This window comes from Gobio gobio, assembly GCF_949357685.1.
Source record: "Gobio gobio genome assembly, chromosome: 4".
Lineage (NCBI taxonomy): Eukaryota > Metazoa > Chordata > Actinopteri > Cypriniformes > Gobionidae > Gobio > Gobio gobio.
In genome coordinates, this window is record NC_137100.1 from 1,917,212 (window position 1) to 2,046,121 (window position 128,910).

A 128,910-nucleotide genomic window follows, 5' to 3' on the forward strand; every position below is an offset into this window, starting at 1 on the left:
GCCTGGACCGCTGCTCCGTACGCCACAGCCTCGTCCGGGTTGATGCCTCTGGACGGCTCTTTGCCGTTGAACAGCTCCTTCACCAGCTGCTGGATCTTGGGGATCCGGGTGGAGCCGCCAACCAGCACAATCTCATCGATATCGGCCTTCTTCAGGTCAGAATCCTCCAGAACCTTCTGCACTGGCTTCATGGTGGAGCGGAACAGATCCTGCCCGGGCAAACACACACCTCATTTAATATTCACATTTAGCGCTTTCATTTGTATTTTAGTAATTTGGTACCCAAGAGAAAACAAAAAACAATATGATTATTAAAAAGCTGAAATAAGTACAAGTTCAACCTAATATTGTATAGTTTTATTTTCCTTTTAGTTTAATATTTCTATTTAATTTCTTCATTTTTCATCTTAAGTTTAGTAATTTAGTACTTAAGTAAAAATGAAAACTAAAATATATACTAAATAGAAATATTAAAATCCAAAGTAAATATAATAAGTATATTTTTTATTTCCTTTTAATTTAATATTTCTATTTAATTGGAATCATTAATTTAACTTCTATTTTTTATATTTCTTACTATCAATTTAGTACTCAAGTAAAAAACTGTCAAAATATTAAACTAGAAGGAAATTTAAAATAAAACTGATATATAATACTGGAGGAGAACAGTTTAATATTTCTATTTAGTTTAATATTTTTTACTTGGGTACTAAGTTACTGAAACAAATAAAAATGTATAAACTAAATAGAAATATTTGAAAAACCTAAAATATAGTCTATTTTTTTATTATTTCCTTTTAGTTTAATATCTCTTTAATTTTATTTATTTTAAATGTCCTTTTGTTTAGTTTTTATATATTTCTTACTAGTTTAGTACTCAAGTAAAAATGAATAAACTGAATACATAATAAAAGTCCTGTTCATAAAAAATAAATAAATTGTGCGCTCACCATGTTGAGCTCCTCAAACTTGGCGCGGGTCAGAGTTTCGGATGTTTAATTTTAATTTATCCTAATTTTAGTAATTTATTCATTTTTCCTTAAGTACTAACTAAAATATTTAAAAAGTCTTTATATTTCAGTTGTATTTTTAATTTCCTTAGTTTAAATATTTATATTTCGCTTTTTATACATTTTTATTTTAGTTAGTACCCAAGTTAAAAAAAAAAAAAAAAATCAATAAACTAAAGGGAAATATTAAAACCAAAATAATTTAAAAAAATAAGTGCCTTATTTTTAACTTACTTTTAGGTTTTAATATTTCCATTTAGCTTATTTAAATTAGGTTAATATTTCTATTGAGTTTATTCATTTTATTTTAGTTTCAGCAAGTTATTATTCAAGTAAATTAATAAACTAAATAGAAATATTAAACTAAAAGGAAATTAATAAATAAAATATACAATACTAGATGAGAACTTGTAATTTCACTGTTTTTATATTTCCATTTTATTTATTAATTTCCTTTTAGTTTAATATTTCTATTTAGTTTCATTTATTTTTAATCACTAATTTAACTTCCATTTTTTTATTTCTTACTATTAATGTAGTAGAAGGAAATTAAAAATAAAACTGTTCTCATCCAGTATTATACATTTTATTTCAGTTTAATATTTATTTAGTTTATTAATTTTTACTTGGTACCAAGTTACTGAAACTAAAATAATGTATAAACTAAATAGAAATATTGAAAACCTGAAATATGATAAAGTCTATATTTTTTTAATTTCCTTTTAGTTTAATATTTCTATTTAATTTTATTTATTTTAGTTTAATATTTCTATTTAATTGTATATATTTTTAATGTCCTTTTGTTTAGTTTTCTTACTAGTTTAGATCTCAAGTAAAAATGAATAGACTAAAGAATACATAATAAAAGTCCTCACCATGTTGAGCTCCTCAAACTTGGCGCGGGTCAGCGTTTCGGAGAAGTCCTCGCCCTCGAAGAAGGACTCGATCTCGATGCGGGCCTGGTGCTGTGCGGACAGGGCCCTCTTGGCCTTCTCCACCTCGCGCCGCAGCTTCTGCACGGCGCGGTTGTCCTTGCGCACGTCCTTGCCGGTCTTCTTCTTGTAGAGCTTGATGAAGTGCTCCATGACGCGCTGGTCGAAGTCCTCTCCGCCCAGGTGAGTGTCTCCATTGGTGGCCACCACCTCAAACACGCCGTTGTCGATGGTCAGCAGGGACACGTCGAAGGTGCCGCCGCCCAGATCGAACACCAGGATGTTCTTCTCTCCGTCCTTCTTGTCCAGGCCGTAAGCGATGGCGGCGGCGGTTCTGTCGAAAACATCACGGTTACAATCGAAAATAGAGCAGCCATTATCGGGAACAAGCCGAGAGTGTCAGATCAACTGCAGCAATTAAACATTTTATGATTTTAGTTTAGTTCTATTATCGCGCCACAATACCACCATTTTTGTAGGAGTCAGAGTGAGCCCATACATGTGCGTCAATTTTGGTGAAAATCTAATTTCGTTTTTGAGTTAGTCATTTTTTACGTGTTTTTTTCATATAAATGTTTGACACCTGACTTTGATTGGATTTTACTCCCCTTACTATCAATATTTTGACATTTTGGTATTAGCGTTTAGCTATCGACCCATGTTTCTGAACTTCTGACGCTGGTTTCGTCTCGATCGGACTAGCGGTTTCGAAGATATCAGCTAACGTTTTTTTAAGCGCTAAATTACAACGCTCCACAAACCATATGCCGAAACCTGACAAGTCTGGTATCGTTGGACTCGGCAAGAATTCAGGAGACAAAAAAAATAAGTTACTCCCATGAAAAGTCAACCACACCCAAAGTTATAAGCGTTTGAAGAAATTCTCCACTAGATGGCGTTGTTTCGAAACTTCTCCGGCTCCTTCAGGGCATCGTGCTGATGACCCATACCGAGTTTCACAACAATCCGTTCATGTGTTCATAAAACACAGCATTTTAGCACATAATTCAAAATGGCCGATATGGTAAAATTGGATATCAGACGACTCAGCATGACATCCTGAATCTAACGAGACCACTTATGATTTTTGGACATTTAGTTCAGAAGCAAGCAAAAAAAGCTATTTTTCGTATCTTCGGACCAGTAGGTGGCGCTGCATGTTGTCTCAGGTCATGCTTGTGATGACATGTACCAAGTTTGGTTTGAATACAATAAAGCGTTGCGGAGATCTAGCCTTAAGTGTATTTTTGCAACCGCTACATGAGATTTGTTTACGCGTTTATCGAAAACGATTTGACGAATCAACTCGAATTCCACAACTTTTTGTCAGCATGGCCTGAAGATGATCTGGTTAAATTTTTGTGAAAATTGGAGCAACCGCTTTTTCGGTTAATTCAAAATGGCGTGAACATTTAATGACAGGTTTGTCTCTATCCCTTAGGGTTCAAAAGTTATTAACAAAAACATGAGTGCAACTTTGGACAGGTGGTGGCGCTAGAGGGATTGAGTTAGAGACTCCAAATTTGCTACAGTGACAGTTGGGCTAGTCCTCTATCGGTGTGCCAAATTTCATAACTTTCCCGCAAACGGTTTTATGGGCTGCCATAGACTAAAGAGTGGAAGAAGAAAAACGCTGATTTCTGCACCAGAGCTTGGCCCCCAAATATACTTATAAATAAAGCAACATTTGGGCTCTTACGGCTCGTTGATGATCCTCATGACGTTCAGGCCGGCGATGGTTCCGGCGTCTTTGGTGGCCTGGCGCTGGGCGTCATTGAAGTAAGCGGGAACGGTGACCACAGCGTGTGTGACCTTTAAAAAGAGCAGGAGTTAGCTGTGGAGTTTGACTGCGGCGTTAGCCTCGACGAGCGTTGGCGTCACATTACCTTCTTGCCCAGGTACGCCTCCGCGGTTTCCTTCATTTTAGTCAGAACCATGGCGGAGATCTCCTCAGGGGCAAACGTCTTCATCTGGCCTGAGCCGATGTCCAGCTGGATGTGAGGCTTGTTCTTCTTCTCAATGACCTGGAGGAGAGAAAGCAGGAGTTTAGCATGAGGATGACGGGGTGTGGCACTGGCACAGACGGGCACAGACGGGCACAGGCTGGCGAACCTTAAAGGGGAAGTACTTGAGGTCCTGCTGGACGGAGGAGTCGCCCCACGTGCGGCCGATCATCCGCTTGGCGTCGAAGACGGTGTTCTCCGGGTTGGAGGTCAGCTGGTTCTTGGCGGCGTCGCCGATGAGCCGCTCTCCTTCGGTGGTGAAGGCCACATATGACGGAGTGATGCGGTTTCCCTGGTCATTGGCGATGATCTCAACACGCCCGTTCTTGAACACGCCAACACTGAGGACACACAGCAATGAGGTTTATTAGATGATAGTAGCGTTCTGAGGCGGAGCATTGTTTTTAAATACTTTATATATATATATATATATATATAGGCTGTCAAAAGATGAATTGTGATTAATTGCATCCAAAATAAAAGTTTGTGTTTACATAATATATGTGTGTGTACTCTGTTAATTATTTATATATAAATACACACACATTCATGTATATATTTAAGAAATATTTTCATGTATATACACATTTATATAATCTAGAATAATATAAAAAAAATCATATTTTTTCTTAAATATATACATGCTTGTGTGTATTTATATATAAATAATAATTAACAGAGTACACACATTATGTAAACACAAACTTTTAATTTGGATGCGATTAATCTTTTGACAGCCCTAGTATGTATATATAATAAATACACATCATATATTTGTTTGTCAAATAAAATATACATAAACTATAACATTTAATTAAAAAAAAAATATTTACAAAATAAAAAGTGTAAGATTTTTATTAAATATTACTTTTTAGAATCATAGTTCTTATTAAATAAAAATATAAGCAATTTTACTTAAAATAAAACTAAATCTGTAAGACACACGTCTTTTATATATATTTTTCTAGTTAAATAAAAAGACAGTAGATACATTTATATTTATACATTATATTGAAAATTATACACATTTATATAAAATATAGGAAGTGTATTAAAAGGTTGTATATATTTGTATTAAATATATTTTCATAAATATTTAGTTTGAGCTAAAAAAACAAATATATTAAATTACTACATTTATTGAATTCTCTATATTTGTTAAATAAAAATGTAAAAATTATATTTTTTATATAATACAAAAATAATATATACATTTTAGATATAATGTAATTAATTATATTACATTTTTATAATCATATTTTGTTCTAGTCAAATAAAAATAATATGTACAATTTAAAATGTTTTAATAAAATATGTGCAAGATGAATATATTATATTTTATAATATATATATTTTTATTGTGAGTCTAGTTAAATAAGACATTGATACATTATATTGGAAATTATATCTAAAATGAATATAGAAAGTGTATTAAATGTTGTATACATATATATTAAATTTATTTTCATAAATATTTAGTTTGAGATAAATAGAAAATGTATTTATTGTATTTCTGTATTTGTTAAATAAGACATGTAATAAATTATGTAAAAACACAAATATTAGGTATAAAAAGTATGATTTTCAAATTAAATATATTTTAGATATTTTGATGTAGTTAAATAAATGTATGTGTATATAAATGTTATACATTTCTTTAAGAAAGGAACCAAATATTATATACATAAAATAAAAATATATGCATTGAGTGTGTGTGAGTGAGAGTGTGTGTGAGTGTGTGTGTGTGTGTGTGTGTGTGTGAGTGTGTGTGTGAGTGTGTGTGTGAGTGTGTGTGTGAGTGTGTGTGTGAGTGTGTGTGTGTGAGTGTGTGTGTGTGAGTGTGTGTGTGTGAGTGTGTGTGTGTGAGTGAGAATATGTGTGTGTGTGTGTGTGTGAGAGAGTGTGAGCGTGTGTGTGTGTGTGTGAGAGAGTGTGAGTGAGAGCGTGTGAATATGTATAAATGTGTGTATGAGTGTGTGTGAGTGTGAGTGTGTGTGTGTGCGCGTGTGAGTGTGTATTCTTGTCTAGTAAATCAGTGTGAGTGACTCTGCTCATGAACTCTTCCTCTTCCTCTTCCTCTTCCTCACCATGAGTATGTTGTCCCGAGGTCTATTCCCACCACAGTCCCAACGCTCTCCTTCTTATCATCATCTTGGGCAAACACAGCGCCGGCCACCAGCAGAAACAGGCAAAGGACTCGCATCGTGCCGGAGATCTGGGGTCAAATCCTCACCAGTGTCTGTCAAAAACACGTCAAACGAAGGTCAAAGGTCAAGAACATCATACTGAACACGTCACTCACGGCTGGGAAAGCTAAAGCAGAACATCGTGCAATAACTCAAGTTCATAATCATAATTACATCAGCATATTTTAACCAGGAATGGAGTCCAGCTGGAGCTCAAACCGTGTAATAAAGCATCATTAAAAGGACATTTATGAACTAGTTATAAGCCAATAGCCATTGAACAAGTCAAAATTAATCATGCCAAAAATCATTAGGATATTAAGATCATGTTCAATGAAGATATTCCAAATGTAAATAGATCATTAATGTATTATTAGTAGTAATAAGCGTTGCTAAGGACTTCATTTGCACAAGATTTCTCAATATTAAGATGTTTTTGCATCCTCATATTGTCCTATCCTAACAAACCAGAGATACATATTTATGTATAAATCTAAAATACTAAAAATAAGAGCCTTATGATGGTTGTGGTCACATTTAGCCATACATTTCCCCCAAAATAATTATATTATTTGATTAGTCAGAGTAACTCAACCTCGTGGTGCATCACATACTCATTTATACAGTTTATGACGAATATTAATATTATTTTAACACATTCAAAAGCCATTAACATTTAAGACAGTTAGTCCCTCTTGTTTAATGAATACACATGTCCAATCAAAATGGCGGCGTGTTATCTTTAAAGCGGTTTCGTAGGATAATATAACAGATGTAACTCTTACCTTAAATTAAGCAGTAAGGGCGTAAATGTTCCGTTTTTCTCTCTCGTGTCTTTCTGTGTTTCCTGTCGGTCTCGAGTGTAACTCATGGCGCTGCGCTCGCCTGTATATAAGCCCTCACCGCTTCCCCGTCGTGGAGCCTCGCCATTGGCCGGAGAGCATCTCGTTGGAAGGCGCTCATTGGCTGAGCGTTGCACGCTGGCTGATGCTGATTTGCACACATACTGGTGGCGGCAACGTCACGAGACGAGGCGCACTGTAACGATTTCATTGGCTCGCGGGAGTGTCAATCAACTTGTGAAGCTTCTGGATGGAGGAGGGTCGCATTTGAACGAGGCCAAGAACCAAAAACTCACGATTAAACACCCATTTTACTCACTGGCAGTTCTCAAAATAAGCATTTGTGCTTGAAATATATGCACACACTCGGTATAAAAGCATCATTATCTTGTGTATTGTATTGTTTGCTTACCTTTTAAACGAATATAAGTTTGATTTGAGTGTATTATTATTATTATTATTATTATTAAAAAGAGAAACTCGCTTGACTGAGGCAATGATCAATTATACAGTTTTGAGCATTTATCTAACACTGTAATATTCAGCTTATTTAAGAGATTAAGTGTGAATAAACACTGACGTGTGTAGGTGTAGCGTAAATATGTGGCATATTCATAATTATATTTCTGTGGTTTGGTGACTCATCACACAACAAATGATTTTCTGTGGCATACACTGATGCAATGATAAGGAACAGCCTGGCAATGTTTAGATTCACACTTGTATGATATTAAACATAATGACTAATTAACTTTTCTAGAATTTTGTATTTGTATCTACATCTCTGATTTTCAACCATTGGTGTCTGGTAAAATGTTAATTTCAATCAATCAATCTGGATATTTTTTGGGTAAAAGTGTCTTGTTCATGGTCACAATAATGATGAGGTTGGAACAAAGTCTTAATAGCATAACATTTCTCAAGAATTGTATTACAAATTGAACTTAGAGTGGCAAAGTTATGCTAGTACACTTGAGTTGAATATATAGAGTGTTTAGATGATTCATTTTCAATGGAGGAAAATCGTGTCTGAATTGTGTCATTTAAATAACCAGACAAGCCGGAGCCACATCAATATGTTGGTAACACACCATTGGCAGGGCTCAATCCAAGGGGCGGGATCAACGCTTGTCTTTCAGATTCCTTCTGCACGCAATAGGATAGCACTACAACCAACCAGAGCAACAGAAGAAGGTGAAGCAGAGCTAGTTGAGAAATTAAACTTCAGCCGTATCCGGTCGGCAAAACTCAGAACACATCTTCCTTTCTTAAGAATGACTTCAGAGCTGTTCTTTGTTCTTTTCTCAAAGAAAAGCTTCGTCTTCCAGAGTCGCGGCCAAAGCCGATTGGATAGACCGCTGTTCGCCAGCTTCTTTGTTTATGAGTAGCACGCGTAACCGCCACAACTCTGCCGTCATAATGTTAAGCCCGCCCACCGACTCTACACACGCTGTGATTGGCCTGACTAGAGTTTGGTTTTTCCAGCTCGCAAGCCAACGGAGAGTTGCTAGACGACCCTGACTGCAAATTATATTTGCTGCCGCTAGTGTGCGTCTAGATTTCAATGCTATCATTTAAAGGGCCAATTCACACAAAAATGAAAATTGTGTCATTGATTACTCACCCTCATGTCATTCAAAACCTGTGAGATTTACATTCATCTTTGGAACCCAAAAGCAGATAATTTTGATGAAATCTGAGAGCTTTCTGTCCCTCCATTGACAGTCTACACAACACGACAATGACCCTCATTGGTTCTTGAGAAGCTCAAACGTGATGCGTAACTCGACAATGAATCTCATTGGTTCTTGAGAAGCTCAAACGTGATGCGTAACACGACAATGAACCTCATTGGTTCTTGAGAAGCTCAAACGTGATGCGTAACACGAAAATGAACCTCATTGGTTCTTGAGAAGCTCAAACGTGATGCGTAACACGAGAATGAACCTCATTGGTTCTTGAGAAGCTCAAACGTGATGCGTAACACGAGAATGAACCTCATTGGTTCTTGAGGTTCATTCAACCAATGAGGTGTGAGCTTCTGCAAGAACCGTGCTGCGTAACACGAAAATGAACCTCATTGGTTCTTGAGAAGCTCAAACGTGATGCTTAACACGACAATGAACCTCATTGGTTCTTGAGAAGCTCAAACGTGATGCGTAACACGACAATGAACCTCATTGGTTCTTGAGAAGCTCAAACGTGATGCTTAACACGACAATGAACCTCATTGGTTCTTGAGAAGCTCAAACGTGATGCGTAACACGACAATGAATCTCATTGGTTCTTCAGAAGCTCAAACGTGATGCGAAACACAACAATGAACCTCATTGGTTCTTGAGAAGCTCAAACGTGATGCGTAACACGACAATGAACCTCATTGGTTCTTGAGAAGCTCAAACGTGATGCGTAACACGAGAATGAACCTCATTGGTTCTTGAGAAGCTCAAATGTGATGCGTAACACGAGAATGAACCTCATTGGTTCTTGAGAAGCTCAAACGTGATGCGTAACACGAGAATGAACCTCATTGGTTCTTGAGAAGCTCAAACTTGATGTGTAACACGACAATGAACCTCATTGGTTCTTGAGAAGCTCAAACGTGATGCGTAACACGAGAATGAACCTCATTGGTTCTTGAGAAGCTCAAACGTGATGCGTAACACGACAATGAACCTCATTGGTTCTTGAGAAGCTCAAACGTGATGCGTAACACGACAATGAACCTCATTGGTTCTTGAGAAGCTCAAACGTGATGCGTAACACGACAATGAACCTCATTGGTTCTTGAGAAGCTCAAACGTGATGCGTAACACGACAATGAACCTCATTGGTTCTTGAGAAGCTCAAACGTGATGTGTAACACTAGAATGAACCTCATTGGTTCTTGAGAAGCTCAAACGTGATGCGTAACTCGACAATGAACCTCATTGGTTCTTGAGAAGCTCAAACGTGATGCGTAACTCGACAATGAATCTCATTGGTTCTTGAGAAGCTCAAACGTGATGCGTAACACGACAATGAACCTCATTGGTTCTTGAGAAGCTCAAACGTGATGCGTAACACGACAATGAACCTCATTGGTTCTTGAGAAGCTCAAACGTGATGCGTAACACGACAATGAACCTCATTGGTTCTTGAGAAGCTCAAATGTGATGCGTAACACTAGAATGAACCTCATTGGTTCTTGAGAAGCTCAAATGTGATGCGTAACACGAGAATGAACCTCATTGGTTCTTGAGAAGCTCAAATGTGATGCGTAACACGACAATGAACCTCATTGGTTCTTGAGAAGCTCAAACGTGATGCGTAACTCGAAAATGACCCTCATTGGTTCTTGAGAAGCTCAAACGTGATGCGTAACACGAGAATGAACCTCATTGGTTCTTGAGAAGCTCAAACGTGATGCGTAACTCGAGAATTAATCTCATTGGTTCTTGAGAAGCTCAAACGTGATGCGTAACTCGAAAATGACCCTCATTGGTTCTTGAGAAGCTCAAACGTGATGCATAACTCGAAAATGACCCTCATTGGTTCTTGAGAAGCTCAAACGTGATGCGTAACACGAGAATGAACCTCATTGGTTCTTGAGAAGCTCAAACGTGATGCGTAACACGAGAATGAACCTCATTGGTTCTTGAGAAGCTCAAACGTGATGCGTAACACGACAATGAACCTCATTGGTTCTTGAGAAGCTCAAACGTGATGCGTAACTCGAGAATTAATCTCATTGGTTCTTGAGAAGCTCAAACGTGATGCGTAACACGAGAATGAACCTCATTGGTTCTTGAGAAGCTCAAACGTGATGCGTAACACTAGAATGAACCTCATTGGTTCTTGAGAAGCTCAAATGTGATGCGTAACACGAGAATGAACCTCATTGGTTCTTGAGAAGCTCAAATGTCATGCGTAACACGACAATGAACCTCATTGGTTCTTGAGAAGCTCAAACGTGATGCGTAACTCGAAAATGACCCTCATTGGTTCTTGAGAAGCTCAAACGTGATGCGTAACACGAGAATGAACCTCATTGGTTCTTGAGAAGCTCAAATGTGATGCGTAACACGAGAATGAACCTCATTGGTTCTTGAGAAGCTCAAATGTGATGCGTAACACGACAATGAACCTCATTGGTTCTTGAGAAGCTCAAATGTGATGCGTAACACGACACGTGTAAAGGGTGATTGGAACCGTCCGCAACAAGTACACTATTTTGTCAGATAAAGTAACGATTCACATGGTGTTGCCAAGCAAGGACGAAGACATGACATTCCTCTATAAGATTGTGTCTGTATGTTGTGCTCTGACAAACATGAGCCCTAGCGTTGTGCTGAAATAAATGTGCATTAAATACAGCCATGAGTGTCTGTTGCATCCATACCCACAATCTTCACAATAAATATACTTAAATCAGTATAATGTGTCACACAATCAGATATTTTTCAGTGTTTATTTGCAAGTAGTGCAACCTGAGAACACAGAACGGTGCAGAATGCTTCAAGGTAAAAGATTAACGTTACATAGGCTTCATGATCTGCAGCTCCTGAACCCATCCATTTGTGAACTGCAAATTTCATATGAATCCAAACCGTTAATAGTTCCAATTTTGTCCATATACCGGTCCCTGGCTTCCCTATTTAACGTATCCCGGTAAATTCCATATCCTTTTCGGGATTTTAACATAGTTTTTCTTTCTCCCAACTCTGCTTCTACTCGTTCGATTTGCTGTATGTTTACATTCGCGAGGCCATCAACATGGCCGCCACGTCCCAGAATGCAACGCAGCGCCTGAGCCCTATTAGGAGAAAGAAAGTCTTACATGTTTGGAACAACATGAGGCTGAGTAATTAATGACAGAACCTTTAATCTAAGCAATGTCAAAAACTAAGAATACAGCAGAGCAAAGCAATCATACACAGAGCAGAAACTGATAAAAACTGCAGAGCACAACTTGTCATTTATTGGCAGATGTGCAACAATACAGTTATTTACACACAACTTAAGTGCAGAAACATCAGGCATAGGTGGAGTAAGACCTCTTTGTCTATTTTCTGGAGTCCGTACAGCTGAATATCTTGCAGTGAAGATAGGCAAGTTTCTCGGCATGGGAGCGTCGCAGCAAGGGAAACCATTCCCAGTGAGGCAACTCTACGACTCTGTATCCGGCCAGCGCGAGTTGCCTCCGCTTCAGGGCATGGAGTCCAAGCAGCTGCTCGGTTCTGTAGCAATACTGATTTCTATTGGTCACTTGAACGGCAAGTCTCTGAATAGATGGTTTCGAATCATCCGGGCGAGATGAGCGCTTCCCGGATTTGGTCAACGCCATTAGAAGATTGTCCGTCAAGTCGACACCAACACTGAAAATACTTTCTCTCACATGAACCGGTTCGATTATGAGAGCCGCTGGCTTTTGGAGGAACTTGTTGGACGGCCGCACTGGAATCTTCTGGGCATTAGTTAGTTGAGCTAGTAGGTCATCAGTTATAGCTCCTCCAGAGAGTGTTTGTTCACAGTTTTGAGAGGCGAGATTTTGCCGACAAGGTCCGGAGGACACAGGAACAGGTTTGTCGTTTTGGTCCAAGTGCACTTCTAGGTCAACAGAGCGCAAATGCGGGAGTATCATGTGTTTGCGTACAAACATCTCTCCACCTAGAAGTTTCTGCAACACAGCTTCAGCCTCGAGCACCTCAGGCTTCTTGCAGATGTCCGATTGAGCAAAATCCCAGAGTTGTTTGGTCACTTCTTCCCTCATCGCGTGACTAAGTCTTGGGACCGTCGACTCGGGTAACTCCAGGCCAACAGTTCCATCTAAGGTGAATAAGTCTTTCTTCAACTCGAGCTCCTTGGAATTGCTAGCCCTGTTGATGAACTCTGCGCTTTAAGCCAGACTGAGCAAGTCTTGGGGGAACAGACCAGCAAAAGCCAGACCGAGCAAACCAGTCAGAAGATGTTCAGGGAATCGCTGAAACTCAAGTTGACGTTCTCGTAAGATCGCGGTGAGACAGGGATAAAGTTTGGGACACTGGATGGGAAGAACTCCCAACGTTCCAAAGGCCCAAAGCATCTTCGCAGCATCTTTACTCCTGCATTGGCTGACCACGTTGGGTAGTTGTTCGGCCACAGCCAGGAGAATGCGATCATCCCGGTAGTGCAAAGCGGAGCAAGACAAGACGACGTGCATGAGGCCTTGAACCTCCATCCGAGGGGCCCGTCGAGGCACCTCCGACCCCATGGCCTCCAACCACGGAAGATGGTCTAGATAGCTAAATCGCAGAAGCTTCATCACATTAGCAATCCCGAAATCACTCATATCATCGACTACCGCAAGCGCCCTGTCCACAAGTCGGCGCGCCGCCCTCTCAGACAGGGCGATCTGCGATTTGAAGAGGCCTAAGCAAACAGCACCCAGTTCTTCAGGCTTCAAATGGTTCAAATGACGTATGAGTAACGACTCGAGAGGTTGAACGAGGGTATTCGGACATCTCCTTCCTTCTCCAATAATGTACAAGGAAGACCCAGCTGGTTGAAGTTTCGACTCACGTTGTCAAAGAGTCTCTCGAGGTACCGAGGAACAACTCGACCGAGGCACCGCCACAAGTCGGCAGAACTCTGTTTCATACAATCCTAGTATGCTATGAGATTGAGGCAAGCCCAAGTTCACAAATGACCTCAGCGCATCTAATAACTGCGCCGGCGTGAAGTCTTGCAGGATTTCCGCGCTGTACCGTAGGAGCGCGTTGAACCGGGTGTCTCTCCTCACAACCGCAATCTCTTCGTGGGGAATCTGGCTGAGTTTGCACAAGAAACTAGTTGCGTCTGAAGGTCCCATGTTGCCTTCTAGGGCCGTGACTTTTCCAAGGACTAAGGCGGCTTCGTTGACGTCTAAAGTAGACGAGTGTTGAGAGACGTCATGGGCCATGTTGCGGTATTCAGACCGACATCTCTGAAAGGCTCGTGGGTCACCGTTGACACGTCTTGATTCATCTTTACTGTAGTCCATCGTATTCTGGGTGCTGGAGAGCCGTCGTGAGGAGCTAATGCGGTACGGCTTACGCTGTTGGTGGAAACTTGTGTTTAAGGGTAGACTACAGGACAATTCTTCAGTTTCTAAGCAGCCATTGGGAGAAGAACGTGCCTTCGGTGTCTGGTAATAAGCCGAGGGCTTGTACACCAGTGTGCTTTCCGTTTCTTCTTCTCTCTTTTGCTCTCCATTTTCCACATTTGATGACAAACGTTGGGCTCTAAAGATGGAGGCGCGCTGTACGTGGGCATAAAGACAGCGCTTTGCCAAACGATGAAACACCGTTGCAGACATCGACAGACACTGGAAAACATCACACAAGAGATTTATGTTTTCAAGTTGAAGATCAACAGTGTTTGAAAGTTGTACTACACTGTTAAAAAAATCCGTAAATTTAGGGGTCCCTTTACCGTGAATTTGCTACGGATTCGCTCCGTTTTGCGAAATACGGAAAGTTTGCTGTTGCGCAAGGCAGTATGGGTAGAATTTTCTCCCCCAGCCAGAATTTTCCGACGCCATTACACTCAGTGCGGTCAGTGCCAGCCTGAAGCAGTGACAACCTGCGACTGCGAGTCACATGGAAAGTTGGAAACAGGTTGGTTGTGTGTAATGAGAACAGGAATGGAGTGCCACCTCTCAAACAAAATATATTGAGTTAAACATGTTAAACACATGATAAGCACGTTTTCTGTTCATTTACGTCTGCATGGAGGGCGTTCTGTTCTGGCACCCCTCGCCAGACAGTCGCCTTTCCCTCATGAAAAGTAGGACACATTATTAGTTGGTTAATTTAGTCTCGAAGGTCTCTAGGTTTTTAGCAGCATTTCAACCGTAGCTATACAGGGTAGTGTGGCTCGCAGCTGAGCACGCGGGACCTTTGCTGCTAGCTGCGTTTGCATTAGCATGTCGGCTGCGCTTCCTAAGTACCGGGTACGTCAAAAGCCCATTTTTTGTTCCCCCTCGTACATTAAATTGGTCTCGATAGGCAGTTGGTAGTCGTGTGTGTTTCATGTCGACATCTGAATGTGTGCGTTTCGCGTAATTTTGAAGCGTGAGTGGACGTTTGCTGCTAGGTGCGCTAGCATTAGCCCGCCGCCTGCTCTTCGTAAGTACGTCAAAAGCACATTTTTTGTTCCTCCTCGTACATGAAATTTGGTATCGATAGTCAGTTGGTAGCCGTGTGTGTTTCATGGTGACATTTGAATGTGTGCGTTTTGCGTTATTTTGAAGCGTGGGTGGACGACGGCCCGTTTGCCCAGCCCATAAGTTGGGCGTGTGTGTGTGTGTAAATTAGTCACGTGTATGTGTATTGTTATAGCTCGCTGTGTTACGTTACCATACAACTGAAAATGGCAATAATTCAAAGGGGTGATGATTAAGTAGAATCAGATTTCCCCTGTGCATTATAAGACTACCCTGCTGAAAAATCCGGCTTAAACCAGCCTAAGGTGGTCAGGCTGGTTTTGGCTGGTCTCCCAGCCTGGTCATAGCTGGTTTATCAGACTGGTTTTAGAGGGGTTTTGATTTTTTTTTTTTTAGCTGGTCAGGCTGGTCTTAGCTGGATATTGTTGGTCTTAGCTGGTCAGGCTGGTCTTAGTGGGTAATTGCTGGTTTTAGCTGGTCAGGCTGGTCTTAGCAGGTAATTGTTGGTCTTTGATGGTTTTAGCTGGTCTTTGCTGATTTTAGCTGGTCTTAGCTGGTCAGGCTAGCTGACTGTCCCTATTTTTTCTGCCACTGGGTGTTTAGACAAATAATGTGTATTTGGACCATGTAATCTGATTAATTTGTAATTAGGTAAAATGTTCATCCGCTAAATTAGGCTTGGAGACCAGCTAAAACCAGCTAAGCCAGGCTGGAAGACCAGCTTGTCTAGGCTGGAATACCAGCTTGACCAGATAAGCCAGGCTGGGAGACCATCTAAAACCAGCTTGACCAGCTAAGTCAGGCTGGGAGACCATCTAAAACCAGTTTGACCAGCTAAATCAGGCTGGGAGACAATCTAAAACCATCTTGACCAGCTAAATCAGGCTGGGAGGCCATCTAAAACCAGCTTGACCAGCTAAGCCAGGCTACTAAAACCAGCTACTTCCATCTTAAACCAGCTAAGACCAGCCAACCAGCTTCGGCTGGTGTTATCTGGATTTTTTAGCAGGGTATCCATTCCCTAAAGTGGAAAAAGCAGTGAGGAAAACATTGCAGCCCAAAGAGAGTGGCCCATGCAGCCCAAAACAGATTGCTTATTTGAAGGTATCTGAAAAGTGACTGTGCTGATCTGAATTTTTGTTTTCACATTGATTCTGTTCTGATTCTGTCTATCCCTCACTTGGCAAATTCAATCTCTTAAACATGTTGACTTGTAACATTTGTGGCTTTAACGCCCGGTCTTCGACTGATTACTTGAAACACTGCCGAACACACAGAAATAATAATAATGTATTTTTTTTATGTGGCCATAGGGATTGCAGAAGGAAGCTTAACACATACAGTAGCCTTGCTGTGCATATGTCACGAGCACATGTAGACAGTAGGAGCACACAAACATGGAACCGCAATGTGTCTGTACAGTTAAAGTGCTCGTTTAATTTTTGCAGCAGTGAATATGCTGATCTTAAAAATTTAAAGAGTCATTTGAGTGGTCACATAGATGAGGGTTTGACTGTAACATGTCCCTTTGATGGATGTTCTAAGACATTCAATGTAAAGTCATCCTTTTTAACGCATATTTCCAGATACCATAAAGGGTGGGATGTTACCAAGATAGCCCCAGTTCATATATGTGAACTAACAGAACGGTCTTTCCAAGGTGAAGGATCACATGTAGAACCTGTAGAACTTGAAGAACCTGAAAGTTTTAACATTGATGCTGTAATGTATCTATATGTGTAATACGTGATGACGTAAACTGTACTTTATGATGTAAGCCGTACGGGGAAGTACGACGGAACACACGTGCAGAGTGAGTGAATAAAGCGCATCAGTTCAGTTGTCATCTGTTGCAGTCTTAATTTATTACAAGACAAACAACAATACAGATGCAGAACAAAGTGATAATTTCTGCAGTGATCAAGTGAAAGACAACTTCACAGAGATTCTTGCTCAGTTTTACTTGGGTTTACAGGCAAAATATTTGGTCCCAGCCTCCACAATAACAGAAATAGCAAATGAAATGAGAACTATAAGTGATATTCAACAGGAATATACTGTGGGTGCACTAGCCCGTGAACTGGGGCAGTATGGTGTTCCAAAGGAGACTGTAACATCTCTTGGGAATAGTGTATACGAGCAGAGCCCTATGCTACTATGCACAAGGCATTACATGAAAAGGGTCATTTAACTACGCAACACAAGAGGCTGAAATATTACAAGTCACACTATGACTATGTTGAACCTGTTGAAGTCTTTCTTGGACGCAATCGCAGTGGCCAGAAGAGGCACTATCATTACATCCCAATACTGGAAACCCTCAAAGTAATTCTGAAACAGCAAGGTTTAGATCAGCACAGTCCTAGTTCAAATTCTGAAGATGATGTACTCTGTGATGTCACTGATGGGTGGGCCATCAAATCCAATGCCATGTTTTCCTCAGACCCAGACAGTTTAAAGGTAATGCTCTTTCAGGATGCTTTTGAGGTGGCTAATCCACTCGGATCTGCCAAGACAAGCATAAAGTATTGGCTGTCTACTTCACACTTGGAAATTTTCATCCACACCAACGATCAACTGTTGATCAGATTCAGTTGGCATTACTCTGTGTAGAGAAAGATTGCAAATACTTTGGAATGGATAAGATTTTCAATAAGTTAGTGTCAGACTTGTGTGAGCTGGAGGAAAGGGGCATATCTTTCAATGGAAAGATATATAAAGGCACTGTTGCGTGCATAATGGGAGATAATCTGGGCTCCCACATGATTGGTGGCTTTACAGAAAATTTCAGCACAGCTCAATATTTCTGCAGATACTGTTTGGCAACAAAAAGTGAATTTCAGTCGAACCCTCTCACAGTTTTCACTCATAGAAATCCAGCTGATCATAATGAGACTGTGCGGTTTCTGGAAAGTAACGATGAATTACACACTCATCACGGTGTGAAATGTGACAGAGTTTTCAACAAACTGTCCAACTTTCATGTGTGTCAGCCAGGCTTACCAGCTTGTTTAGCTCATGATCTGTTTGAAGGGGTAGTAGATTATGATTTGGCATTGTTTTTGCAGTTCTTAATCAGAACACAAAAGTGGTTCAGTTATGAGGTTCTTAATGAAAAAATCAAATCATTTCCTGGTGAAAGCAGCGACAAGCTAAACACTATTCCCACTACAGGAGCAAGGCTTGGAGGGCATGCAGCCCAAAACAGGTGGCTTTTGAGATTCTTGCCTGTTTTGGTGCATGACACAATTGAAGATGCTGATAATGAAGTATGGGGACTGGAACTACTTCTGAGGGAGCTTGTTGAATTTGTCTGTGCACCTCGGCTCTCAGAGTCGCAGATTGCTTTCATGAAGGGACTGATTGAACTGTATGTGGAATTGAGGCAAGAGTTATTTCCAAGAGTTCAACTTAGACCGAAACACCACTATCTGCTTCACTATGCACACTTGACTTTACAATTTGGCCCACTCATATATACTTGGACAATGCGCTTTGAATCAAAACATTCTTATTTTAAAAGGTGCATTAGGGCAAGTAAGAACTTCATAAATGTAACCAAGTCTCTGGCTGAACGGCACCAGTTGTTTCAGGCTTATCAGTCTTGTGGTACCTTGTTTAGTCCCCAGGTTCATGTCTCAGACTCAACACGGTTCTATCCAGAGCTCTATGACCAGAACATAAAGACAGTGGTTGAAGAATTTGATTTGAACTCAAGTTGTCACAGAGAGAGTGCAGGTTAAAGGCACTACATATGCAAATGGAAAGCTGGTCTTACTGAGCTATGCCAAAGGACAACTGCAGTCAGGACAAATAGCAAGCATTTTTGTAAAAAATGATACTACTGTCCTACTTTTGCTTCGAGGGAAAACTGCCAGCTGGGTACCTGAGCTTGGACTCTATGAACTTGATGAAAATGCTTCTGACCTGTTTAGTTGCCATGATTTGAACAAATTTGATGATTATCATCCACTTTATTCTTACCAGAGAGGTACTCGGTGGCTCATTCCTCTCAAACACACACCAACATGGAACTTGTAAAAAACTATGTCAAGAAAGCAATGCCATCGCTCCGTAGCGATCAAATGGATACACTCATGGCTAAACTGGAGGAATTAGGAGTTCTCTCTGTAGATGACCTGAGCCTTGTGGACCCGGAGGACATTAAAGACACTCTGCCATTCATTCAGTGCAAAAGATTCGTCAGAGCTGTCAAAGCATTGGAAGCAGGTGAGTTTTTGTCCCTCTGTTTTAATGCAAGTTTTCTGAGACTACAAAGGTTGATTAAAAAAAAGAAAAAAAAAAGGTTGCCATCAGCTGTACATGGCAATAACTACCCTATAATTGGTTTTCGTAATTAGGTCCATTTGTATTCCTGGTGGACCCAAACTGCTGCCCTCAACACCACCTGAGACAGCCGACTCCCCATCCCAAGACACATATTCTGTACCATGGCACAAATTTCCCACAAAAGTCATGGATGACTTGCGTGAAAAGAAGTACATTATGGGGAAAGACTGACGAGAGATGGTTCGGATCGTCGCTGAAGATTACCTCCACAAACACCCAGGAAGACCTGGTAGACAAAAGCTGAGGGAACTCGCCAGTATGATTGTAGGACCATATCCTGCCTCCTTCAAGCTGACAGAGCCGTTCGGAAACAAACCTTTTTCAAAAGATGGTTCTGAAACTGTGTTTCGTCAGCTGGAACACAGAATTGAAAATATGAAGAGGCCACAAAGCTCACTGAAGAGGCGAGCAGGGGGTGAAAATTCAACAAAGAAAAGGCCCAGGAATTCAGATCTGTATGGATGTGTGGCGTGGGATCCAATCAGGGCCGGCGTTTGCTATAGGCGGTTGCCTAGGGCGACAAATGTGTTGGGGGCGCGCGCAGGCGCCCTCTAGTGGCGCCCTTTAACTTACTTCCCATTAAGCATAGAATTAAAACAAGCGAAATAAAACATACTGTTTATTAAACATGATCATCCTTGGGCACCCCCTCAGCCGCACGTTTAATTACTTAACCTGATTATTAGATTGAGTTGATGGTGAGTATTGTCTAGCACAGGCGTTCAGGCGTTAGGTCAGGCAAGTGCTCATCACTGGCGCGTTCTTCAAAAATGAAGCGTCTAAAACCTCGAGTGCACAGGGACGGAAAAAGAGAAAGGCACACGATCAAAAGAAAGCCCAGTATAGAGGTAAGTCTTCTCATCTCAGCCATAAAGCTGTCAAACGAAATAAATTTACTTCGTATTATCGATATTATCAACTAATATTGGACGGCATTGGACGTTTTATTGCTGTCACTAAGCTATCACTAGCTAGCAAGTTATCTACATATTACTACGCATTTCACTGACAATAAGGAAATCCAGACGAGCCAAATTTTAATGCTGCGTCAATTTTGAAGGTGAATAGAAATGCCAGAAACAACTGTTCATCTTTTATTATTTAAGAAAGGGATAGAGCTACAAGAACTTATATATTTTAATTTTTGTAGTGGTAAGTACAGTGTATCCATAATAGCACTTTTGTTTGTAGAGGGTATAGTTAATCCAGTTTATGGGTCATCATTTGTGTGTCATAATTAGCTTTTTAAGTCTTGGAGTAACTATAGGAGCATTTTTGTTTATATAGTTTTTATAAATACTTAACCCATTTGTGCCCAATTTTTTTCTGAATGGCATGTTCTGCATTTATTTTCCCCAGGTTTTTGTAGTTTTTCTTGAAAATCGTATTTGAATCTGTGGCGACTATAGTTGCCGGTGGGCAAATGTGTTGTATGCACCCCTTCAATGTCAAATATGCATAAGAGGAGAACATTTAGCATCTAACTCAAAATAACTGCTTTCAACAGATCAATCTTTATTCATAATCAAATTTATTATGTTTGACTAAGTATACTAAAAACTATAGATCTGTTGTAAGATTTGTTTTGTTTGGATGATTCTAGAGACCTTCATGATTACGTTGATATATATATGTCAACTAAAAATACTTATTAGGAACATGAAAATATCCTTTCTTTCGTGCCTTTCAAACCCGGGATCTTCAGGCTTCTCTGTACAAAACAAGCTGGCACAGGTGTGTTGTTACTGTTATTATTATGATTGTGCTGTGCTGCTCCATATGGAGAGAATTTAGTCTTTATTAATCAATCAAAAAAAGATTTGCAACCAAAAAGAGAGTTGAGACCAAAAAAGATAATCTGGCAACCAATCAAATAGAATAAATTGGATGAACAATCAAATAGAATATAGAGGAAGTGGCAACCAAAAAAGCAGAACATTTGAGATCAAAACAGAACAGGTTGCAAATGAAAATTAAATAATTTGAATTTTTTTTCTATCCAAAATTCTCTCCATAGCGGCATTTTTTGGAGGCCAAACGAAAATGAGTGTTAGTCTTATGTACCTGTACAAAATTAACACCTTGAACCTTGAACAGGAACTTTCCCAAAAAGAAAAGGGGATCAATGACTTCCTTGACTCCAAAGGGATGAAGACGGGCGAAGGTCCAATACAGCTCATCTGTGGCATTGCAAAATACTTCAAGGAAGACTCTTATAAACTCTTCGACAAAAAAGAGGTAGATGTTGTAAATTTTAAAATGTGTGCAAGATAATTATTTGCATCCAGTGGTGAACCAAGTAACCAATCACAGTATGAAGTATAGATTCCCCTAATTGTGCTGCTGATATTCTCTATAAACTCTCTCTCTCTATAAACTATTTACATTAATGTCTGTGCTTAATGGCTACCTCTGTCTGAAGTCGAACTCCCAGTGACCCCATGCATCCTAGTCAGAGGTTTGTAGTTAAATATTTTTTGTATCTCAGCGAGCTGATTTATAAGCTGTTTTTTTTGTCGTATTTATTAAAGAAATGTTTTGCTTGCCTTAAAATATAGGATTTTTTTTTTTGTACATGGTGCTCAGAATTGTCAGATTTTTTAAATCTGTGTTTAAGGTGACCAGCAATTCAAGATTGCTCTTGATGGGTTACTTGTCAATGACCACATCACCTCTCCCATTGTGGCCTTGAGCTACGTCTTCTCATTGTTTTATGTCTGCAACATCCAATACCCACCGGAGATGGCTTTTACTCTCGAATTCATGCAAAGGTAAGCACTCATTGTTTGGAAATACTTTGTAAATGTGACTTCGCCGTGCCTTTCTGCACCCTACCTGAAGTACTGAATCTCTGTCATTAAAACAGTGTGTTACAGGGAAAAATTAACAAAATCCACACTCAAAATCCTAAATTCATATAATTTTTGTAATGCATTTTTGAGTAATGACTTTATGTAATTTCAGTACCATTAATGAAACTGGAATAAATGTGTATATCAAAATTAAAATTTTGTTTAAAACTTGTTTTTACTTCATTTATTTTCTCACTCTTTGCGTTCATTTTTATTTCCTGTCACGGTGCATACTCGTTTATTGTAAACAGCTCGACAACCCTTTTATTTAAAGGTTTAAATAGGTTTAAGAGAACGCTTTTAATACTTGTTGGACTGAGCAGCCAGCCAAGCGTCGGTAGCATCCAGTCGTGATCACATTCATTGTGAGAAACCCCACTAAAACGTCTATCATAAAAAAAGAATAGATTCCTAAGATTATATTCATAACAGTAAAATAATGTATTTCCTTGCCGATACAGTGATAGAGAGCGCATTATAGGCTACTCGTAGCTCAAGTCAACAGCAACTGAGTCGCTTGGTGACGTCAACTTCCCTCTTCGATTGATTGGCTACGAGATGCTCTGTCAATCTAGAACTAGTGGACCAATGGTGATGCTAAGACCCGCCCCTGATTTACATGAAACTCCAACTGCAACATTTGGAAACGCAAGCGCAGAATGTGAAAACAAGAGCAAAGGAGAAAAGAGCACATACAAAAAATGAAAATAAGAGCAGAAAACATGATTTTGTGTGCGATTCAGACAATTTTGAATTCATGATTCAGTTTTGAGCAATATCATTTTAAACTTGTTTAAACGTTTTGACTCGCGCTTATTATTTTTATTTCTGTGACCGCGTTGTTTGTGATTCTGGTTAACTTTGCATAGATTTTTCAGTTTTGTGCGTTATATTTTCACATGTGTTTTTACAATTTTGATTCACGCTTATTAGGGCTGTCAACGAATATTCTAAATTTGAATATATATTCGAATAGTTTTTAAAAAACGAATTTCGAAGGTGAAAATTAATATTCGAATAAATAAAAAAATGTGGTAAAAAAAATGCTCGCGGTAGTAGAGGCGTGGCTGTCTGCTTTGCGAGTGGGCGCTAGCGCACCTGAAGAATCTATTTGTAGGAAAACCTGGAAAAATTTTTATGGTACAAATAAACCTTCGTCTTTTTGATAACATCAGCATACACAACAACTCTTCTTCAGCATTCAGCAACTCCACGCGGGACGCCATGTTCACAACACCTGTTAACTACTTCTTCGCTCCTGCTTTCGACGGATTTAAAGGGTTAGTTCACTCAAAAATGAAAATTCTGTCATTAATTACTCACCCTTATGTCGTTCGAGACCCGTAAGACCTCCGTTCATATTCGGAACACAAATGAAGATATTTTTGTTGAAAGCTGATGCTGAGAAAGGCTTCAGATAGGCCTCCATTGGCATTCAGTACACTTACACTCCCAAGACGGATAAAAGGCACTCAGAACATCGTTACAAAGTCCATCTCACCACAGTGACTCTACAATAATCTTACGATGCGACGACAATAGTTTTTGTGCGCAAAACAAAATCAAAATAACACCTTTATCCAGCTTGTTATTGCCTTCCGTGTGTGCCTCCACGACGCATGCGCGAGAATATGACGTAGCGCCGGTGTTCGAGAATCCATGAAATGCGCAATCTAACCCCATTTTGAGCACTACGCCGAGACCTAAAGCACGATCAATGTAGAATCCAACAGCTGAGATACGCGCGTCTTCCTCTGCTCGTAAACAAATCACTTCTGGGTCATGTGTCCGAACGCCGGATCTGCTCATATTCTCACGCATGCGTCGTGGAGACACACACGGAAGGCAGTAACAAGTTGGAAAAAGGTGTTATTTTGATTTTTTTTGCGCACAAAAACTATTGTCGTCGCATTGTAAGATTATTGTAGAGTCACTGTGGTGAGATGGACTTTGTAACGATGTTCTGAGTGCCTTTTATCCGTCTTGGGAGTGTAAGTGTACTGAATGCCAATAGAAGCCTATATGAAGCCTTTCTCAGACATCAGCTTTCAACAAAAATATCTTCATTTGTGTTCCGAATATGAACGGAGGTCTTACGGGTGTCGAACGACGTGAGGGTGAGTAATTAATGACAGAATTTTCATTTTTGGGTGAACTAACCCTTTAAGAACAATTACTCCAAGTCGCCCCCTGTCGTTTCACAGAATACTACAACGGCGCGCGCGCGACGACTAGAAACGCCTCGTCCGTTTGGGGGAGGAGCGCGCTCAGTTTGCGGAGCTCGCGCTGCGGAGCCAGGCGCGAGTATAACAGGGCCTTTAAGTATCGAAAGCCAAATGGGTCAGAATTCGCGTGCTTTTCACCGCCGTATTAATATTAAAGCGCCGTTTTCATAAGCGCCGTCAGGCGTTAAGTTAACGCATAGACCGTAAAAAGAGTTAACGTCACACGCCGCCACGTGTTAAAATAACGCCACTCGCCGAAAGACGCTAAGTTGACGCCACACGCCACTCAAAATGCAGATTTATGGGCTCATCTACATGGGCACACCTCTACTAGGTTTGAGGACTCTACGGCAAGTCAGAGCATCCAGTTTGCAAGAGCACGACGATGGCAATGGTTTGCAACGTTAACACACTGTATATGATATATACTGTATATGTGACGTGTAAATGCTCATACATAGCAACACCAAACTACACGTTTTCCTGTTTTCTCATATTATACTGGAAAGTGTGTGAAATTATAATTAAAGTAACAAGTGAATGCACATTTACTTGAATCTGTACATATAACAAAGCAACCTCAAAATCTTTACACACACACCAATTTGGGAATCACTATTCTCCAAGTAGTCTACTAATAGATTATAATAGATAAAATGTATAGTCCATCCAAAAATAATAATTCTGTCATCATTTAGGCTACTCACCCATTCGAAACCAGTATGGCTGAAGACTTGGGAACCAGTAGAACCAATATTAAGTGTCATTGACTTCAAAAGAGTATAGGCTACATCCTGTTTTTTTATTTATTGTATTTAGTTATTGATGAGTCAAAACTGAATAATGGTCGACTCAAAGCTCTTTCAGCAGCTGAGGGGGACGAGTACAGCGCAGTCTACGGTTTAAAACCTGCAGATGTCCTGGTCAGTGTGCACACGATGATGGACAGGAGTCATAGTCACTTATTCCTCATTCAATTAAAGCCATTCAACTGTGCTCTCAGAGTTATGTTATGTTTATAAAGAGGTGTAATCCATGCTGGATCATCCCACTCTTTACTCTAATACAGATACAACTGCTTTATGCAGATACAACTGTATATTTATGTAGGGCCCTATGAAATCAGTTTAATTTTTTTCCCAAATTCCGTTTAATCTTTTCTCAAATGCTGTTTTAATTTTTGCTAATTCCTTTTTTTTTTCGTTTTAATTTTTGGGAATTCAGTTTTTTTACCCTTAACTGTTATTTTAGCCGTAAAAAGAGTGTGTTTTAATGTTAATATAATAGAACATAAAATAGGAATGACCTTAAATTTATTGAGGTAACAAACATCACATTTACTTTTCAGGACAAATACAGCATGATGCAACATAACACTGCACTCGAAGTACTTCAAGTCACAACAAAATATTAGTGCTGTGAATTGATCATTAAAAAAAACAACGAATTAATCACATTTTTTGTTATAAATCATGATTAATTGCAATTAAAAACATTGGAGTTTTTAATATTGTAATAATTTCAGTTACTCTCCAAATTAATGAAGAAACAATTGAAAGACAGTAATGGCATCTTTTTATGAATGAAGGCCAGTATCACTGATAATAATGTCTATATGAAACATTGATGACATAACTGAAAGCTACCAATTTCAACATTTATTAGGTTTTAAAAAAATAATTTAATTGAACTTAAAACAATCTTTACATAAACCCATTATAATAAATGTTATATTTACCTGTGGCCTTCCCTGTCAGACACAGTCTACACAGAAATTGAATAAAGTTATCAACACCTTTCTTAACAGCATAAATAATAAGTGAAATATAGATGAATCATCATTAAAGCTCTGTTCCTGTTGTTCTTTGAAGATTAATGACAGACATTATCAGTGCTACTGTCACTTTAAGATCTACCGCTGCCGAACATGACGCCTCTCCCGTGCATCTCATTTTCTCTCAAGTTCATTTAAGACATTATTTTCCATACAGTACATTAAAGTGCATTAAAAACAAGGCAAAATACAGCAAGCCCTCCCCGCGAGGGAACTGCTCGGCTCGGTACTGAGGGCTTAGCGTTGAGTTTCTTAACTTTTCCGCCGCCGAAAGCAGAGCCGTGGAGCCGCTTCGCCACACTCTCAGTGTTTTGAAGGCGGAGCTGAAATGACGCGAGGGGTTGTGTCGCCCAGATTTGCTTCCTCCGATCTGCATTTTCCCCAGACATTCGTTCTTCTCCCACACAAAACCGCATTTCATTCCAAATATGTAAAATTCTGCGTTAACAATAGATTCCGCGATAATATGCCGATTCCGTGATCGCGGAAATCATAGGGCCCTACTTATGTCACTTTAGCATTGCAATCACTTGAATATACAGCTACAAGATATCGCGCTAAAAACCCTTCAGTCATGAATGAGCGCGTCTGCCTGCTGATCGCTGATTGGCTGGAAGTGTGTGCTCATCGGCGACGTACACACCAATGCCAGATGACTCTGCATGTTACTCTCAACCCATTGGTAGGCAAACTCATGAACTCGAACGTGATGTCACAGTTTTATATTTATAGAATTTTTCTCCGCAGCCAAACGCCGCACGCCGGAGAGCCGGCACGGTGCCGGAATACTTTAAGCCCTGTGTTTAATTGGTGGTAGAAATCTCTTCTACATTTTCCAGATTTTCAATAAATAACTTTTCGCACGTCACATGGAATTTACCCAGAACCCCCTCCAGAACTGCCTGAAAACAGCAGCTTCGAGCCTCAATCCAGGCTGACTAAATCTCCACCGGAGTGAAGAGAAAACAAATGCAACTCATAACGCATCCCACAAGTCTTTCCCGAAGAGATCGGTTCGTGCAAAAAAATGTCCAATATGTACACCTGGCGCGATCGCTCTACAACTCGTCCTTGTCGCCCTGCTCCTCGCCCTCCTCTGGCGGTGGGCCGCCCGCGCTCCCGTAAAGCTTGCTGACGATTGGCTGCACGATCTCCTCCAGCTCCTTCTTCTTGGCCTGGAAGTCCTCCAGCTCTGCGTCCTGATGCGCCTCCAGCCACTCGATCTTCTCCTCCACCGCCTTCTCGATGGCCTCCTTGTCCTCGGAGGACAGCTTTCCGCCCAGCTTCTCCTTGTCCCCGATCTGGTTCTTCAGGGAGTAGGCGTAGCTCTCCAGCTCGTTGCGCGAGTCGATGCGCTCCTTCAGCTTCTTGTCCTCGTCCGCGAACCGCTCCGCCTCGTTCACCATGCGCTCGATGTCCTCGGGGGTCAGCCGGTTCTGGTCGTTGGTGATGGTGATCTTGTTCTTGTTGCCCGTGCCTTTATCTTCGGCTGTGACGCGGAGGATGCCGTTCACGTCGATCTCGAAGGTCACCTCGATCTGAGGGACGCCGCGGGGGGCCGGAGGGATGCCCGTAAGGTCAAAGGTTCCCAGGAGGTGGTTGTCTTTGGTCAGGGGACGCTCACCTGGAAACAGAAGGAGAGGGAGACACATTTAACGATATGCCATATAGTCTAGTAGGTTAAAGGGTTAGTTCACCCAAAAATGAAAATTCTGTCATTAATTACTGACCCTTATGTCGTTCGAGACCCGTAAGACCTCCGTTCATATTCGGAACACAAATGAAGATATTTTTGTTGAAAGCTGATGCTGAGAAAGGCTTCAGATAGGCCTCCATTGGCATTCAGTACACTTATACTCCCAAGACGGATAAAAGGCACTTAAAACATCGTTACAAAGTCCATCTCACCACAGTGACTCTACAATAATCTTACGATGCGACGACAATAGTTTTTGTGCGCAAAAAAAATCAAAATAACACCTTTTTCCAACTTGTTACTGCCTTCCGTGTGTGCCTCCACGACGCATGCGCGAGAATATGAGCAGATCCGGCGTTCGGACACATGAGCCAGAAGTGATTTGTTTACAGCAGAGGAAGACGCGCGTATCTCAGCTGTTGAATTCTACACTGATCGTGCTTTAGGTCTCGGTGTAGTTCTCAAAATGGGGTAAAGTGGCATTTCATGGATTCCCGAACGCCGGATCTGCTCATATTCTCACGCATGCGTCGTGGAGACACACGCGGAAGACAAGAACAAGCTGGATAAAGTCGTTATTTAGATTTTTTTTGCGCACAAAAACTATTGTCGTCGCTTCGTAAGATTATTGTAGAGTCACTGTGGTGAGATGGACTTTGTAATGACGTTTTTAGTGCCTTTTATGGGTCTTGTGAGTGTAAATGTACTGAATGCCAATGGAGGCCTATCTGAAGCCTTTCTCAGCATCAGCTTTACACTAAAATATCTTCATTTGTGTCTGAAGATGAACGGAGGTCTGATGGGTCTCGAACGACATAAGGGTGAGTAATTAATGACAGAATTTTCATTTTTGGGTGAACTAACCCTTTAAACTAGTGCACTATTACTATGAATACATTAATAATGCCCTTAATATTCAGGATAAGAGGCAAAAATACCTCCGTGTGATATTAACTATATTAAATGACAATCTAAAAAGGCACACAAAGAGTAATTTTAATCCAAATATCAGCACAATTATGTGATTGTTTATCGAATGGTTTTATAAAATCATTAAGTTAAGACACAATATTGCCCGTTTTTGCCCATGAAAATAGTTCCAAACAAAGCCATGGGACCGTTTTGAGTCTCTGATCGACACACGGCAGCGTTTCACTTCTGAATGAATCGGTTGAGTGAATGATTCAATGACTCACTCATTGAGACAAATGCTTAGTTCCTGAATGAATCGGTTGAGTGAATGATTCAATGACTCACTCATTAAGACAAATGCTTAGTTCCTGAATGAATCGGTTGAGTGAATGATTTAATGACTCACTCATTAAGACAAATGCTTAGTTCCTGAATGAATCGGTTGAGTGAATGATTTAATGACTCACTCATTAAGACAAATGCTTAGTTCCTGAATGAATCGGTTGAGTGAATGATTCAATGACTCACTCATTAAGACAAATGCTTAGTTCCTGAATGAATCGGTTGAGTGAATGATTTAATGACTCACTCATTAAGACAAATGCTTAGTTCCTGAATGAATCGGTTGAGTGAATGATTTAATGACTCACTCATTAAGACAAATGCTTAGTTCCTGAATGAATCAGCCACTTGAACATTTGACTAAGCAAATCAGTTGAGTGAATGATTCAATGACTCACTTTAAGAGAGTCAAATGCTTTGATCCTGAATGAATCAGCTGCTTGAATGAATCGGTTGAGTGAATGATTCAATGACTCACTCATTAAGAGAGTCAAATCCTTAGTTCCTGAATGAATCGGTTGAGTGAATGATTCAATGACTCACTCATTGAGACAAATGCTTCGTTCCTGAATGAATCGGTTGAGTGAATGATTCAATGACTCACTCATTAAGACAAATGCTTAGTTCCTGAATGAATCGGTTGAGTGAATGATTCAATGACTCACTCATTAAGACAAATGCTTCGTTCCTGAATGAATCGGTTGAGTGAATGATTCAATGACTCACTCATTAAGACAAATGCTTCGTTCCTGAATGAATCGGTTGAGTGAATGATTCAATGACTCACTCATTAAGACAAATGCTTCGTTCCTGAATGAATCGGTTGAGTGAATGATTTAATGACTCACTCATTAAGACAAATACTTAGTTCCTGAATGAATCGGTTGAGTGAATGATTTAATGACTCACTCATTAAGACAAATGCTTCGTTCCTGAATGAATCGGTTGAGTGAATGATTTAATGACTCACTCATTAAGACAAATGCTTCATTCCTGAATGAATCGGTTGAGTGAATGATTTAATGACTCACTCATTAAGACAAATGCTTCGTTCCTGAATGAATCGGTTGAGTGAATGATTCAATGACTCACTCATTAAGACAAATGCTTCGTTCCTGAATGAATCGGTTGAGTGAATGATTCAATGACTCACTCATTTAGACAAATGCTTCGTTCCTGAATGAATCGGTTGAGTGAATGATTCAATGACTCACTCATTAAGACAAATGCTTCGTTCCTGAATGAATCGGTTGAGTGAATGATTTAATGACTCACTCATTAAGACAAATACTTAGTTCCTGAATGAATCGGTTGAGTGAATGATTTAATGACTCACTCATTAAGACAAATGCTTCGTTCCTGAATGAATCGGTTGAGTGAATGATTTAATGACTCACTCATTAAGACAAATGCTTCGTTCCTGAATGAATCGGTTGAGTGAATGATTTAATGACTCCCTCATTAAGACAAATGCTTCGTTCCTGAATGAATCGGTTGAGTGAATGATTTAATGACTCACTCATTAAGACAAATGCTTCGTTCCTGAATGAATCGGTTGAGTGAATGATTCAATGACTCACTCATTAAGACAAATGCTTCGTTCCTGAATGAATCGGTTGAGTGAATGATTTAATGACTCACTCATTAAGACAAATGCTTCGTTCCTGAATGAATCGGTTGAGTGAATGATTTAATGACTCACTCATTAAGACAAATGCTTAGTTCCTGAATGAATTGGTTGAGTGAATGATTTAATGACTCCCTCATTAAGACAAATGCTTCGTTCCTGAATGAATCGGTTGAGTGAATGATTTAATGACTCACTCATTAAGACAAATGCTTCGTTCCTGAATGAATCGGTTGAGTGAATGATTCAATGACTCACTCATTAAGACAAATGCTTCGTTCCTGAATGAATCGGTTGAGTGAATGATTTAATGACTCACTCATTAAGACAAATGCTTCGTTCCTGAATGAATCGGTTGAGTGAATGATTTAATGACTCACTCATTAAGACAAATGCTTAGTTCCTGAATGAATTGGTTGAGTGAATGATTTGATGACTCACTCATTAAGACAAATGCTTAGTTCCTGAATGAATCGGTTGAGTGAATGATTTGATGACTCACTCATTAAGACAAATGCTTAGTTCCTGAATGAATCGGTTGAGTGAATGATTTGATGACTCACTCATTAAGACAAATGCTTAGTTCCTGAATGAATCGGTTGAGTGAATGATTTAATGACTCACTCATTAAGACAAATACTTAGTTCCTGAATGAATCGGTTGAGTGAATGATTTAATGACTCACTCATTAAGACAAATGATTCGTTCCTGAATGAATCGGTTGAGTGAATGATTCAATGACTCACTCATTGAGACAAATGCTTAGTTCCTGAATGAATCGGTTGAGTGAATGATTCAATGACTCACTCATTAAGACAAATGCTTCGTTCCTGAATGAATCGGTTAAGTGAATGATTCAATGACTCACTCATTAAGACAAATGCTTCGTTCCTGAATGAATCGGTTAAGTGAATGATTCAATGACTCACTCATTAAGACAAATGCTTCGTTCCTGAATGAATCGGTTGAGTGAATGATTCAATGACTCACTCATTAAGACAAATGCTTCGTTCCTGAATGAATCGGTTAAGTGAATGATTCAATGACTCACTCATTAAGACAAATGCTTTGTTCCTGAATGAATCGGTTAAGTGAATGATTCAATGACTCACTCATTAAGACAAATGCTTCGTTCCTGAATGAATCGGTTGAGTGAATGATTCAATGACTCACTCATTAAGACAAATGCTTAGTTCCTGAATGAATCGGTTGAGTGAATGATTTAATGACTCACTCATTAAGACAAATGCTTCGTTCCTGAATGAATCGGTTGAGTGAATGATTCAATGACTCACTCATTAAGACAAATGCTTAGTTCCTGAATGAATCGGTTGAGTGAATGATTTAATGACTCACTCATTAAGACAAATGCTTAGTTCCTGAATGAATCGGTTGAGTGAATGATTTAATGACTCACTCATTAAGACAAATGCTTAGTTCCTGAATGAATCGGTTGAGTGAATGATTCAATGACTCACTCATTAAGACAAATACTTAGTTCCTGAATGAATCGGTTGAGTGAATGATTTAATGACTCACTCATTAAGACAAATGCTTCGTTCCTGAATGAATCGGTTGAGTGAATGATTTAATGACTCACTCATTAAGACAAATGCTTAGTTCCTGAATGAATCGGTTGAGTGAATGATTCAATGACTCACTCATTAAGACAAATACTTAGTTCCTGAATGAATCGGTTGAGTGAATGATTTAATGACTCACTCATTAAGACAAATGCTTCGTTCCTGAATGAATCAGCCACTTGAACATTTGACTAAGCAAATCAGTTGAGTGAATGATTCAATGACTCACTTTAAGAGAGTCAAATGCTTTGATCCTGAATGAATCAGCTGCTTGAATGAATCGGTTGAGTGAATGATTCAATGACTCACTCATTAAGAGAGTCAAATCCTTAGTTCCTGAATGAATCGGTTGAGTGAATGATTCAATGACTCACTCATTGAGACAAATGCTTCGTTCCTGAATGAATCGGTTGAGTGAATGATTCAATGACTCACTCATTAAGACAAATGCTTAGTTCCTGAATGAATCGGTTGAGTGAATGATTCAATGACTCACTCATTAAGACAAATGCTTCGTTCCTGAATGAATCGGTTGAGTGAATGATTCAATGACTCACTCATTAAGACAAATGCTTCGTTCCTGAATGAATCGGTTGAGTGAATGATTCAATGACTCACTCATTAAGACAAATGCTTCGTTCCTGAATGAATCGGTTGAGTGAATGATTTAATGACTCACTCATTAAGACAAATACTTAGTTCCTGAATGAATCGGTTGAGTGAATGATTTAATGACTCACTCATTAAGACAAATGCTTCGTTCCTGAATGAATCGGTTGAGTGAATGATTCAATGACTCACTCATTAAGACAAATGCTTAGTTCCTGAATGAATCGGTTGAGTGAATGATTCAATGACTCACTCATTAAGACAAATGCTTCGTTCCTGAATGAATCGGTTGAGTGAATGATTCAATGACTCACTCATTAAGACAAATGCTTCGTTCCTGAATGAATCGGTTGAGTGAATGATTCAATGACTCACTCATTAAGACAAATGCTTCGTTCCTGAATGAATCGGTTGAGTGAATGATTTAATGACTCACTCATTAAGACAAATACTTAGTTCCTGAATGAATCGGTTGAGTGAATGATTTAATGACTCACTCATTAAGACAAATGCTTCGTTCCTGAATGAATCGGTTGAGTGAATGATTTAATGACTCACTCATTAAGACAAATGCTTCATTCCTGAATGAATCGGTTGAGTGAATGATTTAATGACTCACTCATTAAGACAAATGCTTCGTTCCTGAATGAATCGGTTGAGTGAATGATTCAATGACTCACTCATTAAGACAAATGCTTCGTTCCTGAATGAATCGGTTGAGTGAATGATTCAATGACTCACTCATTAAGACAAATGCTTCGTTCCTGAATGAATCGGTTGAGTGAATGATTCAATGACTCACTCATTAAGACAAATGCTTCGTTCCTGAATGAATCAGCCACTTGAACATTTGACTAAGCAAATCAGTTGAGTGAATGATTCAATGACTCACTTTAAGAGAGTCAAATTTTCACTTTGAAGTGCAACTTGACGCTCACCTTCATAAACTTTGATGGTGACGGTGGGCTGGTTGTCGGAAGCGGTGGAGAAGATCTGGGATTTCTTGGTGGGCACGACGGTGTTCCTGGGAATCAGCTTGGTCATCACTCCTCCAACGGTCTCAATGCCCAGGGTCAAAGGGCACACGTCCAGGAGCACCAGGTTACCTGAAGGACAGGATTCAGTGGTTTGGCATGGAAAGGGTGGTTTGACTACTCGTGAGGTCATGCGGGGGAATATTGAGAGGCTCACCGGTGGTCTCTTCTCCGGACAGAACTCCGGCCTGGACCGCTGCTCCGTACGCCACAGCCTCGTCCGGGTTGATGCCTCTGGACGGCTCTTTGCCGTTGAACAGCTCCTTCACCAGCTGCTGGATCTTGGGGATCCGGGTGGAGCCGCCCACCAGCACAATCTCATCGATATCGTCCTTCTTCAGGTCAGAATCCTCCAGAACCTTCTGCACTGGCTTCATGGTGGCGCGGAACAGATCCTGCCCGGGGAAACACACACACACACACACACACACACACACACACACACACACACCTCGTTTAATATTCCCATTTAGCACTTTCATTTTTATTTTAGTACCCAAGTAAAAATGAATATTATAAAGCTGAAATAAGTACAAGTTCTCATTTCAGTTTTCCCTTATAGTTTAATATTTCTATTTAGTTTGTTCATTTTCATCTTAAGTTTAGTAATTCAGTACTTAAGGAAAAATGAATAACTGAAATATATAAAGACTTTCAAAATATTTTAGTTGCATTTTTAATCTCCTTATAGTTTAATATTTCCGTTTTATTTTTTCGACATTATTTTAGTTTCAGTAACAAATATTCTCTCCTTTAGTTTTAATATTTCCATTAAATGTAATTATTTTATATTGCTTTGTTTAATATTTCCACATATTTTAGTTTCAGTAAGTTAGGATAAACTAAATTAAATATTAAAATAAGTCTGACTTATTGAAACTAAAGTGGGAATATTAAACAAGGCAAAATAAATTAAATTTAATGGAAATAACTAAATTAAATATTAAAATGTCTTTTATTTTTAGTTGTAATATTTCCATTTAGTTTTATTTTGGGCAAGTTAATAGTCAAGAAAATGCATCAACTTAATAGAAATAAAACTACAGGTTCTCATCTAGTATTATATACATTTTATTTATTGATTTCCTTTTAATTTAATATTTCTATTTAGTTTAAAGGGGTGGTGAAGCACGATTTCACTTTTCTAACTTTAGCTAGTGTGTGATGTTGCTGTTTGAGCATAAACAACATCAGCAAAGTTACAACGTTCAAAGTTTAAAGCAAAGGGAGATATTTGCTTTTAAAGAAATCAGTTTCTAAGGACTACAGCAAACGGCCGCTAGGGACTACAGACATTCCTCCAGGGTCTCTGACATCACCAGCCCCAATATTTACATAAACCCCTCCTCCGAGAATATTAAATAAGGGGGGCGAGGCCATTTTGTATCGCCGCGGGGAAGAGTTGTTGTGGTATAGTTAGTAGTATAAATCACAGCATGAGACAGACAGGGGTCGGAGGAGAACACCGGAAAATGTGACATGAGACAATATTCGTCTGTATTTGCAACACACGAGCCGCGGTTCAGCTGCGCGAGACACACACTGCCAGTGTGAATGCACAACGGGCGCGCGAGACACACACTGCCAGTGTGAATGCACAACGGGCGCGCGAGACACACACTGCCAGTGTGAATGCACAACGGGCGCGCGAGACACACACTGCCAGTGTGAATGCACAACGGGCGCGCAAGACACACACTGCCAGTGTGAATGCACAACGGGCGCGAGACACAGTGCCAGTGTGAATGCACAACGGGCGCGAGACACACACTGCCAGTGTGAATGCACAACGGGCGCGCGAGACACACACTGCCAGTGTGAATGCACAACGGGCGCAAGACACACACTGCCAGTGTGAATGCACAACGGGCGCGCGAGACACACACTGCCAGTGTGAATGCACAACGGGCGCGCGAGACACACACTGCCAGTGTGAATGCACAACGGGCGCAAGACACACACTGCCAGTGTGAATGCACAACGGGCGCGAGACACACACTGCCAGTGTGAATGCACAACGGGCGCGAGACACACACTGCCAGTGTGAATGCACAACGGGCGCGCGAGACACACACTGCCAGTGTGAATGCACAACAGGCGCGCGGCTCATCTCACGGAGGAAAGCTTCCACAATCTGCACGAGTTCAATGCAGGATTCTTACAACGGCTCGTCCTGAAAGATGGATTTAAAAACAGAAGCTGTTTTACGGGCCACAACATGCAAGTGTGATTTATTTCTCGATGTGTTTTCCTGTAATAGTTTGTGTTGTTAATTGTACGTTGTAGCAAGGAAGTAAACATGACAACGCTCATTTGGCTCTGCTAACCAGTTTGTTAAATGCTCATTCATATTAACGTTATCCGACAAACACCTCACGCTACAAACTCTTTAGATCTCAGCAGTGAACGTGGCATTCGTGTGAATGATTCTCTGATTAGAGCTGTTATGTGTTGATCTACAGGCTAAACATGCTTCTGTGTTTGAGTTGGATACTATAGTAAAGCCAATGTTTAGTGTTCGTTCTTGACAGATATTTGGCTATAATCGTCTAAAAATACAAAAGTGTCATTCAGGAGCGATCACTATAGATCCGCAGTCTTTACTCTTGAGGACTGAACAGCTTCTGCTCCAGCTTCACTAAAATGTTCTGGGTCTGATTCGGGCTCAAACTGGTTTGGTTTTATTGATGCCATTTACTAACCAAAGCACAGGCTACCTGTAAAGGGAAGGGGCGTTTCCAACAAACGTGCACTAGGCGTTTAGCCAATCACAACACACTGGGCCAGCTAACCAATCAGAGCCCATTGTGTATTTTGGAGGGATCGGCTTCATAAAACCCGGAAACCATTAGACGGTTTTTACAAGGAGGGACAGAGCAGTGTAGAATAAAGGTCAAATATATGAAAAATAATGCAAGTTTTTAAAAACGAAGCATGAACACATGGTACAGTGCAGCCCACAAACACAATCAAGCCTTCGGAAGAGTGTGTTTTACCAGCACTTTAATGCATTTAATCAATCATTAATTTCCATTTTTTTTACTATTAACTTAGTGCTCAAGTAAAAATGAACACCTTTTTTGTTGAAATATTAAACTAGAAGGAGATTAATACAACAGAAATATAAAAGACTTTTAAAATAGAAATATTAAACTATGGAAATTTAAAACAAATGTATTTAGTTTTTTATAAATTTTATTTTAGTTTCAGTAAGTTAGTACCCCAGTAAAAATTAATAAATAACAAAATATTAAACCTAAAAAAAAAGGGGAAGTTAAAAATAAGAAATAAGTTCATTTATTCTTTTAGTTTTAATATTTCCATTTAGTTTATTAAATTCTAATTTAGTTTCAGCAAGTTATTACGCAAGTAAAAAATAAACCAAATAGAAATAAATGTTTTTAAAGACTCAAGTACAGGTTCTCATCTAGTATTATTTATATTATTTTCCTTTTAGTTTATACATTTCTATTTAGTTTGAATAAATTACTAAAATTAGGATGAAAATGAAAATTTTTCCAACTAAAATATTTTAAAAAAGTCTTTATATTTCAGTTGTATTTACAATTTCCTTAGTTTAATATTTATATTTCGCTTTATACATTTTTATACATTTTAGTTTCAGTAAGTTAGTACCCAAGTAAAAATCAGTGAACTACATATTAAAAACCTGAAAAAGGAAGTTAAAAATAAGAAATAAGTCTATATTTATTAAATCTTTTAGTTTTCTATTATTTTCTATTATTTCTAAATAGAAAAAACTAATATATAATACTTTTAGTTTAATATTTCTATTTAATTGTATATATTTTTAATGTCCTTTTGTTTGATATCTCTTACTAGTTTAGATCTCAAGTAAAAATGAATAGACTAAAGAATACATAATAAAAGTCCTCACCATGTTGAGCTCCTCAAACTTGGCGCGGGTCAGCGTTTCGGAGAAGTCCTCGCCCTCGAAGAAGGACTCGATCTCGATGCGGGCCTGGTGCTGTGCGGACAGGGCCCTCTTGGCCTTCTCCACCTCGCGCCGCAGCTTCTGCACGGCGCGGTTGTCCTTGCGCACGTCCTTGCCGGTCTTCTTCTTGTAGAGCTTGATGAAGTGCTCCATGACGCGCTGGTCGAAGTCCTCTCCGCCCAGGTGAGTGTCTCCATTGGTGGCCACCACCTCAAACACGCCGTTGTCGATGGTCAGCAGGGACACGTCGAAGGTGCCGCCGCCCAGATCGAACACCAGGATGTTCTTCTCTCCGTCCTTCTTGTCCAGGCCGTAAGCGATGGCGGCGGCGGTTCTGTCGAAAACATCACGGTTACAATCGAAAATAGAGCAGCAAGCAGCCATCATCAGGGTTCAAGCGCAAAGACACGCCAAAACGGCGGAGAGTGTCAGAGCAACTGCACCAATTAAACATTTTAAGATGATTTTAGGCAAAAATGAGAATTTCATGTTTTGTTTAATTATAGCGCCACCAAGAGGCACAAGCCCACCATTTTTTAATGTGTCCTCGGAGTGAGCCCATACATGTGTCAATTTTGGTGAAAATATCTCATTTCGTTTTGGAGTTATAGACATTTATAAAAATGACTGACCCCTGACTTTGATTGGATGTTACTCCCCTTACTATCAATATTTTGACATTTGAGTATTAGTGTTCAGCTCTCGCCCTATGTTTCTGAACTTCTGATGCTGGTTTCGTCTCGATCGGACTAGTGGTTTCCAAGATATCAGCTAACGTTTTCAAGCGCTAAATTACAACGCTGCACAAATCATACACTGAAACCTGGCAAGTCTGGTATCGTTGGACTCGGCAAGGATTCAGGAGACGAAAAAAGTTACTCCCATGAAAATAAGTCACTCACCCAGAGTTATAAGCATTTGAGAAAAATCTCCACTAGGTGGCGCTGTTTCAAAACGTCTCAGGCTCCTTCAGGGCATTTTAGCACATAATTCAAAAAGGACAACAGCCAAAATGGCCAATATGGTAAAATTGGATATCAGTCGACTTGGCATGACATCCTGAATCTAACGAGACCACTTATTATTTTTGGACAAAGTTCAGAAGTAAGAAGCAAAAAAAAAAAGCAATTTTTCGTATCTCCGGACCAGTAGGTGGCGCTGTGCCGAAACGCTGCATGTTGCCTCAGGTCATGCTTGTGATGACATGTACCAAGTTTGGTTTGAATACGATAAAGCGTTGCGGAGATAAAGCCTTAAGTGTATTTTCGCAACCGCTACGTAAAATTTGTTTGCGCGTTTATCGAAAACGATTCGACAAATCAACTTCAATTCCACAACTTTTTGTCAGCATGGTCTGAAGAAGATCTGGTTCAATTTTTGTGAAAAGTGGAACAACGGCCAAGGAGGAGTTCACAAAAGTAAGTTTTTCGGTAAATTAAAAATGGCAGGAATATTTTCATGATGGAAAATGGCGTCATAGGGTTTGTCTCTATCCCTTAGGGTTCAAAAGTTATGACCATAAACATGAATGCAACTTTGGACAGGTGGTGGCGCTAGAGGGATTGAGTTAGAGACACAAAATTTGCTATAGTGACAGATGAGACTATCCTCCATCTGTGTGCCAAACTTCCCCGCAAATGGTTTATGGGATGTCATAGACTCAAGAGTGGAAGAAGAACGCTAACGGTTTCAATAGGAGCCTTCGCACCAGAGCTTGGCCCCCAAATATACTTATAAATAAAGCACCATTTGGGCCCTTACGGCTCGTTGATGATCCTCATGACGTTCAGGCCGGCGATGGTTCCGGCGTCTTTGGTGGCCTGGCGCTGGGCGTCATTGAAGTAAGCGGGAACGGTGACCACAGCGTGTGTGACCTTTAAAAAGAGCGGGAGTTAGCTGTGGAGTTTGACTGCGGCGTTAGCCTCGACGAGCGTTGGCGTCACATTACCTTCTTGCCCAGGTACGCCTCCGCGGTTTCCTTCATTTTAGTCAGAACCATGGCGGAGATCTCCTCAGGGGCAAACGTCTTCATCTGGCCTGAGCCGATGTCCAGCTGGATGTGAGGCTTGTTCTTCTTCTCAATGACCTGGAGGAGAGAAAGCAGGAGTTTAGCATGAGGATGACGGGGTGTGGCACTGGCACAGACGGGCACAGGCTGGCGAACCTTAAAGGGGAAGTACTTGAGGTCCTGCTGGACGGAGGAGTCGCCCCACGTGCGGCCGATCATCCGCTTGGCGTCGAAGACGGTGTTCTCCGGGTTGGAGGTCAGCTGGTTCTTGGCGGCGTCGCCGATGAGCCGCTCTCCTTCGGTGGTGAAGGCCACATATGACGGAGTGATGCGGTTTCCCTGGTCATTGGCGATGATCTCAACACGCCCGTTCTTGAACACGCCAACACTGAGGACACACAGCAATTATGATTATTATATGCTAGAGAAGCGGAGCATGATTTTAAATGTTATACATTAAAAAAAATATATATATACACACACTTTTTTGTCAAATAAACTATAGCATTTAATTTTAAAAAAAAAGTGCAAGATTTTCATTAAATTTTTATATAATCATTCTAGTCATATATATATATATATATATATATATTTATTAGGGCTGACAAAAGATTAATCGCGATTAATCACATCCAAAATAAAAGTTTGTGTTTACATAATATATGTGTGTGTGAACTGTGTATAATTATTATTTATATATATAAAAACACACAAGCATGTATATATTTAAGAAAAAATTATTATATTTATATACAAAATATTTATATATATATATATATATATATATATAATATAAATTATATAAATGCATACAGTATATACACATGCAAATATTTCTTAAATATATACATGAATATTTATATAAACATAATTATATAGAGTACACACAAATATATTATGTAAACAAAAACTCTTATTTTGGATGTGATTAATCTTTTGACAGCCCTAATATTATATATTATATTATATTATATTATATTATATTATATTATATTATATTATATTATATTATATATATACATATACACACACATTAAATAAAAAACAAAATCTGTAAGATGTGTGTTTTTATTATATATATTTTTCTAGTTAAATTAAAAAAAGATACATTATATTAAATTATATATAAAATGAATATAGAAAGTGTATTAAAATGTTGTATACATTTATATTAAATACATTTTCATAAATATTTAGTTTGAGTTAAATACAAAATATATATAAAATACATTTATTGTATTATTTCAGTATTTATTAAATAAAAAAAATAAACGTAATAAATTATGTAAAAACACAAATATGGGTATCGATTAAATATATTTTGATGTAGTTAAATAAGTGTGTATATAAATGTTATACATTTCTTTAAGAAAGGAACCAAATATTATAGCCATAAAATAAAAATGTATGCATAAAGTGTGAATATGTGTGTGTGAATATGTGTGCGTGTGTGAGTGTGTTTTCTTGTCTAGTAAATCAGTGTGAGTGACTCTGCTCATGAACTCTTCCTCTTCCTCTTCCTCTTCCTCACCATGAGTATGTTGTCCCGAGGTCTATTCCCACCACAGTCCCAACGCTCTCCTTCTTATCATCATCTTGGGCAAACACAGCGCCGGCCACCAGCAGAAACAGGCAAAGGACTCGCATCGTGCCGGAGATCTGGGGTCAAATCCTCACCAGTGTCTGTCAAGAACACGTCAAACGAAGGTCAAAGGTCAAGAACATCATACTGAACACGTCACTCACGGCTGGGAAAGCTAAAGCAGAACATCATGCAATAACTCAAGTTCATAATCATAATTACATCAGGATATTTTAACCAGGAATGGCATGAATGGATGCATTGAGTGCATGTAAGAAAGCATCGTTAAAGGACATTTATGAACTAGTTATGAGCCAATAGCCATTGAACAAATCAAAATTAATCATGCGGATATTAAAAACATGTTCCATGAAGATATACATCATAAATGTATTATTAGGAGTAATAAGCATTGATAAGGACTTCATTTGCACAACTTTAAAGGAGATTCTCAATATTTAGATGTTAATGCACCCTCAGATTATCCAAATATAGCCAACAAAACACACATCAAGGGAGATATTATTTATGTAGAAATATTAAATACTAAAAATATGATCCTTATAATGGTTGTGGTGATTTTATCCATTGGATTTGCCCAAAAATAATTATATTATTTGATTAGTCAGAGTAACTCAACCTCGTGGTGCATCACATACTCATTAATACGATTTATGACAAATATTAATATTATTTAAACACATAAACCCCATTTAGGGCAACTATTAATATTATTTAAACACATAAACCCCATTTAGGGCAAATATTAATATTATTTAAACACATAAACCCCATTTAGGGCAAATATTAATATTATTTAAACACATAAACCCCATTTAGGGCAACTATTAATATTATTTAAACACATAAACCCCATTTAGGGCAAATATTAATATTATTTAAACACATAAACCCAATTTAGGACAAATATTAATATTATTTAAACACATAAACCCCATTTAGGGCAAATATTAATATTATTTAAAACACATAAACCCCATTTAGGACAAATATTAATATTATTTAAACACATAAACCCCATTTAGGGCAACTATTAATATTATTTAAACACATAAACCCCATTTAGGGCAAATATTAATATGATTTAAACACATAAACCCCATTTAGGACAAATATTAATATTATTTAAACACATAAACCCCATTTAGGACAAATATTAATATTATTTAAACACATAAACCCCATTTAGGACAAATATTAATATTATTTAAACACATAAACCCCATTTAGGACAAATATTAATATTATTTAAACACATAAACCCCATTGAGGGCAAATATTAATATTATTTAAAACACATAAACCCCATTTAGGGCAAATATTAATATTATTTAAACACATAAACCCCATTTAGGGCAAATATTAATATTATTTAAACACATAAACCCCATTTAGGGCAAATATTAATATTATTTAAACACATAAACCCAATTTAGGACAAATATTAATATTATTTAAACACATAAACCCCATTTAGGACAAATATTAATATTATTTAAACACATTAAACACATAAACCCCATTTAGGGCAAATATTAATATTATTTAAACACATAAACCCCATTTAGGACAAATATTAATATTATTTAAAACACATAAACCCCATTTAGGACAAATATTAATATTATTTAAACACATAAACCCCATTTAGGGCAAATATTAATATTATTTAAACACATAAACCCCATTTAGGGCAAATATTAATATTATTTAAACACATAAACCCCATTTAGGGCAAATATTAATATTATTTAAACACATAAACCCCATTTAGGGCAAATATTAATATTATTTAAAACACATAAACCCCATTTAGGGCAAATATTAATATTATTTAAACACATAAACCCCATTTAGGGCAAATATTAATATTATTTAAACACATAAACCCCATTTAGGGCAAATATTAATATTATTTAAACACATAAACCCAATTTAGGACAAATATTAATATTATTTAAACACATAAACCCCATTTAGGACAAATATTAATATTATTTAAACACATAAACCCCATTTAGGACAAATATTAATATTATTTAAACACATAAACCCCATTTAGGGCAAATATTAATATTATTTAAAACACATAAACCCCATTTAGGGCAAATATTAATATTATTTAAACACATAAACCCCATTTAGGACAAATATTAATATTATTTAAACACATAAACCCCATTTAGGGCAAATATTAATATTATTTAAACACATAAACCCAATTTAGGACAAATATTAATATTATTTAAACACATAAACCCCATTTAGGACAAATATTAATATTATTTAAACACATTAAACACATAAACCCCATTTAGGGCAAATATTAATATTATTTAAACACATAAACCCCATTTAGGACAAATATTAATATTATTTAAAACACATAAACCCCATTTAGGACAAATATTAATATTATTTAAACACATAAACCCCATTTAGGGCAAATATTAATATTATTTAAACACATAAACCCCATTTAGGGCAAATATTAATATTATTTAAAACACATAAACCCCATTTAGGGCAAATATTAATATTATTTAAACACATAAACCCCATTTAGGGCAAATATTAATATTATTTAAACACATAAACCCCATTTATGGCAAATATTAATATTATTTAAACACATAAACCCCATTTATGGCAAATATTAATATTATTTAAACACATAAACCCCATTTAGGACAAATATTAATATTATTTAAACACATAAACCCCATTTAGGACAAATATTAATATTATTTAAAACACATAAACCCCATTTAGGACAAATATTAATATTATTTAAACACATAAACCCCATTTAGGGCAAATATTAATATTATTTAAACACATAAACCCCATTTAGGGCTAATATTAATATTATTTAAAACACATAAACCCCATTTATGGCAAATATTAATATTATTTAAACACATAAACCCCATTTATGGCAAATATTAATATTATTTAAACACATAAACCCCATTTATGGCAAATATTAATATTATTTAAACACATAAACCCCATTTATGGCAAATATTAATATTATTTAAACACATAAACCCAATTTAGGACAAATATTAATATTATTTAAACACATAAACCCCATTTAGGACAAATATTAATATTATTTAAACACATTAAACACATAAACCCCATTTAGGGCAAATATTAATTTTATTTAAACACATAAACCCCATTTAGGGCAAATATTAATATTATTTAAACACATAAACCCCATTTATGGCAAATATTAATATTATTTAAACACATAAACCCCATTTAGGACAAATATTAATATTATTTAAACACATAAACCCCATTTAGGACAAATATTAATATTATTTAAAACACAAACCCCATTTAGGACAAATATTAATATTATTTAAACACATAAACCCCATTTATGGCAAATATTAATATTATTTAAACACATAAACCCCATTTATGGCAAATATTAATATTATTTAAACACATAAACCCCATTTATGGCAAATATTTATATTATTTAAACACATAAACCCCATTTATGGCTAATATTAATATTATTTAAACACATAAACCCAATTTAGGACAAATATTAATATTATTTAAACACATAAACCCCATTTAGGACAAATATTAATATTATTTAAACACATTAAACACATAAACCCCATTTAGGGCAAATATTAATATTATTTAAACACATAAACCCCATTTATGCCAAATATTATTATTATTTAAAACACATAAACCCCATTTATGCCAAATATTAATATTATTTAAAACACATAAACCCCATTTAGGACAAATATTAATATTATTTAAACACATAAACCCCATTTAGGACAAATATTAATATTATTTAAAACACATAAACCCCATTTAGGGCAAATATTAATATTATTTAAACACATAAACCCCATTTATGGCAAATATTAATATTATTTAAAACACATAAACCCCATTTATGGCAAATATTAATATTATTTAAAACACATAAACCCCATTTATGGCAAATATTAATATTATTTAAACACATAAACCCCATTTATGGCAAATATTAATATTATTTAAAACACATAAACCCCATTTATGGCAAATATTAATATTATTTAAAACACATAAACCCCATTTATGGCAAATATTAATATTATTTAAACACATAAACCCCATTTATGGCAAATATTAATATTATTTAAAACACATAAACCCCATTTATGGCAAATATTAATATTATTTAAAACACATAAACCCCATTTATGGCAAATATTAATATTATTTAAACACATAAACCCCATTTATGGCAAATATTAATATTATTTAAACACATAAACCCAATTTAGGACAAATATTAATATTATTTAAACACATAAACCCCATTTAGGACAAATATTAATATTATTTAAACACATTAAACACATAAACCCCATTTAGGGCAAATATTAATATTATTTAAACACATAAACCCCATTTAGGGCAAATATTAATATTATTTAAACACATAAACCCCATTTATGCCAAATATTAATATTATTTAAAACACATAAACCCCATTTAGGACAAATATTAATATTATTTAAACACATAAACCCCATTTAGGGCAAATATTAATATTATTTAAACACATAAACCCCATTTATGGCAAATATTAATATTATTTAAACACATAAACCCCATTTATGGCAAATATTAATATTATTTAAACACATAAACCCCATTTATGGCAAATATTAATATTATTTAAACACATAAACCCCATTTATAGCAAATATTAATATTATTTAAACACATAAACCCCATTTATGGCAAATATTAATATTATTTAAACACATAAACCCCATTTATGGCAAATATTAATATTATTTAAACACATAAACCCCATTTATGCCAAATATTAATATTATTTAAACACATAAACCCCATTTATGCCAAATATTAATATTATTTAAACACATAAACCCCATTTAGGGCAAATATAAATTTTATTTAAACACATAAACCCCATTTAGGGCAAATATTAATTTTATTTAAACACATAAACCCCATTTAGGACAAATATTAATATTATTTAAACACATTAAACACATAAACCCCATTTAGGGCAAATATTAATTTTATTTAAACACATAAACCCCATTTAGGGCAAATATTAATTTTATTTAAACACATAAACCCCATTTAGGACAAATATTAATATTATTTAAACACATTAAACACATAAACCCCATTTAGGGCAAATATTAATATTATTTAAACACATAAACCCCATTTATGCCAAATATTAATATTATTTAAAACACATAAACCCCATTTAGGACAAATATTAATATTATTTAAACACATAAACCCCATTTAGGGCAAATATTAATATTATTTAAACACATTAAACACATAAACCCCATTTAGGACAAATATTAATATTATTTAAACACATAAACCCCATTTAGGACAAATATTAATATTATTTAAAACACATAAACCCCATTTAGGGCAAATATTAATATTATTTAAACACATAAACCCCATTTATGGCAAATATTAATATTATTTAAAACACATAAACCCCATTTATGGCAAATATTAATATTATTTAAAACACATAAACCCCATTTATGGCAAATATTAATATTATTTAAACACATAAACCCCATTTATGGCAAATATTAATATTATTTAAAACACATAAACCCCATTTATGGCAAATATTAATATTATTTAAAACACATAAACCCCATTTATGGCAAATATTAATATTATTTAAACACATAAACCCCATTTATGGCAAATATTAATATTATTTAAAACACATAAACCCCATTTATGGCAAATATTAATATTATTTAAAACACATAAACCCCATTTATGGCAAATATTAATATTATTTAAACACATAAACCCCATTTATGGCAAATATTAATATTATTTAAACACATAAACCCAATTTAGGACAAATATTAATATTATTTAAACACATAAACCCCATTTAGGACAAATATTAATATTATTTAAACACATTAAACACATAAACCCCATTTAGGGCAAATATTAATATTATTTAAACACATAAACCCCATTTAGGGCAAATATTAATATTATTTAAACACATAAACCCCATTTATGCCAAATATTAATATTATTTAAAACACATAAACCCCATTTAGGACAAATATTAATATTATTTAAACACATAAACCCCATTTAGGGCAAATATTAATATTATTTAAACACATAAACCCCATTTATGGCAAATATTAATATTATTTAAACACATAAACCCCATTTATGGCAAATATTAATATTATTTAAACACATAAACCCCATTTATGGCAAATATTAATATTATTTAAACACATAAACCCCATTTATAGCAAATATTAATATTATTTAAACACATAAACCCCATTTATGGCAAATATTAATATTATTTAAACACATAAACCCCATTTATGGCAAATATTAATATTATTTAAACACATAAACCCCATTTATGCCAAATATTAATATTATTTAAACACATAAACCCCATTTATGCCAAATATTAATATTATTTAAACACATAAACCCCATTTAGGGCAAATATAAATTTTATTTAAACACATAAACCCCATTTAGGGCAAATATTAATTTTATTTAAACACATAAACCCCATTTAGGACAAATATTAATATTATTTAAACACATTAAACACATAAACCCCATTTAGGGCAAATATTAATTTTATTTAAACACATAAACCCCATTTAGGGCAAATATTAATTTTATTTAAACACATAAACCCCATTTAGGACAAATATTAATATTATTTAAACACATTAAACACATAAACCCCATTTAGGGCAAATATTAATATTATTTAAACACATAAACCCCATTTATGCCAAATATTAATATTATTTAAAACACATAAACCCCATTTAGGACAAATATTAATATTATTTAAACACATAAACCCCATTTAGGGCAAATATTAATATTATTTAAAACACATAAACCCCCTTTATGCCAAATATTAATATTATTTAAACACATAAACCCCATTTAGGGCAAATATTAATATTATTTAAACACATAAACCCCATTTATGGCAAATATTAATATTATTTAAACACATAAACCCCATTTAGGACAAATATTAATATTATTTAAACACATAAACCCCATTTATGCCAAATATTAATATTATTTAAACACATAAGTTAAGTCCCTCTTGTTGAATGAAAACACATATCCAGTCAAAATAGGGTAATGTTATCTTTAAAGCGGTTTTGTCGGATAATATAAACATATATATCGCTCACCTGATATCGCAGTAAAGTCTCAAAGCGCGTGAATGTGCGGCTTCTCTCTCTCTCTCTCTCTCTCTCTCTCTCTCTCTCTTTCTCTCTCGTGTCGCTTCTGTGTTTCCTGTCGGTCTCGAGCGTAACTCATGCCGCGGCGCTCGCCTGTATATAAACCGTCACCGCTTCCCCGTCGTATCTCGTTGGAAGGCGCTCATTGGCTGAGCGCTGCACGCTGGCTGGTGCTGATTTGCACACGTACTGGTGGCGGCAACGTCAGGAGACAAGTAGCGATTTCATTGGCTCGCGGGAGTGTCAATCTACTCGTGAAGCTTCTGGATGGAGGAGGGTCGCATTTGAACGAGGCCAAGAACCAAAAACTAAACCCTAACCCTAACCCATTTTACGCATACTCACGGGCAGCTCTCAAAATAAGCTTTTGTGCTTGAAATATATCGAGGAATAGTGTGTATAAAAGCATGCAGGTTGCTTACCCTATGAAAGTTTTATTTGAGTGTATTATTATTATTATTATTATTATTATTAAAAAGAGAAACTCGCTCAACTGAGGCAATGATCAATTATACAGTTTTGAGCATTTATCTAACAGCTTCTTTAAGAGATTAAGTGTGAATAAACACTGATGGATGTAGGTGTAAATATGTGGCACATGCATAATTATATTTCTGTGGTTTGGTGACTCACACACAACAAATGATTTTCTGTCATGTTCTGATGCAATGATAAGGAACAACCTGGCAATGTTCTGCAATATTTAATCAAAATTACACGTACGATATTAAAGGTCCTGTTCTTCGTGATCCCATTGTTCAAACTTTAGTTAGTGTGTAATGTTGCTGTTAGAGCATAAATAATACCTGTAAAATTATAAAGCTCAAAGTCATGGGCGTCAGTTTGGTTTGAAATGTGCTGGGGACAGAGACGCATTCAGAAGTGCATTTTCAGAAGTGCTGGGTAGGCCTACATTTTTTTTTCTCTTTCGCGCAGGTCATGTTTTGAAAGACTATGTCCTGCAGCTTACTAATGTAAATAAATTAAAATGTCAGATGAGAGACATATTGCGGGTCGTATAGCCTATTTTACTCATGCCGACGAAAGCGCCCCGCGAATTCTTTAATATTTTTCATTTTTGCAATTTTTTTTACCACTTCATTATCAGAGTCCCACTGGAGCCCGTGTTTTTTTTTATCCTCCCCATTACACATTAGTTACAGCCATTAAAATAGTTCAGTTTTGTTTTTAATGTCAAAGTAGATATATTTCGTTTTGTTTCTTTATTAAGTTAATTTAGAAAAATGTTTAAAGCATTTAATGTTTGTTAAACTAAAGTTTTTGCTTTTTAAAGTGACGACCAAGTGACAGTGAGTTAACCCAACACTTTAGCCTCTGAAATCAACACTTGACTTGTCTTGCTTATTAAATCCATATAAAACACTTAAAGCATCGTTTAAACTTTTAGCCTATTATCACCACTATCACAGTAAAAAGGCATTTTTGACAAGATGAGGCAGGCAGATCGCAACGGCGCCCGCAAACAAAACGGGCTACACAATCTAAACAAAGAATTAAAAATAAAAAACATGCTGGTTGTCTTACCTTAGGCTACACCTCTCCGCGAAATGAATATATATCCGATCTTCAATTCCCGTGCTATATGCACATTTAACGGAGTTCATGTCAACGAAATCAACCGATATGAGTATTTTATTCATCAGCTCTTTTCAACATCAAAGACCGCATTATGAGAACGAGCGACCTAAACACTGGTAAGAGCATTTAGTCTCATTAATTTTAATGAAGATGATTGTGCTTTTGAGCATCTAAAACTTAGCTTATTTTCAGTTTCACTTGTGGCAGTGTTGGCTTGCTTTACTCATTTGCGGCGATGCGTGTTGCATAGCACCGTCCTATAGCCTAAAAAAGCCCGAAGCCCGGCCCGCGTCTGAGGTAGGCTATGACTGGAAAATTGGCCCGAAGCCCGGCCCTAGGGCGTAAAAAAGTCGGGGCCCGTCGGGCTCGGGCAGAAATGTAGGGCTCTACTTTGAGTAAGGCTGAAAGCGTCTTTCTTTTTAATACATTTCTTGAATGTCTCAATTACAGTAGGCCTAGCCTATAGATAATTATGATATTTGTGGCTGCACCGGGGTCCGTCATTACGCTAAATCATGAGCGGTCCATGGCACCTGCTACCCATGGCTGTTAACAACTGTATAGGCTACATCAATCCATTACAACAATTTCGTGTTATGGGCACTGCCACTGATACAGGCAGCGGAAGAGCCTATTTTACGGAGCTTGCTTCTGCTTTTCAAACGTTTTTTTTACAACAAAAGATGTCGTTAAAACGACATAAGATCTCGTTATTATGAGAAAAGATGTAGTTAAAACGACATAAGATATCGTTATTACGTCACAATTGAGTGGAAAAAATAATATGTGTGTGTCAGCAATGCTTCACCGCAAAATTTAACTCGAGGTTTAAAAAAAAAGAAAAAAAAGTGGTGGGTACAAAAGGACTCATGACGAAATCTGGTGGGTACGCGTCCCCCCCGTCCCCCCCGAAATCGACGCCTATGCTCAAAGTTCAATGCCAAGCCAGATATTTTATTTAACAGAAGTTCCCTTTCAAAGCCTACAGCGAACGGCCGGCTTGGACTACATTCCTCTACTTCCTGCTTTAATGACGTCAGTAGAACAGTTTGTTGACTAACCTCCGCCCACAAGAATACGCCAAAAAGGGGGCGTGGTCTTGTTGCTGTCCCACGTGGAGAAGAGGAAGTGTTGCGTTTGAGTGTGTTTGTCGCCATGTCATCGAGACGCTGTTATTTTCATCCCGGAGTCAAATCACCTTTGTTTGGCTTTCCCAGGGACGCTGTACTTAGAGATCATTGAGCGCATACATCTCCCGTTAAGAGGCGTGACCTTTCCGTGCAACGTGCACTAAGCTGCTGTCCAATCACAACACGGGAACCGGGCAACGTGCACTAAGCTGCTGTCCAATCACAACACGGGAACCGGGCAACGTGCGCTAAGCTGCTGTCCAATCACAACACGGGAACCGGGCAACGTGCGCTAAGCTGCTGTCCAATCACAACACGGGAACCGGGCAACGTGCGCTAAGCTGCTGTCCAATCACAACGCGGGAACCGGGCAACGTGCGCTAAGCTGCTGTCCAATCACAACACGGGAACCGGGCAACGTGCGCTAAGCTGCTGTCCAATCACAACACAGGAACCGGGCAACGTGCGCTAAGCTGCTGTCCAATCACAACACGGGAACCGGGCAACGTGCGCTAAGCTGCTGTCCAATCACAACACGGGAACCGGGCAACGTGCGCTAAGCTGCTGTCCAATCACAACGCGGGAACCGGGCAACGTGCGCTAAGCTGCTGTCCAATCACAACACAGGAACCGGGCAATGTGCGCTAAGCTGCTGTCCAATCACAACACGGGAACCGGGCAACGTGCGCTAAGCTGCTGTCCAATCACAACACGGGAACCGGGCAACGTGCGCTAAGCTGCTGTCCAATCACAACGCGGGAACCGGGCAACGTGCGCTAAGCTGCTGTCCAATCACAACACGGGAACCGGGCAACGTGCGCTAAGCTGCTGTCCAATCACAACACGGGAACCGGGCAATGTGCACTAAGCTGCTGTCCAATCACAACACGGGAACCGGGCAACGTGCGCTAAGCTGCGGTCCAATCACAACACAGGAACCGGGCAACGTGCGCTAAGCTGCTGTCCAATCACAACACAGGAACCGGGCAACGTGCGCTAAGCTGCTGTCCAATCACAACACAGGAACCGGGCAACGTGCGCTAAGCTGCTGTCCAATCACAACGCGGGAACCGGGCAACGTGCGCTAAGCTACTGTCCATCACAACACAGGAACCGGGCAACGTGCGCTAAGCTGCTGTCCAATCACAACACGGGAACCGGGCAACGTGCGCTAAGCTGCTGTCCAATCACAACACGGGAACCGGGCAACGTGCGCTAAGCTGCTGTCCAATCACAACACGGGAACCGGGCAACGTGCACTAAGCTGCTGTCCAATCACAACACGGGAACCGGGCAACGTGCGCTAAGCTGCTGTCCAATCACAACACAGGAACCGGGCAACGTGCGCTAAGCTGCTGTCCAATCACAACACAGGAACCGGGCAACGTGCGCTAAGCTGCTGTCCAATCACAACGCGGGAACCGGGCAACGTGCGCTAAGCTACTGTCCATCACAACACGGGAACCGGGCAACGTGCGCTAAGCTGCTGTCCAATCACAACACGGGAACCGGGCAACGTGCGCTAAGCTGCTGTCCAATCACAACGCGGGAACCGGGCAACGTGCGCTAAGCTGCTGTCCAATCACAACGCGGGAACCGGGCAACGTGCGCTAAGCTGCTGTCCAATCACAACACGGGAACCGGGCAACGTGCACTAAGCTGCTGTCCAATCACAACACGGGAACCAGGCAACGTCGCTAAGCTGCTGTCCAATCACAACACAGGAACCGGGCAACGTGCGCTAAGCTGCTGTCCAATCACAACACGGGAACCGGGCAACGTGCACTAAGCTGCTGTCCAATCACAACACGGGAACCGGGCAACGTCGCTAAGCTGCTGTCCAATCACAACACAGGAACCGGGCAACGTGCGCTAAGCTGCTGTCCAATCACAACACGGGAACCGGGCAACGTGCGCTAAGCTGCTGTCCAATCACAACACGGGAACCGGGCAACGTGCGCTAAGCTGCTGTCCAATCACAACACGGGAACCGGGCAACGTGCGCTAAGCTGCTGTCCAATCACAACACGGGAACCGGGCAACGTGCGCTAAGCTGCTGTCCAATCACAACACAGGAACCGGGCAACGTGCGCTAAGCTGCTGTCCAATCACAACGCGGGAACCGGGCAACGTGCGCTAAGCTGCTGTCCAATCACAACACGGGAACCGGGCAACGTGCGCTAAGCTGCTGTCCAATCACAACACGGGAACCGGGCAACGTGCACTAAGCTGCTGTCCAATCACAACACAGGAACCGGGCAACGTGCGCTAAGCTGCTGTCCAATCACAACACGGGAACCGGGCAACGTGCACTAAGCTGCTGTCCAATCACAACACGGGAACCGGGCAACGTGCGCTAAACTGCTGTCCAATCACAACACGGGAACCGGGCAACGTGCGCTAAGCTGCTGTCCAATCACAACACAGGAACCGGGCAACGTGCGCTAAGCTGCTGTCCAATCACAACACAGGAACCGGGCAACGTGCGCTAAGCTGCTGTCCAATCACAACACGGGAACCGGGCAACGTGCGCTAAGCTGCTGTCCAATCACAACACAGGAACCGGGCAACGTGCGCTAAGCTGCTGTCCAATCACAACACAGGAACCGGGCAACGTGCGCTAAGCTGCTGTCCAATCACAACGCGGGAACCGGGCAACGTGCGCTAAGCTGCTGTCCAATCACAACACGGGAACCGGGCAACGTGCGCTAAGCTGCTGTCCAATCACAACACGGGAACCGGGCAACGTGCACTAAGCTGCTGTCCAATCACAACACGGGAACCGGGCAACGTGCACTAAGCTGCTGTCCAATCACAACACAGGAACCGGGCAACGTGCGCTAAGCTGCTGTCCAATCACAACACGGGAACCGGGCAACGTGCACTAAGCTGCTGTCCAATCACAACACGGGAACCGGGCAACGTCGCTAAGCTGCTGTCCAATCACAACACAGGAACCGGGCAACGTGCGCTAAGCTGCTGTCCAATCACAACACGGGAACCGGGCAACGTGCGCTAAGCTGCGGTCCAATCACAACACGGGAACCGGGCAACGTGCGCTAAGCTGCTGTCCAATCACAACACGGGAACCGGGCAACGTGCGCTAAGCTGCTGTCCAATCACAACACGGGAACCGGGCAACGTGCGCTAAGCTGCTGTCCAATCACAACACAGGAACCGGGCAACGTACGCTAAGCTGCTGTCCAATCACAACACAGGAACCAGGCAACGTGCGCTAAGCTGCTGTCCAATCACAACACAGGAACCAGGCAACGTGCGCTAAGCTGCTGTCCAATCACAACACGGGAACCGGGGCTAAGCTGCTGTCCAATCACAACACGGGAACCGGGCAACGTGCGCTAAGCTGCTGTCCAATCACAACACGGGAACCGGGCAACGTGCGCTAAGCTGCTGTCCAATCACAACACGGGAACCGGGCAACGTGCACTAAGCTGCTGTCCAATCACAACACGGGAACCAGGCAACGTGCGCTAAGCTGCTGTCCAATCACAACACAGGAACCAGGCAACGTGCGCTAAGCTGCTGTCCAATCACAACACGGGAACCGGGCAACGTGCGCTAAGCTGCTGTCCAATCACAACACGGGAACCGGGCAACGTGCGCTAAGCTGCTGTCCAATCACAACACAGGAACCGGGCAACGTGCGCTAAGCTGCTGTCCAATCACAACACAGGAACCAGGCAACGTGCGCTAAGCTGCTGTCCAATCACAACACAGGAACCAGGCAACGTGCGCTAAGCTGCTGTCCAATCACAACACGGGAACCGGGGCTAAGCTGCTGTCCAATCACAACACGGGAACCGGGGCTAAGCTGCTGTCCAATCACAACACGGGAACCGGGCAACGTGCGCTAAGCTGCTGTCCAATCACAACACGGGAACCGGGCAACGTGCGCTAAGCTGCTGTCCAATCACAACACGGGAACCGGGCAACGTGCACTAAGCTGCTGTCCAATCACAACACGGGAACCAGGCAACGTGCGCTAAGCTGCTGTCCAATCACAACACAGGAACCAGGCAACGTGCGCTAAGCTGCTGTCCAATCACAACACGGGAACCGGGCAACGTGCGCTAAGCTGCTGTCCAATCACAACACGGGAACCGGGCAACGTGCGCTAAGCTGCTGTCCAATCACAACACGGGAACCGGGCAACGTGCGCTAAGCTGCTGTCCAATCACAACACGGGAACCGGGCAACGTGCACTAAGCTGCTGTCCAATCACAACACGGGAACCGGGCAACGTGCGCTAAGCTGCTGCCCAATCACAACACGGGAACCGGGCAACGTGCGCTAAGCTGCTGTCCAATCACAACACGGGAACCGGGCAACGTGCGCTAAGCTGCTGTCCAATCACAACACAGGAACCGGGCAACGTGCGCTAAGCTGCCGTCCAATCACAACACAGGAACCGGGCAACGTGCGCTAAGCTGCTGTCCAATCACAACACGGGAACCGGGCAACGTGCGCTAAGCTGCTGTCCAATCACAACACGGGAACCGGGCAACGTGCGCTAAGCTGCGGTCCAATCACAACACAGGAACCGGGCAACGTGCGCTAAGCTGCTGTCCAATCACAACACAGGAACCGGGCAACGTGCGCTAAGCTGCTGTCCAATCACAACACAGGAACCGGGCAACGTGCGCTAAGCTGCTGTCCAATCACAACACAGGAACCGGGCAACGTGCGCTAAGCTGCCGTCCAATCACAACACAGGAACCGCTGGCACAATCAGAACTCGTGACGTATTTCTGAAGGAGGGGCTTCATAGAACAGGAACTCATCAGCTGTTTTTAGGACAGTGAGAGCAGCGGCACACAGATCAGTCCATTGTGTGAAACATGAACACATGTTATATTGCACACTGTAAACACAATCAAAGCTTCAAAAAAACACGAAGAACGGGACCTTTAATAATAATGATGAGGTTGGAACAAAGTCTTAATAACGTAACATTTCTCAAGAATTTGATTACAAATTGAAGGAGTGGTAAAGTTATGCTGGTATCCTTGAGTTGAATATACAGAGGGTTCAGTCGATTCATTTTCAATTGAGGAAAATCGTGTCTGAATTGTGCCTTTAACCCCTTAACTGTCACAGACGGGACGCCTGGTGCTCTTTTTTTGATCGCCTTTTTTCGTATCATATATTTTAGTAATTATCATAAATTAGGGATCAATTGAAAGCTTACAAACTCAAAATTCATCCTCTGAAAACCGTTTTGAAATCGGACATTGTGTTACCATGGAAACGTTACTCTAAATTATTCTAGCGGGCTCCTCCCCCTAGTGGGCGGTGTCATGTTTCTTATTACAACATTTATTTTAACGACTTTATATTCAAAATCTTTTCCAAATCATGACAAAATATATATTGTCGGAAAGGTCTGAGTCTCAAGGGTCCATATGTGATATTGTGATGAAGTGATATTTGGACAGAAAATTACAGGAAAATTCATCAAAAAAACAATCAATGGAATGTGAATGACACCCGGTGGCTGTTTTTGGTACAGCGCCTAAACACAATCTCATGGGGACTTTAATTTTTGTGATATCAACTTCAAATTTGGAACACAAGTTGGTTAAACATATGGCTTTGATTTTATAGTAATTTTAGAGTAAATTCTTTTTTGTAAAATATATATTTTATATGAAATAAAAAATATTTAGTACAGTATTTTTCATTTACAGTAAATTTAAACTTCCATAACTCTTTCATACTTTCATATTTTGAATTGCTTTCACTTCAGCAATAATCTGTCGTCTTTAACACGAGACCAAACTTTGGTCCAAAGCATTCTTGAATTACAGCGCTTTAAGTTTGGATAGTGCATTATAATGTGTATTGTCAAAAAGGGGGGAACAGTTAAAGGGCTAATATCGTAAGTGTAATTTTGATTAAATCTAAGCATATTGCAGAACATTGCCAGGTTGTTCCTTATCATTGCATCAGTGACAGAAAATCATTTGTTGTGTGTGAGTCACCAAACCACAGAAATATAATTATGCATGTGCCACATATTTACACCTACATCCATCAGTGTTTATTCACACTTAATCTCTTAAACATCTTTTTGAGTAATTTCTGGAATACGTATTTGATTACACCTCTATAGATCATAACGTCGTTCCATTGGATGTTCCTCTGATTTTCAACCACTGGTAAAGTCTGGTAAAATATTCTTTCAATCTGAATATTTTTACTTTTAGTGTCTCATACATGGTCACAATAATGATGAAGTTGGAACAAAGTCTTAATATCGTAACATTTCTCAAGAATTTGATTACAAATTGAAGGAGTGGTAAAGTTATGCTGGTATCCTTGAGTTGAATATACAGAGGGTTCAGTCGATTCATTTTCAATTGAGGAAAATCGTGTGTGAATTGTGTCATTTAAAGGGCCAGTTCACACATTAAAACCTATAAGATTTTCGTTTATCTTTGGAACCCAAATGAAGATATTTTGGATGAAATCTGAGAGCTTTCTGTCCCTCCATTGACAGTCTACACCAGGGGTTTTCAAACTTTATGATGCCAAGGACTAGGGGTGGCACGGTTCACAAAACCCACGGTTCGGTTCGTATCACGGTTTTCGGTTCTGTGCGGTTCTTGTTGCTGTTTTTTTTAATCGTTAACACTCCAGAAATGTACTTCAGCATATGGTATATATGGCTTAATCATCCACAATTTAGGATACAGTATTAAAAATTATTATATCAAGTTATTTCCTAACTGGCCGTCTACTGAGTGCGACACATTGGCGGTACATTTTTCATGTTAATCATATCATATCATACCTGCCGGCGATTTGATTTCGGACTGGAAACCTGTACATTCATTTCTACCGCTTCTGTTACACTTTTGCAGGAACCAATCACAGACTAGCTTATCCACCTGGTGCGCTATTGGCGAGTTTGACACGATGACGGATAGAGAAGCGATGGGTCGTTGCCCGTTGATCACGCCTCTTGCGGTCTGATTGGTTGAAGGACTATCCAATTGCATACGGAGTCATTTGAATTATGCTCGTTGATCACGCCTCTTGTGCAGTAGAAAATACAGAGCGGACTCCCCAGACCAATGTTCAATCTTAAATTGAGCTTGCTCTGGTGATAGCCAGGCAACCAAGACCCCTAAATATGATGAACCTTTTATGAGGGACCCCCTTCCTAAAATCCATCTTTACAGGGAGTGCAGAATTATTAGGCAAATGAGTATTTTGACCACATCATCCTCGTTATGCATGTTGTCTTACTCCAAGCTGTATAGGCTGGAAAGCCTACTACCAATTAAGCATATTAGGTGATGTGCATCTCTGTAATGAGAAGGGGTGTGGTCTAATGACATCAACACCCTATATCAGGTGTGCATAATTATTAGGCAACTTCCTTTCCTTTGGCAAAATGGGTCAAAAGAAGGACTTGACAGGCTCAGAAAAGTCAAAAATAGTGAGATATATTGCAGAGGGATGCAGCAGTCTTAAAATAGCCAAGCTTCTGAAGCGTGATCATCGAACAATCAAGCGTTTCATTCAAAATAGTCAACAGGGTCGCAAGAAGCGTGTGGAAAAACCAAGGCGCAAATGTTGATGGTGAACAGATCAAAACACTGACAGAATCCATGGATGGCAGGCTTTTGAGTGTCCTTGCAAAGAAAGGTGGCTATATTGGTCACTGATTTGTTTTTGTTTGGTTTTTGAATGTCAGAAATGTATATTTGTGAATGTTGAGATGTTATATTGGTTTCACTGGTTAAAATAAATAATTGAAATGGGTATAAATTTGTTTTTTGTTAAGTTGTCTAATAATTATGCACAGTAATAGTCACCTGCACACACAGATATCCCCCTAAAATAGCTAAAACTAAAAACTACTTCCAAAAATATTCAGCTTTGATATTAATGAGTTTGTGTTCATTGACAACATGGTTGTTGTTTAATTATTAATGTTGTAAAATTAATCCTCAAAAATACAACTTGCCTAATAATTCTGCACTCCCTGTATATTAGACATATATAGATAAATAGTAAGTGTGACATTATGCAACATATTGTTTCCAAGCTTAAATTGGCTATACTTAATATTGGATGTATAAACCTGAAGAAGAACATTTTCAATTAAAAAATATAGCTGCAAGCAGCAATAGCGGGGCCAAGCGCAAATTAGAAGACATGCCAAAATGGCTGGGAGCGTCAGATAAATGGCAGCAATGAACAATTAAACACATTTTAAGATGATTTTAGGCAAAAAGGCTGACAAATGCATTGTAGTCTATGGGAATTTCATGTTTTGTTCTGTATGTGTCTTCGGAGTGAGCCCATACATGTGTGCGTCAATTTTGGTGAAAATATAGTTATAGACATTTATGTGAAAAACACATAAAAAATGACTGACCCGTGACTTTGATTGGATTTTACTGTCCCTTACTATCAATATTTTGATATTTGGGCATTAGCGTTTAGCTATCGACCTATGTTTTCGAACTTCTGACGCTGGTTTTGTCTCGATCAGACTAGCGGTTTCGAAGATATCAGCTAACGTTTTATAAACGCCTAAATTGATGAAAATAAGTCAACCACACCCAGAGTTATTAAAAAAATTATCCACTAGGTGGCGCTGTTTAGAAACTTCTCAGGCTCCTTCAGGGCATCGTGCTGATGACCCATACCGAGTTTCATAACGATCTGTTCATGTGTTCATAAAATACAAAATTTTAGCACATAATTCAAAATGGCCGATATGGTAAAATAGGATATCAGTTGACTCGGCATGACTTCCCAAATCTAAGGAGACCACTTTTATGACATTTAGAATTATCACTTTTGGACAAACGGTTCAGAAGTTATGAGGAAAAATAGCAATTTTTTGTATCTCCAGACCAGTAGGTGGCGCTGCGTCGAAACACTGCATGTTGCCTCAAGTCATGCTTTTGAGGACCTGTACCAAGTTTGGTTTGAATACGATAAAGCGTCGCAGAGATAAAGCATTAAGTGTAATTTCGCAACCGCTACGTAAAATGTGTTTGCGCGTTTATCAAAAACGATTTGACGAATCAGCTTCAGTTCCATAACTTTTGTCAGCATCGCCTGAAGATGATCTGGTTACATTTTTGTGAAAATTGGAGCAACGGCCTAGGAGGAGTTCGCAAAAGTAGGTTTAAATAAAATTACAAATGGCGGGAAAATGTTCATGATGGAAATCGAATGCTTTGTCTTTATATTCTCTGAAATTTCCTGGGGACTGATTAGAAAGTTCTGGAGGACCTCTGGGGGTCCCGGACCCCAGTTTGAAAACCCCTGGTCTACACAACATGAGAATGAACCTCATTGGTTCTTGAGGTTCATTCAACCAATGAGGTTTGAGCTTCCGCAAGAACCGTGCTGCTGACACGAGAATGAACCTCATTGGTTCTCGTGGAAGCTCAAACACATGGGAACGAACCTAATTAGGAGAAAGAAAGTCTTACGTGTTTGGAACAACATGAGGCTGAGTAATTAACGACAGAACCTTTAATCTAAGCAATGTCAAAAACAAAGAATGAAGCAGAACAAAGCGATCATACACAGAGCAGAAACTGATAAAAACTGCAGAGCACAACTTCTAATTTATTGGCAGATGTGCAACAATACAGTTATTTACACACGACTTAAGTGCAGAAACATCAGGCATAGGTGGAGTAAGACCTGGTTGTCTATTTTCTGGAGTCCGTACAGCTGAATATCTTGCAGTGAAGATAGGCAAGTTTCTCGGCATGGGAGCGTCGCAGCAAGGGAAACCATTCCCAGTGAGGCAACTCTACGACTCTGTATCCGGCCAGCGCGAGTTGCCTCCGCTTCAGGGCATGGAGTCCAAGCAGCTGCTCGGTTCTGTAGCAATACTGATTTCTATTGGTCACTTGAACGGCAAGTCTCTGAATAGATGGTTTCGAATCATCCGGGCGAGATGAGCGCTTCCCGGATTTGGTCAACGTCATTAGAAGATTGTCCGTCAAGTCGACACCAACACTGAAAATACTTTCTCTCACATGAACCGGTTCGATTATGAGAGCCGCTGGCTTTTGGAGGAACTTGTTGGACGGCCGCACTGGAATCTTCTGGGCATTAGTTAGTTGAGCTAGTAGGTCATCAGTTATAGCTACTCCAGAGAGTGTTTGTTCACAGTTTTGAGAGGCGAGATTTTGCCGACAAGGTCCGGAGGACACAGGAACAGGTTTGTCGTTTTGGTCCAAGTGCACTTCTAGGTCAACAGAGCGCAAATGCGGGAGTATCATGTGTTTGCGTACAAACATCTCTCCACCTAGAAGTTTCTGCAACACAGCTTCAGCCTCGAGCACCTCAGGCTTCTTGCAGATGTCCGATTGAGCAAAATCCCAGAGTTGTTTGGTCACTTCTTCCCTCATCGCGTGACTAAGTCTTGGGACCGTCGACTCGGGTAACTCCAGGCCAACAGTTCCATCTAAGGTGAATAAGTCTTTCTTCAACTCGAGCTCCTTGGAATTGCTAGCCTTGTTGACGAACTCTGCGCTTAAAGCCAGACTGAGCAAGTCTTGGGGGAACAGACCAGCAAAAGCCAGACCGAGCAAACCTGTCAGAAGATGTTCAGGGAATCGCTGAAACTCAAGTTGACGTTCTCGTAAGATCGCGGTGAGACAGGGATAAAGTTTGGGACACTGGTTGGGAAGAACTCCCAATGTTCCAAAGGCCCAAAGCATCTTCGCAGCATCTTTACTCCTGCATTGGCTGACCACGTTGGGTAGTTGTTCGGCCACAGCCAGGAGAATGCGATCATCCCGGTAGTGCAAAGCGGAGCAAGACAAGACGACGTGCATGAGGCCTTGAACCTCCATCCGAGGGGCCCGTCGAGGCACCTCCGACCCCATGGCCTCCAACCACGGAAGATGGTCTAGATAGCTAAATCGCAGAAGCTTCATCACATTAGCAATCCCGAAATCACTCATATCATTGACCACCGCAAGCGCCCTGTCCACAAGCCGGCGTGTCGCTCTCTCGGACAGGGCGATCTGCGATTTGAAGAGGCCTAGGCAAACAGCACCCAGTTCTTCAGGCTTCAACTGGTTCAAATGACGCATGAGTAACGACTCAACAGGTTGAACGAGGGTATTCGGACATCTCCTTCCTTCTCCAATAATGTACAAGAGTTGAACCAGCTCTGGAAGACCCAGCTGGTTGAAGTTTCGACTCACGTTTTCAAAGAGTCTCTCAAGGTACCGAGGAACAATTCGACCGAGGCATCGCCACAAGTCGGCGGCGAGCAGCACTTGGTGAAGCTCCATTTCACTTGCTCGCCGACAGAGCTCCATTTCATACAATCCTAGAATGCTATGGGATTGAGGCAAGCCCAAGTTCACAAATGACCTCAGCGCATCTAATAACTGCGCCAGCGTGAAGTCTTGCAGGATTTCCGCGCTGTACCGTAGGAGCGCGTTGAACCGGGTGTCTCTCCTCACAACCGCAATCTGTTCGTGGGGAATCTGGCTGAGTTTGCTCAAGAAACTAGTTGCGTCTGAAGGTCCCATGTTGCCTTCTAGGGCCGTGACTTTTTCAAGGACTAAGGCGGCTTCGTTGACGTCTAAAGTAGACGAGCGTTCAGAAACGTAATGGGCCATGTTGCGGTATTCAGGCCGACATCTCTGAAAGGCTCGTGGGTCACCGTTGACACGTCTTTTTCGGCTTGATTCAGCTTTACTGTAGTCCATGTTTAACATCGTATTCTGGGTGCTGGAGAGCCGTCGTGAGGAGCTAGTACGCTGTTGGTGGAAACTTGTGTTTATGGGCAATTCTTCGGTTTCTAAGCAGCCAGCGGGAGAAGAACGTGCCCTCGGTGTCTGGTAATAAGCCGAGGGCTTGTACACCAGTGTGCTTTCCGTTTCTTCTTCTCTCTTTTGCTCTCCATTTTCCACATTTGATGACAAACGTTGGGCTCTAAAGATGGAGGCGCGCTGTACGTGGGCATAAAGACAGCGCTTTGCCAAACGATGAAACACCGTTGCAGACATCGACAGACACTGGAAAACATCACACAAGAGATTTATGTTTTCAAGTTGAAGATCAACAGTGTTTGAAATTTGTACTACTTGAAAAGAATATGTCAGTTATACATGTTTGAAATTCAAAGAAAGAATGATAGTTCGCCCTTTTTTGCCAAATAATTTGGTCAGATACCTAGCTAAACATTTTGTGTTCCTGTTTGGGTTTTTTTTTGTTTTGAGAATGAACGTTCTATTTAGTTTTTTGTAGGGCTGTCAAAAGATTAATCACGATTAATCGCATCCAAAATAAAAGTTTGTGTTTACATAATATATGTGTGTGTACTCTGTTAATTATTATTTATATATAAATACACACACATTCATGTATATATTTAAGAAATATTTGCATGTATATACTGTATATACATTTATATAATATATATAAATAGAAATGTTTTATATATAAAAAATAATATTTTTTTCTTAAATATATACATGCTTATGTGTGTATTTATATATAAATAATAATTAACAGAGTACACACACATATATTATGTAAACACAAACTTTTATTTTGGATGCGATTAATCTTTTGACAGCCCTAGTTTTTTGTAACCATAAAATATTTAACATTACCAGAATGTTGCAGGGAGGTTATTTTTAAATAACCTAAAAATAACTTAAACATGATGGTTATTTTTAGGTTATTATTTAATAAACATGTAAAATAACCTTCCAGTTATAACAATGCAGATGTTTTTGTGCAATGACCTATACAGAGTTCTGAAATTAATACAGCATTTATGTTTAAATTATATTAATTAAAACGCGTTTTAATTATCAGATAAATCCAAATTAAGCCAGGGTTCAGCAGCATATAGTGTGAAAAGCACAGAAATCATAAATTCGTGGGTTTGTTTCTATCTTTATTTACTGCACACCTCTAATCTTCACGCACGTGTTCTCCTGTCTTCATCTATATTAATTATAAGTAATTATTCAATAAAGAGATGGATAAACGGATGTTAGTAGTTCGTCAGTCAGTCAGCCGGTTAAACGAAATGACCGTTAAGTTTTGAATTACGCGAGTTGTGTCACAGAAAACCGCGCGCACTCGCGTAATTCAAAAATTAACGGTCATTTCGTTTTACCGGCTGACTGACTAACTACTAACATTCGTTTATCGATCTCTTTATTGAATGATTACTTATAATTAATATAAATGTGCGAGTGAATATGATTTGGGATAGATTTGACAGACCGTGTTGAAGAGAACACGATGTTAATCGAGAATGTTTTGATTACGGAGCAAATAAAGAAGTACGTCCAGCTAAACTGTACAATTCAGGGGTAAGAAATAAATGATCGTATATCCTATTAAGTCAACTAATTGTTTATTAAAAAAAAATTTGAATGTGAGATTTCATATTTTAAAAACCATAGATAGCGTTGAAGCCATTGCTATTTGGTGCTGAAGAAATGTAAAATCTGGGTTCTCCAGTAAAACTTACATATTAATGGATACATTTAATCTTCCATATGATGGTTGATGTGCTCGGGTTATTTAAAATAACGTTAGGGGATAGTTAAAGTAATGTTAGAACAACGTTCAAAAAATTTATGTTTTGTTTTGTTCTGGACTAATTATTATTATTTTTTTAAATATATAAAATATTTCCCTTATATTTTGAATAAATCGAAATTGTAGGGTCATTAAAAACAAATATCCATCACTTTTGGAGTAAAGATTAGGCGCATTAATAATAATAATAAAAAATAGTAATGTGCACTGATAAATCATTTATAATAAACACTGCAATATTCCATGAAAAATAAGAGTTTTGTTTAACATATATTGACATTTTAAGTCTTAAAACATAAGAAAAATACTATTTTTGTCACTTTTGAGTTTGATAGCATTTATCAATGATATAGCCTATCTATAATTATCATTTATTAATTTTATCTTTACAGATTTTTAATTTAGGAACAAACTCCTCTAATATTAGTTATGTAATGTACTGTAAACTGAATGACAACATAAACCGACCATGAAAAAACAATAATTGATCCCAGCTGTTACAATTTCAAGAAAATAAAAGATTTTATGATCCGCATTTTTTTTAAAAGAAAATCAAAAGGGATATAACTAAAACATAGAACTAAAACTTTATTTCCGTGTGGCGAAACGTCTTTAGTCAATCCTAAATTACTGCGCGTCCTTGACAGCAGCGGAACTCATTCCGTCCCATAACATTCATCTGTTAATAACAATAACACACTGAACAAAGACGTACCTTCAGCGCGTGTGGTCTTCAGATCGAGGATTTATCCCATAAACACACACACACACACACTCGCTGAATCACATTGACAGCATGTGTAGTGTAGTGGGAAAGGCAGATGTCATGCGCGCTACGGAGGCTCACAGGAGACAAAAATGAAACACATAGGCTGCTTCCGAGAATCGCATACTTCCCTAATATTGTAGTAGGCAAAAAAACAACCCATTTTATATAGGCACATTTGAACTTTTATTAATATAATAATTAATTTATTAATTTAAGACAAGTTTACAGTATTAACAATAATTGTTCAACCATTACATATATATTTTTAATTCACATATAAAAATTAATTTATGAATTTAAGACAATTTTACAGTATTATCAATGATTGTACAACCCATTTTATATTAATATATTAAATAATTTATGAATTTAAGACAATTTTACAGTATTTTATATATTTTTATTTTATTTTATTTATATTAATATATTGAATAATTTATTAATTTAAGACAATTTTACAGTATTTTATATATTTTTATTTTATTTTATTTATATTAATATATTGAATTATTTATTAATTTAAGACAATTTACAGTATTTTATATATTTTTATTTTATTTATATTAATATATTGAATAATTTATTAATTTAACACAATTTTACAGTATTTTATTTATATCAATATATTAAATAATTTATGAATTTGAGACACTTTTACAGTATTTTATATATATTTATTTTATTTATATTAATATATTATATAATTTATGAATTCAACACAATTTTGCAGTTTATATATATTAATTTATTTATATTAATATATTAAATAATTTATGAATTTAAGACAATTTTACAGTATTTTATATATTTATTTTATTTTATTTATATTAATATATTAAATAATTTATGAATTTAAGATAATTTTAAAATATTTTTATTTTATTTTATTTATATTAATATATTAAATAATTTATGAATTTAAGACAATTTTACAGTATTTTTATTTATTTTTTATTTATATTAATATATTAAATAATTTATGAATTTAAGACAATTTTACAGTTTATATATAATATTTTATTTATATTAATATATTAAATAATTTATGAATTTAAGACAATTTTACAGTATTTTATATATTTGTTTTATTTTATTTATATTAATATATTAAATAATTTATGAATTTAAGACACTTTTACAGTATTTTATATATATATATTATTTTATTTATATTAATATATTAAATAATTTATGAATTTAAGACAATTTTACAGTATTTTATATATATTATTTTATTTATATTAATATATTAAATAATTTATGAATTTAAGACAATTTTACAGTATTTTATATATTTGTTTTATTTTATTTATATTAATATATTAAATAATTTATGAATTTAAGACATTTTTACAGTATTTTATATATATATATATATTATTTTATTTATATTAATATATTAAATAATTTATGAGTTTGAGACAATTTTACAGTATTTCATATATATATTTTTTATTTTATTTATATTAATATATTAAATAATTTATGAATTTAAGACAATTTTACAGTATTTTATATATATATTTATTTATTTTATTTATATTAATATATTAAATAATTAATGAATTTAAGACAATTTTACAGTATTTTATATTTATTTTATTTTATTTATATTAATATATTAAATAATTTATGAATTTAAGACAATTTTACAGTATTTTATATATTTCTTTTATTTTATTTATATTAATATATAAAATAATTTATTAATTTAAGACAATTTTACAGTATTTTATATATTTTTATTTTATTTCTATTAATATATTGAATAATTTATTAATTTAAGACAATTTTACAGTATTTTATTTATATCAATATATTAAATAATTTATGAATTTGAGACACTTTTACAGTATTTTATATATATTTATTTATTTAATTTATATTAATATATTAAATAATTTATGAATTTAAGACAATTTTACAGTTTATATATATTATTTTATTTATATTAATATATTAAATAATTTATGAATTTAAGACAATTTTACAGTATTTTATATATATTTTTTATTTTATTTATTTTAATAAATAAAATAATGTATTAATTTAAGACAATTTTACAGTATTTTATATATTTTTTATTTTATTTATATTAATATATTGAACAATTTATTAATTTAAGACAATTTTATAGTATTTTATTTATATCAATATATTAAATAATTTATGAATTTGAGACACTTTTACAGTATTTTATATATTTTTATTTATTTTATTTATATTAATATATTAAATAATTTATGAATTTGAGACAATTGTACATTATCAACAATAATTGTGCAACCACCCAATGTTGCAGAAACTTCCCCTGGTAAATATTTGTAATGAACAGACACAATTTCGCTGAACATGATCATTAGTAATATAGTATTTTTACATGTGCTTTCTAAAAGAAGTCATGAAGAGACACATCTTCTTATTCACATCTTTATTATTTAAATTAATATTTGCTAAGATATGCTTTTCCGAGCAAATTCTGGATAGAGAGAGAAAAAAAAAAGAAAGAAATGAAATGTTTACAAAAAACCTTGCACTCATACATCTCAAGAACTGAGAGAGAAAGGGAAAAGACATCGGACTCTTGAACGTGTGACTTTACTGTAATATAGTCAAAGTTTTTAAGATTCATATATGTATATTATATTCCTATATTAATAGTTTTGAAAAATAAAAGCTGACATGTCAGTCTCATTACTTCACAAAAGTATTCACACGCATTAGCTCGGTATATTTGGATAGAATAGTTCTGTACACATGAGGAACAGTGATATGTACATGCAGTCGACTGTCTCTGTCTCTACCAAGAACACAACAGAAGCACATAGCAGCAAATGTGGCCGAAAGCGGAGGATGAGAGAGGAGAGAGAGAGAGAGAGAGAGAGAGAGAGAGAGAGAGAGAGAGAGGCACGAGCTTCGGGGAAACACTGGGAGAGACGCGCTCCGTTTTCCTCTTTCTATTGCATTTCTACAGCCGGAAATATATTCGATTGTGCTTGTTTCTGCTCTGATTCGCTTTACTCCAGCACACACACACACCAGACACGCGTTCATATGCAGATCCGGTGTGTTACTGCTGCGATGTGATGGCAGAAATGTGGCTATATTTCATAAATATCTGGGGCATCGATTTGGTTCAATGGAATCATTTCTATCGCTTTCACAGTTTTTTTCTACAATCGCTAGGACATATTTCTCAATACCGTGGTCACTTTAAGTCAGACATAAGTCAGAATTAAGGGATAAAGTCAGAGTTACGGGATTAAGTCAGAATTACGGGATAAAGTCAGAGTTACGAGATAAATCAGAATTACGGGATAAAGTCAGAGTTACAGGATAAAGTCAGAGTTATAAGATAAGTCAGAATTACGGGATAAAGTCAGAATTAAGGGATAAAGTCAGAGTTACGGGATTAAGTCAGAATTATGGGATAAAGTCAGAGTTACGGGATAAAGTCAGAGTTACAGGATAAAGTCAGAGTTATGAGAAGTCAGAATTACGGGATAAAGTCAGAGTTACAGGATAAAGTCAGAGTTATGAGATAAATCAGAATTACGGGATAAATTCAGAATTAAGGGATAAAGTCAGAGTTACGGGATAAAGTCAGAGTTATGAGATAAATCAGAATTACGGGATAAAGTCAGAATTAAGGGATAAAGTCAGAATTACGGGATAAAGTCAGAGTTATGAGATAAATCAGAATTACGGGATAAAGTCAGAATTGAGAAATAAAAAGTCAGAATTGAGATATAAAGTCAGAATTGACATATAAAGTCAGAATTAAGAGAAAGTCAGAATTAAGAGATAAAGTCAGAATTGAGAGAAGTCAGAATTAAGAGATAAAGTCAGAATTGAGAGAAGTCAGAATTGAGAGATAAGTCAGAATTGAGACATAAGTCAGAATTGAGAAATAAAGTCAGAATTACGGGATAAAGTCAGAATTAAGAGATAAAGTCAGAATTGAGATATAAAGTCAGAATTGAGAGATAAGTCAGAATTGAGACATAAGTCAGAATTGAGAGATAAAGTCAGAATTGAGACATAAGTCAGAATTGAGAGATAAAGTCAGAATTGAGATATAAAGTCAGAATTAAGACAAAGTCAAAATTGAGATATAAAGTCAGAATTAAGAGAAAGTCAGAATTAAGAGATAAAGTCAGAATTGAGAGAAGTCAGGATTGAGAGATAAGTCAGAATTGAGAGATAAGTCAGAATTGAGACATATGTCAGAATTGAGAGATAAAGTCAGAATTGAGAAATAAAGTCAGAATTACGGGATAAAGTCAGAATTAAGAGAAAGTCAGAATTAAGAGATAAAGTCAGAATTGAGAGAAGTCAGAATTAAGACAAAGTCAAAATTGAGATATAAAGTCAGAATTAAGAGATAAAGTCAGAATTGAGACATAAGTCAGAATTGAGAGATAAAGTCAGAATTGAGACATAAGTCAGAATTGAGAGATAAAGTCAGAATTGAGATATAAAGTCAGAATTAAGACAAAGTCAAAATTGAGATATAAAGTCAGAATTAAGAGAAAGTCAGAATTAAGAGATAAAGTCAGAATTGAGAGAAGTCAGAATTGAGAGATAAGTCAGAATTGAGACATAAGTCAGAATTGAGAAATAAAGTCAGAATTACGGGATAAAGTCAGAATTAAGAGATAAAGTCAGAATTGAGATATAAAGTCAGAATTGAGAGATAAAGTCAGAATTGAGATATAAAGTCAGAATTAAGACAAAGTCAAAATTGAGATATAAAGTCAGAATTAAGAGAAAGTCAGAATTAAGAGATAAAGTCAGAATTGAGAGAAGTCAGGATTGAGAGATAAGTCAGAATTGAGAGATAAGTCAGAATTGAGACATAAGTCAGAATTGAGACATATGTCAGAATTGAGAGATAAAGTCAGAATTGAGAAATAAAGTCAGAATTACGGGATAAAGTCAGAATTAAGAGATAAAGTCAGAATTGCGAGATAAAGGGAGGGAAATGTATGTCTGTACCGAGCTGAAAGTTGGTTAGGAGAACTGAAAGAGTGAATTGAGATATAAAGTCAGAATTAAGAGAAAGTCAGAATTAAGAGATAAAGTCAGAATTGAGAGAAGTCAGGATTGAGAGATAAGTCAGAATTGAGAGATAAGTCAGAATTGAGACATAAGTCAGAATTGAGACATATGTCAGAATTGAGAGATAAAGTCAGAATTGAGAGATAAAGTCAGAATTGAGAGATAGGTCAGAATTGAGAGATAATTCAGAATTGAGACATAAGTCAGAATTGAGAGATAAAGTCAGAATTACGGGATAAAGTCAGAATTACGGGATGAAGTCAGAATTTAGTGAGATAAAGTCAGAATTACGGGATCAAGTCAGAATTGAGATATAAAGTCAGAATTACGAGATAAATCAGAATTACGGGATAAAGTCAGAATTGAGATATAAAGTCAGAATTACGAGATAAATCAGAATTACGGGATAAAGTCAGAATTGAGATATAAAGTCAGAATTGAGATATAAAGTCAGAATTGAGAGATAAAGTCAGAATTGCGATATAAAGTCAGAATTGAGTGAGATGAAGTCAAAATTGAGAGATAAAGTCAGAATTGAGAGATAAAGTCAGAATTGAGATATAAAGTCAGAATTGAGATATAAAGTCAGAATTGCGATATAAAGTCAGAATTGAGTGAGATGAAGTCAAAATTGAGAGATAAAGTCAGAATTGAGAGATAAAGTCAGAATTACGAGATAAAGTCAGAATTAAGAGATAAAGTCAGAATTGAGATATAAAGTCAGAATTACGGGATAAAGTCAGAATTGAGATATAAAGTCAGAATTACGAATAAAGTCAGAATTGATATATAAAGTCAGAATTACAGGATAAAGTCAGAATTGAGATATAAAGTCAGAATTAAGAGATAAAGTCAGAATTCAGAGATAAAGTCAGAATTCAGAGATAAGTCAGAATTGAGAGATAAAGTCAGAATTGAGATATAAAGTCAGAATTACGGGATAAAGTCAGAATTGAGATATAAAGTCAGAATTGAGATATGAAGTCAAAGTTGAGATATAAAGTCAGAATTGAGAGATATAAAGTCAGATTTGAGACAAAGTCAGATTTGAGATATAAAGTCAGATTTGCGATATAAAGTCAGAATTGAGAGATATAAAGTCAGAATTGAGAGATATAAAGTCAGAATTGAGATATAAAGTCAGAATTGAGTGATAAAGTCAGAATTGAGATATAAAGTCAGAATTGAGAGATATAAAGTCAGAATTGCAATATAAAGTCAGAATTGAGAGATATAAAGTCAGAATTGAGAGATATAAAGTCAGAATTGAGATATAAAGTCAGAATTGAGTGATAAAGTCAGAATTGAGAGATATAAAGTCAGAATTGAGAGATATAAAGTCAGAATTGAGATATAAAGTCAGAATTGAGTGAAAAAGTCAGAATTGAGATATAAAGTCAGAATTGAGTGAAAAAGTCAGAATTACGAGATAAAGTCAGAATTGAGTGATAAAGTCAGAATTGCGAGATAAAGTCAGAATTACGGGATAAAGTCAGAATTGCGATATAAAGTCAGAATTGCGATATAAAGTCAGAATTGAGTGAGATGAAGTCAAAATTGAGAGATAAAGTCAGAATTGAGATATAAAGTCAGAATTGAGTGATACAGTCAGAATTACGAGATAAAGTCAGAATTGAGATATAAAGTCAGAATTACAAGATAAAGTCAGAATTAAGAGATAAAGTCAGAATTGAGATATAAAGTCAGAATTACGGGATAAAGTCAGAATTACGAATAAAGTCAGAATTACGAATAAAGTCAGAATTATAAGATGAAGTCAGAATTGAGATATAAAGTCAGAATTATGGATTAAGTCAGAATTGAGATATAAAGTCAGAATTAAGAGATAAAGTCAGAATTCAGAGATAAAGTCAGAATTCAGAGATAAAGTCAGAATTGAGATATAAAGTCAGAATTACGAGATAAAGTCAGAATTGAGATATAAAGTCAGAATTGAGATATAAAGTCAAAGTTGAGATATAAAGTCAGAATTGAGATATAAAGTCAGAATTGAGATATGAAGTCAAAGTTGAGATATAAAGTCAGAATTGAGATATAAAGTCAAAGTTGAGATATAAAGTCAGAATTGAGAGATAAAGTCAGAATTGAGATATAAAGTCAGAATTGAGAGATATAAAGTCAGAATTGAGATATAAAGTCAGAATTTAGTGAGATAAAGTCAGAATTGAGATATAAAGTCAGAATTGAGTGATAAAGTCAGAATTGCGAGATAAAGTCAGAAATACGAGATAAAGTCAGAATTGCGAGATAAAGGGAGGGAAATGTATGTCTGTACCGAGCTGAAAGTTGGTTAGGAGAACTGAAAGAGTGACCAAACTAAGTCTTGATGAATGTGTCGTAGTGACTGTAGAAAACTGTAAAGACTTTGTGATGAAAGGTGTTCTGTAAAATGCTAATGCAACACTAGCAAAGCAGTTTCCCGCCGTCAGAGCCTGTAGTCCGTCAATGATCCGGCCAAGAGCACTCGACCACAAGACTCTTTCCAGTGTGATGAACTCTTGCCATTTTTGAACAAAACTTACATAGTGTACCTTTAACTGTGACACATGTATTGCTCATTAGTGTGTTAACTGAAGCGTCCTAATTACACGTCCTCTTCATTCATCACACTGGAAATGCAAAGTCAAGCGCTTTGCATCATGGGAAACGATACTGTGTAGTGTGCATTACTCTATCCAACGCTACACTCCTCAAGCACCACACGAGCGACATTTCAGTCCCGCCGACCCATTCAAAACATTTAAATCATCACTTCATCTACTGCATATTACATGTTTAAAGTCTAAATGATACTTTCATCATTGACACGTATTATATATGCTCTTTTTGGAAGAATGTAAAGTCAAATATACTCTATATCGGGGCCGATTGACCCGCAGTTTTGGCTCAGCCGCTGTCCGTCTGTCCAGCAGCTTCATAAACCAAACCTCCTTCCGTTCACAGCAGGAGTCAAGCGCACGAACACATCCGATCTCTCGCTCTATTTTACTCTACATTGCTGGAAACATAGATAAGGGCAGAAACAACATTCAGGTGATACAGTACGTTCTGAGTTGAAATGAATACGCGTCCTCCGCCGCTGCTTTGGGCAATAGAGCAGGAGGGTTGAGCTGTCCTCTGTCCCACACTTCATGTGCCAAAACACAACGCTCAGTGCATGCTAGTCTGCTAGTTAGTTATATCTAGCTACTCTCGCATTCAAAAGTTTGGGGTCAGAACCATTTTTGTTAAAGACATTAACACATTAAAGGCACAATATGTAATTTTTTGTCACGTATTCAAAACAAAGGCGTGTCTTGACTCCTAATTGGGCGGGGTTTTAATTCTGTCAGACCAGCGCTTCCGCTTCTTCCGCTCGTGTGTGTGTGTGTGTGTATCATATCACAGACATTTGAGTGTGTTAAGGTGCGTTCACACCAGACGCAAAAGAAGCGTTAAGCGCGAGTGACTTACATGTTAAGTCAATGCAAAGACGCGAATAGACATTCTGTGGCGCGATTCACACGAATGAGGCGCCGCGAATGACGCGATTTGCACGAATGATACGATTCCGTTCGCGCAAGTTGAGAAATCGGAACTTTGGCGTTTATTCGCACCCGTGTTAACTGACGTTAAACGCGAATGACGTGATGCCTTCCGTGCGCCAATGACGCAATTCCGTCCGTGCGCGAATGACGCGATTACGTCCGTGCGCGAATGACGAGATTACGTCCGTGCGCGAATGACGCGATTACGTCCGTGCGCGAATGACGCGATTACATCCGTGTGAGAATTACGCGATTACGTCCGTGTGAGAATGACGCGATTACGTCCGTGTGAGAATGACGCGATTACGTCCGTGTGAGAATGACGCGATTACGTCCGTGCGAGAATGACGCGATTACGTCCGTGTGAGAATGACGCGATTACGTCCGTGTGAGAATGACGCGATTACGTACGCGCGAGAATGACGCGATTACGTACGCGCGAGAATGACGCGATTACGTCCGTGCGCGAATGACGCGATTACGTCCGTGCGCGAATGACGCGATTACGTCCGTGCGCGAATGACGCGATTACGTCCGTGTGAGAATGACACGATTCGTTCACAGAAAATGTGCGTTTTGGGTGTTTGTGTGACGCGTGTGTAACACATGATGAAAAATCTGAACGTTGGCGGATATTCACACCGCGTTAACTGACGTTTACACACGGGCCGTGTCCTGGGTAAAATCACTGATTTCTCTGGATTTAAACATTCTTGGAAACATTTGGGACAACACAATATACAGTAATATTTGCAGTGTTTGGGACAACACTGATCGAGTGGCTTTTGGGTATTTGAATCAAAAAAACCTTACATATTGTGCCTTTAATTCATTAAATTTATCAAAAGTAACTGTTACATTATAAATGTCTCTACAAAGTATCAGGGTTTCTACTAAATAATGCATCAATGTTGGGGTACATTACTTTGAAAAGTAATGCATTACAATATTGCGTTACTCCCTTAAAAAGTACCTAATTGTTTTACTCAGTTACTTTTTAAGAAAAGTAATCCATTACTTTAGCGGTACTTTTGCTCATCTGGGCTAGGCTCACCAATCGCGTCATTTGCGCGAACCAATTGTGTCATTCGCGCGAACGCATCGAATTGGATGAGTGGATGACACGATGCGTTTGCGCGAATGACACGTTTCGTTTGCGCAAATGACATGATGCGTTCGCACGAATGACACGATGTGTTCGCGCGAATGACACGATTGGTTTCGCGAGAACGACACGTTTCGTTCGTGCGAATGACACGATTGGTTTGCGAGAACGACACGATTCGTCCGCGAGAATGACACGATTGGTTCGCGCAAATGACACGATTGGTTCGCGAGAACGACACCATTCGTCCGCCAATGAGACGTTTCGTTTGCGCGAATGACATGATTGGTTCGCGCGAATTGAATGACACGTTTCGTTTGTGCGAATGACACGTTTCGTTCACGCGAATGAGACGTTTCGTTTGTGCGAATGACACGATTGGTTCGCGAGAACGACACGATTCGTCCGAGAATTATACGTTTCGTTTGCGCGAATGACACGATTCGTCCGCGCGAACGTCACAATTCGCATAACATCATCATATCGGAATGATCTCTGTAGGATCATGTGACACTGAAGATGCTGAAAATTCAGCTTAGCATCACAGGAATAAATTACACTTTAATATATTTTAACTGCAATTTTACTGTATTTCCCTTGTGGTGAGTATAAGAGACCCCAAACTTTTGAACGCTAGTGCATCTGTGTATGTGTAGAGTCTGTTTCTGGCCTTCCGGTCCTATAAACAAACGGCATAAACACTGGCAAACTAAGATTTGGTCCTAAAACGTGACGGTGTGTTGCGTTTGAGCACCATTGGAGACCTCGAGGGAAACTCGCTCGTCTCGTAACGCTTGTTCTGATTGAGTACTGAAGGTGTACTCTTCTTCCGTGTGATTGATTGACAGCCTGAACCCTCTCGCGCCCGTTCGCCCTTTAACCCCTGAGTGCTAAGTTTCCTCTCGGCCACTGACTTGCGGCCAGCTCATCTGCACTAACCAGCGCTCGACCAGCTGATAAGGCTCTCAACCCAAACACCCGCCCTAGACAAGCAGGGCATCCTTGGACAGTCCTCGGAAGCGGTTTTAGTTTTTGGATTGTACTGAATGCTATTGTAATCGGGGCTTTACGGGTTCTAGTCAGATCTCCGTCGACTCGATCCTGTCCAGTCGGGTCTGAACCGGCCAAGGTGGGGCGAGTTGGTGCGATTCCATCCGTGCACGAATTACGCGATTCCGTCCATGCGCGAATTACGCGATTCCGTCCGCGTGAGAATGACGCGAGTACGATCGCACTCGAATGACATCATTCGTTCACAGAAAATGTGCATTTTGGTGTTTAAAAAATCTGAACTTACGCAAATGACACGTTTCGTTCGCGCGAATGACACGATGCGTTCGCGCGAATGACACGATGCGTTCGCGCTAATGACACGATGCGTTCTCGCTAATGACACGATGCGTTCTCGCTAATGACGCGATGCGTTCGCGCGAATGACACGTTTTGTTTGTGCGAACGACACGATTCGTCCGCGAATGACACGTTTCGTTCGCACGAATGACACGATTGGTTCGGGAGAACGACACAATTCTTCCACGAATGACACGATTTGTTTGCGCGAATGACACGATTGGTTTGCGCAAATTGGATGACACGATACGTCCGCATGAATGACACGTTTCGTTCGCGCGAATGACACGATTGGTTTGCGAGAACGACCCTATTCGTCCGCGAATGACACGTTTAGTTTGCGCGAATGACATGATTGGTTCGCGCGAATTGGATGACACGATGCGTCCGCACGAATGACACGATTGGTTCGCGAGAACGACACGATTCGTCCACGAATTACACGTTTCGTTTGCGTGAATGACACAATTGGTTCGCGCGAATTGGATGACATGATGCGTCCGCACGAATGACACGTTTCGTTCGCGCAAATGACAAGATTGGTTTGCTCGAATTGGATGACACGTTTCGTTCGCGCGAATGACACGTTTCGTTTGTGCGAATGACACGATTGGTTCGCGAGAACGACACGATTCGTCCGCGAATGACACATTTCGTTTGCGCGAATGACACGAATGGTTCGCGCAAATTGGATGACACGATGTCTCCGCGCGAATGACACGATTGGTTCGCGTGAATGTCACGATTCGTCCGCGCGAACGACACAATTTGCGTAACATCATCATATCGGAATGATCTCTGAAGGATCATGTGACACTGAAGATGCTGAAAATTCAGCTTAGCATCACAGGACTAAATTACACTTTAATATATTTTAACTGCAATTTTACTGTATTTCCTTTGTGGTGAGTATAAGAGACCCCAAACTTTTGAACGCTAGCGCATCTGTGTATGTGTAGAGTCTGTTTCTGGCCTTCCGGTCCTATAAACAAACGGCATAAACACTGGCAAACTAAGATTTGGTCCTAAAACGTGACGGTGTGTTGCGTTTGAGCACCATTGGAGACCTCGAGGGAAACTCGCTCGTCTCGTAACGCTTGTTCTGATTGAGTACTGAAGGTGTACTCTTCTTCCGTGTGATTGATTGACAGCCTGAACCCTCTCGCGCCCGTTCGCCCTTTAACCCCTGAGTGCTAAGTTTCCTCTCGGCTACTGACTTGCGGCCAGCTCATCTGCACTAACCAGCGCTCGACCAGCTGATAAGGCTCTCAACCCAAACACCCGCCCTAGACAAGCAGGGCATCCTTGGACAGTCCTCGGAAGCGGTTTTAGTTTTTGGATTGTACTGAATGCTATTGTAATCGGGGCTTTACGGGTTCTAGTCAGATCTCCGTCGACTCGATCCTCTCCAGTCGGGTCGGAACCGGCCACGGTGGGGCGAGTTGGTGCAGCTCCGGCAGCTTCTTCTCCTCCGCCGGCGGGGTTGGAGACGTTAGCGATATGGAAACGGGCGCCTCGGGTAGGGCCAAGGTGGGTGTGGAAATCTGGGCCCCCATCTTGTCCACGCGCTCCTCCAGCGCCTGGTTCTTCTGGAGCATCTCCACATAGCTGAGCTGCAGCTGGGCCTGGTACTTCAGCACGCGCTCCTTCTCGTCCTGCCAGGTTTGGCGCTCCTGGGCGAAGGTTAGCGCTTGTCGCTCGCGCTGTTGGCGCTCCAGACGTAGCTCGCCCGTCAGCCGCTCCAGCTGCCGCCGCAGGTCGCCCGCCTCCTGCCACTGGACCTTGGAGTCGTCGCTGAGCAGCCGGTCCGGGGCCGGGAGCGCCGGGAGGGACGTGGGCGGGTCCGAAGGGGACAGGAGATGCTCTCGGCTGCGGGACGCCACCAGCTGACCCATATCAGGCTCGCTGGCGCGACTGGAGCTGAGTTCGGTGAGGGCCTTTTTCAGACGCGCCACCTCCGTCTCAAACGCGCTCAGCTTGTCCCGTAGCACTGTGACCTGTAGAAAAGGTCAGACAAGGAGACAACATATCAAGTCGAGGTGTATCTAATTGTGATTGTTTCTGATAAAAAAATAGCAATTATTACTGATATTTGAAAACACGCCCCTGCCTTCATGGCTCCGCCCCCAAATGCATGAACACGCAATATAACAGTGGATGACTCTTTATCGTAGTTCAAGTGAAACGAACGACAAGAACAAAAAATATTTTGATATTCCTCTTTTGTAATGTCTCTCAGATGTCTCTCTACAGTCTTCTTTCAAATCTCTCACTCACTCTCTCTCCTCCCCCATCATGAGTGGACACGCCCCCTACAGCTGATTGACTCACTCTCTCTCCTCCCCCATCATGAGTGGACACGCCCCTCTACTGCTGATTCACTCACTCTCTCTCCTCCCCCATCATGAGTGGACACGCCCCCTACAGCTGATTGACTCACTCTCTCTCCTCCCCCATCATGAGTGGACACGCCCCTACAGCTGATTGACTCACTCTCTCTCCTCCCCCATCATGAGTGGACACGCCCCTCTACTGCTGATTCACTCACTCACTCTCCTCCCCCATCATGAGTGGACACGCCCCCTACAGCTGATTGACTCACTCTCTCTCCTCCCCCATCATGAGTGGACACGCCCCTACAGCTGATTGACTCACTCTCTCTCCTCCCCCATCATGAGTGGACACGCCCCTTCAGCTGATTGACTCACTCTCTCTCCTCCCCCATCATGAGTGGACACGCCCCTACTGCTGATTGACTCACTCTCTCTCCTCCCCCATCATGAGTGGACACGCCCCTACTGCTGATTGACTCACTCTCTCTCCTCCCCCATCATGAGTGGACACGCCCCTCTACTGCTGATTGACTCACTCTCCTCCCCCATCATGAGTGGACACGCCCCCTACAGCTGATTGACTCACTCTCTCTCCTCCCCCATCATGAGTGGACACGCCCCTACTGCCGATTGACTCACTCTCTCTCCTCCCCCATCATGAGTGGACACGCCCCCTACAGCTGATTGACTCACTCTCTCTCCTCCCCCATCATGAGTGGACACGCCCCCTACAGCTGATTGACTCACTCTCTCTCCTCCCCCATCATGAGTGGACACGCCCCCTACAGCTGATTGACTCACTCTCTCTCCTCCTCCATCATGAGTGGACACGCCCCCCTACAGCTGATTGACTCACTCTCTCTCCTCCCCCATCATGAGTGGACACGCCCCCTACAGCTCATTAACTCACTCTCTTCTCCGCCACCATGAGTGGACACGCCCCCTACAGCTCATTAACTCACTCTCTCTCCTCCCCCATCATGAGTGGACACGCCCCCTACAGCTCATTAACTCACTCTCTCCTCCGCCATCATGAGTGGACACGCCCCCTACAGCTCATTAACTCACTCTCTTCTCCGCCACCATGAGTGGACACGCCCCCTACAGCTCATTAACTCACTCTCTCTCCTCCCCCATCATGAGTGGACACGCCCCCTACAGCTCATTAACTCACTCTCTCCTCCCCCATCATGAGTGGACACGCCCCCTACAGCTCATTAACTCACTCTCTCCTCCCCCATCATGAGTGGACACGCCCCCTACAGCTCATTAACTCACTCTCTCTCCTCCCCCATCATGAGTGGACACGCCCCCTACAGCTCATTAACTCACTCTCTCCTCCCCCATCATGAGTGGACACGCCCCCTACTGCTGATTGACTCACTCTCTCTCCTCCCCCATCATGAGTGGACACGCCCCCTACAGCTCATTAACTCACTCTCTCCTCCCCGATCATGAGTGGACACGCCCCCTACAGCTCATTAACTCACTCTCTCCTCCCCCATCATGAGTGGACACGCCTCCAGACCCCCGAGTGACTCGTTCAAAAGAATCACTTCGTAAGAGTCATTCAATACTGAACTGGTTTGAAAACATCACAAAGTACGAATGTTGCATATCATAAAACATCATCTCTTCTCTATTCTCAGCCCCATCAGCCAGTGAGAGTCGAACCCGGAGCCGCCTGTACCTCGGCCAGCATGGTCTGCAGTTCGGCCTCGCAGCGCTCCAGCTCCAGGGTCTTGGTGCAGAACGACTCCTTGAGGCTGATCTCGGCCTCCTCGCGCTCTCTCAGCTGGCCGTTGAGCTCCTTCAGCTGACCCCTGAGGGCCACCATCTCTCCGGCGCGCTGGGTCACCTCGTTCTGACTCTCCCGCAGCTGCTGCTTCAGCAGAGAGATCTCGCCCGCCTTCTGACACACCTGCACACACACACACACACACACACACACACACACACACACACACACACACACACACAGAGTGAGGGTCCCGAGGGTTAGTGATTGGACGACTAATGACCAGGATGTGAATTACACATCTCTTGAGTGAATGATTCAGTGACTCACTCATAAAGACTTCACTTGTTTCATTACTGGATGAGTCAGTGTTTTTGAACAAATCTCTCGAGTGAATGATTCAGTGACTCACTTGTTTCATTTCTGGATGAATCAGTGTTTTTGAACAAATCTCTCGAGTGAATGATTCAATGACTCACTTGTTTCTTTACTGGATGAATCAGTGTTTTTGAACAAATCTCTCGAGTGAATGATTCAATGACTCACTTGTTTCTTTACTGGATGAATCAGTGTTTTTGAACAAATCTCTCGAGTGAATGATTCAATGACTCACTCATAAAGACTTCACTTGTTTCATTACTGGATGAATCAGTGTTTTGAACAAATCTCTTGAATGAATGATTCAATGACTCACTTGTGTCATTACTGGATGAATCAGTGTTTTTGAACAAATCTCTTGAATGAATGAATCAATTACTCACTTGTTTCATTACTGGATGAATCAGTGTTTTTGAACAAATCTCTTGAATGAATGATTCAATGACTCGTGTAATTACTGGATGAATCAGTGTTTTTTAACAAATCTCTTGAATAAATGATTCAATGACTCACTTGTTTCATTACTGGATGAATCAGTGTTTTTGAACAAATCTCTTGAATGAATGACTCAATGACTCGTTTCATTACTGGATGAATCAGTGTTTTGAACAAATCTCTTGAATGATTGATTCAATGACTCACTTGTGTCATTACTGGATGAATCAGTGTTTTTGAACAAATCTCTTGAATGAATGATTCAATTACTCACTTGTTTCATTACTGGATGAATCAGTGTTTTTGAACAAATCTCTTGAATGAATGATTCAATGACTCACTTGTTTCATTACTGGATGAATCAGTGTTTTTGAACAAATCTCTTGAATAAATGATTCAATGACTCACTTGTTTCATTACTGGATGAATCAGTGTTTTTGAACAAATCTCTAGAGTGAATGATTCAATGACTCACTCATAAAGACTTCACTTGTTTCATTACTGGATGAATCAGTGTTTTTGAACAAATCTCTTGAATGAATGATTCAATGACTCACTTGTTTCATTACTGGATGAATCAGTGTTTTTGAACAAATCTCTTGAGAGTGAATGATTCAATGACTCACTCATAAAGACTTGTTTCATTACTGGATGAATCAGCGTTTTTGAACGAATCTCTTGAATGAATGATTCAATGACTCACCCATAAAGACTTCACTTGTTTCATTACTGGATGAATCAGTGTTTTTGAACAAATCTCTTGAATGAATGATTCAATGACTCACTCATAAAGACTTGTTTCATTACTGGATGAATCAGCGTTTTTGAACGAATCTCTTGAATGAATGATTCAATGACTCACCCATAAAGACTTCAATTGTTTCATTACTGGATGAATAAGTGTTTTTGAACTAATCTCTTGAATGAATGATTCAATGACTCACTCATAAAGACTTGTTTCATTACTGGATGAATCAGTGTTTTAGAACAAATCTCTTGAATGAATTATTCAATGACTCACTCATAAAGACTTGTTTCATTACTGGATGAATCAGTGTTTTTGAACAAATCTCTTGAGTGAATGATTCAATGACTCACTTGTTTCATTACTGGATGAATCAGTGTTTTTGAACGAATCTCTTGAATGAATGATTCAATGACTCACTCATAAAGAATTGTTTCATTACTGGATGAATCAGTGGATTTGAACAAATCTCTTGAGTGAATGATTCAATGACTCACTCATAAAGACATGATTCATTACTGGATGAATCAGTGTTTTTGAACGAATCTCTTGATTGAATGATTCAATGACTCACTCATAAAGATTTCACTTGTTTCATTACTGGATGAATCAGTGTTTTTGAACAAATCTCTTGAGAGTGAATGATTCAATGACTCATTCATAAAGACTTGTTTCATTACTGGATGAATCAGCGTTTTTGAACGAATCTCTTGAATGAATGATTCAATGACTCACCCATAAAGACTTCACTTGTTTCATTACTGGATGAATAAGTGTTTTTGAACAAATCTCTTGAATGAATGATTCAATGACTCACTCATAAAGACTTGTTTCATTACTGGATGAATCAGCGTTTTTGAACGAATCTCTTGAATGAATGATTCAATGACTCACCCATAAAGACTTCAATTGTTTCATTACTGGATGAATAAGTGTTTTTGAACTAATCTCTTGAATGAATGATTCAATGACTCACTCATAAAGACTTGTTTCATTACTGGATGAATCAGCGTTTTTGAACGAATCTCTTGAATGAATGATTCAATGACTCACTTGTTTCATTACTGGATGAATCAGGGTTTTTGAACGAATCTCTTGAATGAATGATTCAATGACTCACTCATAAAGACTTGTTTCATTACTGGATGAATCAGTGTTTTTGAACAAATCTCTTGAGTGAATGATTCAATGACTCACTCATAAAGACTTGTTTCATTACTGGATGAATCAGTGTTTTTGAACAAATCTCTTGATTGAATGATTCAATGACTCACTCATAAAGACTTGTTTCATTACTGGATGAATCAGCGTTTTTGAACAAATCTCTTGAATGAATGATTCAATGACTCACCCATAAAGACTTGTTTCATTACTGGATGAATCAGTGGATTTGAACGAATCTCTTGAGTGAATGATTCAATGAATCACTCATAAAGACTTGTTTCATTACTGGAGGAATCAGTGTTTTTGAACAAATCTCTTGAACGAATGATTCAATAACTCACTCATAAATGTTTCATTACTGGATGAATCAGTGTTTTTGAACAAATCTCTTGAATGAATGATTCAATGACTCACTCATAAAGACTTGTTTCATTACTGGATGAATCAGCGTTTTTGAACAAATCTCTTGAATGAATGATTCAATGACTCACTCATAAAGACTTGTTTCATTACTGGAGGAATCAGTGTTTTTGAACGAATCTCTTGAGTGAATGATTCAATGACTCACTCATAAATGTTTCATTACTGGATGAATCAGTGTTTTTGAACAAATCTCTTGAATGAATGATTCAATGACTCACTCATAAATGTTTCATTACTGGATGAATCAGTGTTTTTGAACAAATCTCTTGAATGAATGATTCAATGACTCACTCATAAAGACTTGTTTCATTACTGGATGAATCAGCGTTTTTGAACAAATCTCTTGAATGAATGATTCAATAACTCACTCATAAAGACTTGTTTCATTACTGGATGAATCAGTGTTTTAGAACAAATCTCTTGAATGAATGATTCAATGACTCACTCATAAAGGCTTGTTTCATTACTAGATGAATCAGCGTTTTTGAACAAATCTCTTGAATTAATGATTCAATGACTCACTCATAAATGTTTCATTACTGGATTAATCAGCGTTTTTTAATGAATCTCTTGAATTAATGATTCAATGACTCACCCATAAATGTTTCATTACTGGATGAATCAGTGTTTTTGAACAAATCTCTTGAGTGAATGATTCAATGACTCACTCATAAATCCTTCAATTGTTTCATTACTGGATGAATCAGTGTTTTTGAACGAATCTCTTGAATGAATGATTCAATGACTCACTCATAAATCCTTCAATTGTTTCATTACTGGATGAACCAGTGTTTTTGAACAAATCTCTTGAGTGAATGATTCAATGACTCACTTGTTTCATGACTGGATGAATCAGTGTTTTTGAACAAATCTCTTGAGTGAATGATTCAATGACTCACTTGTTTCATGACTGGATGAATCTGTGTTTTTGAACGAATCTCTTGAGTGAATGATTCAATGACTCACTTGTTTCATGACTGGATGAATCAGTGTTTTAGAACAAATCTCTTGAGTGAATGATTCAATGACTCACTTGTTTCATGACTGGATGAATCAGTGTTTTAGAACAAATCTCTTGAGTGAATGATTCAATGACTCACTTGTTTCATGACTGGATGAATCAGTGTTTTTGAACGAATCTCTTGAGTGAATGATTCAGTGACTCACTTGTTTCATTACTGGATGAATCAGTGTTTTTGAACAAATCTCTCGAGTGAATGATTCAATGACTCACTCATAAAGACTTCACTTGTTTCATTACTGGATGAATCAGTGTTTTTGAACAAATCTCTTGAATTAATGATTCAATGACTCACTTGTTTCATTACTGGATTAATCAGTGTTTTTGAACAAATCTCTTGAGAGTGAATGATTCAATGACTCACTAATAAAGACTTGTTTCATTACTGGATGAATCAGCGTTTTTGAACGAATCTCTTGAATGAATGATTCAATGACTCACCCATAAAGACTTCACTTGTTTCATTACTGGATGAATCAGTGTTTTTGAACGAATCTCTTGAATGAATGATTCAATGACTCACTCATAAAGACTTGTTTCATTACTGGATGAATCAGCGTTTTTGAACGAATCTCTTGAATGAATGATTCAATGACTCACCCATAAAGACTTCAATTGTTTCATTACTGGATGAATCAGTGTTTTTGAACTAATCTCTTGAATGAATGATTCAATGACTCACTCATAAAGACTTGTTTCATTACTGGATGAATCAGTGTTTTAGAACAAATCTCTTGAATGAATTATTCAATGACTCACTCATAAAGACTTGTTTCATTACTGGATGAATCAGTGTTTTTGAACAAATCTCTTGAATGAATGATTCAATGACTCACTCATAAAGACTTGTTTCATTACTGGATGAATCAGTGGATTTGAACGAATCTCTTGAGTGAATGATTCAATGACTCACTCATAAAGACTTGTTTCATTACTGGATGAATCAGTGTTTTTGAACGAATCTCTTGATTGAATGATTCAATGACTCACTCATAAAGACTTGTTTCATTACTGGAGGAATCAGTGTTTTTGAACAAATCTCTTGAACGAATGATTCAATAACTCACTCATAAATGTTTCATTACTGGATGAATCAGTGTTTTTGAACAAATCTCTTGAATGAATGATTCAATGACTCACTCATAAAGACTTGTTTCATTACTGGATGAATCAGTGTTTTAGAACGAATCTCTTGAGTGAATGATTCAATGACTCACTTGTTTCATGACTGGATGAATCAGTGTTTTTGAACGAATCTCTTGAGTGAATGATTCAATGACTCACTTGTTTCATGACTGGATGAATCAGTGTTTTTGAACGAATCTCTTGAGTGAATGATTCAAAGAATCACTTGTTTCATGACTGGATGAATCAGTGTTTTTGAACGAATCTCTTGAGTGAATGATTCAATGACTCACTTGTTTCATGACTGGATGAATCAGTGTTTTTGAACAAATCTCTTAAGTGAATGATTCAATGACTCACTTGTTTCATGACTGGATGAATCAGTGTTTTTGAACAAATCTCTTGAGTGAATGATTCAGTGACTCACTTGTTTCATTACTGGATGAATCAGTGTTTTTGAACAAATCTCTTGAATTAATGATTCAATGACTCACTTGTTTCATTACTGGATTAATCAGTGTTTTTGAACAAATCTCTTGAGAGTGAATGATTCAATGACTCATTCATAAAGACTTGTTTCATTACTGGATGAATCAGCGTTTTTGAACGAATCTCTTGAATGAATGATTCAATGACTCACCCATAAAGACTTCACTTGTTTCATTACTGGATGAATCAGTGTTTTTGAACGAATCTCTTGAATGAATGATTCAATGACTCACTCATAAAGACTTGTTTCATTACTGGATGAATCAGCGTTTTTGAACGAATCTCTTGAATGAATGATTCAATGACTCACCCATAAAGACTTCAATTGTTTCATTACTGGATGAATCAGTGTTTTTGAACTAATCTCTTGAATGAATGATTCAATGACTCACTTGTTTCATGACTGGATGAATCAGTGTTTTTGAACAAATCTCTTAAGTGAATGATTCAATGACTCACTTGTTTCATGACTGGATGAATCAGTGTTTTTGAACAAATCTCTTGAGTGAATGATTCAGTGACTCACTTGTTTCATTACTGGATGAATCAGTGTTTTTGAACAAATCTCTTGAATTAATGATTCAATGACTCACTTGTTTCATTACTGGATTAATCAGTGTTTTTGAACAAATCTCTTGAGAGTGAATGATTCAATGACTCATTCATAAAGACTTGTTTCATTACTGGATGAATCAGCGTTTTTGAACGAATCTCTTGAATGAATGATTCAATGACTCACCCATAAAGACTTCACTTGTTTCATTACTGGATGAATCAGTGTTTTTGAACGAATCTCTTGAATGAATGATTCAATGACTCACTCATAAAGACTTGTTTCATTACTGGATGAATCAGCGTTTTTGAACGAATCTCTTGAATGAATGATTCAATGACTCACCCATAAAGACTTCAATTGTTTCATTACTGGATGAATCAGTGTTTTTGAACTAATCTCTTGAATGAATGATTCAATGACTCACTCATAAAGACTTGTTTCATTACTGGATGAATCAGCGTTTTTGAACGAATCTCTTGAATGAATGATTCAATGACTCACCCATAAAGACTTCAATTGTTTCATTACTGGATGAATCAGTGTTTTTGAACTAATCTCTTGAGTGAATGATTCAGTGACTCACTTGTTTCATGACTGGATGAATCAGTGTTTTAGAACAAATCTCTTGAGTGAATGATTCAAAGACTCACTTGTTTCATGACTGGATGTATCAGTGTTTTTGAACAAATCTCTTGAGTGAATGATTCAATGACTCACTTGTTTCATGACTGGATGAATCAGTGTTTTTGAACAAATCTCTTGAGTGAATGATTCAATGACTCACTTGTTTCATGACTGGATGAATCAGTGTTTTTGAACGAATCTCTTGAATTAATGATTCAATGACTCACTCATAAAGACTCGTTTCATTACTGGATGAATCAGTGTTTTTGAACAAATCTCTTGAATGAATGATTCAATGACTCACCCATAAAGACTTCAATTGTTTCATTACTGGATGAATCAGTGTTTTTGAACAAATCTCTTGAATTAATGATTCAATGACTCACTCATAAAGACTTGTTTCATTACTGGATGAATCAGTGTTTTTGAACTAATCTCTTGAATGAATGATTCAGTGACTCACTTGTTTCATGACTGGATGAATCAGTGTTTTTGAACGAATCTCTTGAATTAATGATTCAATGACTCACTTGTTTCATTACTGGATGAATCAGTGTTTTTGAACAAATCTCTTGAGTGAATGATTCAATGACTCACTTGTTTCATTACTGGATGAATCAGTGTTTTTGAACAAATCTCTTGAGTGAATGATTCAATGACTCACTTGTTTCATTACTGGATGAATCAGTGTTTTTGAACGAATCTCTTGAATTAATGATTCAATGACTCACTCATAAAGACTTGTTTCATTACTGGATGAATCAGTGTTTTTGAACTAATCTCTTGAATGAATGATTCAGTGACTCACTTGTTTCATGACTGGATGAATCAGTGTTTTTGAACGAATCTCTTGAATTAATGATTCAATGACTCACTTGTTTCATTACTGGATGAATCAGTGTTTTTGAACAAATCTCTTGAGTGAATGATTCAATGACTCACTTGTTTCATTACTGGATGAATCAGTGTTTTTGAACAAATCTCTTGAGTGAATGATTCAATGACTCACTTGTTTCATTACTGGATGAATCAGTGTTTTTGAACGAATCTCTTGAATTAATGATTCAATGACTCACTCATAAAGACTTGTTTCATTACTGGATGAATCAGTGTTTTTGAACAAATCTCTTGAATGAATGATTCAATGACTCACCCATAAAGACTTCAATTGTTTCATTACTGGATGAATCAGTGTTTTTGAACAAATCTCTTGAATTAATGATTCAATGACTCACTCATAAAGACTTGTTTCATTACTGGATGAATCAGTGTTTTTGAACTAATCTCTTGAATGAATGATTCAGTGACTCACTTGTTTCATGACTGAATGAATCAGTGTTTTTGAACGAATCTCTTGAGTGAATGATTCAATGACTCACTTGTTTCATTACTGGATGAATCAGTGTTTTCAAAGACGGTGTGATACTGACTGACCTCCCACTTGGTCTCCTCCAGTCTGGGCAGGATGTCGGCCTGCTCCTTCCTGAAGTCCAAGCACTTCTTCTCCAGCTCCTCCCTCTGAGCGAGCAGCAGGCTCATCTCGTCCTGGAGCCGGCGCTTGTCCTGCTGGAGCCGGCTGATCTGGGCCTGCAGGGCCTGCTGGGAGCGCTGGGCCCGCCGGGTCACCTGCTGCAGCCGGCCGGCGTAGTTCTGCCGCAGATCCTCCATCTCGCGCTCCCACACTCGCTGCTTCTCCTCGAACACCTGCACGATGGCCGCCTCGCTCTGGTCCAGATTACGCCGCATGTGGATCACCTGTGGAGCGGCCGAAACACACCAGAGCACGGTCTGCATTTCAGCCATTGCTGCTTCTCACATGTCGTGTGTCAGACTCATGAGGCAACACCTGTGCACATCTGCATTCATGAATAATAACACGTCTGGTTCACTGACACACACATTTCGGCATTTGAATACTTCTTGGAACAATCAAAACCATAAAAACGGCTGTTTAATTATTATCAAACAATATTTCCCTGCCAAACAAAAGGTGAAAATGTCAAGTCAAGTCAACTTTATTTATATAGCGCTTTTAACAATGTAGATTGTTTCAAAGCAGCTTTACAGTGTTAAACAGGAAAATAAACGAAAAATGTTCCATTCTTTGACTTTGACTAACTTTCACATATTATTTTGGGAGCAGGTCTGATATTCAATAGTCTATTCAAAACTAAATAAAGTTAATGGTAATATTAAAATTGATAATATTAAATAAAAACAATCCAAGGGTGTCTGTAAAATTAAAGAAAATTAATTAATAAAATAGCCGATGGTGTATAAAAATTAAATTGAATATTCAATGGTCTATGCAAAACTAAATACACTTAATATTAATATTAATTCAAAGAAATCCAATAATGTTTGTAAAATTAAAGAAATAAAATATTAAATTATGTATAAAAATAATTGTGAAATTATTAAATAAATTAATGAATAAATTCAATTAATTAATTTAAATGAAATAAATATTTGAATTAAATATCCAATGTTTATGGCAAATTAATTAATAAATATTGAATGGTGTATACAAATTAATTAAATAAATAAAATAGCCAATAGTGTATGCAAAATTAAAGAAAATAAATAAATAAGCAAATAAATAAAATATTCAATGGTCTGTGCAAAATTAAAGACACTTAATATTAATAATATTTAAAAGAAATCCAATAATGTCTGTACAATTAAAGAAAAAATTTCCAATTATGTATAAAAGTTAAATAAATTAATGAATAAATTAATTAAATAATGGTGTATACAAATTTAATAAATTAAATAAAATAATATTGGAATTAAATACCCAATGTGTATGCCAAATTTTATTAAATAATATTGAATGGTGTATACAAATTAATTAGATAAATAAATAAAATAGCCAATAGTGTATGCACAATTAAATAAATTAAATAAATTAATAAATAAAATATTCAATGTTATACACAAATGTAATAAATTAAATTCATTAATTGTTAATAAAAGAAATATTCAATGGTCTATACAAAATTAAAGACACTTAATATTTATTATATTAAATAAATCCAATAGTGTCTGTAATATTAAATAAAGAAATAAATAATAAATTATTATTAAATAAATTAAACGAATGAATAAATAAACAACTTAAATATCCAATGGTGTACAAATTAAATTAATTAATTAAAATAAAATAAATGTTGGAATTAAATATCCAATGTGTATGGCAAATTATTATTAAATTAAATTAAATATCCAATGGTGTAAACAAATTAAATAAATTAAATAAAATAACCAATAGAGTATACAAAATTAAAGAAAATAAATAAGCAAATACATAAAATATCCAATGTGTATGCAAAAATAAATAAATAAAATGAATTAATAAATAAAATATCCAATGTGTATGCAAAAATAAATAAATAAAATGAATTAATAAATAAAATATTCAATGGTCTATGCAAAACTAAAGACACTTAATATTAATAATATTTAAAAGAAATCCAATAATGTCTGTACAATTAAAGAAAAAAAATAAAGAAATAAAATTTCCAATTATGTATAAAAGTTAAATAAATTAATGAATAAAATAATTAAATAATGGTGTATACAAATTTAATAAATTAAATAAAATAATATTGGAATTAAATGCCCAATGTGTATGCCAAATTGTATTAAATAATATTGAACGGTGTATACAAATTAATTAGATAAATAAATAAAATAGCCAATAGTGTATGCAAAATTAAATAAATTAATAAATAAAATATTCAATGTTATACACAAATGTAATAAATTAAATTAATTAATTGTTAATAAAAGAAATATTCAATGGTCTATACAAAATTAAAGACACTTAATATTTATTATATTAAATAAATCCAGTAGTGTCTTTAATATTAAATAAAGAAATAAAATAATAAATTATTATTAAATAAATTAAACGAATGCATAAATAAACAAATTAAATATCCAATGGTGTACAAATTAAAATAATTAATTAAAATAAAATAAATGTTGGAATTAAATATCCAATGTGTATGGCAAATTAATTAATTAATCAAATTAAATATCCAATGATGTATACAAATTAAATTAATAAAATAAAATAAAAATAAAAATAAATACACAAATAAATATGCAAAATAAAATAATAAAATAAATATCCAATGTGTGTACAATATTAAATAAATAAATGAATAAATGAAATGAGGTCGGTTGACTAGTGAATATATATATAAAGTTCTGTCACCTTACTTACTTCTTGTTCTCTCTCCCACAGCCGGTCCTCCAGGTCCTGAATGACATCATCAGAGGATGGCGAGGGCCTCAGGGGCCCGGGGGCGTCGCTCAGGTGGCTGAGGCGCTGGTAAGAGGACGAGCTCTTGCCCGAGGAGGAGCGGCCGCTGTCCGAGGCGCTGAGGCCGTTCTGGTAGCCCGGCTTCTCCAGCTTCTCCAGGGCGGCGGTGCCCAGCCGGTTGATGTGGCTGGTGGAGGCACTGAGGGGCCCGAGTGCGGGCGCGGGGCCGTAGCTGGAGCCCGTGTATGTGGGCAGGCTGGTCAGAGAGTTCCTCCCGGAGTCCGACAGGCTGCCCTGCCCGGCCCGGCCCGCGCCCGCATGAGGCCCTCGGCTGCTGGGGCTGTCCTGCTCCCACTGCCCGGGCACACTGGGGCCCGCGCGCCCCCCCCCCGCGCCCGCGCCCGCGGCCCCCGAGCTCTGCAGGGGACACACCAGGTTCTGCATCGAGTGGAAGCTCTTGGGCACCACCGGTTTGAAGGCTGACGGACGCACCAGAGAGTCATTGGTCTGCAGAGACACCACACACACACACACACACACACACACACACACACACACACACACACACACACACACACACACACACACACACACAATCAAGGACATGATGAAGAGTGTGAGGGATCATACAGAATGTGTGTGTGTGTGGTTCCCTGAAGATCCACGGCTGTGTGTGTGTGTGTGTGGTTCCCTGATGATCCACGGCTGTGTGTGTGTGTGTGTGTGTGTGTGTGTGTGTGTGGTTCCCTGAAGATCCACGGCTGTGTGTGTGTGTGTGTGGTTCCCTTATGATCCACAGCTCTGTGTGTGTGTGTGTGTGTGTGGTTCCCTGATGATCCACAGCTGTGTGTGTGTGTGTGTGTGTGTGTGTGTGGTTCCCTGATGATCCACGGCTGTGTGTGTGTGTGTGGTTCCCTGATGATCCAGTGCTGTGTGTGTGTGTGTGTGTGTGTGTGTGTGTGTGTGTGTGGTTCCCTGATGATCCACGGCTGTGTGTGTGTGTGTGAGAGTGTGTGGTTCCCTGATGATCCAGTGCTGTGTGTGTGTGTGTGTGTGTGTGTGTGTGGTTCCCTGATGATCCACGGCTGTGTGTGTGTGTGTGTGAGAGTGTGTGGTTCCCTGATGATCCAGTGCTGTGTGTGTGTGTGTGTGTGTGTGTGTGTGTGTGTGTGGTTCCCTGATGATCCAGTGCTGTGTGTGTGTGTGTGTGTGTGTGTGTGTGTGTGGTTCCCTGATGATCCACGGCTGTGTTTGTGTGTGTGTGTTTGGTTCCCTGATGATCCACGGCTGTGTGTGTGTGTGTGTGTGTGTGTGGTTCCCTGATGATCCACGGCTGTGTGTGTGTGTGTGGTTCCCTGATGATCCATGGCTGTGTGTGTGTGTGTGGTTCTCTGATGATCCACGGCTGTGTGTGTGTGTGTGTGGTTCCCTGATGATCCACAGCTCTGTGTGTGTGTGTGTGGTTCCCTGATGATCCACGGCTGTGTGTGTGTGTGTGTGTGGTTCCCTGATGATCCACAGCTCTGTGTGTGTGTGTGTGTGGTTCCCTGATGATCCACGGCTGTGTGTGTGTGTGTGTGTGTGTGTGTGGTTCCATGATGATCCACGGCTGTGTGTGTGTGTGTGTGTGTGGTTCCCTGATGATCCACGGCTGTGTGTGTGTGTGTGTGTGTGTGTGTGTGTGGTTCCCTGATGATCCACGGCTGTGTGTGTGTGTGTGTGTGTGGTTCCCTTATGATCCACAGCTCTGTGTGTGTGTGTGTGGTTCCCTTATGATCCACAGCTCTGTGTGTGTGTGTGTGTGGTTCCCTGATGATCCACAGCTCTGTGTGTGTGTGTGTGGTTCCCTGATGATCCACAGCTCTGTGTGTGTGTGTGTGTGTGGTTCCCTGATGATCCACGGCTGTGTGTGTGTGTGTGTGTGTGTGTGTGGTTCCCTGATGATCCACGGCTGTGTGTGTGTGTGTGTGTGGTTCCCTGATGATCCACGGCTGTGTGTGTGTGTGTGGTTCCCTGATGATCCACGGCTGTGTGTGTGTGTTTGTGTGTGTGTGGTTCCCTTATGATCCACAGCTCTGTGTGTGTGTGTGTGTGTGTGGTTCCCTGATGATCCACGGCTGTGTGTGTGTGTGTGTGGTTCCCTTATGATCCACAGCTCTGTGTGTGTGTGTGTGGTTCCCTGATGATCCACGGCTGTGTGTGTGTGTGTGTGTGTGGTTCCCTTATGATCCACAGCTCTGTGTGTGTGTGTGTGGTTCCCTGATGATCCACAGCTCTGTGTGTGTGTGTGTGGTTCCCTGATGATCCACAGCTGTGTGTGTGTGTGTGTGTTTCCCTGATGATCCACGGCTGTGTGTGTGTGTGTGTGTGGTTCCCTTATGATCCACAGCTCTGTGTGTGTGTGTGTGTGGTTCCCTGATGATCCACAGCTCTGTGTGTGTGTGTGTGGTTCCCTGATGATCCACGGCTGTGTGTGTGTGTGTGTGTGTGGTTCCCTGATGATCCATGGCTGTGTGTGTGTGTGTGTGGTTCCCTTATGATCCACAGCTCTGTGTGTGTGTGTGTGGTTCCCTGATGATCCACAGCTCTGTGTGTGTGTGTGTGTGTGGTTCCCTGATGATCCACGGCTGTGTGTGTGTGTGTGTGTGGTTCCCTGATGATCCACGGCTGTGTGTGTGTGGTTCCCTGATGATCCACGACTGTGTGTGTGTGTGTGTGGTTCCCTGATGATCCACGGCTGTGTGTGTGTGTGTGTGTGTGTGTGTGTGCGTGTGTGTGAGAGTGTGTGGTTCCCTGATGATCCACAGCTCTGTGTGTGTGTGTGTGTGGTTCCCTGATGATCCACGGCTGTGTGTGTGTGTGTGTGTGTGGTTCCCTGATGATCCACAGCTCTGTGTGTGTGTGTGTGTGTGTGTGTGTGTGGTTCCCTGATGATCCACAGCTCTGTGTGTGTGTGTGTGGTTCCCTGATGATCCACAGCTCTGTGTGTGTGTGTGTGTGTGTGTGGTTCCCTGATGATCCACGGCTGTGTGTGTGTGTGTGTGTGTGTGTGTGTGTGTGTGGTTCCCTGATGGTCCACGGCTGTGTGTGTGTGTGTGTGTGTGGTTCCCTTATGATCCACAGCTCTCTGTGTGTGTGTGTGTGTGTGGTTCCCTGATGATCCACAGCTCTGTGTGTGTGTGTGTGGTTCCCTGATGATCCACAGCTCTGTGTGTGTGTGTGTGGTTCCCTGATGATCCACGGCTGTGTGTGTGTGTGTGTGTGTGTGTGTGGTTCCCTGATGATCCACGGCTGTGTGTGTGTGTGTGTGGTTCCCTGATGATCCACGGCTGTGTGTGTGTGTGTGTGTGTGTGTGCGTGTGTGTGAGAGTGTGTGGTTCCCTGATGATCCACAGCTCTGTGTGTGTGTGTGTGTGGTTCCCTGATGATCCACGGCTGTGTGTGTGTGTGCGTGTGTGTGAGAGTGTGTGGTTCCCTGATGATCCACGGCTGTGTGTGTGTGTGTGTGTGTGTGTGTGTGTGGTTCCCTGATGATCCACAGCTCTGTGTGTGTGTGTGTGTGGTTCCCTGATGATCCACGGCTGTGTGTGTGTGTGTGTGGTTCCCTGATGATCCACGGCTGTGTGTGTGTGTGCGTGTGTGTGAGAGTGTGTGGTTCCCTGATGATCCACGGCTGTGTGTGTGTGTGTGTGTGTGTGCGTGTGTGTGTGTGTGTGTGTGGTTCCCTGATGATCCACGGCTGTGTGTGTGTGTGTGGTTCCCTGATGATCCACAGCTCTGTGTGTGTGTGTGTGGTTCCCTGATGATCCACAGCTCTGTGTGTGTGTGTGTGTGTGTGTGGTTCCCTGATGATCCACGGCTGTGTGTGTGTGTGTGTGTGGTTCCCTGATGATCCACGGCTGTGTGTGTGTGTGTGTGTGTGTGTGGTTCCCTGATGATCCACGGCTGTGTGTGTGTGTGTGTGTGGTTCCCTTATGATCCACAGCTCTGTGTGTGTGTGTGTGTGGTTCCCTGATGATCCACAGCTCTGTGTGTGTGTGTGTGGTTCCCTGATGATCCACAGCTCTGTGTGTGTGTGTGTGTGTGTGTGGTTCCCTGATGATCCACGGCTGTGTGTGTGTGTGTGTGTGTGTGTGGTTCCCTGATGGTCCACGGCTGTGTGTGTGTGTGTGGTTCCCTTATGATCCACAGCTCTGTGTGTGTGTGTGTGTGTGGTTCCCTGATGATCCACAGCTCTGTGTGTGTGTGTGTGGTTCCCTGATGATCCACGGCTGTGTGTGTGTGTGTGTGTGTGGTTCCCTGATGATCCACGGCTGTGTGTGTGTGTGTGTGGTTCCCTGATGATCCACGGCTGTGTGTGTGTGTGTGTGTGTGTGCGTGTGTGTGAGAGTGTGTGGTTCCCTGATGATCCACAGCTCTGTGTGTGTGTGTGTGTGGTTCCCTGATGATCCACGGCTGTGTGTGTGTGTGCGTGTGTGTGAGAGTGTGTGGTTCCCTGATGATCCACGGCTGTGTGTGTGTGTGTGTGTGTGTGTGTGTGGTTCCCTGATGATCCACAGCTCTGTGTGTGTGTGTGTGTGGTTCCCTGATGATCCACGGCTGTGTGTGTGTGTGTGTGGTTCCCTGATGATCCACGGCTGTGTGTGTGTGTGTGTGTGCGTGTGTGTGAGAGTGTGTGGTTCCCTGATGATCCACGGCTGTGTGTGTGTGTGTGTGTGTGTGCGTGTGTGTGTGTGTGTGTGTGGTTCCCTGATGATCCACGGCTGTGTGTGTGTGTGTGGTTCCCTGATGATCCACAGCTCTGTGTGTGTGTGTGTGGTTCCCTGATGATCCACAGCTCTGTGTGTGTGTGTGTGTGTGTGTGGTTCCCTGATGATCCACGGCTGTGTGTGTGTGTGTGTGTGGTTCCCTGATGATCCACGGCTGTGTGTGTGTGTGTGTGTGTGTGTGGTTCCCTGATGATCCACGGCTGTGTGTGTGTGTGTGTGTGGTTCCCTTATGATCCACAGCTCTGTGTGTGTGTGTGTGTGGTTCCCTGACGATCCACAGCTCTGTGTGTGTGTGTGGTTCCCTGATGATCCACGGCTGTGTGTGTGTGTGTGTGTGTGTGTGTGGTTCCCTGATGATCCACGGCTGTGTGTGTGTGTGTGTGTGGTTCCCTGATGATCCACGGCTGTGTGTGTGTGTGTGTGTGTGTGTGTGGTTCCCTGATGATCCACGGCTGTGTGTGTGTGTGTGTGTGTGGTTCCCTTATGATCCACAGCTCTGTGTGTGTGTGTGTGGTTCCCTGATGATCCACGGCTGTGTGTGTGTGTGTGGTTCCCTGATGATCCACAGCTCTGTGTGTGTGTGTGTGGTTCCCTGATGATCCACGGCTGTGTGTGTGTGTGTGTGTGTGGGGTTCCCTTATGATCCACAGCTCTGTGTGTGTGTGTGTGGTTCCCTGATGATCCACAGCTCTGTGTGTGTGTGTGTGGTTCCCTGATGATCCACAGCTGTGTGTGTGTGTGTGTGTGTTTCCCTGATGATCCACGGCTGTGTGTGTGTGTGTGTGTGGTTCCCTTATGATCCACAGCTCTGTGTGTGTGTGTGTGTGTGTGTGTGGTTCCCTGATGATCCACAGCTCTGTGTGTGTGTGTGTGGTTCCCTGATGATCCACAGCTCTGTGTGTGTGTGTGTGGTTCCCTGATGATCCACGGCTGTGTGTGTGTGTGTGTGTGTGTGGTTCCCTGATGATCCACGGCTGTGTGTGTGTGTGTGTGGTTCCCTTATGATCCACAGCTCTGTGTGTGTGTGTGTGGTTCCCTGATGATCCACAGCTCTGTGTGTGTGTGTGTGTGTGGTTCCCTGATGATCCACGGCTGTGTGTGTGTGTGGTTCCCTGATGATCCATGGCTGTGTGTGTGTGTGTGTGTGGTTCCCTGATGATCCACGGCTGTGTGTGTGTGGTTCCCTGATGATCCACGACTGTGTGTGTGTGTGTGTGGTTCCCTGATGATCCACGGCTGTGTGTGTGTGTGTGTGTGTGTGTGTGCGTGTGTGTGAGAGTGTGTGGTTCCCTGATGATCCACAGCTCTGTGTGTGTGTGTGTGTGGTTCCCTGATGATCCACGGCTGTGTGTGTGTGTGTGGTTCCCTGATGATCCACGGCTGTGTGTGTGTGTGTGTGTGGTTCCCTGATGATCCACAGCTCTGTGTGTGTGTGTGTGTGTGTGTGTGTGTGTGGTTCCCTGATGATCCACAGCTCTGTGTGTGTGTGTGTGGTTCCCTGATGATCCACAGCTCTGTGTGTGTGTGTGTGTGGTTCCCTGATGATCCACGGCTGTGTGTGTGTGTGTGTGTGTGTGTGTGTGTGTGTGTGTGTGTGTGTGTGTGGTTCCCTGATGGTCCACGGCTGTGTGTGTGTGTGTGTGTGTGTGTGTGGTTCCCTTATGATCCACAGCTCTGTGTGTGTGTGTGTGTGTGGTTCCCTGATGATCCACAGCTCTGTGTGTGTGTGTGTGGTTCCCTGATGATCCACAGCTCTGTGTGTGTGTGTGTGGTTCCCTGATGATCCACGGCTGTGTGTGTGTGTGTGTGTGTGTGTGTGTGTGTGTGGTTCCCTGATGATCCACGGCTGTGTGTGTGTGTGTGTGGTTCCCTGATGATCCACGGCTGTGTGTGTGTGTGTGTGTGTGTGCGTGTGTGTGAGAGTGTGTGGTTCCCTGATGATCCACAGCTCTGTGTGTGTGTGTGTGTGTGTGGTTCCCTGATGATCCACGGCTGTGTGTGTGTGTGTGTGGTTCCCTGATGATCCACGGCTGTGTGTGTGTGTGTGTGTGTGTGTGTGTGTGTGTGTGGTTCCCTGATGATCCACAGCTCTGTGTGTGTGTGTGTGTGTGTGGTTCCCTGATGATCCACGGCTGTGTGTGTGTGTGTGTGGTTCCCTGATGATCCACGGCTGTGTGTGTGTGTGTGTGTGCGTGTGTGTGAGAGTGTGTGGTTCCCTGATGATCCACGGCTGTGTGTGTGTGTGTGTGTGTGTGTGTGCGTGTGTGTGTGTGTGTGTGGTTCCCTGATGATCCACGGCTGTGTGTGTGTGTGTGGTTCCCTGATGATCCACAGCTCTGTGTGTGTGTGTGTGTGGTTCCCTGATGATCCACAGCTCTGTGTGTGTGTGTGTGGTTCCTTGATGATCCACGGCTGTGTGTGTGTGTGTGTGTGTGGTTCCCTGATGATCCACGGCTGTGTGTGTGTGTGTGTGTGTGGTTCCCTGATGATCCACGGCTGTGTGTGTGTGTGGTTCCCTTATGATCCACAGCTCTGTGTGTGTGTGTGTGGTTCCCTGATGATCCACAGCTCTGTGTGTGTGTGTGTGGTTCCCTGATGATCCACGGCTGTGTGTGTGTGTGTGTGTGTGTGTGTGTGTGGTTCCCTGATGATCCACGGCTGTGTGTGTGTGTGTGTGTGTGTGGTTCCCTGATGATCCACGGCTGTGTGTGTGTGTGTGTGTGTGGTTCCCTGATGATCCACGGCTGTGTGTGTGTGTGGTTCCCTTATGATCCACAGCTCTGTGTGTGTGTGTGTGGTTCCCTGATGATCCACAGCTCTGTGTGTGTGTGTGTGTGTGTGGTTCCCTGATGATCCACGGCTGTGTGTGTGTGTGTGTGTGTGTGTGGTTCCCTGATGATCCACGGCTGTGTGTGTGGGCATGTTTTCGTGAAATATCAGGACACAAATGTGTATAATGTCATGGGTATTACAAAAAGAGGGTGAAATATGAGGACGTTCCCCATGTCCTCACTTTTCAAAATGCTTATAAATCACACAGAACAAGTTTTTTTTCACAGAAAGTGAACTGCACAGTCTCCTGTGAGGGCTAGGTTTAGGGGCAGGGGCAGTGTGTGTGTGTGTGTGTGTGTGTGTGATGGGTAGGTTTAGGGGCAGTGTAAGGGGATATAAAATACGGTTTGTACAGTATAAAAACCATTACGCCTATGGAATGTCCTCACATTTCACAAAAACAAACATGTGTGTGTGTGTGTGGTTCCCTGATGATCCACGGCTGTGTGTGTGTGTGTGTGTGTGTGGTTCCCTGATGATCCACGGCTGTGTGTGTGTGTGTGTGTGTGTGGTTCCCTTATGATCCACAGCTCTGTGTGTGTGTGTGTGGTTCCCTGATGATCCACGGCTGTGTGTGTGTGTGTGTGGTTCCCTTATGATCCACAGCTCTGTGTGTGTGTGTGTGGTTCCCTGATGATCCACGGCTGTGTGTGTGTGTGTGTGTGGTTCCCTTATGATCCACAGCTCTGTGTGTGTGCGTGTGGTTCCCTGATGATCCACAGCTCTGTGTGTGTGTGTGGTTCCCTGATGATCCACAGCTGTGTGTGTGTGTGTGTGTGGTTCCCTGATGATCCACGGCTGTGTGTGTGTGTGTGTGTGGTTCCCTTATGATCCACAGCTCTGTGTGTGTGTGTGTGTGTGGTTCCCTGATGATCCACAGCTCTGTGTGTGTGTGTGTGGTTCCCTGATGATCCACAGCTCTGTGTGTGTGTGTGTGGTTCCCTGATGATCCACGGCTGTGTGTGTGTGTGTGTGTGTGTGTGTGTGTGGTTCCCTGATGATCCACGGCTGTGTGTGTGTGTGTGTGTGGTTCCCTGATGATCCACAGCTCTGTGTGTGTGTGTGTGTGGTTCCCTGATGATCCACGGCTGTGTGTGTGTGTGTGTGTGGTTCCCTGATGATCCACGGCTGTGTGTGTGTGGTTCCCTGATGATCCACGGCTGTGTGTGTGTGTGGTTCCCTGATGATCCACGGCTGTGTGTGTGTGTGCGTGTGTGTGAGAGTGTGTGGTTCCCTGATGATCCACAGCTCTGTGTGTGTGTGTGTGTGGTTCCCTGATGATCCACGGCTGTGTGTGTGTGTGTGTGTGGTTCCCTGATGATCCACGGCTGTGTGTGTGTGTGTGTGTGTGTGTGTGTGGTTCCCTGATGATCCACAGCTCTGTGTGTGTGTGTGTGTGTGTGTGTGTGGTTCCCTGATGATCCACAGCTCTGTGTGTGTGTGTGTGTGGTTCCCTGATGATCCACAGCTCTGTGTGTGTGTGTGTGTGTGGTTCCCTGATGATCCACGGCTGTGTGTGTGTGTGTGTGTGTGTGGTTCCCTGATGGTCCACGGCTGTGTGTGTGTGTGGTTCCCTTATGATCCACAGCTCTGTGTGTGTGTGTGTGGTTCCCTGATGATCCACAGCTCTGTGTGTGTGTGTGTGGTTCCCTGATGATCCACAGCTCTGTGTGTGTGTGTGTGGTTCCCCGATGATCCACGGCTGTGTGTGTGTGTGTGTGTGTGTGTGGTTCCCTGATGATCCACGGCTGTGTGTGTGTGTGTGTGGTTCCCTGATGATCCACGGCTGTGTGTGTGTGTGTGCGTGTGTGTGAGAGTGTGTGGTTCCCTGATGATCCACAGCTCTGTGTGTGTGTGTGTGTGGTTCCCTGATGATCCACGGCTGTGTGTGTGTGTGTGTGTGCGTGTGTGTGAGAGTTTGTGGTTCCCTGATGATCCACGGCTGTGTGTGTGTGTGTGTGTGTGGTTCCCTGATGATCCACGGCTGTGTGTGTGTGTGTGTGTGTGTGTGTGTGTGGTTCCCTGATGATCCACAGCTCTGTGTGTGTGTGTGTGTGGTTCCCTGATGATCCACGGCTGTGTGTGTGTGTGTGTGGTTCCCTGATGATCCACGGCTGTGTGTGTGTGTGTGCGTGTGTGTGAGAGTGTGTGGTTCCCTGATGATCCACGGCTGTGTGTGTGTGTGTGGTTCCCTGATGATCCACGGCTGTGTGTGTGTGTGTGTGTGTGTGGTTCCCTGATGATCCACAGCTCTGTGTGTGTGTGTGTGTGGTTCCCTGATGATCCACGGCTGTGTGTGTGTGTGTGTGTGTGTGTGTGTGTGTGGTTCCCTGATGATCCACAGCTCTGTGTGTGTGTGTGTGTGTGTGTGTGTGTGTGTGGTTCCCTGATGATCCACAGCTCTCTGTGTGTGTGTGTGTGTGGTTCCCTGATGATCCACAGCTGTGTGTGTGTGTGTGTGGTTCCCTGATGATCCACAGCTCTCTGTGTGTGTGTGTGTGTGTGTGGTTCCCTGATGATCCACAGCTCTCTGTGTGTGTGTGTGGTTCCCTGATGATCCACGGCTGTGTGTGTGTGTGAGTGTGTGGTTCCCTGATGATCCACGGCTGTGTGTGTGTGTGGTTCCCTGATGATCCACAGCTCTGTGTGTGTGTGTGTGGTTCCCTGATGATCCACAGCTCTGTGTGTGTGTGTGTGTGGTTCCCTGATGATCCACAGCTCTGTGTGTGTGTGTGTGTGTGTGTGTGTGTGTGGTTCCCTGATGATCCACAGCTCTGTGTGTGTGTGTGTGGTTCCCTGATGATCCACAGCTCTGTGTGTGTGTGTGTGTGTGTGTGTGGTTCCCTTATGATCCACGGCTGTGTGTGTGTGCGTGTGTGTGGTTCCCTTATGATCCACAGCTCTGTGTGTGTGTGGTTCCCTGATGATCCTGAGCTCTGTGTGTGTGTGTGTGGTTCCCTGATGATCCACGGCTGTGTGTGTGTGTGTGTGTGTGTGTGTGGTTCCCTGATGATCCACGGCTGTGTGTGTGTGTGTGTGTGGTTCCCTGATGATCCACGGCTGTGTGTGTGTGTGTGTGTGTGGTTCCCTTATGATCCACAGCTCTGTGTGTGTGTGTGGTTCCCTGAAGATCCACGGCTGTGTGTGTGTGTGGTTCCCTGATGATCCACGGCTGTGTGTGTGTGTGTGTGTGTGTGTGTGTGTGTGTGTGTGTGTGTGTGTGGTTCCCTGATGATCCACGGCTGTGTGTGTGTGTGTGTGTGTGGTTCCCTGATGATCCACGGCTGTGTGTGTGTGTGGTTCCCTGATGATCCACGGCTGTGTGTGTGTGTGTGTGGTTCCCTGATGATCCACGGCTGTGTGTGTGTGTGTGTGTGTGGTTCCCTGATGATCCACGGCTGTGTGTGTGTGTGTGTGTGGTTCCCTGATGATCCACGGCTGTGTGTGTGTGTGTGTGTGGTTCCCTTATGATCCACGGCTGTGTGTGTGTGTGTGGTTCCCTGATGATCCACGGCTGTGTGTGTGTGTGTGTGTACCTGTGCATGCTCGAGTTTCCCGGAGATGGGCAGGATGTTGGGAGGGTTGTGGTTCTCTGGTTTGGCTTTGCTCTTGTCCTTGTGCTGTGGTGGAGGCTGATGGCCGTTCTTGTCGTTGTTCAGCGTGGCGATGTTGTTCCCGCACAGGTCCAGACTCTCCCCGCGCCGGTGCCCGTCGCGCCGCGCCCCGTTGGCGAACACCACGTTGGTGACCAGCCTCTCGCCGTTGAGCGTCTGCTGGCGGTTGGCGCGCTCCGGCTCGTGATGGCGCGCGTAGTCGCGCTCCGGGTCGGCGGAGACGCCCTTGGCCTTGGTGCTCGGGCCGGGGATGCGGTCGGCGCTGAAGCTGCGGTCGTCCAGGCGGCGGCGGGCGGAGGAGGCGGAGGGAGGTGGTGCGGCCGCCAGGGGGCCGTTCGGGGTGGTGCGGGTGCCCACGCTGCGCATGGTGATGGGCCGCTGACTGGAGGCCCCGCTCCCTACACTGCCCATGCCAGGAGCCTCGAGCGCTTCACTCCGCCGCCCACAGCGCCAGCACACACGGGCATGAAGGGGAAGTGAGCCGGGTCACACACACACACACTGCAACACGACACAACACACCAGCAGAGGTTACACCAACATCATACGACGATCTGATGATCAACACACACTTATGATTATTATCAGTGTGGAAACCGTGAGATTTATTTGTCAGGATTCTTTGATGAATAGAAAGAAAAAGAATAGAAATCTTTACTCGCACTTTGAATCAATCGAATGCATCTGTACTGAATAAACATATTCATTTCTCTCAACATCAACAAACAGATCTTACTGACCCCAAAATTTTGAAGAGTGGTGTACACATTATCATGAATAACAACCACATTTATCTAGATGGATGGATGGATGGATGATAGACAGATGGATGAACAAATGGATGGATAGTCAAATGGAAGGATGGATGGATAGACAGATTGACAGATGGATGGATAGTCAAATGGAAGGATGGATAGACAAATGGACAGATGGACGGATAGACAGAATGACAGATGGATGAAAAAATGGATGGATAGATGGATGATAGACAGATTGACAGATGGATCGATAGTCAAATGGCAGGATGGATGGATGGATAGACAAATGGACAGATGGACGGAGAGTCAAATGGACAGATGGATGGATAGACAGATGGATAGATGGATGAACAAATGGATGGATAGATGGATGATAGACAGATGGACGGATAGTCAAATGGAAGGATGATGGATGGATAGACAAATGGACTCAACAACACGCCTCAACAACACGCCTCAACAACACGCCTCAACAACACGCCTCAACAACACGCCTCAACAACACGACTATACAAAACGACTCAACAACACGCCTCAACAACACGACCCAACAACACGACTCAACAACACGACCCAACAACACGACCCAACAACACGACCCAACAACACGCCTCAACAACACGACCCAACAACACGACTCAACAACACGCCTCAACAACACGACTCAACAACACGACCCAACAACACGCCTCAACAACACGCCTCAACAACACGCCTCAACAACACGACCCAACAACACGACTCAACAACACGACTCAACAACACGACCCAACAACACGACCCAACAACACGACTCAACAACACGACTCAACAACACGCCTCAACAACACGACCCAACAACACGCCTCAACAACACGCCTCAACAACACGCCTCAACAACACGACCCAACAACACGCCTCAACAACACGCCTCAACAACACGCCTCAACAACACGACCCAACAACACGACTCAACAACACGACTCAACAACACGACCCAACAACACGACCCAACAACACGACCCAACAACACGACCCAACAACACGACCCAACAACACGCCTCAACAACACGACCCAACAACACGCCTCAACAACACGCCTCAACAACACGCCTCAACAACACGACCCAACAACACGACTCAACAACACGCCTCAACAACACGCCTCAACAACACGACTCAACAACACGCCTCAACAACACGCCTCAACAACACGAATCAACACGCCTCAACAACACGACTCAACAACACGCCTCAACAACACGCCTCAACAACACGACTCAATAACACGCCTCAACAACACGCCTCAACAACACAAATCAACACGACTCAACAACACGACCCAACAACACGACCTAACAACACGACCCAACAACACGACCCAACAACACGACCCAACAACACGCCTCAACAACACGACCCAACAACACGCCTCAACAACACGCCTCAACAACACGCCTCAACAACACGCCTCAACAACACGAATCAACACGCCTCAACAACACAAATCAACACGCCTCAACAACACGCCTCAACAACACGACTCAACAACACGCCTCAACAACACGACTCAACAACACGCCTCAACAACACGACCCAACAACACGCCTCAACAACACGACTCAACAACACGCCTCAACAACACGCCTCAACAACACGAATCAACACGCCTCAACAACACGACTCAACAACACGACTCAACAACACGCCTCAACAACACGCCTCAACAACACGACTCAACAACACGACTCAACAACACGCCTCAACAACACGCCTCAACAACACGCCTCAACAACACGACTCAACAACACGCCTCAACAACACGCCTCAACAACACGCCTCAACAACACGCCTCAACAACACGAATCAACACGCCTCAACAACACGAATCAACACGCCTCAACAACACGACTCAACAACACGACTCAACAACACGCCTCAACAACACGACCCAACAACACGCCTCAACAACACGCCTCAACAACACGACCCAACAACACGCCTCAACAACACGACTCAACAACACGCCTCAACAACACGCCTCAACAACACGATTCAACAACACGACCCAACAACACGACCCAACAACACGACTCAACAACACGACCCAACAACACGACCCAACAACACGACCCAACAACACGCCTCAACAACACAAATCAACACGCCTCAACAACACGCCTCAACAACACGACTCAACAACACGCCTCAACAACACGCCTCAACAACACGCCTCAACAACACGACCCAACAACACGACCCAACAACACGCCTCAACAACACAAATCAACACGCCTCAACAACACGCCTCAACAACACGACTCAACAACACGCCTCAACAACACGCCTCAACAACACGACTCAACAACACGCCTCAACAACACGCCTCAACAACACGACTCAACAACACGACCCAACAACACGACCCAACAACACGCCTCAACAACACAAATCAACACGCCTCAACAACACGCCTCAACAACACGACTCAACAACACGCCTCAACAACACGCCTCAACAACACGCCTCAACAACACGCCTCAACAACACGACTCAACAACACGCCTCAACAACACGACCCAACAACACGCCTCAACAACACGCCTCAACAACACGACTCAACAACACGCCTCAACAACACGCCTCAACAACACGCCTCAACAACACGACTCAACAACACGCCTCAACAACACGCCTCAACAACACGACTCAACAACACGAATCAACACGCCTCAACAACACGACTCAACAACACGACTCAACAACACGCCTCAACAACACGAATCAACACGCCTCAACAACACGACTCAACAACACGACTCAACAACACGCCTCAACAACACGCCTCAACAACACGAATCAACACGCCTCAACAACACGCCTCAACAACACGCCTCAACAACACGAATCAACACGCCTCAACAACACGACTCAACAACACGACTCAACAACACGCCTCAACAACACGAATCAACACGCCTCAACAACACGACTCAACAACACGACTCAACAACACGCCTCAACAACACGCCTCAACAACACGCCTCAATCAACAACACGCCTCAACAACACGCCTCAACAACACGCCTCAACAACACGCCTCAACAACACGAATCAACACGACTCAACAACACGACTCAACAACACGCCTCAACAACACGACCCAACAACACGCCTCAACAACACGCCTCAACAACACGCCTCAACAACACGACTCAACAACACGCCTCAACAACACGCCTCAACAACACGACCCAACAACACGCCTCAACAACACGACTCAACAACACGCCTCAACAACACGCCTCAACAACACGCCTCAACAACACGACTCAACAACACGACCCAACAACACGCCTCAACAACACGATTCAACAACACGACCCAACAACACGACCCAACAACACGACCCAACAACACGACCCAACAACACGACTCAACAACACGCCTCAACAACACGCCTCAACAACACGCCTCAACAACACGACCCAACAACACGACCCAACAACACGACTCAACAACACGACCCAACAACACGACCCAACAACACGACCCAACAACACGACCCAACAACACGACTCAACAACACGACCCAACAACACGACCCAACAACACGACTCAACAACACGCCTCAACAACACGCCTCAACAACACGACCCAACAACACGACCCAACAACACGACTCAACAACACGACTCAACAACACGCCTCAACAACACGCCTCAACAACACGACTCAACAACACGACTCAACAACACGACTCAACAACACGCCTCAACAACACGCCTCAACAACACAAATCAACACGCCTCAACAACACGCCTCAACAACACGACTCAACAACACGACTCAACAACACGCCTCAACAACACGCCTCAACAACACGCCTCAACAACACGCCTCAACAACACAAATCAACACGCCTCAACAACACGCCTCAACAACACGACTCAACAACACGCCTCAACAACACGACTCAACAACACGACTCAACAACACGCCTCAACAACACGCCTCAACAACACGCCTCAACAACACGCCTCAACAACACGCCTCAACAACACGACTCAACAACACGCCTCAACAACACGCCTCAACAACACAAATCAACACGCCTCAACAACACGACTCAACAACACGCCTCAACAACACGACCCAACAACACGACCCAACAACAAGCCTCAACAACACGACCCAACAACAAGCCTCAACAACACGACCCAACAACAAGCCTCAACAACACGACTCAACAACACGACTCAACAACACGCCTCAACAACACGCCTCAACAACACGACTCAACAACACGACCCAACAACACGCCTCAACAACACGCCTCAACAACACGCCTCAACAACACGCCTCAACAACACGCCTCAACAACTCGACTCAACAACACGACTCAACAACACGACCCAACAACACGACTCAACAACACGACCCAACAAAACGACTCAACAACACGACTCAACAATAGGACCCAACAACACGCCTCAACAACACGACTCAACAACACGAATCAACACGCCTCAACAACACGACTCAACAACACGGCTCAACAACACGCCTCAACAACACGCCTCAACACGACCCAACAACACGACTCAACAACACGACCCAACAACACGCCTAAACAACAAGCCTCAACAACACGCCTCAACAACACGCCTCAACAACACGCCTCAACAACACGCCTCAACAACACGACTCAACAACACGACTCAACAACACGACTCAACAACACGACTCAACAACACGACCTAACAACACGGCTCAACAACACGCCTCAACAACACACCTCAACAACACGACCCAACAACACGCCTCAACAACACGACCCAACAACACACCTCAACAACACGACCCAACAACACACCTCAACAACACGACCCAACAACACACCTCAACAACAAGCCTCAACAACACGACTCAACAACACGACTCAACAACACGACTCAACAACACGCCTCAACAACACGACTCAACAACACGCCTCAACAACACGCCTCAACAACAAGACCCAACAACACGCCTCAACAACACGACCCAACAACACACCTCAACAACACGACTCAACAACACGACTCAACAACACGACTCAACAACACGACTCAACAACACGACTCAACAACACGACTCAACAACACGACTCAACAACACGACTCAACAACACGCCTCAACAACACGGCTCAACAACATGAATCAACAACACGCCTCAACAACAAGACCCAACAACACGCCTCAACAACACGCCTCAACAACAAGACCCAACAACACGCCTCAACAACACGACCCAACAACACACCTCAACAACAAGCCTCAACAACACGCCTCAACAACACGACTCAACAACACGCCTCAACAACACGACTCAACAACACGACTCAACAACACGGCTCAACAACACGCCTCAACAACACGGCTCAACAACATGAATCAACAACACGCCTCAACAACACGCCTCAACAACACGGCTCAACAACACGGCTCAACAACACGAATCAACAACACGCCTCAACAACACGAATCAACACGCCTCAACAACACGCCTCAACAACACGACTCAACAACACGCCTCAACAACACGAATCAACACGCCTCAACAACACGCCTCAACAACACGCCTCGACAACACGCCTCAACAACACGCCTCAACACGCCTCAACAACACGCCTCAACAACACGCCTCAACAACACGCCTCAACAACACGCCTCAACACGCCTCAACAACACGCCTCAACAACACGCCTCAACAACACAAATCAACAACACGACTCAACAACACAAATCAACACGCCTCAACAACACGCCTCAACAACACGACTCAACAACACGACTCAACAACACGACTCAACAACACGACTCAACAACACGCCTCAACAACACGCCTCAACAACACGCCTCAACAACACGCCTCAACAACACGCCTCAACAACACGACCCAACAACACGCCTCAACAACACGACCCAACAACACGCCTCAACAACACGCCTCAACAACACGACCCAACAACACACCTCAACAACACGCCTCAACAACACGCCTCAACAACACGCCTCAACAACACGACCCAACAACACGGCCCAACAACACGCCTCAACAACACGCCTCAACAACACGCCTCAACAACACGGCTCAACAACACTCCTCAACAACACGACCCAACAACACGCCTCAACAACACGACTCAACAACACGACTCAACAACACGACCCAACAACACGCCTCAACAACACGCCTCAACAACACGCCTCAACAACACGGCTCAACAACACTCCTCAACAACACGACCCAACAACACGGCCCAACAACACGCCTCAACAACACGGCTCAACAACACTCCTCAACAACACGACCCAACAACACGCCTCAACAACACGACTCAACAACACGCCTCAACAACACGCCTCAACAACACGCCTCAACAACACGGCTCAACAACACTCCTCAACAACACGACCCAACAACACGGCTCAACAACACGCCTCAACAACACGCCTCAACAACACGGCTCAACAACACTCCTCAACAACACGACCCAACAACACGGCTCAACAACACGCCTCAACAACACGCCTCAACAACACGACCCAACAACACGACTCAACAACACGACTCAACAACACGCCTCAACAACACGACTCAACAACAGGACTCAACAACAGGACTCAACAACACGACCCAACAACACGCCTAAACAACAAGCCTCAACAACACGACTCAACAACACGCCTCAACAACACGACTTAACAACAGGACTCAACAACAGGACTCAACAACACGCCTCAAAAACACGCCTCAACAACACGACTCAACAACACAACTCAACAACACGAACCCAACAACACGCCTCAACAACACGACCCAACAACACGACCCAACAACACGACCCAACAACACGCCTCAACAACACGACCCAACAACACGCCTCAACAACACGCCTCAACAACACGACCCAACAACACGCCTCAACAACACGACCCAACAACACGACCCAACAACACGACTCAACAACACGCCTCAACAACACGCCTCAACAACACGCCTCAACAACACGCCTCAACAACACGGCTCAACAACACGCCTCAACAACACGCCTCAACAACACGCCTCAACAACACGCCTCAACAACACGCCTCAACAACACGACCCAACAACACGACTCAACAACACGACTCAACAACACGACTCAACAACACGACTCAACAACACGACTCAACAACACGACTCAACAACACGACTCAACAACACGACCCAACAACACGCCTCAACAACACGACCCAACAACACGACCCAACAACACGCCTCAACAACACGCCTCAACAACACGACTCAACAACACGCCTCAACAACACGCCTCAACAACACGCCTCAACAACACGCCTCAACAACACGGCTCAACAACACGCCTCAACAACACGACCCAACAACACACCTCAACAACACGACCCAACAACACGCCTCAACAACAAGCCTCAACAACACGACTCAACAACACGACTCAACAACACGACTCAACAACACGCCTCAACAACACGACTCAACAACACGCCTCAACAACACGCCTCAACAACAAGACCCAACAACACGCCTCAACAACACGACCCAACAACACGCCTCAACAACAAGCCTCAACAACACGCCTCAACAACACGCCTCAACAACACGACTCAACAACACGACTCAACAACACGCCTCAACAACACGCCTCAACAACACGACTCAACAACACGACTCAACAACACGAATCAACACGCCTCAACAACACGCCTCAACAACACGACTCAACAACACGCCTCAACAACACGAATCAACACGCCTCAACAACACGACTCAACAACACGCCTCAACAACACGCCTCAACACGCCTCAACAACACGACCCAACAACACGACCCAACAACACGACTCAACAACACGACTCAACAACACGCCTCAACAACACGCCTCAACAACACGACCCAACAACACGACTCAACAACACGACCCAACAACACGACCCAACAACACGCCTCAACAACACGACTCAACAACACGCCTCAACAACACGCCTCAACAACACGCCTCAACAACACGACCCAACAACACGACCCAACAACACGACTCAACAACACGCCTCAACAACACGACTCAACAACACGACTCAACAACACGACTCAACAACACGCCTCAACAACACGCCTCAACAACACAAATCAACACGCCTCAACAACACGCCTCAACAACACGACTCAACAACACGACTCAACAACACGCCTCAACAACACGCCTCAACAACACGCCTCAACAACACGCCTCAACAACACAAATCAACACGCCTCAACAACACGCCTCAACAACACGACTCAACAACACGCCTCAACAACACGACTCAACAACACGACTCAACAACACGCCTCAACAACACGCCTCAACAACACGCCTCAACAATACGACTCAACAACACGCCTCAACAACACGCCTCAACAACACAAATCAACACGCCTCAACAACACGCCTCAACAACACGACTCAACAACACGCCTCAACAACACGACTCAACAACACGACCCAACAACACGACCCAACAACAAGCCTCAACAACACGACCCAACAACAAGCCTCAACAACACGACCCAACAACAAGCCTCAACAACACGACTCAACAACACGACTCAACAACACGCCTCAACAACACGCCTCAACAACACGACTCAACAACACGACTCAACAACAGGACCCAACAACACGCCTCAACAACACGACTCAACAACACGAATCAACACGCCTCAACAACACGACTCAACAACACGGCTCAACAACACGCCTCAACAACACGCCTAAACAACAAGCCTCAACAACACGCCTCAACAACACGCCTCAACAACACGCCTAAACAACACGACCCAACAACACGACTCAACAACACGACCCAACAACACGCCTAAACAACAAGCCTCAACAACACGCCTCAACAACACGCCTCAACAACACGGCTCAACAACACGCCTCAACAACACGCCTCAACAACACGCCTCAACAACACGCCTCAACAACACGCCTCAACAACACGCCTCAACAACACGCCTCAACAACACGCCTCAACAACACGACTCAACAACACGACTCAACAACAAGCCTCAACAACACGCCTCAACAACACGCCTCAACAACACGACTCAACAACACGACTCAACAACACGACCTAACAACACGCCTCAACAACACACCTCAACAACACGACCCAACAACACGCCTCAACAACACGACCCAACAACACACCTCAACAACACGACCCAACAACACACCTCAACAACACGACCCAACAACACACCTCAACAACAAGCCTCAACAACACGACTCAACAACACGACTCAACAACACGCCTCAACAACACGACTCAACAACACGCCTCAACAACACGCCTCAACAACAAGACCCAACAACACGCCTCAACAACACGACCCAACAACACACCTCAACAACAAGCCTCAACAACACGACTCAACAACACGACTCAACAACACGACTCAACAACACGACTCAACAACACGACTCAACAACACGCCTCAACAACACGCCTCAACAACACGACTCAACAACACGACTCAACAAAACGACTCAACAACACGGCTCAACAACACGCCTCAACAACACGACTCAACAACACGACTCAACAACACGACTCAACAACACGGCTCAACAACACGGCTCAACAACACGACCCAACAACACGACCCAACAACACGACTCAACAACACGACCCAACAACACGACTCAACAACACGGCTCAACAACACGACTCAACAACACGACTCAACAACACGACTCAACAACACGACTCAACAACACGACTCAACAACACGACTCAACAACACGACTCAACAACACGACTCAACAACACGACTCAACAACACGACCCAACAACACGACTCAACAACACGACCCAACAACACGACCCAACAACACGACTCAACAACACGACCCAACAACACGACCCAACAACACGACTCAACAACACGACCCAACAACACGACTCAACAACACGCCTCAACAACACGACTCAACAACACGACTCAACAACACGACACAACAACACGGCTCAACAACACGACTCAACAACACGACTCAACAACACGACTCAACAACACGACTCAACAACACGACTCAACAACACGACTCAACAACACGACTCAACAACACGACTCAACAACACGCCTCAACAACACGACCCAACAACACGACTCAACAACACGACTCAACAACACGACTCAACAACACGACTCAACAACACGACTCAACAACACGGCTCAACAACACGGCCCAACAACACGACCCAACAACACGCCTCAACAACACGACTCAACAACACGACTCAACAACACGACTCAACAACACGGCTCAACAACACGACTCAACAACACGCCTCAACAACACGCCTCAACAACACGACTCAACAACACGACTCAACAACACGACTCAACAACACGCCTCAACAACACGACTCAACAACACGGCTCAACAACACGACTCAACAACACGACTCAACAACACGGCTCAACAACACGCCTCAACAACACGACTCAACAACACGACTCAACAACACGACTCAACAACACGGCTCAACAACACGACTCAACAACACGACTCAACAACACGGCTCAACAACACGCCTCAACAACACGACTCAACAACACGACTCAACAACACGACTCAACAACACGACTCAACAACACGGCTCAACAACACGCCTCAACAACACGACTCAACAACACGCCTCAACAACACGACTCAACAACACGCCTCAACAACACGACTCAACAACACGACTCAACAACACGACTCAACAACACGGCTCAACAACACGCCTCAACAACACGACTCAATAACACGGCTCAACAACACGCCTCAACAACACGACTCAACAACACGACTCAACAACACGACTCAACAACACGGCTCAACAACACGACTCAACAACACGGCTCAACAACACGCCTCAACAACATGAATCAACAACACGCCTCAACAACACGCCTCAACAACACGCCTCAACAACACGCCTCAACAACACGCCTCAACAACACAAATCAACACGCCTCAACAACACGCCTCAACAACACGACTCAACAACACAAATCAACACGCCTCAACAACACGCCTCAACAACACGACTCAACAACACGAATCAACACGCCTCAACAATACGCCTCAACAATACGCCTCAACAACACGCCTCAACAACACGCCTCAACAACACGACCCAACAACACGCCTCAACAACACGACCCAACAACACGCCTCAACAACACGCCTCAACAACACGCCTCAACAACACGCCTCAACAACACGCCTCAACAACACGCCTCAACAACACGCCTCAACAACACGCCTCAACAACACGACCCAACAACACGGCCCAACAACACGGCTCAACAACACGCCTCAACAACACGGCTCAACAACACTCCTCAACAACACGACCCAACAACACGCCTCAACAACACGACTCAACAACACGACTCAACAACACGACCCAACAACACGCCTCAACAACACGCCTCAACAACACGCCTCAACAACACGGCTCAACAACACTCCTCAACAACACGCCTCAACAACACGCCTCAACAACACGATTCAACAACACGACCCAACAACACGCCTCAACAACACGCCTCAACAACACGCCTCAACAACACGCCTCAACAACACGGCTCAACAACACGCCTCAACAACACGGCTCAACAACACGACTCAACAACACGACTCAACAACACGACTCAACAACACGCCTCAACAACACGCCTCAACAACACGGCTCAACAACACTCCTCAACAACACGACCCAACAACACGGCTCAACAACACGCCTCAACAACACGCCTCAACAACACGGCTCAACAACACTCCTCAACAACACGACCCAACAACACGGCTCAACAACACGCCTCAACAACACGCCTCAACAACACAACCCAACAACACGACTCAACAACACGACTCAACAACACGCCTCAACAACACGACTCAACAACAGGACTCAACAACAGGACTCAACAACACGACCCAACAACACGCCTAAACAACAAGCCTCAACAACACGACTCAACAACACGCCTCAAAAACACGCCTCAACAACACGACTCAACAACACGACTCAACAACACGAACCCAACAACACGCCTCAACAACACGACCCAACAACACGACCCAACAACACGCCTCAACAACACGACCCAACAACACGACCCAACAACACGCCTCAACAACACGACCCAACAACACGCCTCAACAACACGACTCAACAACACGGCTCAACAACACGCCTCAACAACACGCCTCAACAACACGCCTCAACAACACGCCTCAACAACACGACTCAACAACACGACTCAACAACACGAACCCAACAACACGCCTCAACAACACGACCCAACAACACGACCCAACAACACGCCTCAACAACACGACCCAACAACACGCCTCAACAACACGACCCAACAACACGCCTCAACAACACGACTCAACAACACGCCTCAACAACACGCCTCAACAACACGCCTCAACAACACGGCTCAACAACACGCCTCAACAACACGCCTCAACAACACGCCTCAACAACACGACTCAACAACACGACTCAACAACACGACTCAACAACACGCCTCAACAACACGACTCAACAACACGACCCAACAACACGCCTCAACAACACGACCCAACAACACGACCCAACAACACGCCTCAACAACACGCCTCAACAACACGCCTCAACAACACGCCTCAACAACACGCCTCAACAACACGCCTCAACAACACGCCTCAACAACACTCCTCAACAACACTCCTCAACAACACGCCTCAACAACACTCCTCAACAACACGACTCAACAACACTCCTCAACAACACGCCTCAACAACACGACTCAACAACACTCCTCAACAACACGCCTCAACAACACGCCTCAACAACTCGACTCAACAACACGACTCAACAACACGCCTCAACAACACGCCTCAACAACACGCCTCAACAACACGCCTCAACAACACTCCTCAACAACACGACTCAACAACACTCCTCAACAACACGCCTCAACAACACGCCTCAACAACACTCCTCAACAACACGCCTCAACAACACTCCTCAACAACACGCCTCAACAACACGACTCAACAACACTCCTCAACAACACTCCTCAACAACACGCCTCAACAACACGCCTCAACAACACGACTCAACAACACGACCCAACAACACGACTCAACAACACGACCCAACAACACGACCCAACAACACACCTCAACAACACGACTCAACAACACGACTCAACAACACACCTCAACAACACGCCTCAACAACACGCCTCAACAACACTCCTCAACAACACGCCTCAACAACACTCCTCAACAACACGACTCAACAACACTCCTCAACAACACTCCTCAACAACACTCCTCAACAACACGCCTCAACAACACGACTCAACAACACGACTCAACAACACGACCCAACAACACGACCCAACAACACGACCCAACAACACGACCCAACAACACACCTCAACAACACGACCCAACAACACGCCTCAACAACACGCCTCAACAACACGACTCAACAACACGACCCAACAACACGACTCAACAACACGACCCAACAACACGACTCAACAACACGACCCAACAACACGACCCAACAACACGACTCAACAACACGACCCAACAACACGACCCAACAACACACCTCAACAACACGACCCAACAACACGCCTCAACAACACGCCTCAACAACACGCCTCAACAACACGACTCAACAACACGACCCAACAACACGACTCAACAACACGACCCAACAACACGACTCAACAACACGACCCAACAACACGACCCAACAACACGACCCAACAACACGCCTCAACAACACGCCTCAACAACACGCCTCAACAACACGACTCAACAACACGACCCAACAACACGACTCAACAACACGCCTCAACAACACGCCTCAACAACACGACTCAACAACACACCTCAACAACACGACCCAACAACACGCCTCAACAACACGCCTCAACAACACGCCTCAACAACACGACTCAACAACACGACTCAACAACACGACTCAACAACACGCCTCAACAACACTCCTCAACAACACGCCTCAACAACACGCCTCAACAACACGACTCAACAACACGACCCAACAACACGACCCAACAACACGACCCAACAACACGGCTCAACAACAAGACCCAACAACACGACTCAACAACACGACTCAACAACACGACCCAACAACACGACTCAACAACACGACTCAACAACACGACCCAACAACACGCCTCAACAACACGCCTCAACAACACGACCCAACAACACGACCCAACAACACGACCCAACAACACGACCCAACAACACGACTCAACAACACGACCCAACAACACAAATCAACACGCCTCAACAACACGACTCAACAACACGACTCAACAACACGACTCAACAACACAAATCAACACGCCTCAACAACACGCCTCAACAACACGACTCAACAACACGACCCAACAACACGACCCAACAACACACCTCAACAACACACCTCAACAACACGCCTCAACAACACGCCTCAACAACACGCCTCAACAACACGACCCAACAACACGCCTCAACAACACGCCTCAACAACACGACTCAACAACACGCCTCAACAACACGACTCAACAACACACCTCAACAACACGACTCAACAACACGCTTCAACAACACGACTCAACAACACGCCTCAACAACACGCCTCAACAACACGACTCAACAACACACCTCAACAACACGACCCAACAACACGCCTCAACAACACGCCTCAACAACACGCCTCAACAACACGACTCAACAACACGACTCAACAACACGACTCAACAACACGACTCAACAACACGCCTCAACAACACTCCTCAACAACACGCCTCAACAACACGCCTCAACAACACGCCTCAACAACACGACTCAACAACACGACCCAACAACACGGCTCAACAACAAGACCCAACAACACGACTCAACAACACGACTCAACAACACGACCCAACAACACGACTCAACAACACGACTCAACAACACGACCCAACAACACGCCTCAACAACACACCTCAACAACACGACCCAACAACACGACCCAACAACACGACTCAACAACACGACTCAACAACACGACTCAACAACACGACCCAACAACACGCCTCAACAACACGCCTCAACAACACGACTCAACAACACGACCCAACAACACACCTCAACAACACGACTCAACAACACGACTCAACAACACGACCCAACAACACGACTCAACAACACGACCCAACAACACGCCTCAACAACACGCCTCAACAACACGACTCAACAACACTCCTCAACAACACTCCTCAACAACACGCCTCAACAACACGACCCAACAACACGCCTCAACAACACTCCTCAACAACACTCCTCAACAACACGCCTCAACAACACGCCTCAACAACACGCCTCAACAACACGCCTCAACAACACGACTCAACAACACAAATCAACACGCCTCAACAACACGACTCAACAACACGACTCAACAACACAAATCAACACGCCTCAACAACACGACCCAACAACACGACCCAACAACACGACCCAACAACACGCCTCAACAACACGACTCAACAACACTCCTCAACAACACTCCTCAACAACACGCCTCAACAACACGCCTCAACAACACGCCTCAACAACACGACTCAACAACACAAATCAACACGCCTCAACAACACGCCTCAACAACACGACTCAACAACACAAATCAACACGCCTCAACAACACGACCCAACAACACGACCCAACAACACGACTCAACAACACGCCTCAACAACACGACTCAACAACACGACTCAACAACACGCCTCAACAACACGACTCAACAACACGCCTCAACAACACGAATCAACAACACGCCTCAACAACACTCCTCAACAACACGCCTCAACAACACGAATCAACAACACGCCTCAACAACACGACTCAACAACACGCCTCAACAACACGACCCAACAACACGACCCAACAACACGACTCAACAACACGCCTCAACAACACGCCTCAACAACACGACTCAACAACACGCCTCAACAACACGACTCAACAACACGCCTCAACAACACGCCTCAACAACACGACTCAACAACACGCCTCAACAACACGAATCAACACGCCTCAACAACACGACTCAACAACACGACTCAACAACACGGCCCAACAACACGACCTAACATCACAACTCAACAACACGCCTCAACAACACGCCTCAACAACACGCCTCAACAACACGGCCCAACAACATGACCTAACATCACGCCTCAACAACACGCCTCAACAACACGCCTCAACAACACGACTCAACAACACGCCTCAACAACACGCCTCAACAACACGACTCAACAACACGCCTCAACAACACGACCTAACATCACAACTAAACAACACGCCTCAACAACACGACTCAATATGATTTAACACATTGCTGGCATGTTTTCGCATGTTGCTAACATGATTTAGCACAATGCTAGCCTGATTTAACACATTGCTGGCATGTTTAAACATGTTGTTAACATGATTTAGCACAATGCTAGCATGATTTGACATTGCTGGCATGTTTTAACATGTTGTTAACATGATTTAGCACAATGCTAGCATGATTTAACACATTGCTTGAATGATTTAATGTTGCTGACATGTTTTAACATGTTGTTAACATGATTTAGCACAATGCTAACATGATTTAACGTTGCAGGCATGTTTTAATATGTTGATGGCATGTTTTAACATTTTGCTTGTATGATTTAGCACATCGCTGGCATGTTTTAACGTTGCTGTCATGTTTTCAAATGTTGTTAACATGATTTAGCGCAATGCTAACATGATGTATCATTGCAGGCACGATTTAATATGTTGATGGCATGTTTTAACATTTAGGTTGTTTTTATATAGCACATCGCTGGCATGTTTTAACGTTGCTGGCATGTTTTCGCATGTTGTTAGCATGATAGATAGATTTAATTGGGATCTCTTTTAAAAAAGGAAAGAACACAGACTGAAATATTTCCATAGTTTATCCTGGAAGAGTGTAGCGTAAGCGAAGTGAAGATGAATGTTCAGCGGCTCAGTTCATGTTTGAGGTCCCGGACTCTTGATGTCATTATTTTAGTTCTTCACGAGGGTAAAGCAACACTGTGCAGTTCTCATGCATAATACATGGACATCTTGGCATTCTGATGATCTCTATATTGTGCATGTCCGACATGATTGTTGTCTGTAAAAGCGCGCGCGCACACACACACACACACACACACACACACACACACACACACACACACACACACACACACACACACACACACACACACAGTGTGCAGTAGCACGAGCGGTCCAGCAGAGCCTCATCACTGGATCAGATCAGCACTGGCACGTGCCTCTACTACACACTCACTCACTGACTGGCATTACATCATCGCTCACATGCTTCATATATCACACACACACACACACACACACACACACACACACACACACTGAACTACTCTCATAATCACCCTCAATGGCCAGCGCATGAGCTCCGGCACAAAGGCCAGCGCGGTGCATACATGTCAACATGCAGTGTTAATGCGCACTGCACACACACACACACACACACACACACACACACACGCGCGCGCGCGAGATGACAGTAAAAACAGGAGATGGAGGCCTGTACACAAACAGCCCTCGTGCTCTACAGATGACATCCCATAATACGCACTAAAGCGCATCTTCGCCTCCCGACGCGGCTCGCGCACTGATCGGTGACCGGGCCTAGTGATGCCACTGACCAGTGACCGGATGCGTTCATTCCCCGCGTTGACCATAACACACACACCGCGTCCATCTCGCGCCAGCATCAGCAGCACAATGGAGATCCAGCTCACCTGCGCGCATTACATAATGCGCGTTACTGCATCCCTGCATCCGCATCCCTCCATGACAACAGCAGCATCAGCATCACACACACACACACACACACACTCACTGTCTCGTCGCGGATCCGTCTGTCCGTCCGTTCCGATGCTGCTCTGCCGTTGCGAACGAACGCGCGATGCGCTGCCGCTGACGCCCGCGACGGAGATGAAGTGCGCGCGCGCGACTGAGAGCGAGCGAGCGGCGCGCATCAGCTGAGAGACACACCCACCTGCGCCCCGCCCCTTTTGGACGCGGGCAGCCACGCCCCCTTTCCTGCACATCATCAACCGATTATAACAGCATAAATCAGGGCTGGAGTATCTGAGTTATGCATTTAAAATGTGATGCTCATCAGTTTTATAACCCTTGCAGAATATGCACAGCTTTAAGCTTTAAATAAGAGGGATAAATTGCATGTTTTATTTAGTCCTGGATAAGATATTTCACATATAGATGTTTACATACACTCCACAAGACAAAATGACTGGATTTATTATTATTTATTAATATTGTGTTGGTCCCCCTGACCCGGCAATCTGGCCCAAACTCGCTCAAATTCTTACGCTTGCCCATTTCTCCTGCTTCTAACACATCAACTCTGAGGACAAAATGTTCACTTGCTGCCTAATATACCCCGCCCACTAACAGGAGATCATTGTTACTCACCGGTCAGTGGTCATATTGTTATGCCTGATCTGTGTAAATAAGTAAAGTGAATTTTGCGTAATAAACACACCTGATCTAAATCTGCCACAACAGCTGAAATAATATTATGTGTGTGAAGTGGCATTATAATGTTTTACAGTAAGGTCTCATTAGTTAAATACATTAGCCATCATACTCAACATTTACTAATGCGTTATTAAAATCATAAAGTATCGGTTACACTTAATTTTACATTGTCATTGTTACACGTTACATGTAGTTACTATAGTAATAACTGTAAATTATGCATAATTACATGCAACTAACCCTGTAAAAAGTTTATAGTTAATATCACTCAGAACTTAAATATACAGTTACACTGTAACAGAATAAAGTAAGTCAATTCTATATAAATGCTCAATTCAAGCGTGTAGAAATTAAAGTGTAAATATCAGCATTATAAAATTACTTTTCTGATGCACTTTCAGAAAAAAAGGTACAGTGGAGGTACAATGTTATTCCTTGGGGAACTAAACGTATAACTGTACATTTAAAGGTACACAGTTGGTCCTTAGGGTTCAATTACACCATTGTTTTCCTCACTTAGAGTTTGGGTGCTCGAGCCCCTGCCCTTTTTCAAAATGAATCAAAAGTGCCCCTCTCAGACAAATATCAAAGATAATATCATGGTCAATAAAACTAAATAAATGTGATTATTATAACATGACAATGTATACAATAGTAACGAACGGCTAAAAAAAGTCGGACAATTTCTGTTGAGGCGTTGTCATAACGCGTTGCTATGGGTTGCGTGCGTTTGATTGACAGCTGATTTTCCACTGCTCGGAAACGGCTCTCGAGCCAAATATGGTCCTTTCAGAGAGTGTGTGGCCTTACGGGAAAAAAGTAAACCAATATATATATATTTTCATCCATGAGTGAGCCCATACATGTGTGTGTCAATTTTGGTGAAAATATCTAATTTCGTTTTGGAGTTATAGACATTTCTATGAAAAAATACGTAAAAATGACTGACACCTGACTTTGATTGGATTTTACTCCCCTTACTATCAATATTTTGACATTTTGGGCATTAATGTTCAGCTATCGCCCTATGTTTCTGAACTTCTGACGCTGGTTTCGTCTCGATCGGACTAGCGGTTTCCAAGATATCAGCTAACGTTTTATAAGCGCTAAATTACAACGCTGCTCAAACCATACGCCGAAACCTGGCAAGTCTGGTATCGTTGGACTCGGCAAGAATTCAGGAGACAAACAAAGTTACTCGCATGAAAATAAGTCAACCCCACCCAAACTTATAAGCATTTGAAAAAAAAATCTCCACTAGGTGGCGCTGTTTCGAAACTTCTCAGGCTCCTTCAGGGCATCGTCCTGATGACCCATACCGAGGTTCATAACAATCCGTTCATGAGTTCATAAAATACAGCATTTTAGCACATAATTCAAAATGGCCGACAGACAAAATGGCCGATATGGTAAAATTGGATATCAGACGACTCAGCATGAGGTCCCAAATCTAAGGAGACTTTTATGATTTTTGGACAAACGGTTCAGAAGTTATAAGCAAAAATAGCTATTTTTCGTATCTCCGGACCAGTAGGTGGCGCTGCGCTGAAACGCTGCATGTTGCCTCAAGTTATGCTTGTGATGAGATGTACCAAGTTTGGTTTAAATATGATAAAGCGTTGCTGAGATATAACCTTAAGTGTGTTTTTGCAACCGCTACGTAAAATTTGTCCGCACGGTTATCAAAAACTATTTGACGAATCAACTTCAATTCCGCAACTTTTTGTTGGCACTGCCTGAAGATGATCTGGTTCAATTTTTGTGTAAATCGGACAAACCGTCAAGGACAAGTTCGCAAAAGTAGTGTTTTTGGAAAATTCAAAATGGTGGGAATTGTGTCTCTATCCCTTAGGGTTCAAAAGTTATTAGCATAAACATGCGTCAAACTTTGGACAGGTGGTGGCGCTAGAGGGATTGAGTTAGAGACTCCAAATTTGCTATGATGACAGATCAGACTGTCCTCTATCTGTGTGCCAAATTTCAATACTTTTTACCATACGGTAAAGAATAGGAACGCTAACGGTCTCAATAGGAGCCTTCACACCTTCAGTGATTGGCCCCTAATAATATCCACCAACAATTCTTTCTTGCCACAGATCAGACATTCTGAATACTGATTTTTAAACACATTCTAAGGGGAAAAAAGTTTAAACGCACACAGATATCCAGAATCAGCACAGGAATCTCAACAATGGTGACATACTTAATGCTGCAATGCATGCTGGGAGCCATGAGTTTATACTGTAGTGGTTGGAGCTAAACTCTGTAGGACATCAGCTCTCTAGGACCGAACTTGCTTCTGATTTAGAGGTACAGAAATGTACCCTTAAGGGTCCCACCCCAGTGACGGCCATTTTGTACTTTTTAATACATTTTGAGTAAAATGTTGCGATGGAAACTTCAACTGAGTAGAAATGACTCAACCTTTAAAATGACTTATTAGGGCCAAGCACAGAAGGCTCCTATTGAAACCGTTAGATTTCGTATTATTCTGCCATTGAAGTCTATGGCATCCCATAGAACCATTTGTGGGAAAGTTATGATTTTGGCACACTAATAGAGGACAGTCTCAACTGTCACTATAGCAAATTTTGTCTCTAACTCAATCCCTCTAGCGCCACCACCTGTCCAAAGTTGCACTCATGTTTATGCTAATAACTTTGAACCCTAAGGGCTAGAGACAAAATTATTTTTTCCTCTGATTCCTTGGCTCATGGCGATTCGATCACACCCTACAACGCAATTTTCCATCACGATATTTTCCCGCCATTTTGAATTTTCTGAAAAACCTACTTTTGCGAACTCGTCCTAGATGGTTCGTCCGATTTGCATGAAAATTGAACCAGATCCTCTTCATACCATGTTAACAAAAGTTGTGAAATTCAAGTTGATTCGTCAAATCGTTTTCGATAAACGCGCAAACACATTTTATGTAGCAGTTGCAAAAATACAAAAATACACTTAAGGCAATATCTCCGCAACGCTTTATCGCATTCAAACCACACATGGTCTATGTCATCACAAGCATGACCTGAGGCAACATGCAGTGTTTCAGGCACAGCGCCACCTACTGGTCCGGAGATACGAAAAATGCTGAGTCGTCTGATATCCAATTTTACCATATCGGCCATTTTGGCCGTCGGCCATTTTGAACTATGTGCTAAAATGCTGTATTTTATGAACTCATGAACGGATTGTTACGAAACTCGGTATGGGTCATCATCTCGATGCCCTGAAGGAGCCTGAGAAGTTTCGAAACAGCGCCACCTAGTGGAGAATTTGTTTTTTCAAACACTTATAACTTTGGGTGTCGTTGACTTATTTTCATGGGAGTAATTATTTTGTCTTCTGAGTCCAACGATACCAGACTTGCCAGGTTTCGGCGTATGGTTTGTGCAGCGTTGTAATTTAGCGCTTATAAAACGTTAGCTGATATCTTGAAAACCGCTAGCCCGATCGAGACGAAACCAGCGTCAGAAGTTCAGAAATATAGGCCGATAGCTAAACGCTAATACTCAAATGTCAAAATATTGATAGTAAGGGGGAGTAAAATCCAATCAAAGTCAGGTGTCAGTCATTTTTACGTGTTTTTTCATATAAATGTCTATAACTCCAAAACGAAATGAGAGATTTTCACCAAAATTGACACACACATGTATGGGCTCACTCTGAGGACGCCTCTTGGTGGCGCTATATTACAACAAAACATGAAATTCCCATAGACTACAATGCATTTTTCAGCCCTTTTGCCCAAAATCATCTTTAAATTGTGTTTAATTATTCATTACTGCAGTTGACGTGTCTTGTCTTCTTCTTTGCGCTTGGTCCCGATAATGCTGCTTGTTTTCATTGTTAATTTTATTTAACTTAGTTAAGTAGAGTTTACTTAATTCAATATGTGCAATGTACTTACTTTTTTTAGTGTACTTACTATAGGGTTAGGATTTACTTTAGGGTTAGTTGCATGTAATTATGCGTAATTTATAGTTATTACTATAGTAACTGCATGTAACAATGACACTGTAAATTAACATTAGATGAACAAAGATTAATAAATGCGGTGAAAATAACAAACGCAACCATATTGTAAAGTGATTTGATTAGTAAGAGAAAGGAAATAAAGTGAGATCGTTGCATTGTTCAAAGTATTATCTTCATTTAAATGTTCACAGGTTCATCAGGCATAAATGACATCATCAGAACGGATGTATTAGATATGATATATATATATATGATGCATGCATTGCTTTAAAAACAAACTCATGATACACACCTCCATCATGGTTTAATATGCACGACTCAGACGAATCACAAACTCATCGAAAACTTCTCAAGGTTACTATGGCGATGGTCTCCAGCCAACTGGAGCGTAGAGTCATGTGACATAGCGGAGCGCGAGCCTAATTAGAGAAATTCAGGCACTTTCCCATGATTCCCCTGTGCTCAACGTTGGAGATATGATTATTATATATGATTAAACACAATGGCTTGAAGACACGGACGGTGTGTATTAATACTTTTAAAATCACAGTGTTTGCCATGTCTCTGTTAGGAACTAAACAACAATTTTGCAGTTCAAAATACACTATATTGCCAGAAGTATTGGGCCGCCCCTCCAAAGCGTGGGATGCAGTGGGGTAAAGTGCGCCGCCACTGGACTCTAGAGCAGTGGAGACGTGTTCTCTGAGTGACCAATCACGCTTCTCTGTCTGACAATCCCATGGACGAGTCTGGCGGTTGCCAGGAGAACGGGACTGCCAAGTGTAAAGTTTGGTGGAGGGGGGATTATGGGGTGGGGTTGTTTTTCAGGGGTTGGCCCCTTTAGTTCCAGTGAAAGGAACTCTTAATGCAAGGCATGGGAAGCTCATGTGCAGGTAAAGGCAGGCGTCACAACACGTTTTGGCAATATAGTGCATAAATATATCATATGATCTGTGCATTATATAGTTACATAATATCACATTTAAGTCAGTATTCAGTTATAATCTTCCCCTTGATGAGACGAAAGAAAGAGAGAGTGAGTAAATGACAATTTTCATTGTTGAGATGAACGATTTCATACATCATAATTCCACTGAAAAAACAGACAATATTTAAATGTGGGAAATACAAATACAGTATGAGAACGTTAGCTGGAAAATATAAAACCCATATGTTGATGTTTCATACACGAGCTGGAGATTTAAAGGGACAGTGCACCTAAAATTTCAATCTGATATTTACTCGTCCTCAATTTGCTCCTGTATGAGTGTTTTTGAGATATTTTGAAGAATGTTGGTGCCGAAGTCCCCATTTTTAGGGCCTAGTGTGATTAATCTTTCAAACAAATGTGTGATTAACCTTTCTGTAAGTCAGAAATGTTAAACAAATGACAAAAATATTCAGCCAAATTGATAAACTGTTGTCTAATTTCGCCATTTTGAATTGAAATAGGCCTGTGTAATGTAATTTATAATATAATATATAAACAAAAACATTAACAAAGCCGTTTTCTTCTGATTAGGCATAAGATCAGTAATGAATGTGTGCATATTGTGAATTAATTTAATACATTTAGTTATCTAGCTTTCCTGTTAGCCTTCAGTAAATTAACATGTCTATGAAAATGATTCATAAAACATATAAATATCAGTTAACAGGGTTCTTGCAAACTAGGGCTGCACGATTTGGGGAAGATTTCTAATTGCGATTAT

General features: G+C 41.2%; 4 protein-coding genes and 1 pseudogene across 5 annotated transcripts in view; all 5 read right to left on the reverse strand.

Moving 5' to 3' along the window:
- Positions 1 to 7,066, reverse strand: part of LOC307124858 (endoplasmic reticulum chaperone BiP) — an 11,292-nt gene extending 4,226 nt beyond the window's left edge. Inside the window, exons 1-7 of the mRNA XM_079814320.1 lie at positions 6,917 to 7,066; positions 6,033 to 6,184; positions 4,055 to 4,286; positions 3,829 to 3,966; positions 3,642 to 3,754; positions 1,886 to 2,276; positions 1 to 209 (exon numbers count right to left, since the gene is read on the reverse strand). The exon at positions 1 to 209 is cut by the window's left edge and continues 29 nt beyond it. Coding sequence (XP_079670446.1) covers positions 1 to 209; positions 1,886 to 2,276; positions 3,642 to 3,754; positions 3,829 to 3,966; positions 4,055 to 4,286; positions 6,033 to 6,148 — 1,199 coding nt within the window. The 5' untranslated portion in view covers positions 6,149 to 6,184; positions 6,917 to 7,066. The remainder of the gene's footprint in view (positions 210 to 1,885; positions 2,277 to 3,641; positions 3,755 to 3,828; positions 3,967 to 4,054; positions 4,287 to 6,032; positions 6,185 to 6,916) is intronic.
- Positions 7,067 to 12,017: 4,951 nt separating this feature from the next.
- LOC307124784 (FAST kinase domain-containing protein 5, mitochondrial-like) lies at positions 12,018 to 14,288 on the reverse strand (annotated as a pseudogene). The gene has a single exon. The product of its transcript is annotated as an FAST kinase domain-containing protein 5, mitochondrial-like (transcript).
- An 11,573-nt stretch (positions 14,289 to 25,861) lies between these two features.
- On the reverse strand, positions 25,862 to 49,161 carry LOC307125152 (endoplasmic reticulum chaperone BiP-like). The gene is made up of 9 exons (XM_079814798.1): positions 49,039 to 49,161; positions 41,696 to 41,847; positions 40,321 to 40,552; positions 40,105 to 40,242; positions 39,918 to 40,030; positions 38,100 to 38,490; positions 34,359 to 34,596; positions 34,106 to 34,273; positions 25,862 to 28,022 (listed from the first exon to the last, which is right to left on the reverse strand). The coding sequence occupies exons 2-9, from the start codon at positions 41,809 to 41,811 to the stop codon at positions 27,457 to 27,459; spliced, it is 1,962 nt and encodes a 653-aa protein (XP_079670924.1). The 5' UTR covers positions 41,812 to 41,847; positions 49,039 to 49,161; the 3' UTR covers positions 25,862 to 27,456.
- A 12,172-nt stretch (positions 49,162 to 61,333) lies between these two features.
- On the reverse strand, positions 61,334 to 66,242 carry LOC307124862 (FAST kinase domain-containing protein 5, mitochondrial-like). Its single transcript, XM_079814326.1, has 2 exons — positions 66,121 to 66,242; positions 61,334 to 63,859 (listed from the first exon to the last, which is right to left on the reverse strand). Exon 2 carries the CDS (start codon positions 63,848 to 63,850, stop codon positions 61,526 to 61,528), a length of 2,325 nt encoding a protein of 774 aa, XP_079670452.1. The 5' UTR covers positions 63,851 to 63,859; positions 66,121 to 66,242; the 3' UTR covers positions 61,334 to 61,525.
- A 12,378-nt stretch (positions 66,243 to 78,620) lies between these two features.
- lzts3a (leucine zipper, putative tumor suppressor family member 3a) lies at positions 78,621 to 104,165 on the reverse strand (the record flags this gene model as incomplete). Its single annotated transcript, XM_079815773.1, has 5 exons — positions 78,621 to 79,235; positions 81,262 to 81,492; positions 89,704 to 90,024; positions 92,501 to 93,046; positions 103,677 to 104,165. The coding sequence occupies 5 exons, from the start codon at positions 104,163 to 104,165 to the stop codon at positions 78,621 to 78,623; spliced, it is 2,202 nt and encodes a 733-aa protein (XP_079671899.1).
- Between the last annotated feature and the right edge of the window lie 24,745 nt (positions 104,166 to 128,910).

Excerpts from the sequence above, each read along its gene's own strand:
- LOC307124862 (XM_079814326.1), bottom strand. The coding sequence starts at position 63,850 with ATGTCTGCAACGGTGTTTCATCGTTTGGCAAAGCGCTGTCTTTATGCC.
- LOC307125152 (XM_079814798.1), bottom strand. The coding sequence starts at position 41,811 with ATGCGAGTCCTTTGCCTGTTTCTGCTGGTGGCCGGCGCTGTGTTTGCC. Across the intron at positions 38,491-39,917 it reads ATGAGGATCATCAACGAGCC|AACCGCCGCCGCCATCGCTT; the intron begins GTAAGGGCCCAA and ends TGTTTTCGACAG. Across the intron at positions 28,023-34,105 it reads CACCATCAAAGTTTATGAAG|GTGAGCGTCCCCTGACCAAA; the intron begins GTGAGCGTCAAG and ends TTCTGTTTCCAG.